Source organism: Gopherus evgoodei, chromosome 1 (genome assembly GCF_007399415.2).
Source record: "Gopherus evgoodei ecotype Sinaloan lineage chromosome 1, rGopEvg1_v1.p, whole genome shotgun sequence".
Classification (NCBI taxonomy): Eukaryota; Metazoa; Chordata; order Testudines; family Testudinidae; genus Gopherus; species Gopherus evgoodei.
This window is the reverse complement of record NC_044322.1, coordinates 368580422-368706276: the sequence shown is the minus strand read 5'-3', so window position 1 is coordinate 368706276 and position 125855 is coordinate 368580422. Positions and strand designations below refer to the sequence as shown.

General features: G+C 56.0%; 2 protein-coding genes across 6 annotated transcripts; one reads left to right on the top strand and one right to left on the bottom strand.

Annotated features, from left to right (window-relative positions):
- The first annotated feature begins 4535 nt into the window (after positions 1–4535).
- On the top strand, positions 4536–53640 carry CPT1B (carnitine palmitoyltransferase 1B). 4 transcript variants are annotated; one of them, XM_030540436.1, is made up of 19 exons: positions 4536–4609; positions 7148–7307; positions 8092–8231; positions 8677–8848; positions 9051–9152; positions 22726–22863; positions 23871–23948; positions 24197–24271; positions 24376–24460; positions 28134–28329; positions 28643–28828; positions 29939–30044; positions 34032–34148; positions 43547–43711; positions 44257–44391; positions 44914–45066; positions 50070–50183; positions 51825–51917; positions 53278–53640. In XM_030540436.1, the coding sequence occupies exons 2-19, from the start codon at positions 7167–7169 to the stop codon at positions 53365–53367; spliced, it is 2286 nt and encodes a 761-aa protein (XP_030396296.1). In that variant the 5' UTR covers positions 4536–4609; positions 7148–7166; the 3' UTR covers positions 53368–53640. The 4 variants fall into 4 exon arrangements, with proteins under 4 accessions (XP_030396296.1, XP_030396204.1, XP_030396460.1 ...); XM_030540344.1 differs by having other exon boundaries at positions 24164–24271; positions 53278–53639; XM_030540600.1 differs by lacking the exon at positions 4536–4609 and having other exon boundaries at positions 24164–24271.
- Positions 53641–101208: 47568 nt separating this feature from the next.
- Positions 101209–124140, bottom strand: LOC115638091 (C-type lectin Cal-like). 2 transcript variants are annotated; one of them, XM_030539763.1, is made up of 6 exons: positions 124008–124140; positions 116416–116495; positions 115561–115673; positions 109137–109277; positions 104609–104720; positions 101209–101525 (listed from the first exon to the last, which is right to left on the bottom strand). In XM_030539763.1, exons 2-6 carry the CDS (start codon positions 116480–116482, stop codon positions 101410–101412), a joined length of 549 nt encoding a protein of 182 aa, XP_030395623.1. In that variant the 5' UTR covers positions 116483–116495; positions 124008–124140; the 3' UTR covers positions 101209–101409. The 2 variants fall into 2 exon arrangements, with proteins under 2 accessions (XP_030395623.1, XP_030395564.1); XM_030539704.1 differs by lacking the exon at positions 124008–124140 and adding an exon at positions 121163–121348.
- Positions 124141–125855: the final 1715 nt, after the last annotated feature.

Genomic DNA, 125855 nt, shown 5'->3' with positions numbered 1-125855 from the left:
CCAGGTGTGCCAGCCCAAGGGGTGTCTGCATCCGTGTGTCTGTCTGTAGCCAGGTGTGCCAGCCCAGGGGATGTCTGCGTCTGTGTGTCTGTCTGCAGCCAGGTGTGCCAGCCCAGGGGTGTCTGTCTGTAGCCGGGTGTGCCAGCCCAGGGGATGTCTGCGTCTGTGTGTCTGTCTGCAGCCAGGTGTGCCAGCCCAGGGGTGTCTGTCTGTAGCCGGGTGTGCCAGCACGGGTGATGTCTGTCTGTAGCCAGGTGTGCCAGACCAAGTGGTGTCTGTGTCCATGTGTCTGTCTGTAGCCGGGTGTGCCAGCCCAGGGGGTGTCTGTCTGTAGCCAGGTGTGCTAGCCCAAGGGGTGTCTGTCTGCAGCCAGGTATGCCAGCCCAAGGGGTGTCTGCTTCCGTGTGTCTGTCTGTAGCCAGGTGTGACAGCCCAGGGGCTGTCTGAATCCATGTGTCTCTCTGTAGACAGGTGGGCCAGCCCACGGGGTGTCTGTCTGCAGCCAGGTGTGCCAGCCCAAGTGGTGTCTGCGTCTGTGTGTCTGTCTGTAGCCGGGTGTGCCAGCGCAGGTGGTGTCTGCGTCCGTGTGTCTGTCTGCAGCCAGGTGTGCCAGCCCAGGGGTGTCTGTCTGTAGCCGGGTGTGCCAGCACGGGGGATGTCTGTCTGTAGCCAGGTGTGCCAGACCAAGCGGTGTCTGTGTCCATGTGTCTGTCTGTAGCCAGGTATGCCAGCCCAAGGGGTGTCTGCGTCTGTGTGTCTGTCTGTAGCCGGGTGTGCCAGCGCAGGTGGTGTCTGCGTCCGTGTGTCTGTCTACAGCCAGGTGTGCCAACCTAGGGGGTGTCTGTCTGCAGCAGGGTCTGCCAGCCCAGGGGGTGTCTGCGTCCGTGTGTCTGTCTGCAGCCGGGTGTGCCAGCCCAGGGGATGTCTGCGTCCGTGTGTCTGTCTGTAGCCGGGTGTGCCAGCCCAGGGGATGTCTGCATCCGTGTGTCTGTCTGTAGCCAGGTGTGCCAGCCCAGGGGGTGTCTGCGTCTGTGTCTGTCTGCAGCCCGGTGTGCCATCCCAGGGGGTGTCCACGTCCATGTGTCTGTCTGTAACCAAGTGTGCCAGCCCAGGGAGTGTCTTCGTCCATGTGTGTATCTATAGTTGGGTGTGCCAGCCCAAGAGGTGTCTGTTTGCAGCCTGGTGTGCCAACCTAGGGGGTGTCTGCCTCCGTGTGTATGTCTGCAGCCGGGTGTGCCAGCCCAGGGGGTGTCTGCTTGTCTGTCTGCAGTCGGGTGTCCACCAGTCTGTCTGCAGCTGGGTGTGCCAGCCCAAGGAGCGTCCGTGTGTTTGTCTCCAGCCGGGTGTGCCAGCCGAGGAGGTGTCTGTGTGTCTGTCTCCAGCCGGGTGTCCACTTGTCTGTCTGCAGCTGGGTGTGCCAGCCCACTGGGTGTCTGCGTCCGCGTGTCTATCTGCAGCTGGGTGTGCCAGCCTGGGGAGAGTTGGTGCCTGCGGCTGGCTGTGTCTGTCCATGCCTCTTCCTGCTGCTCCGAGGAGCAGGGTGGCTCTGACCTTTTGCTCACTTGGCCCATTCCCAGCCTCATGTGATGGAAAAGCTGCCTGCCGGCGTGACGTCACCGCTGGCCCCAGGCCCAGGGAGTGTCACAGGTGCAGCAGCGATGGAGTGTGATTGGCTGGCAGGGCCTAGTGGGTGTGTGGGGGGCACACGGGTGCTGTGGGAGCCGCTGTGAGGGCAGCAGGACCTAGAGTGCTGTGTGCCAGCGGTCTGCATGCCCTGCCCCAGCTTTTAAACAGTGTCCAGGAGGGACCGCCCCCAGTGCACCAGTCCCCCCAGGGGTCCCACGGGGGTAGGTCCCACGGCATCACCCCCTCCAGGGCTGCTGAGCCAGCCTCGGTGTCAGCCTGTGACTTGGCCCTTGTCTGCGGCATGTCCAGGCAGCCGGCTTGGGACTCATCTGGACACCGCGGCCAGAAATCCTGAGGTCAGCAGCTGTGCAGGAAATGAAGGGGAAGGTCAGGCCCCCTTGAGCCATACTGCTGCAGGAAGCAGCAGGGTTTGCTTTCCCTACCCTTCTCTTTGCCGTTGCCCCAGGTGTCCCGCATTCACAGGGTCGGGGCTCCAGCTCTGGCCAGTCTCGCGGAGGAGCCTATCAGAGGGCCAGACCCCCGAGGGGTCTCACACAGGGTCGGCTTTCGGAAGTGCAGGGCCCAGTTTGAACAGTTTTGACGGGGCCCCGGCAGGGATGACTATTATTTTTATATATATAAAACCACATAGGGCTTGTACTCACTGGGCGGTGCTCCGAGTCTTTGATGGCACTTCGGCACTGGGTCCTTCACTCACTTCAGGTCTGAAGGACCCAGCGCCGAAGTGCCACAGACCCAGAGCAAGGAGACTCAAAGAGCTTGGCTTGTTTAGCCTGGCCAAAAGAAGGCTGCGGGGGGATATGCTTGCTCTATATAAATATATCAGGAGGGTTAACGTTAGGGAGGGAGAGGAATTATTTAAGTTTAGTACTAATGTAGGCACGAGGACGAATGGGTACAAACTGGATATTAGGAAGTTTAGACTTGAAATTAGACGAGGGTTTCTAACCATTAGGGGAGTGAAGTTTTGGAACAGCCTTCCGAGGGAAGTAGTGGGGGCAAAAGACTTATCTGGCTTCAAGACTAAACTTGATAAGTATATGGAGGGGATGTTATGATGGGATAGTTTAATTTGGGCAATTGATCTTGGATTATCACCAGATAAGTCTGCTCAGTGGTTTGCGGGGAGATGTTGGATGGGATGGGAACTGAGTTACTGCAGAGAATTCCTTCTTGGGTGCTGGCGGGTGAGTCTTGCTCACATGCTCAGGGTTTAGCTGATCGCCATATTTGGGGTCAGGAAGGAATTTTCCTCCGGGGCAGATTGGCAGAGGCCCTGGAGGTTTTTCGCCTTCCTCTGCAGCGTGGGGCATGGGTTGCTGCTGGTGGATTCTCTGCAGTTTGAGGTCTTCAAACCAGTTTTGAGGATTTCAATAACTCATTCCTGGGTTAGGGGTTGTTATAAAAGTGGATGGGTGGGGTTCTGTGGCCTGCCTTGTGCAGGAGGTCAGACTAGAAGATCATATTGGTCCCTTCTGATCTATGAGTCTATGAAGGACCCACCGCCAAAGTGCTGCTGAAGACCTGGAGCGCCGCCAGGTGAGTAAAAATTAAAAAGGCGCCTCTGGCCAGGGAAGAGATTCTCACTGGGCGCGTGGCCCGATTCAGGGGAATTGGTGGAATTGGCCTAAAGCCGGCCCTGGTCTCACACCTCCTCCAAGGTCACCCAGGTGGCTTCACCGCCTCCTGAGACGGGCGGTCTGGGTCTGCAGCCCCCCACTGCACGCCGTGAACTCCAGCCAGCGAGTCCGGCTGAGCCAGACCCCGAGGAGGCTTGGCCTGTCTGCAGGGCCGGAGGCACCTTGCCCAGCGTCGGCAGTGACACTCATCCAGCGCGGTCAGAATGGCCGGGTCAGTCAGCTGGACAGAGAAAGCCGGGTACAGCCTCTTCTGTTCTGCCCAGCTGACCTCCTTGGACAGACTCCAGATCAGCACCCGACTCCTCCCAGCACCCGGCTCTGTCACCCCACCTCCTAGCCCTTTGGGCTCCAGCCGGGGGATGCTTGCCGGGGGGAAGTCCACATCCCTCTGGGCCCTTGGGCACTGGGGGTCTCTGTCACAGCGACTGGCTCTGCCATTCTCCTCACATGCTCCTCTGAGCTGTGTCCTAAGGCTCAGACAGTCGGGTGATGGCCACACCTGTGTCTCTTCACCCGCCCTGAAAGCCAACAGTCCTCCCCTCCACTGGGTAACAGTGCAGCCCATGGGGGAAATGGAGCCAACAAGAGACATTACAATATTACAGAATGGTCTCCGTATGCCACCGTGAGCTCAGGTCCCAGCCCCGCCACCCGCCCCCAGGGCTCTTCTGCTGCCAAGCCAGGCTGGGTGCAGCCCACAGGCAGCTGCCCGGTGACCAGGGTCAGTTCAGTCCTTGGGCTTCCCACTGTCTCTGCAGGGTCTTCTCTGGCAGTGGTTTTCAAGCTGTGGGAATGGAAGGCACTGGGTTGCAGCGGCTCTGGTCAGCATCCCCGACCGGGCCATTAAAAGTCCTGTTGGCAGTGCTGCCCGGCTAATGCAGGCTAGTCCCCACCTGTTCTGACACCGCGCTGCTCCCTGGAAGTGGACAGCAGCAGGTACGGCTCCTAGACGGGGGGGCCACAGAGCTCTTCACTCTGCCCCCCCCGAGCACCGGCTTTGCACTACCAGCCAAAGTGAGCTGGAGGGGCATGGGGGGTGGGCAGTGCCTGCGGGTGAGAGCCGCGTGGAGCCGCTTGCTCACCTCTGCCTAGGAGCTGGACCTGCTGCTGGCTGCTCCCACGTGGTCCGCGCAGGGTGACCAGATGTCCCGATTTTATAGGGACAGTCCTGCTATTTGGGGCTATTTTTATATGGGCTGCTATTCCCCCCACCCCTGTCCCGATTGTTCACACTTGCTGTCTGGTCTTGGTTTGCGGCGCCAGGACAAGCAGGCAGCCTGCCTTAGCACCCCCACTGCACTGCTGACTGGGAGCTGACGGAGGTAAGCTCGTGCCCCAATCTCCAGCCCCAACCCTGAGCCCCCCAAACCCTGAACCCCTCATCCCCAGCCCCACCCTGCAGCCTTCACCTCTGCACCCCAACTCTCTGCCCAGCCCTGAGCCCCTCCCACACCCCGAAGCCCTCATCCCCAGCTCCGCTGGGTTGCGGGCTTCAACAATTTTCTTCAACTGGGAGAAAAGTTTGAAACCATTGACCTATGGCTATGGGCTGGCCCCAGCCAGCCCCGAACGGCCCATCCGTAGTGCCCCAGAGAAAACCCAGCATGGCTCCTGCTTTGCCACTCGAACCTTCGAATCTCCGCCCGCTGGGTATCAGTACCAAGGCCACGGGGCAGCGTCACCCGGCTGGGTCATCTGAATGGTACAAACAGTCCCCACGGCTGTCCCAGTCGGCTTAGGAGCAGGGGGCTGAGAGCTGGGGGGTGGCCCCTGCGGGGGGACAGGGCTGAGACCTGGGGCTGGGGGTGGCCCCCTGGAGGGGGGACAGCGGGGCCTAGAGCTGGGGCTGAGGGCCAATCCCCGGGGGTTAAGGGGGGGCTGAGAAATGGGGCTGGACAGTTGACCCATGGGGCGGGAGGGCCTGGAGCTGAGGGCCAGTCCCCTGTGGGGGCAACAAGGCCTGGGGTGGGGGGACAGTGGGGCTGAGAGTTGGGGCTGGGGGGTGGTGCTGAATCCCTGTAGGGGGTCGGGCCTGAGAGCTGGGGTTAGGGAGTGGCTTCATGAGGGGGGGCAGGGCCTAGAGCTGGAGGTCAGATCCTGTGGGGGCAACAGGCCCTGGGGTTGGGAGGAGCAGTGGGCTGAGAGCTGGGGCTGAGGGCTACCCTGTGGGAGGGGTGCCTGGGAGTGATTCCCTGTGGGAGGGCGGCAGGGCCTATGACTTGGGCCGGGGGGAGTCTCCTGTGGGGTTAGGGTTCCCCTCTTTAGGAAGCCCTCTGTGGGGGCAGCCCCTGGAGGGGTTCGGTTCATGCTGGGGCCGAGGGGTCCTCTCTGGGGGTGGGGGGGTGGATTGACCTGGGAATGTCTCTAGTTTTACTGGGGCTGTCGCGTGGGGGAGGGGAGAGCACGGGGTGACTTTAGGTGAGGGACGGTACCTAAGCCAGGAGGGGGGGTGGGGAGTCAACACCTTGGCCAGGTAAACTTGATAAAAGGAGAGGAGGAGCCGGGGGGAGGGGAGAGAGCCTGCTGGGCAGGGTTTGGCTTCAGTTTTGGGCTGGCTGGGAAGGTGCAGGGAACCCCAAGTCTGGGGTCTAAGCTCCTTGCCCCCCAGAGGGACCTGGCTGGGGGGGTCCTGCTTGGGACTGTGTTCCTGTTGTCTAATAAACCTTCTGTTTTACTGGCTGGCTGAGAGTCAGGTGCATCGCAGGGTCCTGACTCTCCGACACTCCATGACATGGGGCAGGGGGCACCCTCTCTGGGTTGGGAGGTGGGGCAGGGGCAGGGGCAGGTGATGCCTGCTCTGGGGTGGGAGATGGGGCTGGGGTGGGGCAGGGGCAGGGGGTGCCCGCTCTGGAGCAGGAGGTGGGTCTGGGGTGGGGCAGGGGCAGGGGTGCCCTCTCTGGGGCGGGAGGTGGGGCAGGGTCAGGGGCAGGTGATGCCTGCTCTGGGGTGGGAGGTGGGGCTGGGGTGGGGCAGGGGCAGGGGGTGCCCGCCTTGGAGCGGGAGGTGGGGCTGGGGTGGGGCAGGGGGTGCCCTCTCTGGGGCGGGAGGTGGGACTTGGGCAGGGTCAGGGGGTGCCCTCTCTGGGGCGGGAGGTGGGACTTGGGCAGGGCCAGGGGGTGCCCGCTCTGGGGTGGGAGGTGGGGCTGGGGTGGGGCAGGGGGTGCCCGCTTTGGGGCGGGGCCTTTCTGGGCTCTCCCAGGAGCCGGCTGGGGCTGGGGGTTCTCTGGCAGTTGGGGCAGGGAGGGTGGAATCGATCCCCCAGGACGTCCGGTGCCAGGGTCAGGAGGCTGGTGCCCTGGGGCAGCCCCTAGCAGCCCGACCCCCCGTGTTGGGCGCTGGTCAGACGCACCAGGAGACAGCCCTGCCCCACGGAGCTCTCCACCCATTCCTGTCGCTCTAGGGGGTCAGGGCTGGAGCCGTCGCTGCCGCGGGGCAGGGATTTCTCAGCTGTGGGTCACCAGGCCATGGAGATTGGGGCTCCGAGAGCAAGTTGGTCCCTGGGCGGGTCGCTGAGCCTGGCGAGCCCCCGGCGCCGGGAGCCGAAGGGAGCTGGCCCGGGCCCCTTGGGCTCTACGTGTGCAGAGTCCGGAGGAGCGTGGCCATGGGGTCCCCTTCCCTCCGCGCCCTCCGGGGCTGCCTCTGTCGGCCTGGGCCTCGGGCTGGGGTCGGGCGTTCCCCGTGGGGCGGGGAGGTCCCGTTTCCTGGGCAGGGGGTGCCGCTCAGGCGGGTTACGGGGGGCAGCGCTGCTTTGTGGGCCGCGTGTAGGGGTGTCAGGAGGGGCAGATGCCGGGGAGAAGGGGGAGCGAGTGCCCATGCTCAGTGGGGACCCCAATGCCTGATCTCTGCCCCTCCCCCGGCAGGCAGCGCGGGGCCCCCAAGATGGCGGAAGCTCATCAGGCCGTGGCCTTCCAGTTCACGGTGACCCCCGAGGGTGTCGATGTCCAGCTGAGCCGTGAGGCCCTCAAGCAGATCTACCTGTCCGGGGTCGCCTCGTGGAAGAAACGCTTTGCCCGCATCAAGGTGGGCTGGGCCCCAGAGGGTGATGCTGCCAGGGGACACGGGGGTGCAGTGTCTGTGTGGGTGCACTGCTGGGATGGCAGTGCCCAGGGGGTCTGGGGGGATGCAGTGCCAGGGGATGCAGTGCCAGGGGGTAGTGCTGGGGTGGCAGTGCTAGGGGGTGCACTGGGGGATGATGGATTGTCAGTGCAGGGTGGGTATTGGGGGGTTTGGTGCCAGGGTGGTGGGGCTGGAGGGTGCAGAGCTGGGGGGACTATGGGGGGCACTGGGAGGGGAGTTTGGTGCTGAGGGGTGTTGGGAGGGCCCTGGAGGTGTGTGGTGCCAAAAGGTGGGGCTGGGGGTACTACGGGGTGTGGTGCCACAGGGTGGTGGGGCTGGAGGTGCAGTGATGGGAGGCCCTGAAGGATTGTGGTGCTGGTATGAGGTGCTAGGGGGCACTGGGTGTGGGGGGATGTGCTTCTGGGAGGTGCTGGGAAGGCAGTGGGGGTGTGTGGTGTCATGACAAAGGGTGGGGCCGGGGGCACTGAGGGGTGCGGTTCTGGGGGAGTTATGGGGGGCACTGGGAGAGGAGTGCAGTGCCAGGGGGTGGGCTGGTGGGCACTGCTGGGTGCGATGCCAGGATCACGCTGGGGCTGGGGTGTCCTGCAGCACTGGCCACAGGGAGGGAGCGGGGAGGCAGGCTGGGGGACTATCGTGGGGCGCGTGGGGAGGATCACGGGCTGTGCCACGGAGGCAGCTCCCAGGTGCCCCCTGCCCCACATCGCCCTGACTCATGCTCTCCCCCCAGAACAGCATCCTGACTGGCGTGTACCCCGCCACCCCCTCCAGCTGGCTGGTGGTTGTCATGGCGACGGTGAGCTCCATGTACTGCCGCATTGACCTGTCCATGGGCCTGATCTGCCACATCAGGCGGTACCTGCCCAGCTGGTGAGTGTCAGCCGCCCCAGCGGCAGGGCCAGCTGCCCCAGGCCTCCCCGCCCGCCTGGGGCCTCCCTTACCCGGCACCCATCACCGCAGCCTCTGGGCCTCCCAGTCTTTCCTGTCTGTCTCCCCATGGGAAGCTGGGGCCCAGAGGTGAGGTGACTGGCCCAGGTCACACAGGGACACTGTCAGAGCAGGGACTTGAACCCATGGCTTCCACGTGCCAGGCCAACACTCGAGCCATTGGCCCCACTTCCCTTGGCGTCCGCTGGGATTTCCCACTGATTTCCCACTGGTACTGCTGCTCCCTCCCCAGGAGCCCCCAGTGATTCCCGGAGCCCTGGTGCCCCCCGCATGCAGGGTCCATGCTGCTCCACGGTGCCTGGTAGAGGAGCCTGCCGGGCGGAGAAGGCTGCCCCAGCACTGAACTTCCTCTCCTCATTCATTGCAGCCGCTACCTCAGCTTCCAGCACCGGACCCTGCTGAGCGCCGCGCTCTTCTCCACAGGGGTCTGGCTCTCGGGGATCCTGCTCTGCCGGCAGTCTCTCAAGCTGCTGCTCTCCTACCATGGCTGGATGTTCGAGCCCCACGGCAAGATGAGCTGGAGCACCAGGGTCTGGGTGGTGAGTATGCCGAGGCAACCTGTCGCTGGGTATGCATGCGGCAGGGAGGTGGGCGGTATATCTGTGAGATGGGAGGGTGGTTCATTGCTGTGGAGGGGGTACAAGACTCTGGCGGGGGGGAGGTGGTATGTTAATAATACACCAGGCAGAGTGTGGGGGCTCAGTCCCCCCCTTCACTCCAGCCCCCTCCTTTGCTTTTCAGGCTCTAGTGAAGGTGATGTCTGGCCGCAATCCCATGCTCTACAGCTTCCAGACCTCTCTGCCCAAGCTGCCAGTTCCCAGCGTGGAGGCCACAATCCGTAGGGTAAGAGGGGCATTATCTTACATAGTGACTCGTCTCACCACTGTCCTGTGGCAGTGAGTTCCACAGGGTAACCTTTTGCCTTTCCTTGTATCTGTTATATCTCAGTGTCCCCAAGTGCCCCTTGTAGTTCTCTTATGGGACTGGCTGTACCACTCCTGCCTTTCTAAGGGCAGCACTTGCTGGACTGGATGGCAGATGATGTCCACTTCCCCAGCGAAATGGAAGCTAATCTGTAGTCTACTGTATCGCCACTTAGTGGCATCGAGTGCAAAACACCCTGTTGAAATGACCTCTGCCATACCTGGCAGCTTTTTAAAGGATCTTTTGTGGAACACATCTGGTGCGTATAAGCCAGTCCGTAGCTGGTACAGAAGTACATAACATGGTGTCAGGAGTCAACTAAGAACAGAAACAGAAGGAACCAAGCAACAAAGGTTGCAGGATCGCATCAACATACCACCCTTCACTGCCCCAGAGAACTTCAGCTTTGGCAAATCTTTCCAACGGACAGAATGCAAGTGGTAGTTTGCAAGACTTCAGACTGCAAACATACCCACAAAGAAGGTTTTCTGAACTTGGGCCAGTTTACCACAGAAATAACTTACAGCCTGAATCCATAGCTTTTGATCAAAGGACCACCGACCAGCAGCCTTCTCAGCTGCAGTGTGGCACCAGGATGGACCTAGTGAGAAAAGTAGAAGAACTCATGGAATATCTGGTGATATTGGACTTCTCAAAGGAGATCTCATACAAATCACCTTAAGAGATGATGCTGAACCATACAATGTACATTCTTCTTCGAGTGATTGCTCATATCCATTCCAGTTAGGTGTATGCGCCGCGCGTGCACATTCGTCGGAAAACTTTTACCCTAGCAACTCCGGTGGGCCGGCAGGTCGCCCCCTAGAGTGGCGCCATCATGGTGCTTGATATATACCCCTGCCGGCCCACCCGCTCCTCAGTTCCTTCTTACCGCCCGTGTCGGTCGTTGGAACAGTGGAACGCGGCTTAGCTGACCTCCACTTCCCTAGCTACTCGTAGTTCTCGTATACAGTTATGCAGTTATAATCCTTTTATATATATATTTGTATAGTTATATGTTTTTTCTTTGCTAACATAGTTAGTTTAGTAATAGTTAGCGGGGTTCAGGAAGTAGCCCCTTCCATGAACCCGGTGCCGGAGCCCATGCACGGCTCACCGGGTTTTAAAATGGGCTCGGCCTGCCAGAAGCCGATGCCGAAGGGAGATCCACACGACTCCTGTTTGAAGTGCCTCAGGGAATCACACTTGACAGCTAAGTGCCCCATTTGCAAGGCTTTTAAGCCGAGAACAAAAAGGAGTGGGACTTTCACTTACCCCTTCACCTTTGGTGCCGAGCGATGATCAAGCGGCTGGCAGAAGCGCCTCCTCGGCACCGGACCCCGCCGGTACTGCCAAGGCCTTTCGGCACCGGCCATCGCCGGCACCGAAGTCGACTCGGCACCGCTCCCTTCCTCCGAGGTCGAGAAAGCCTACGATTCCTGCTGGTGCCTGACGGCTCCCCGGCACGCGCCGTGGTTGAGTCCCCTGCTCCTGCTGCTTCCGTGCCACCTGCATCACAGCCAGAGAACTCGTCTAAGTCGGATTGCCCGGCACCGACACCTGCAGAGGCACCGATGACATCGGCACCGTCAATTCCAGTCCCCCAGGGCCATTGAATCCGGTGCCTGACAGCTCCCCGGCACGCTCCGTGGTAGAGCTTACTGCTCCTGCTGCTTCCGTGCCAACAGCACCGCAGCCAGAGAGCTCGTCTAAGTCGGATTGCCCGGCACCGACACCTGCTGAGGCACCGACGACGTCGGCACCGTCGATCCTGGTCCCACAAGGGCCGTAGAATCCGGTGCCTGATGGCTCCCCGGCACGTGCCGTGGTTGAGCTACTGCTCCTGCTGCTTCCGTGCCAACGGCACCGCAGCCAGAGAGCTCGTCTAAGTCGGATCGCCCGGCACCGACACCTGCTGAGGCACCGATGACGTCGGCACCGTCGGTCCCGGTCCCACAAGGGCCGTAGAATCCGGTGCCTGACGGCTCCCCGGCACGCGCCATGGTTGAGCTACTGCTCCTGCTGCTTCCGTGCCAACGGCACCGCAGCCAGGGAGCTCATCTAAGTCAGATTGCCCGGCACCGACACCTCTGAGGCACCGACAACGTCGGCACGTTCCAGTCCCACAAGGGCCGTCGAATCTGGTGCCTGACGGCTCCCCGGCACGCGCCGTGGTTGAGCTTATTGTTCCTGCTGCTTCCGTGCCGACGGCACCGCAGCCAGACAGCTCATCTAACTCGGATCGCCCGGCACCGACACCTACCAAAGCTCTGCCGACCTCGGTACCGTCGATCCTGGTCCCACGAGGGCCGTCGAATCCGGTGCCTGACAGCTCCCCAGTATGCACTGTGGTTGAGCCTGCTGTTCCCTCCACGCCGGAGACATTACCAACGGTGAGGGATCTCATTGCCATGACAGAGTCGATGCTGCCTGACCCCGGCACCGCCGGTGCGGGTAATACAGTCTCTTCATGTGACTGTCCTCTGTCAGCACAGCAGAGCGGCACCGTTCATGATCACAGTCCCGCAGACACTCCAGGTCCTGTCGGCACGCCCGACACCACTTGCAGTCCCGGTGCTGTTTTCCTCATCGGTACTGGTCGCACTCGCTGCACGGGTCGGTATCCCGCTCGCCGACCCGCTATCGGCACCGTTCCGACTCCCGGCACTGCGACAGGTACCGTGACTCCTGTAGCCTCTCCCCGAGCCTCGAGATCTTGGTCGACCTCCCGGCACCGTTCTGGTTGCGGGTCTGGATCTCGTTCCAGGTACCGGTACGCCTCCCGGTGCCGGTCCCCGGTGCCGAGTTGGGCAAGGTCCGATAGAGTCAGAGACTCTGCCTGTGCCTTCTTTTAGTACCTCCATGGCCATCCAGACACGCATCTGTGTCATCCCACATGCGCAGTTCTTATGCTCAGGACCATGATTCTGGTATGATGGCCAGCGGGCGCCAGCCCCGAAACCGAAAGAGGCTTGGCGAATGAACCTGCTTGGCCACCAGGTGTACTCTGCAGGGGCCCTGCAGCTCTGGGTAGCAAAGCAACAAGCCTTGCTTAGCTGCTATAATTATAGCACCTGGGTGAAGGTAGTTTAGTTTATGGAGTTTCTCCCTCAAAACTCCCGCCAAGAGTTCGCTGCCGTCTTGGAGGACGGGGGAAAAAGGTACCCAGAGCGTCCCTCCAGGCCTCGTTGGACGCAGCAGACTCTGCAGCCAGGACTCTGGCTTTTGGTGTCGCCATGAGGTGCATCTCATGGTTTCAGGTTTCAAACCTCTGGCCGGAGCTGCAGTATGCCATTCAGGACTTACCCTTTGTTGGTAAAGGCCTCTTCGCGGCAAAGACAGCCCCAGGCTGCGAAGCCTGATGGACAATAGGGTCCTAATGCGCTCTCTCAGCATGCATATGCCAGCGACCAAACGCAGGCCTTTCTGGCCCCAGCCGCCATACTCTGTGCCTAGCCAGAGACAGGACTTTGGCAAACGGCGAGGCCAAGGTGATCGCAGACGAACGTCAGGACCCCTAAAGAGCCAAGGTCAAGGTCCCTCGCAATTACCACTGGGACCATAGACGAACCTTCCAAGGTGCGCCTGAGGGCGGTGTACCAGTCACAGGCCAGGATCCCAATCCCGCTTTCTCCTGGCGTGGCCCCAGTTAATTTTCAGATCGCTGGGTCCTGCGCACGGTGGAGCATAGGTACCACCTCTAATTTGTTCCAGCCCTGTCCCCCTTCAGGGACCCCTCTCACGAGCAATTCCTCGTACAAGAGGTGCAGACGCCGACTGACGAAAGGGGCAAGGGGTTTTACTCCCGTTATGCCCTAGTCCCCCACTCAAACACAGGTCTCAGACCTTCCTGGTCCTGCACGGACTCAACCGGTTTAGGATAAGGTTGAAGTTCCGCACGGTATCCCTGGGAACCATTATTCCATCCTTGCCTCCTGGGGGCTACTATGCCGCCCTTGATATGAAGGACGCGTACTTTCGCAACGCCATCTTCCCTCCGCACAGGAGATACCTCCGCTTTCTAGCCAACTGTCGGTACTTCTGGTTTACGACCATAGTCGCCGCCTACCGTCGCTGATGTCGGATATGCGTTTTTCCGTATCTGGACGATTCGCTTATCCGAGGAGACTCTGAGACACAAACCACTCAGCGTGTGGGCATCGTCACGGTCTTATTCACAGGTCAAGGCCTGATGATTACTATAGAGCAATCCACTCTGGTTCCCACGCAGAGGTTGGACTTCCTAGGGGCTATCCTGGTCTCCTGCCTAGCTGGAGCCTGCTTGTCACAACTGCGGTTTTAGGCGATGGCAACAATCATCTGAGGTCTGCAGGCTTTCCCAACGACCTCGGCTCGTTCTTGTCTCAGTCTCCTGGGTCCATGGCTGCCCGCAAGTTTGTAACCAAACACACCAAGCTCCGCCTCCGTCCTCTCCAAGTCCGGCTCACCTCGGCGTACCACCCGGACAGGGAGCCAATGGTCATGGTGGTCACCATTCCCTAGAGCACCTTAGGCTCCCTAGAGTGGTGGCTAACTCCCTCCCTGGTGTGGGCAGGGATGTGGTTTCATCCGCCCCAGCCCTCACTGCCCCTGACGACGGACGCATCATCTCTCTGCCCGAGTGCTCATGGTCACCTCCGAGCTTAAGGCCTTTGGTCTTCTCAGGAGCTGGCATTCCACATCAATGCCCCAAAAATGAGAGTAGTCTGACTGGCGTGCCAGGGGTTCCAGCGGCAGCTGCGAGGCCGTGGTATCTCGGTGTTTACAGCCAACACAACGGCCATGTGCTTCATAAATAACCAGGGAGGGACATGGTCCTCCCCCCTTTTGTCAGGAGGCCATCCATTTCCAGGACTTTTGCATGGCCCACTCAATGGAGCTGGTGACGTCCTTTCTCCCAGGCGTTCGGAACGTCTGGCACTTTGACTCAGCAGGTTTTTCCTGTCTTACGAGTGATCACTCTGCCCCATGTGAGGCGTTCTGCTTTCCAGAAGTGGAGATGTTTCCTCACATAGACTGTTCGCTCACCGCAAGAGCAGAAAATACCAGATGTTCTGCTCCTTCCAAGGTCTCTCCTCGGGATCGATCTTGGATGCATTCCTGATGCCGTGGAAAGGCCAACTCCGTTATGCCTTCCCACTGTTCCCACTGGTTCATTAGGTCCTGCTCAAACTCCGCAGGGGCAGAGCGCGCATCATCATGATCACTCCAGAGTGGTCCAGGCAGCACTGATATACCACGTTGCTCGGCCTGTCAATAACCGACCCAATTACCCTGCCACCCCACCCAGACCTCATCACTCAGGGCAATGACAGGCTTCATCACCCTGACCTGCAGCCTCTTCGCCTCACGGTGTGGCTGCTGTGTAACTGAGCCGGGGTGACAGGAAGCCTTCCACCTGGTCAACGTACTGGGCCGGATGGAAGCGTTTCTTCTACAGCTGCAATACGCTCGATCTTGCTCCTCCTGAGGTCTCGATCCCCTCTATTTGGCCTGCCTCTGGCCTTCAGCGGCAGGACCTGGCGGTATCATCGCTGAGGATACACTCAGCAGCCATCTCTACCTTCCAGCCAGGCTAAGGTGGACGTTCCGTGTTCTCACACTCTATGGGTTCGAGGTCCCTCAAGGGCTTGGAGCGCTTGCACCCTCGGGTGCGCCGCCCAGCCCCAACCTGGGACCTCAACCTAGTTTTAACCAGACTTATGTCTCCCCCATTCGAGCCGTTCACGACCAGCCCTCTGCTATACCTGTCTTGGACGACAACTTTCCTCGTAGCTGTTACATCGGCCAGACGGGTCTCCGAGCTCAGAGCTCTTACGGTGGTTCCGCCGTACACTACGTTTCACAAAGACAAGGTGCAGTTATGACCGCACCCGGCTTTCCTCCCTAAGGTGGTTTCGGCCTTTCATGTTACCCACAGCTCAACGCAATGGGCACAACCATTGCACTCCTTGGACATCTGTGGAGTGCTCGCATTTATATTGCGCTGACAGAACCATTTCGTAAGGTGCCCCAGCTCTGTCACGGTAGCAGACCAAAGGGAAGGCTTGCTTGTTTTCCTCTCAGAGGATCTCATCTTGGGTGTTGGCGTACATCCGCACTTGTTATGATTTGGCTCATATTTCCCCAAGCCACATCACTGTGCATTCTACCAGGGCTCAGGCTTCATCTGCCGCCTTGCTGGCTCGTGTTCCTACCCACGAGATCTGTCGCGCAGCTCCATTGGTCCTCGGTCCATACCTTTGCTTCGCAGTATGCCCTGGTTCAACAGTCAAGAGATGCTGTAGCCTCTGGCTCAGCAGTTTTCATTCTGCCACATTTCACTCCGACCCCACCGCCTAGGTAAGGCTTGGGGTTCACCTAACTGGAATGGATATGAGCAATCACTCGAAGAAGAAAAGACGGTTACTCACCTTTGTAACTGTTGTTCTTCGAGATGTGTTGCTCACATCCATTCCACACCCGCCCTCCTTCCCCACTGTCGGAGTAGCCGGCAAGAAGGAACTGAGGAGCGGGTGGACTGGCAGGGGTATATATCAAGCACCATGACGGCGCCACTCTAGGGGGTGACCTGCCGGCCCACTGAGTTGCTAAGGTAAAAGTTTTCCGACGAACATGCACGCGCGGCGCACACACCTAACTGGAATGGATATGAGCAACACATCTCGAAGAACAACAGTTACAAAGGTGAGTAACCGTCTTTTCACCTAGCAGGATTCCTATCTCCGCACTTCATACAGTGGAAACAGTTAAAGAGAATAGAGCGGATGGGCATAATTGAGAAAATCTCTGAGCCAATAGCATGGTGTGCCCCAACGGCACCGGTTATAAAGAAACATGGAAAAATATGAATCTGTGTGTATCTTAAAAGACTTAATGAGAAGAGGAAGGTAAGAGAAAAATAAATCCTCCCACCTCTGGCTGACTTCCTCCCCAAAGTGAAAGGAACTACAGTATTCTGCAAGCTGGATGCCTCGAGCAGATTCTGGCAGATTGCTTTAGCCAAAGAAAGTGGTAAACTGATTGCATTTATCACCCCCCTTGGGAGATTTTGCTTTTGTACATGACCTTTTGAGATCACTAGTGCACCTAAAATTTTCAAAGACCGATCGCAGAACTGTTAATGAACCAAGTGGAGCTGCAGGTTTCACGGATGATATTCTGATAGGTGGATCTTTGAAAACTCTCAAGGAAGCCCTGAGCCTGATCAGTCAATTTTGGACTGAAGCAAAACAAGGAAAAATGTTTTCCGCCCCACTCCCCAAATGGAGTGGATGAGTCCTAGCCCTAAGTAAGAGCAATTCAAGAACTGACTGCACCAAGTCATGTACCAGAACTGAGATGTTACTGGGGATGGTCAGTTACTTTGGTTGATACCTACAAGTCATTTAGACTTGCACTGAATGAGCTGTTAAAGTCCAACACTTCATGGCTATGGGGTCAAATCAAGACATTGCCTTAAAAAAGTGAAGGAAATTGTCTCAGCAGCTCCAGTTTTCAAGTTCTGTGATCTGAGCAAACCCACAATGGGGTCAGTGTGACGCAAGCAGCTATGGTGTGGTGTGGTGTTGGAACAACTGGGCCTGGAGTGGAAGCCAGCTGCATTGGCTCTGGCATGCTCACCGAAGCAGACAGTCGATCTGCACAGATTGGCAAGGAGGGCCAGGCAAGCGTGTGGGCATGTGAGCACTTTTGCAGATAGCTGTGTGGACTGGATTTGTTTACACTGATTGATAACAGACCATAAACTACTTAAACCTGATCAGGGGAAAAGACCTGAGTCGAGCACCCGCTGAGGTGCCAGTGTCTATTGCTAAGATTAATGCGATTTAACCCAATTGCTGGATATGTTCCTGGGAACAATCTCCGAGTAGCAGACACTCTGTCACGGAGCCAGGCATCGTGCCCAACTACCTGTGAGCTCGAAGAGGAGGTAAAGGCGTACGAGGATGCTGTGGACACACGCAGACCAGTGTCGGGAAAGAGACAACTCCAGCTACAGAAACCAACCCCGATAGACACACAACTTCAGGAAGTTCTTGTCACAAAGTGTGGGGGAGTCAGGGCCCTGCACCCCCCACTTCCTGCGATTCACTGGGACTCTCAGCCAGCCAGTAACACAGAAGGTTTATTAGACGACAGGAACACAGTCCCAAGCAGGACTCCCCAGCCAGGTCCCTCTGGGGGGCAAGGAGCTTAGACCCCAGACTTGGGGTTCCCTGCACCTTCCCAGCCAGCCCAAAACTGAAACCAAAACCCCCTCCAGCAGGCTCTCTCCCTTTGGCCTTGGCTACACTCACACTTTACAGCGCTGCAACTGGGGTGTGAAAAAACACCCCCCTGAGCGTTGCAAGATATGTAATCAGGGCAGCAGCGCTGGGAGCGCGGCTCCCAGTGCTGCACGCTACACCGGTAAGGGATGTGGGTTACATGCAGCGCTGGGAGAGCTCTCTCCCAGCGCTGCCGCTCTGACTACACTCACACTTCAAAGCATTCCAAATGTAGCCATACCCTTTGTCCAGCTTCCCAGGCAAAGGTGTTGCCTCGCCCCCCACCCCCTTCCTGGCTCAGGTTACAGGCTCGGGTTCTGTCCCTCACCTAAAGTCACCCCCTGCTCTCCCCTCGCCCATGCAGACCGTCCCTACTGCATCACAGTTCTAAATTACGCTGGGCAGCAATCTAAAGGGCACTAAAGAAGTGGCAAGAGGCTACTTTGCAGTGTGGGGACAATTGAGCGACTCTGATGGACTCAAGATTCAGGTTAAGAATTCATCATGGGTACTTGAGTAAAGGTCACAGGCAGGTCGTGGAGAATAGACAATAAATCAGGGAAGCCCGAGCCCCACCACCCAGGGCAGAGGCTGCAGAGGTCACCTAAGATCCCAGAATCCATGACCTGCATGACCAGCTCATAGCCCTGCTCATGATTAAAGGCAATTGCCTTGTAATTCCCAAGGAAATGAGAGGAGAAATCCTAAACCCCATCCGTGAAAGGCATCATGGATTAACTGAATGCTTTGAGTGAGCCAACCAGTCAGCGTGGTGGCTGGGCATCAGCGAGGACGTAAAGTATCTGCATGTGAATCTTGCAGAACTAACAGACCATCACAACACAAAGAAAATGAATAAAACTCCCCCTACCAGACAGACCTGGAAAGAATGAGCTGCAGATTTATGGGACACTATGACCTTGTCCTTGTGGACTATTTTTCCATGTGTTTATGTAACAGTGACAGACCCCAGTCATCAACGTGCAGGATTGAACTTGGGACCTCTGGAGCTTAGAGCATGAGCCTTTGCTGCATGAGCTAAAAGCCACCCAGCTTTAGGTAAGGCTGTAGAGCAGACTCATTAATCTCTCTCTCTCTCGGTCTCAGTGCCACTAGATGGGACAGACACCACTCCCAGGAGGTGTGTGGGTTAGTCAGAAAGAACATATTTGAAAGCCATGACATCTTATCTTGTTACAGAGAAATGGATGTGCACTTTTGCTCACTTTGGCATTCCAGAACAAACAGTGACAAACAACGAATCACAATTCACTACAACAGAATTTAAGCCCTTCCAAGCGAAATATGATTGTGATCATAATACTGGCAGGCCACATTACTCACAAGCGACTGGAGAGGCTGAGAGAGCCGTAGAGAGAGTCCGAAAATTCTACAGCAGGAAGATCCATTCCTTGCTCCTCTGAGCTACCGATCAAAACCAATTGCAGGTACTGGCTATAGCCCAGCACAGCTCCCGATGGGAAGACAACTCAGGTTCTTTTCCAAAGTTGGAAAGGTAGTTCTGTCTCCAAAGTGGGCAGACGTGAAGAGAGTGGCCAGCTTGGATGAAAAGGTTAAAAGAGCATCTGAACACAGACGTCACTTTGTTACAGAATTTCCAGGTCCAGAGCCTAGTGCCCATGTTCACGTCAAATTGGATGGAGACAAAGGAGGGCCAACTCCAACTGTGGTAACGAAAAAGAATTCAGAGGCCAGATCATAGGTGATCACGACCAGCAGTGGAGAGTTCAACAGAAACCATCAACATCTACAATTCGTTCCTCAGAACAATGAACGGAGCAACCTCTGCAGATGCAGAACAAGAAGAGGACGACTCAAGAACTCCAAGCAGACCAAAGCCCATCCTTGTACCTAATGGACAGCCCCACGACCGAGTTGTTTCACATTCGGGTCATGTAATTAGCAAACCAGGATGCTTCAGACACAGACCGATCCATGCTGAACTTCAAAGCCACATATTGTCCATGGCAGGAATGGGGCATTTCAAGAGGGCGACGTGATGAAAGGCGAAATGGCAGAGCCGGCTGAGCTGCCAGCTGGCGCGGTGTGTACAATACAGTGGAACCTGAGCGTTCTGAACGCCTGGGGATGGAGGCTGCACCCAGCCTGACGCTGACCAGAGCCTTACAATTCTTCTTTCAAACAGTTACATCTGAACATTGACTTGCTGCGGCTCTGAAAGTTCCCTGTGCAGAAGAGAAATGCTGCTTGTAGCCATCTTAACTGAAATGAAACAAGCCCAGATGCAGCTCCCTGCAGGGCCTCCTGGGGGGGAGGCAATTTGCCCTGGGCCCCACAGGGGCCCCCATGAGAGTTTTTCAGGGCCCCTGGAGCGGGGTCCTTCACTCACTCTGGGGACCTTGGAAAACTCTCGTGGGGCCCAGGCCCCGGAGCTTCTCCGCTCCAAGTCTTTGGTGGCGAGGGGTCCTCCCACACCGGGGCAGAAAGACCCCCTGCCGCTGAATTACTGCACAAGCAGGACCTGCCGCCAAAGTGCCGGGTCTTTGGCGGTAATTCAGTGGCAGGGGCCCCCCGCCACGGGTCTTTGGGGCACTTTGGTGGCGGGTCCTGGAGCGGAAGGACCCCCTGCCGCCAAATTAGCACTGAAATGGGGGGCCCCCGCCACCGAAGACCCCAGGCCCCCTGAATCCTCTGGGCGGCCCTGGCTCCCTGACCTAGTCACATCTCCCCCTAACTCTCCCCGTGGTGTGTTAGTAGTTCACGTTTAACACAACGCTGTCCTGTACCTGCTTTTCTCCCCTCTGCTGCTGCCCGGTTGTGCACTTCCGGTTCCAAATGAGGTGTGCACTTGACTGGCCAGTTTGTAACTCTGAGATATGACTGTTATTTACACAAACCTCGGCCACACCTTGCCAAGCCTTGAAGGGCGTTACGGGGTGTGTAAGGCGGCTCTGTGACCGGTCTCTAGCTGGTACAGGAATATGACACCCGCAGGATCTCTGGCTCGTGGGCTCCCCACTGCAGGGCCTGTTAGAGGATCTCTGTACTGGGAAGGAAATGGGCATGGAGGGGAACTCCAGTCACGGGGCCGGTCCTGCCCCGTGGACGCAGTAAAGCAGCAGATGGAGTTGCTCTGACCCTGACGCTGCAGAAGAGCCTGAATGGACTGAAGTGTCTGTACCTAGAGCTGGGAGCAGGGAGATGGGCCAGGAGGGCCAGGCGATAGCCAGCGTAATGCAGTGCTGGGAGGCTGGGAGGCTGCAGCTCGTAGCCGGGCTGGCGGGCTACAGGGGAGGGACAGCAAAGGAGTGACCACTCCAGGGAGCTGCAGTTGGACAGCGCAGGATCCTCGGTGTTAGGGACCAGGGAAAGCAGCTCGGCACAGACATGCCCGCTGCAGCCTCCAGGCCAGGAGCAGAGTGAGTCAGACCCCCTGGCCTGGCCGTGGAGACCCCTGGATGTCACTCTGTGCTGGGTGGCTGTCTATAGTGGAACAAATGCAGCCCAGTGGGCACCCCCAGGAGCTCTGTCCTGCAGCGTGGGCACACCAGGTGCAGCGTGGGGACCCCACCAGGGCCCTACTGCTGGGCAGGCAGCAGGGCTGGTCCTGCTGCAGGCCCCGAGCGTTGCTGGGAATGTTCGGCAAAGGAAGACTCCGGAGGGGCTGGCTGGGGGCGTGGGAATGGGAGAAGCCAACCCGGGCTCGAGTGGCTACAGAACTAGTGGGGTAGGGACCCAGGGAGCGAGCGGCTCTGTCGGGGGGATTCCAGGGGGTGGAAAGGGGAGAAATGGGGGAATCAATGCAGGAAATGAGAAGCCTGGTTTCAAGCAGTGGGTCTTGGCAGGGAGCTGGGGGACTGTTTCCCAGGAGAAGGGTTTGAGAACCGGGGCAGGGGGCTTTGCTTCCCAACGGGTGGAGCTGGCTGGGAACTGTCTCCAAGGGAAGGGCTGGGACACTTAGAACTGCTGCTGCTTGGAGCGGGGCTGGCGAGGTGGCAGCTCAGACCCTGTGACGATGCGGTTCTGGCGGGACCCAACTGAGAGTGCTAATTCAGGACCAATTGCTCAAACAGGGCAGTCACAGCCCTAGGCTGGGGTTTTTCCACCTCTAAGACAACCCAAACCAGCCAGACAAAAAGGACTTCGGTTTCACCCCACTGGCTAACCACAAGTCACACAAGCAATTTCCTTAGACACTCCAGTCTCCCAGTATCACCACCAGTGCCACCCGTCCTGGGGATGAATGGTTATGAAAACCAACACCCCAATAAAAGAAAATGGTTCTCTCGATCCCAAAGAATCAAGCCCCAGACCCAGGTCAATATACACATCAGATCTTACCCACAAATCACGCTGTTGCCAATCCTTTAGAATCTAAAATCTAAAGGTTTATTCATAAAAGGAAAAAGATAGAGATGAGAGCCAGAATTGGTTAAATGGAATCAATTCCATCCAGTGATGGCAAAGTTCTTAGTTCAGGCTTGTAGCAGTGATGGAGTAAACTGAAGGTTCAAATCAAGTCTCTGGAACAACCCCAGCTGGGATGGGTCATCAGTCCCTTCTGCAGAGCTTCAGCTTGTAGCAAAGTCCTTCCAGAGGTAAGAAGCAGGATTGAAGACAAGATGGAGATGAGGCATCAGCCTTATATAGGCTCTTTCAGGTGTAAGAACACTTCTCTGTTCTTACTGTGGAAAATTACAGCAAAATGGAGTCTGGAGTCACATGGGCAAGTCCCTGCACACCCTGCTGAGTTACAAGGCGTATCTGCCTCCTCTCAATGGGTCAATTGTGTAGCTGATGGTCTTTAATGGGCCATCAAGCAGGCTAGGCAGAGCTAACACCCACTTGTCTGGGATTTTTCCCAGCACCAATTTGAAATACAGACAGTATACAGCCAATACTCATAACTTCAACTACAAAATGATACAGACATACAGACAGCATAATCATAACCAGCAACCCAGAACCTGGTCTTAGACCCCTTATATGACCCCCTTTACATAAGATTTGGTGCCACTATAGGACCTTAGTTGCAAACCATGTTCTATATGGTCCCAGTTTATATCAATAACGTCACAGACCCACACAGCAGGAATCCTCTCTTTGCTCTGAAAGGAAGAATGCACCCGCTCTGAGCCCTGCCCAGGACAGCGGGGCCCCAGACCGCAGTGGGACCCCGGTGGGGGGCTCAGGCTGCCCCCTGCAGGGAGCCCAGGCTCAGGCTGGCCGTGTCTCTGCAGTACCTGGAGTCCGTGCACCCGCTGCTGAAGGATGAGAAGTACCACGAGATGGAAGTCCTGGCCCAAGCCTTCCAGCAGCACACAGCTCCCAGGCTGCAGAAGTACCTGGTCCTCAAATCTTGGTGGGCAACCAACTATGTGAGTTCCCCTCCCCCTGTGCCACCGAGTGCCCAGAGCCAGCAGCCCTCCCGCTCCACTCTGCTCCAGTTCCTGCCTCTCCCGCCTTCTCCTGGGTCCCTCCCCAACTACCCCAAAGCCAGGGTCTGGAGGCCAGTGGGCTGTAGGCTCTGGGGGTCTGCAGTGCCCGGACTGGCAGGACGTGGGAGCTGGGCCGTGGGAACTTGTGGCGAGCCTACCTGCTGGCAGGGGCTGGCTCCGCATGGGGGAGAGCTGCCCTGGGCTTGCCCTGGCAGTACCCCCCACGTCCCGCTAGCCCCAGGGCAGGAGTGGGGCTCTCAGGCCTGTGACAGGAGCTACAGACCATCTGCCTGACACGTCCACGTGGCTCCATCTGCCTCGGCTCTGCCTGTGGGCACCAGGGCTGGCTGAGAGGATTCACTGTCCCCTTGGCCCCCCATCATCATCAGCTGCTCCAGCATCAGTGCAGCGGGAAGCGAGGACTGTTAGGCACCCTCCACCCACCCCGCTTGACTGGGAGGGGGCCGGTGGGGAGCCGTGGAGCAGACAAGGAGGTCGGAGGCTTGGGAAGGGCTAGCACGGGCTCAGAAGTGACCTGGTCCTGCCAGAATCCCTGGGAGCCCGAAGGCCCCTCCCACGTCTAACTGGCACAGCAGCATGCCCAGTCTGTCACGGGGTGGGGGTTGGCGGCAGCAAGACTCAAGTCCTTGTGAATCAGGGACCCCCGGCCGGCTCCCCTCTCAGGAGCTTGGGGGCTGCGGGAGGCAATGCAAGGACACAACCCCGCGTGTTGTTCCCAGCCCCTCCTGCAGGAGGCACTCACAGCCGAGCTGTCCCAGGATGGGAGGTGGGCACCTGGGACCACCTTCTGGGACATGCCCTGGGGTCCCACGGCCTCAAAGGAGGCAGAGGCAGCGCCACGGAGGAGTCAGACAGGCCCCTGCCAGCCCTGGCCTCTCCTGCCGCCCTTGTCTGTGCTGCCCGCTCATGACGCTCTCCCGTTGCAGGTGAGCGACTGGTGGGAGGAGTATGTCTACCTGCGCGGACGAGGCCCCATCATGGTCAACAGCAACTACTACGCCATGGTGAGGGCGCAGGGCCAGCTAGGGGGGGCTTCAACCCGTCGTCTCCAAAGGGCACCCGGTGGAGCGGCCAGAGAGACTGACCCCCTTCCCCAGAGGGGCCCAGGGTGTGGGGGGTCACCCTGCTGCTGGGCTGGGGGCTGCACCCCCAGAGCCTGAGCAGTGGGGGCTGGGGCTCGGCTTGTGGCAGGCTGTGACCCCCTCCCCCCATTGCCCAGGATTTCCTGTACGTGACACCCAGCCCCCTGCAGGCAGCCCGGGCCGGCAACTTCGTGCACTCCATCCTGCTCTATCGGCGGAAGCTGGACCGCGAGGAGATCCCCCCGGTGAGTGTCTACATGCCACGTGGGGCAGGGCTGGGGGGGGTGCTGAGGCTGTGGGAGGGGCAGGCAGGGACCGTCTGAGAGTCCTCTCTGTGCTGTGCTGCTAGGTGATGGCGCTCGGCATCGTGCCAATGTGCTCCTTCCAGATGGAGAGAATGTTCAACACCACCCGCATCCCCGGGCTGGAGTCAGGTACGTGACACGGGGCGAGGGGGAGCAGGAACCCGGAGCCGCTGCTCCCTCTCCCCAGAACCAGGACCCAGAGCCCGTTTGCCCTGGGCACAGCAGCTGTGTTCCCCGAGGGGCAGCGCCCGGAGCCCGTTCCCCCCACGGCACTGTGGATCCGTTCCCCCAGGGCAGTGCCCGGAGCCTGTTCCCCCACGGCACTGTAGCTCCGTACCTCCAGGGCAGTGCCCGGAGCCTGTTCCCCCACGGCACTGTAGCTCCGTACCTCCAGGGCAGTGCCCGGAGCCCGTTCCCCCACGGCACTGTGGCTCCGTTCCCCCAGGGGCAGTGCCCGGAGCCCGTTCCCCCATGGCATTGTGACTCCGTTCCCCCAGGGCAGTGCCCGGAGCCTGTTCCCCCACAGCACTGTGGCTCCATTCCCCCAGGGGCAGTGCCCGGAGCCTGTCTCCCCACAGCACTGTGGATCCGTTCCCCCAGGGGCAGCACCCGGAGCCCATCCCCCCACGGCACTGTGGATCCGTTCCCCCAGGGCAGTGCCCGGAGCCCGTCCCCCCACGGCACTGTGACTCCATTCCCCCAGGGCAGCGCTTGGAACCTGTCCCCCAACAGCACTGTGGATCCGTTCCCCCAGGGGCAGCGCCCAGAGCCCGTCCCCCCACGGCACTGTGGATCCGTTCCCCCAGGGGCAGCACCCGGAGCCCATCCCCCCACGGCACTGTGGATCCGTTCCCCCAGGGCAGTGCCCGGAGCCCGTTCCCCCACGGCACTGTGGCTCCATTCCCCCAGGGCAGCGCCCGGAGCCCGTCCCCCCACAGCACTGTGGCTCCATTCCCCCAGGGCAGCGCTCGGAACCTGTCCCCCAACAGCACTGTGGATCCGTTCCCCCAGGGGCAGCACCCGGAGCCCATCCCCCCACGGCACTGTGGATCCGTTCCCCCAGGGCAGTGCCCGGAGCCCGTTCCCCCACGGCACTGTGGCTCCGTTCCCCCAGGGCAGCGCCCGGAGCCTGTCCCCCCACAGCACTGTGGATCCGTTCCCCCAGGGCAGTGCCCGCAGCCCGTTCCCCCACGGCACTGTGGCTCCGTTCCCACACGGGCAGCGCCTGGAGCCCATGCCCCTGGGCATCGCAGCTCTGTTTGCCCCAGGGCAGCGCCCAGAGCCCGTCCCCCCACGGCACTGTGGCTCTGTTCCCTCAGGGCAGTGCCCGGAGCCTGTTCCCCCCACGGCACTGTGGCTCTGTTCCCTCAGGGCAGTGCGCGGAGCCCGTTCCCCCCATGGCACTGTGGATCCGTTCCCCCAGGGCAGTGCCCGGAGCCCGTTCCCCCACGGCACTGGGGTTCTGTTCCCCCAGGGGCAGCACCCAGAGCCTGTCCCCCCACAGCACTGTGGATCCGTTCCCCCAGGGGCAGCACCCGGAGCCCATCCCCCCACGGCACTGTGGCTCCATTCCCCCAGGGCAGCGCTCGGAACCTGTCCCCCAACAGCACTGTGGATCCGTTCCCCCAGGGGCAGCACCCGGAGCCTGTTCCCCCCACGGCACTGTGGATCCGTTCCCCCAGGGCAGTGCCCGGAGCCCGTTCCCCCATGGCACTGTGGCTCCGTTCCCCCAGGGCAGTGCCCGGAGCCTGTTCCCCCCACGGCACTGTGGCTCCATTCCCCCAGGGCAGCGCTCGGAACCTGTCCCCCAACAGCACTGTGGATCCGTTCCCCCAGGGGCAGCACCCGGAGCCCATCCCCCCACGGCACTGTGGATCCGTTCCCCCAGGGCAGTGTCCGGAGCCCGTTCCCCCACGGCACTGTGGCTCCATTCCCCCAGGGCAGCGCTCGGAACCTGTCCCCCAACAGCACTGTGGCTCCGTTCCCTCAGGGGCAGCGCCTGGAGCCCGTTCCCCCCACAGCACTGTGGCTCCATTCCCCCAGGGGCAGCGCCCGGAGCCTGTTCCCCCCACGGCACTGTGGATCCGTTCCCCCAGGGCAGTGCCCGCAGCCCGTTCCCCCCACGGCACTGTGGCTCCGTTCCCACAGGGGCAGCGCTCGGAACCTGTCCCCCAACAGCACTGTGGATCCGTTCCCCCAGGGCAGCGCCCAGAGCCCGTCCCCCCACGGCACTGTGGCTCTGTTCCCTCAGGGCAGTGCCCGGAGCCCGTTTCCCCCACGGCACTGTGGATCCGTTCCCCCAGGGCAGTGCCCGGAGCCCGTTCCCCCACGGCACTGGGGTTCTGTTCCCCCAGGGGCAGCACCCAGAGCCTGTCCCCCCACAGCACTGTGGATCCGTTCCCCCAGGGGCAGCACCCGGAGCCCATCCCCCCACGGCACTGTGGATCCGTTCCCCCAGGGCAGTGTCCGGAGCCCGTTTCCCCACGGCACTGTGGCTCCATTCCCCCAGGGCAGCGCTCGGAACCTGTCCCCCAACAGCACTGTGGCTCCGTTCCCTCAGGGGCAGCGCCTGGAGCCCGTTCCCCCCACAGCACTGTGGCTCCATTCCCCCAGGGGCAGCGCCCGGAGCCTGTTCCCCCCACGGCACTGTGGATCCGTTCCCCCAGGGCAGCGCCCAGAGCCCGTCCCCCCACGGCACTGTGGCTCTGTTCCCTCAGGGCAGTGCCCGGAGCCCGTTTCCTCCACGGCACTGTGGATCCGTTCCCCCAGGGCAGTGCCCGGAGCCCGTTCCCCCACGGCACTGTGGCTCCGTTCCCCCAGGGCAGCGCTTGGAACCTGTCCCCCAACAGCACTGTGGCTCCGTTCCCTCAGGGGCAGCGCCTGGAGCCCGTTCCCCCCACAGCACTGTGGCTCCATTCCCCCAGGGGCAGCGCCCGGAGCCTGTTCCCCCCACGGCACTGTGGATCCGTTCCCCCAGGGCAGTGCCCGCAGCCCGTTCCCCCACGGCACTGTGGCTCCGTTCCCACACGGGCAGCGCCTGGAGCCCATGCCCCTGGGCATCGCAGCTCTGTTTGCCCCAGGGTAGTGCCCGGAGCCTATCCCCTCGCTGCCTTTTGGCTCCGTTCCCCCTGGGGTGGTGCCCGGAGCCCGTCCCCCCGTAGCCTGGCGGCTCCATTCCCCCTGGGGTGGTGCCCGGAGCCCGTCCCCCCGCAGCCTGGTGGCTCCCTTCCCCCAGGGCTGGCGCCCGGAGCCCGTCCCCCCGCTCCCTGGCAGCTTAGTTCCCCCAGGGCAGTGCCCGGAGCCCGTCCCCCGGCTGCTCAGTGGCTCCATTCCCCCAGGGCAGCACCTGGAGCCCGTCCCCCCACGGCCTGGCAGCTCTGTTCCTTCAGGACAGTGCCAGGAGCCTGTGCCCCGGCTGCTCAGTGGCTTCATTCCCTCAGGACAGTGCCTGGAGCCCGTCCCCCCACGGCCTGGCGGCTCAGTTCCCACGGGCAGTGCCCGGAGCCCGTCCCCCGGCTGCTCAGTGGCTCCATTCCCTCAGGACAGTGCCTGGAGCCCGTCCCCCCATGGCCTGGCAGCTCTGTTCCCCCAGGACAGTGCCCGGAGCCCGTCCCCCCGTGGCTCTGCACCGCAGCTTGGCTCTTTCCCAACACTCCTAGGTGCAGGGCCCCATGGGCCCTTGGTTACCCCGAGGGCTGCCGTGCAGGCCCAGGCTGGATCCTGGCAGCCTGGTGCCCGGACAGCTCAGGCTGCAGCGAGCTGTGGAGAAGGTGACTGTGGCTGGTGCATATCCTGCCTGCAGACACCCTGCAGCACCTGTTGGACAGCAAGCACCTGGCCGTCTACCACAAGGGCCGCTTCTACAAGCTGTGGCTGTACCAGGGCGGGAAGCTGCTGAAGCCGCGGGACCTGGAGCTGCAATTCCAGAGGATCCTGGACGACCAGTCGCCCCCGCAGCCTGGGGAGGAGAAGCTGGCGGCACTCACTGCTGGAGAAAGGTGGGTACCCAAGGAGGCCATGCCAGGGGCTGGCTAATGGGGCACTGCCAGCCTTGGGGACCCAACCCTGGGGAACTGGGAGCCCCTGGCCCAGCGAGCTGGTGATGGGCATCACCAGCTGGGAGACCGCCCAAGTGCAGGCAGGGGAGGGGGACTGGGCCTGGCCCGTGGTGGGAGGAGGGGAAGGGGGACTGGGCCTGGCTGGTGGTGGGATGGGGGATTGCCAGGGGGATGCATCAGGATCTTGGCATAGGTCTGCCCCAGCCCCTTGCTCAGCCTCAGTAATGTGTGTCCCCCTTCCCCATCTGGCCAGGGTCCCGTGGGCCGAAGCCCGGGCCAGGTTCTTCAGCCAAGGGAAGAACAAGGTGTCTCTGGACGCCATCGAGCGGGCTGCCTTCTTCCTGGCACTGGACGAGGAGGCGCACGGGTACGAGCGGGGCAGGGAGGATAGCATGGATGGCTACGCCAAGTCCCTGCTGCATGGCCGCTGCTACGACAGGTACGGGACAGAGCTGCTGCCCCCTACCTCCACCCTGGCACTGGCCTGGGCACTGGCCTCTCCAGCCTTGACTCTGGCCTCTTCCTATCACGGCATCCCTCCCCGTTCCCTCGCATGCCTATGCAAGCCATGGGTCTCGTGCCTTGTCCCCCACCCCCTTGTGCTCCCCCTGTGCCATCGCGTGTCTCGTGCCATGTCCCCCACCCCCTTGTGCTCCCCCTGTGCCATCGTGGGTCTCGTGCCATGTCCCCTGCCCCCTTGTGCTCCCCTGTGCCAGCTGCAGGTCCCATGCCGTCCCCCACCTCCTTGTGCTCCCCTGGTGCCAGTCATGTCCCCCACCCCCTTGTGCTCCCCCCGTGCCAACTGCAGATGTCATGCCATGTCCCCCACCCCCTTGTGCTCCCCCCGTGCCAGCCACAGGTCTCACGCCATCCCCCGCCTCCTTGTGCTCCCCCCATGCCAGCCATGTGTGTCTCCCACCATGTCTCCCAGCCCCTTGTGCTCCCCTGGTGCCAGCCATGTCCCCCAGCCCCTTGTGCTCCCCCCATGCCAGCCACCTGTGTCTCTCATCATGTTACTCACCCCCTTGTGCTGTCCCTGTGCCAACCATGAGTCTCACACTGTGTCCCCCACCCCCTTGTACTACCCCCGTGCCAACAGTGTGTGTCTCCTGCCATGTCCCCTACCCTCTTGTGCTCCCCCCTTGCCAACCGCAGGTCTCACACCGTGTTGCCCACCCCTTTGTACTCCCCTCTGTGCCAACCGTGTGTCTCCTGCCGTGTCTCCCATCCCCTTGTGCTCCCCCCTCTGAACTCCTCCCGTGCCAGCCACAGACATCTCATGCTGTGTCCCCCACCCCCTTGTAATTCCCCCATGCCAGGCATGTGCACCTCACATCCAGCCCTAAACCCCCTCACTGCCCCCTTCCTGTTGTGTGCAACTCATGCCATGTCCTCAGTGCCCTCGCGGCCACCAGGACCAGCCGTGTGTGTACGACAGTGTGCCCCTCCCCCCATGCCAGTTATGTGCGTCTCACGCTGTGCCCCTGCCTCTGGCACCCTCCCCGTCTCAGTGCCTGCCAAGTACGTCTCATGCTGTGCTCTTCCGCAGGTGGTTCGACAAATCCTTCACCTTGGTCGTGTATAAGAACGGCAAAGTGGGCACCAACGCGGAGCATGCGTGGGCCGACGCACCCATCATGGGGCATCTCTGGGAGGTAATGGGGGGGAGGGGACCGTCCATGGCATGCCTGGGGCAGGGGCCAAGATCCCACCCTCAGTGCAGGGAGGATAGTGTCAGGAGATGCTGTTTCAGGGTGTGCCTCTGCAGGTGGGTCTGAGCCCTGGTGGTGTGAGGGCGATGCTGGGGGTGGGTGGGGTGGGCACAGGGACAGGAGGGGCTGTGGGTCCCAGCCCAGGGGGTATTGCAAGGATATGGGCACAGGGACAGGAGAGGTTGTGGGTTCCTGACCCGGGGGGTGTCGGGGGGATGTGGGCACAGGGACAGGAGGGGCTGTGGGTTCCCAGCCCGGGGGGGGTTGTTGGGGGACGTGGGCACAGGGACAGGAGGGGCAATGGGCTCCTGGCCTGGGGGGGTATTGAGGGGACATGGGCACAGGGACAGGAGGAGGCTATAGATTCCCGATCCAGAGGGGTATCGGGGGGACATGGGCACAGGGACAGGAGGGGTTGCAGGTTTGTGAGGATGCTGCCCCTGGGAGCCAGCTGAGGTCAGTTAATTAGGGTGAACTGCAAACAAAACGGGGTAAACAAACCCCAAACACTGGTCATTATTTTAATACTTAGATTTATCAACCAGCACTAAACAGCTTCTACAGCACCTCACTGGTTACTCAGAAGTCCAAACAACACAGTTCCCTTAAAGTGCCCAGCCTCAGGCCTCCATCCAGACCCACCTATCAGATATGATGATGATTCCTGAAAATCTGATCTCATCATATAAAAGAAAAGGTTCTTCCAATCCCAAAGGATCAGCCACATACCACACCCAGATCCAATTATAACTTAGATCTTACCCAGAATACACACTGTAGTCAATTCTTATTAACGAAAATAAAATGTATCATAAAAGAAAAGAGAGAGAGTTGGTTAAAAGATCAATATACAGACAGACTTGAATTCAGTTCTTGAGGTTCAGAGACATAGTAGAGATGAGCTTGTAGTTGCCAAAAGTCTGTTTAGAAATAGTCCCGAGGTTACAGTTCAACATCCATATTCAGAGTGGCTCCAGTCAGTGACTGGGGATCTCAATCCTTGTGGCTTAAGGTTTCCCCCTCTTGAAACCCAAAGCAGATCTGAGATGAAGCAGGATCGTGTCCCAGGGTTCTTATACGTTTCCAGCAGCTTTTTGGCCTGAGAAAACAATAGGCTTAACTCTCCTTCCAAACATCCTGGCAATTAGCGCAGGGGAATTTATCCATTAAACAGTTCAGATACAGGTTACCCCAACCTTCACGGAGACATAGAGACAATAACACTATTTCACTCAAGTATCATCATAAATGTTACTATTCCTTTTTTGATCTTTGAATCGGAGCTATAGCGATAGACAAGACTTGTTTGATTATATCACAAGACCTGAGCAAACATCTGCCCTTGAGATCTCTAACAATGCAGATTTTCATTTCAAAGCTCTGTTCATTTACATATCTTCCTAACCAGTCCTTAAGGTTCACCCATGGGTCAGGTCAGTCTGAGTTAATTAACTCTTTCTGGCCCTGTCACCTTCCAATGAAATATTATATTACACTCATAACGTCACAGTATTCCTGGCCCAGGGTGGTGTCGGGGGATGTGGGCACAGGGACAGGAGGGGCTGTGGCTTCCCGGCCCGGGGGGGAGTATCAGGTGGATGTGGGCACAGGGACAGGAAGGGCTGTGGGTTCCCGGCCTGGGAGAGTATCACATGGATGTGGGCACAGGGACAGGAGGGGCTGTGGGTTCCCAGCCCAGGGTGGTGTCGGGGATATGGGCACAGGGACAGGAGGGGCTGTGGGTTCCCGGCCCGGGGGGGTGTCGGGGGATGTGGGCACAGGGACAGGAGGGGCTGTGAGTTCCTGGCCCAGGGTGGTGTCGGGGGATGTGGGCACAGGGACAGGAGGGGCTGTGGGTTCCCAGCCCAGGGTGGTGTCGGGGGATGTGGGCACAGGGACAGGAGGGGCTGTGGGTTCCCAGCCCAGGGTGGTGTCTGGGGATGTAGGCACAGGGACAGGAGGGGCTGTGGGTTCCCGGCCCAGGAGAGTATCGCATGGATATGGGCACAGGGACAGGAGGGGCTGTGGGTTCCCGGCCCGGGGGGGTATCGCATGGATATGGGCACAGAGACAGGAGGGGCTGTGGGTTCCCGGCCCATGGTGGTGTCGGGGGATGTGGGCACAGGGACAGGAGGGGCTGTGGGTTCCCGGCCCAGGGTGGTGTCGGGGGATGTGGGCACAGGGACAGGAGGGGCTGTGGGTTCCTGGCCCAGGAGAGTATCGCATGGATATGGGCACAGGGACAGGAGGGGCTGTGGGTTCCCGGCCCAGGGTGGTGTCGGGGGATGTGGGCACAGGGACAGGAGGGGCTGTGGGTTCCCAGCCCAGGGTGGTGTCGGGGGATGTGGGCACAGGGACAGGAGGGGCTGCGGGTTCCCGGCCCGGGGGGGTATCGTGGAGATGTGGGCACAGGGATAGGAGGGGCTGTGGGTTCCCGGCCCAGGGTGGTGTCGGGGGATGTGGGCACAGGGACAGGAGGGGCTGTGGGTTCCTGGCCCAGGGTGGTGTTGGGGGATGTGGGCACAGGGACAGGAGGGGCTGTGGGTTCCTGGCCCAGGAGAGTATCGCATGGATATGGGCACAGGGACAGGAGGGGCTGTGGGTTCCTGGCCCAGGGTGGTGTTGGGGGATGTGGGCACAGGGACAGGAGGGGCTGTGGGTTCCCAGCCCAGGGTGGTGTCGGGGGATGTGGGCACAGGGACAGGAGGGGCTGTGGGTTCCTGGCCCAGGGTGGTGCCGGGGGATGTGGGCACAGGGACAGGAGGGGCTGTGGGTTCCTGGCCCAGGGTGGTGTCGGGGGATGTGGGCACAGGGACAGGAGGGGCTGTGGGTTCCCGGCCCAGGGTGGTGTCGGGGGATGTGGGCACAGGGACAGGAGGGGCTGTGGGTTCCCGGCCCAGGGTGGTGTCGGGGAATGTGGGCACAGGGACAGGAGGGGCTGTGGGTTCCTGGCCCAGGGTGGTGTCGGGGGACGTGGGCACAGGGACAGGAGGGGCTGTGGGTTCCTGGCCCAGGGTGGTGTCGGGGGATGTGGGCACAGGGACAGGATGGGCTGTGGGTTCCCAGCCCAGGGTGGTGTCGGGGGATGTGGGCACAGGGACAGGAGGGGCTGTGGGTTCCCGGCCCAGGGTGGTGTCGGGGGATGTGGGCACAGGGACAGGAGGGGCTGTGGGTTCCTGGCCCAGGGTGGTGTCGGGGGACGTGGGCACAGGGACAGGAGGGGCTGCGGGTTCCTGGCCCAGGGTGGTGTCGGGGGATGTGGGCACAGGGACAGGAGGGGCTGTGGGTTCCCAGCCCAGGGTGGTGTCGGGGGATGTGGGCACAGGGACAGGAGGGGCTGTGGGTTCCCGGCCCAGGGTGGTGTCGGGGGACGTGGGCACAGGGACAGGAGGGGCTGTGGGTTCCCGGCCCAGGGTGGTGTCGGGGGATGTGGGCACAGGGACAGGAGGGGCTGTGGGTTCCCAGCCCAGGGTGGTGTCGGGGGATGTGGGCACAGGGACAGGAGGGGCTGTGGGTTCCCGGCCCAGGGTGGTGTCGGGGATATGGGCACAGGGACAGGAGGGGCTGTGGGTTCCCGGCCCGGGGGGGTGTCGGGGGATGTGGGCACAGGGACAGGAGGGGCTGTGGGTTCCTGGCCCAGGGTGGTGTCGGGGGATGTGGGCACAGGGACAGGAGGGGCTGTGGGTTCCCGGCCCAGGGTGGTGTCGGGGGATGTGGGCACAGGGACAGGAGGGGCTGTGGGTTCCCGACCCAGGGTGGTGTCGGGGGATGTGGGCACAGGGACAGGAGGGGCTGCGGGTTCCCGGCCCGGGGGGGTATCGCGGAGATGTGGGCACACGGACAGGAGGGGCTGTGGGTGCCTGTGGGGGCTGCGGGAGTTTTTCCTGCACTCACACAGGCCTCTCCCTCTCCTTGTCTTTTTCTCTGCAGTTCGCGCTGGGGACAGACAAATTCCACCTTGGCTACAGCGAGGGGGGGCATTGCTGTGGGGAGCCCAGCGCAGCCATGGCCCCTCCCCAGAGGCTGCAGTGGGACATTCCAGAGGAGGTAGGTTTAGCCCAGCTGCAAGCAAGGGAGATTCCTTCCCCTAACCCCGACTGCCCTGCTCCCGCTGGGATCAGCAGACCCCCTTTGTCACCAGCTGTGAGCCGGGCGCTGGCTCCCCCGGCCCTGCCAGAGCCTGGAGTCGCTCTCCTCTCCCAGGCTTGGGGGTAGCTTTGTTAGTGCAGGTAGCAGCCCCTGCACATAACACTGCCAGATGCTTTCCATTGTAAAAGCCTGTTTTCAGCTGCTTATAAGTTTGCCAAACTTCAAGCCTTGGGGGGGAATTTCCCGAGCCGGGGGTCTGCCTCGGGCTGAATTCTCCGGGAAAAAGGTAAGAAAAAACAGGTTGTCTGTGCCCAAGAATGAACTTGGGGAAAGTTCATATGATTTGTCCATATGAAACGTTCCTCGAACTGCTTCGTGGTTTTGGAGACGAGCCTGGGATGAGCCTGCGTCAGGCGCCTCTTGTCATCCCAGTGCAGATCCCCAGCTCTGAACCTCGGAAAATCTCCGTTTGCAAACGCCCAGTGGAGATTGGCAGCTACATTCTCCAAGATTCTGTCTGCACGGAGCAAGCTCCCTCTCCTCACCGCTCCAAGGTGCGACTGGGCGCTGCTCTGGAACTGCTCCCTACGAAGCCAGGCAGGACACTGGGGAGCCTCCTCTCTGTGAGCAGACTGTCTGCAGGGCAAGAAGCTCCCACGGCTTCACCTCCTGGGTCTCTCCTTGGAGCATTCAGCATCCTCTGCCCCTCCGTGCGCTTCCCACAGCGAGTCCACCCCAGCGGGGTCCTGGGGAAGCCACCGGGTCCTGCACCCCCACTGCGCAGTCAGACGTGACTCTCAGCCAGCCAGTAAAACAGAGGTTTATTAGACGACAGGAACAGGGTCTAAAACAGAGCTTGTAGGTATCGCGAACTGGACCCCTCAGCCGGGTCCATTCTGGGGGGCAGTGAGCCAGACACCCTCGTCTTCCCTCACTCCTCGTCCCCAGCCAGCTCCCAACTGACTCCCTCTCTGGCCCCTCCTCCTCTGGGCTTTGTTCCTTTCCCGGGCCAGAAGGTCACCTGATTCCTTTGTTCTCCCACACCTTTAGCTATCCCCTTGCATGGGGGAAGGGCCCCAGCCGTTAGTTGCCAGGAGATAGAGTGTCAGCCATTTATGTACACTGGCCTTTATCCAGTGCATAGGGGAAACTGAGGCATCCCTACACTATTCAGAGGAAACATTAAGAACAGTCCCACTTCATCACATCTCTCCCCTCTTCAAGACGGAACTGAGTGGGGCCACTTTAGCTGGTGACTTGGGGACGTTAGAACCCACCAACGTTCTCATGGATGCCCCATCATCTTGGCAGGCTCTGGCCTTACGCGGCCTCTCCCCACCTTGTGGCCCAGATGTGACATCTTGGCTATCCCTACCTTACCCTTTTCTACCTTTACAATCAGTCCTGCATCCTAGAGGTGACCCACCCCCTCTTCACCTGGGACACGTGTTCCTCCCAGGTCTGGCTAAAGACACAGATATCGTCAATGTACGCCTGGGCAAAGTTCTCCACCCCTCTCAGAAACTGACCCACCCGGTGCCGGGAGGTGGCAGTTTCCCTCTTGAGGCCGAAAGGCAGGACCAGGAACTCAAAGAGCCCGATTTGGGGGCTACAAGCAGATCTTAGCCTGGCATCCGGGTCCAAAGGCGCCTGCCAGTAGCTTTTAGTGAGATCCATGGTAGTGAGGTACAAGTCCCCCCCAAACTTGTCCAGGCTCTCGTCAGGCCCAGGCACGGGGCAGGCACCAGACATGGTGAAGGCATTGAGCTTCCGCTAGTCCACTCAGAGTCTGACGGATTCATCCCCCTTGGGGACCAGCACCAGGGTGAGGCCTAGGGGCTGGCGGAGGGCAGGATCACCCCATAAGCCAGCATGTCCCTGTCACGGAGTGTGGGGAGTCCGGCCCTGCACCCCTCTTCCTGGGACCCACAGTGACTCTCAGCCAGCCAGTAAAACAGAAGGTTTATTGGACAACAGGAACACAGGTTCCAGCAGAGCTTGCAGGCACAGTCAGGACCCCTCCACCGAGTCCGTCTGGGCTTTCAGGGTGCTTGGATCCTAGCTAGGATACCCTGAATTCTGCCCACACAGCCCCAAGCCCAAACTCAAACTGCTTCCCTCCTGCCACTCCCTTCCTTTGTCCCCTTCCTGGGCAAAGGTGTTGACCTTTCCCCTCCCTTACCTAGCTCAGGTTACAGGCCCTGGCATCGTCCATCCCCTAAAGTCCTCCCCTGTTCTCCCACTCCCCACACAGACAGTCCCTACTGCATCACATCTCTCCCCCCTTCGAGACTGAACTGAGCGGGGTCACTCTGCCCAGTGACCTGGGGAAGTTCAGGGCCCCCTCTCTGGGACAACGCATCCGCTGTCAGGTTGGCACTTCCCTTCACATGGACCACGTCCATGTCATAGTCCTGCAGGAGCAGGTTCCTCAGGAGCTTGGCGTTGGCTCCTTTCATCTGGTGCAGCCAGGTCAGGGGAGAGAGGTCGGTGTACACGGTGAAGTGTCGCCCAAAGAGATATGGCTCTAGCTTCTTAAGGGCCCACACCATGGCCAGGCATTCCTTCTCGATGGCCGCGTAGCTTTGTTCCTGGGGTAGCAGCTTCTTACTCAGGTACACGATGGGGTGTCTCTCCCCCTTTTCATCCTCCTGCATTAACACCGCCCCCAGTCCCGTGTCTGAGGCATCGGTGAACACCAGAAAGGGTTTGTCAAAATCTGGGTTTGCCAGAACTGGGCTACTAACCAGAGCCTCCTTCAGCGCCCGGAAAGCCTCCTGGCACTGCTCGGTCCAGATCACCTTGTCTGGCTTCCCCTTTTTGCACAGTTCAGTGATGGGGCCGGCTATGGCACTAAAGTGGGGCACGAACCTTCGATAGTACCCCGCCATCCCAATAAAGGCCTGGACCTGCTTTTTGGTTTGGGGAGCAGGCCGGTCTCTGATCACCTCCACCTTGGCTGGTTCCGGCTTCAGGCAGCCGCTCCCCACCCGATGGCCCAGGTAAGATACTTCAGCCATCCCCACCTTGCACTTCTCAGCCTTTACTGTTAACCCAGCCTTTCGGAGTCGGTCCAGGACTTGTTTAACCTGGGACATGTGGTCCTCCCAGGTCTGGCTGAAGATGCAGATGTCGTCAATATACGCCACGGCAAAACTCTCCATCCCCCTCAGTAGCTGATCCACCAGGCGCTGGAAGGTGGCTGGCGCTCCCTTAAGGCCGAAGGGCAGGGTCAGAAACTCATAGAGCCCCATAGGGGTGATAAAGGCCGATTTCAGCCTGGCATCTGCGTCCAGTGGCACTTGCCAGTAGCCCTTTGTAAGATCCATAGTGGTGAGGTACCGAGCACCTCCCAGCTTGTCTAGAAGCTCGTCAGGCCTGGGCATAGGGTAGGCATCAGATACGGTGATGGCATTGAGCTTTCGATAGTCCACACAGAACCGGATTGACCCGTCCTTCCTGGGGACTAGCACCACTGGCGAGGCCCAAGGGCTGGAAGACGGCTGGATCACCCCCAAAGCCAGCATGTCCCTGACCTCTCTTTCAAGATTCTGGGCAGTTTTCCCAGTTCCCCGAAAAGGGGAGTATCTTATAGGGGGATGTGACCCGGTCTCCACCCGGTGGACAGTGGACGGCGCTTCTTGCAGTAAGTGACTGGGGAGCAGTAAAACGAAGGGGTGATTAACCCCTGGGAGTGTGTGCCCAGTGAGAAGGACTTTGCAGTAACAGGGTCCCCCGGGGGATTGCAGCGAGCGGTCCCAGGGGCGGAGGAGTCTACAGCTCGACCCTGGCAGAGAGGTGGTGACCTCACGAAGGGCTGGTGCACTAGGGGTCCCCCTGGAAACCGTGGGGAGCGGCGAGCACCCCGGCCTGTGAGTGGCCAGCAGGAAGATGTATGCCAAGCGGCGCAAGTGCGACCTGCTGGAGCTATGCAAGCAGAGGGGGTTGCGCCCGGGGAGACGCACCAAGGACCAGCTGATTGCCCAGCTGGAGCAGGGAGACCGCACGAATGAACGGAGCCCTGTCTCTGAGGGAAGCAGCCGGGAAGATGCAGCGCAGGCACCAGAGTCTGTCCCCACTGGGAGTGGTCAGCCGGCGGACGAGGGCTTCCCGAGACCCCCCCTTCCTAGGCGTAGGGGAAGGGCGGGGAGGAGCCCAGTGTATACCGAGGGCACCGTGACACCCCCGGCCAGCAGGAGAGCCTCACGGCGAAGCCCACCCCCCAGCAGGGGATCCTCCCGGCAACACTCGGCATCCATGGAGCGGATGCGGCTGGAATATGAAAGGGAGCTGAGACGGGAGGAGCTCGAGTTAAAGAGGCGAGAGCTGGAGGAGAAGGAGAAACAGCGTAAACATGAGGAGAACCAGCGTAAACATGAGGAGAACCAGCGTAAACATGAGCGGGAGGAGAAGGAGAAACAGCGTAAACATGAGCTGGAGCTGGCCCGGCTGAGGAGCAGTGAGGCTCCGGCTGCGGTGAGTGAGGGGGGACCCAAGACTACAAAGAGCTTTGATAAGCACTTGCTGCCCCGGCATAAGGAGGGGGAGGACATAGATACCTTCCTGACGGCCTTTGAGAATGCCTGCGAGCTGCACAGGGTTGACCCTGCAGACAGGATCGCAGTTCTCAGCCCCTTACTGGACTCCACAGCCGTGGAGGTGTACAGCCGACTGAAAGGGGCGGAGGCAGGGGACTACGAACTGTTCAAACAGGCCCTGCTCCGCGAGTTTGGGCTGACTCCTGAGATGTACCGGAAAAAGTTCCGGAGCCAGCGTAAAACCCGTGAGGTCACATACCTACAACTGGTCAACCGGGCGCAGGGGTATGCCCGCAAGTGGACAACTGGGGCCCAAACTAAAGAGGACCTGCTTGACCTATTCATACTGGAGCACCTGTACGAGCAGTGCCCGTCTGACCTGAGGCTGTGGTTGATGGACCAGAAGCCGGAGAACCTGCAGCATGCAGGGCAGCTGGCCGACCAATTTGTGGACAGTCGGGCAGGCGATGGCAGGGAGGAGTCTCGAAGGAGCAGGCCTGCCTCAATGCAGAGAGAGAGTCATCATGGGACCTCCCAAAGGGGGCCTATGGAGAACCCCCCCAAAAGGGGAACATCCAGTGGCAGGTCCCTCCGACCCACTCAAGGGGACCCACGAGATATGGGCTGCTATCGCTGTGGCCAACGAGGCCACATACGGGTCCAGTGCCCCAAGCTCAGGGACAGACCAAGCAGACCCAACCCGCAGAGGGTGGACTGGGTAAAAACCCAATCGGAGGAGGGGCTACATTCCCAGGAAAGGGGGGCTGGCAACATACCACCTGTGGATGCTCCAGGTTCCGGGTTTTTGGTTTACCGGGTGGGCGCGGGGCTGCCCCTCCGGAAAGAGTGCATTGTTTCCCTGGAAGTGGATGGGAGGAAGGTCACTGGGTACTGGGACACGGGCGCAGAGGTGACGCTGGCCCGCCCGAGGTGGTGGCCTCAGATCGGATGGTGGCCGACACCTACCTGACCCTGATGGGCGTGGGTGGGACCCCATTCAAGGTACCCGTGGCAAGGGTACACCTGAAATGGGGGGCCAAGGAGGGCCCCAAGGATGTGGGGGTACATCAATATTTGCCCACTGACGTGTTAATGGGAGGGGACCTCGAGGACTGGCCTAGTAACACCCAGAGTGCCCTGGTCGTGACTCGTAGTCAGAGTCGGCAAAGGGCACTGCTCCCCGACAACGGGGAAGGTACTCGACCCGAGGTGCAGGACCCTAACCCAGGGAGCGGGGAACGCCCAGGGGCACGGTGCAGAGAGGCTGCGGCCTCAGACCCAGCCAGCAAGAGAGAGCCGGTCCCCATCCCTGTCCCTGCTGCTGAGTTCCAGGCCGAGTTGCAGAAAGATCCCTCCTTGCGGAAGCACCGGGACCGGGCTGACCTTAGTGCGGTACAGACCATGAGGAGAGGTTGCAAGGAGAGGTTCCTGTGGGAGAAGGGGTTCCTGTACCGAGAATGGGCTCCCCCAGGGGAAGTAGAGTCATGGGGGATCAGGAGGCAGCTGGTGGTTCCCCAGAAGTTTTGCCACAAGCTGCTGTACCTGGCCCATGACATCCCTCTCGCAGGGCACCAGGGAATCCGGCGCACCAGGCAGAGGCTGCTACAGAACTTTTACTGGCCTGGGGTCTTTACCCATGTCCGACAGTACCTACTGCATCACAGTCCCTGACCTCTGTCTCCGGGGCCTGGGCTGTGCTCTCAGCGACTGTGACGGAGACACTTTGACTGATGGGAGGGTGGCTCCTGTCTCCACCCGGTGAACAGCCAGGTTACTGAGCCCAGACCGGCTGGAGAACAGCGGCTGGTAGGAATGCAGCATCTCTCTGATCTCTGCCTGCTGCACAGGGGTTAGCTGGTCAGAGAGGGGAACTGAGTCCAGCGAGGGGCTAGCTTCTGCCTTAGGGAAAAGATTCAGCAGGGGATCATCCCCCCTTCTCCTCCCACTGCCCACACATGGCCTGAATCAGCCTTTCCCCATCCCAGTATGGCTTCGTCATGTTGACACGGTACCCTTGGTGGCTGTGAGCTCGGCTGGACAGTTCCACCACATAGTTCACCTCGTGCAGCTGTGCGATGACATTAAACGGCCCGTCCCAGGCGGCCGGGAGCTTATTCCTCTGCACTGAGATGAGAAGCATCACCTGGTCTCCTCCTTGGACCCCAATTTATATAGTGAAACTTGAGTCCTGCTTAGCTAGACCTTAACCGATCATTTTACTGAAATCTATCTAACCAATCCTAACATATTGTAACACAATTCTCTGACCAACTATATCCCACCACCCTAATTATCTTACACCAGCAAAATTAATTACACAGGAGACAGAAACAACTAATGAACCAGACAGATAAACACCAGGGAAGTGGGGACCATAATGAAAGAAATGAGGATTTCACAACCACAACCATTGAGAAGGGATTTCTTGCCAGACAGATGCTGTCAAACTAAGTGTTCTTTAACCATCTTAAGCTCTGTTCCTTTATCTGGTGACAGGGGGGGCCATTAGGACAGGTTCCACAGGTTGACTGTGCGTTATGTGGAAGTTATTTACTTAAATATATTTTCCCCCAAACTACGTTGAAGTGCAGAGGAACGGCATCTACCTAGTTTAGATGTCAGGTGGTGCTTGGCATGTTATTTAGAAAGGACTAAGTCGTTTTGTTCACCACCTTATCTCCCATACTGAGCGGATGAAGGGACAACCACTCTTGGCTCAGTGCATTTCCAGGTGGTAACTGCCTGCATTACCATGGCTTCTGAGGTGTCTAGGATGACCCTTCCACAGCCATTGCGGGGTCATTCAGTGAGCGCACAGGTGTGTCACGGGGTCCCCATGCGCTGTTCTGGAACTGCTCCCTGTGAAGTGAGGCAGGACTCTGGTGAAGTCTCCTCTCTGTGAGCAGATTGTCTTCAAGGCAAGGAGCTCACACAGCTTCACCTTCCTGGGTCTGACCTTGGAGCATTCAGCATCCTCTGCCCCTCCGTGCGCTTCCCACAGCGAGTCCGCCCAGGCGAGGTCCTGGGGAAGCCACAGGGTCCTGCACCCGCATTTGCAGTCAGATGTGACTCTCAACCAGCCAGTAAAACAGAGGTTTATTAAACGACAGGAACATGATCTAAAACAGAGCTTGTAGGTACAGAGAACAGGACCTCTCAGCTGGATCTATTTTGCGGGGCAGTGAGCCAGACACCCACGTCTACACTCACTCCATGTCCCCAGCCAACCCCAAACTGACTCCCCCTCCAGCCCCTCCTCTCTGGGCTTTGTCCCTTTCCCAGGCCAGGGGGTCACCTGATCTCTTTGTTCTCCAACACCTTTAGCTATCACCTTGCATGGGGGAAAGGCCCCGGCCATTAGTTGCCAGGAGACAGAGTGTCAGCCATTTATGCACACTGGCCTTTATCCCACCTCCTAGAGACTTAAGAAATGCATAGGGGAAACTGAGGCACCCCTACACTAATCAGAGGAAACATTAAGAACTGTCCCACTTTGTCACAAGGTGATATTGGCCGCATCTCTTAGCACTGTATCAGTGCTGGATAGCTGCAGGGCTGCGATGTGGTCTTCTGTGCATACTTTCTCTAGAGATGATGCGATCACCATGGCATCGAGCTCGTTGCAAACTTTGGGAAGGCAGTTCTACACTCACTGTTAAATAGACTCCGAGTCCCCCTCGGGCTGGAACTGCCTGCATGCGGAATACGTGCCTGCAGCCACTCGAAGAAGAAAAGACAACTACTTACCTGTATTGTAACTGGCGCTCTTCAAGATGCAGACATGTATTCCACAGTCCACTCTCTGCGTCGGAGTCTCCAGCCAGGGAGTTCAGTGCGAAGGACTGGCGGGGGTTGGGCAGTGCCACCCTTATATAGCCATGGGAGGAGCTATCAGGAGAGGAGCATGAGCGCCACCCCTAGGGTACAGCTGGGCAAAATTCTCCCACTTCGGTGCGCTGAGCGCACGCCCGAGTGGAATACATGTCTGCACCCACATCTCGAAGGACAATGATTACGATACAGGTAAGTCACCATCTTTTCTTACCTCCCCAGCCCAGAGGAGAAGTTAACTCCTTCACACCCGTGGGGTAACAATACAAAGTGAGGGGAAACCGAGTCACATACATGTCCATTACAAGGAAGCCCAGGTTCTCCGCAGTGCTGATGTAATTATCTACTGGATCTTAAGACATATGCACAACGGGAGGGTGAAGGCACCAGGCAACCTTCATTCTGGCATTTTCTAACTATTGTGGGCTTGGCATTGCCACGCTAGCATTATTCTAATGTCATTTTGTGTGTAATTCTGTCTGCTCCTGATGGCTCTTCCCTCCTCTGCCAGCGGGGGTCAGGAGCCCTGGTGCTGTATGGCATGGGCACCCTGAGCACTAGATGGTCCCTCAAGGGCTGGGGGACTGAAGCCTGGGCAGTGGAAGGGGTAACCCAGGAGGCTGTGGGGGAATCCCCCCCACCCAGCCTTTATGCTCTGGGAAGTGTGACCTGGGTTGGAGCATGAGGGGGTCTGTGTCCTGCCTGGGGAGCAGCCCCTGCCCACACTGGATCACCCACCTTGGGCCAGCCGAGGTCCCCAGCTGCTCCTCTCCCTGACTCTCTGCCTGGCCCAGCCTGACATTGCTAGTGGAATTGAAGCTCTGGGTTAAATCCCAGGGAGAAGGTTCGTGAGCTGCCGCCCTGGGAGCCCAGAAAGGCCCTGCGAGATCTCCCGCTCCCAACATTCCCTGTCCCCATTAGCATGGGAGCCCAGCTCGGGCCCCCGCGTGCTAGCCAGGAGGGCATCAGCCAGTGCTCTCTGCACAGTGCAGGAAGGTTATCGACAGCTCCTACCGCGTGGCCAAGGCACTGGCAGACGACGTGGATTTCCACTGTTTCCAATTCTCCAATTTCGGGAAGGGCCTGATCAAGCGATTCAAGATCAGCCCCGACGCCTTCATCCAGATCTCGCTGCAGCTGGCTCACTTCTGGGTAAGAGCTGCCCCGTGGCCCCAACTGTCCCTCCCTTTCCCTACATCCGCGGCTCTCTGTTTCTGGTGCCCACTGAGGTGGGTGCAGCTGGCTCACCATTTTACTGTAATTCTACCAAGGTTTGGGGGTTTTCTTAAGGCCCCAGCTCCACAATCCGGGGGGCGGCAGTCTTGGCTGTTTCTAGCCCTCAGGGCTGCAGGGGAAAGGTTGAACATGGAAAGCCCGAGCGTCCCCGTTGGCTCAGACCTGGACAGCAAAGACCAGCTCCCAGTGCGCGAGTCACAGACTAGGGACTGTTTGGGGCCAGCGAAGGTGCCGAGGGCTTGTCTGGCTCTGGTGCTGGGCTGCTCCCTCCCCGCAGCCCTCCTGGTCCCCACTGGCAGGGCGCGAACGAAGGGGCGAGGGGAGCCTCTCGGCCAGGCACCATGCACTGCTCCGCTGGGCTCCCCCCATCGGCACGAGGGGCAAGTAGCGCTCCTCATTCCCCACCTCCATGCCCCCTCCTGCCCCCCACCCCAGCTCTGACCTGCCCTGTCTCCTTCCAGGACAAGGGCAGCTTCTGCCTCACCTACGAGGCGTCCATGACGCGTCTCTTCCGGGAGGGCAGAACTGAGACAGTGAGATCCTGCACCAGGGAGTCCATAGCATTCGTACGGAGCATGATGGACCCGGCCCGGGGCGTGAGTGTAACCCACCAGGCCCAGACCCCTCCTCCCCTCACGCCAGGCCCAGGGCCCCCCTGCATCTTCCCATCCAGGCCCAGGGCCTGCCTGCCTCCTCACATCCAGGCCCATGGCTCTCCTGTGTCCCCCCAGCCAGGGCCAGGGCTACTCTCTGCATCCCCCCAAGCCAGGCCAGGGCCTACCCCGCCAGCCACACCTATCCCCCCAGGCCAACCCCGCGCCGCTGGGCTAAGCTAGGGTCCTTCCCCCCATGCTATGTGTTACTCACTGGGCACTATGCTTCTTCCACAGTGTCCAGTGGGTCCCATGGGCTGCTAAGGGGGTGCTCTCCCCAAGGCTGGGCACAGTAGAAGACACCCCCTAGAGCCAGTGCACTCAGTCAGAGCCCTTGGTGGAGAGGGAGAGTGGCACAAGGAGCTGCAATAGGCCATGGTCGAGTCCCCAGCCCACACCACACGGATGGGGAGCCCCTGGCCCGCGTCCCGGCTCTGCCCTGAGTGCTCCCTTTTCTCACTGCAGCAGCTGGAGCGTCTGCAGCTCTTCCAGGTGGCAGCAGAGAAGCACCAGCAAATGTATCGTCTGGCCATGACAGGCGCTGGCATTGACCGACACCTCTTCTGCCTCTATGTGGTCTCCAGGTACCTGGGGGTGGAGTCGCCCTTCCTGGCGCAGGTGAGGATTCCCTAGGGTCTCCTTGCACAGGCCACAGCCTGCTGGGATGGGTGTGCACTGAGCCAGGGCAGCAGGGGCTGCACAGATAGCCAGGGGACGGCTGCTCCAGCCCTGCACCTCCCATATGGGGCCAAATAACCATGGTCCCTGCCAGTGCCATCTGCTGTGTGTGCGCGGGGCCTTGTGAGGATCTGCCTTCCACCTGTTCCCGCCTTTGAACTCGGGATCCAGGGAGACGTAATCTCCATGCCTGGTTCCAACCCTGAGCAGGAGAGAGGGTATGAAAGGAACAGCAGAGGGGAGGGGAAGGGACATTAAGAGGAAAGAAAGTGGCCGTGCCAGTGACCCTAGCAGCCAGGTAGGCAATACTGGCACCAGAATGACTGTGCCCAGCTGGGCGACGAATCTGGGTGAAGCTGAACAGAAACAACTAAGATGTCTGATCCCAAGGCAAGGAGCCTGGGTAACAAGATGGAGGAGAGGTGAAAGCAGGTATTCTAGGGGTAACAGAAAGAAGTAGGAATAGTAGTCATGAGTAAGGCTAAGATTTTGTCAGGGATATTTTTAGTAAAAGTCACAGACGGGTCACAGGCAAAAAGAAAAATTCACAGAAGCTGTGTCTTGTCTGTGACTTTTACTAAAAATATACCTGACAAAATGGGGATCTGTGGGTCCCCACACCGACTGAAGTGGGGCAGCTGCGGAGGGGCTAAGAAGGACCCCTGCCGTCTGCAGCTCCAGGGGTCCCCTGCTGCCTGTGGGGGCCAGGAACTGTGGGGTCCTCCCACTGGTGGCGGCCGGGGGCTCGGGGATTCTTCCCAGACAAGGGCAGCTCCCAGACTGCTGCACTGGGCAGTTCCCAACCTCGCAAGCTGAAGTCACGGAGGTCACTGGAAGTCGTGGATTCTGTGACTTCTGCGACCTGAATGACTAAATCGTAGCCTTAGTCATGAGCAGAGCACAGGTACTGAAGGGTACGTGCTGTTCAGCAAAGACAGAAACAAAGGCAAAGGTTGGAGTGGCACTGCATAGTAATGATGAGTAGACTGTAAAGAAATGATGGAGTGAATAAAAGAATCTGTTTGTGTCAAAATCACTTTGGGGAAGAAAGATACTAGAGGTTCCCCTGGGATAGTGCTCGGAGTCTGCTACAGACCCCCAAGATCCGATCTGAGTATGGATAGAGACCTTAATTTGTTTAATAAATGAAAAATTACTGGGAATTGTGTGATTATGGGAGACTTTAACTTTTCGGATATAGATCGGAGGACAAGTGCAACTAATAATGATAGAGCCCAGGTATTCCTGACTGTGATGGCTGACAGATATCTTCACCAGATACTCACTGAACCGGACGCTGCTCTGGAACTGCTCCCCACAAAGCCAGGCAGGACTCTGGTGAAATCTCCTCTCTGTGAGCAGATTGTCTTCAAGGCAGGGAGCTCATACGGCTTCACCTTCCTGGGTCTGACCTTGGAGCATTCAACATCCTCTGCCCCTCCGTGCACTTCCCACAGCCAGCCCGCCCCGGTGGGGTCCTGGGGAAGCCACAGGGTCCTGCACCCCCCTTCGCAGTCAGACGTGACTCTTAGCCAGCCAGTAACACAGAGGTTTATTCGATGACAGGAACAGGGTCTAAAACAGAGCTTATAGGTACAGAGACTGGGACCCCTCAGCCAGGTCCATCCTAGGGGACAGCAAGCCAGACAACATTATCTGCCCTCACTTCCCGTCCCCAGCCAGCTCCCAAAGGAAACCCCTTCCAGCCCTTCCTTCCTGGCCTTTGTCTCTTTCCCAGGCCAGGAGGTCACCTGATCTCTTTTTTCATCTTTAGCTATTCCCTTGCAGGGAGGGAAGAGCCCAGGCTATTTGTTGCCAGGATACAGGGTGCTGGCCATTTATGCACACTGGAGACTTAAGAAATGCATAGGGGAAACTGAGGCACCCACACAGTATTCAAAGGAAACATTAAGAACAGTCCCACTTCGTCACACATACTCTAAAAACATGAAGGGAATGAGTCAGGGAAGTGGACTGGACTGGAGAACTCAAAGATCTGAACGTGGAGGAGGCCTGGAATTACTTTAAATGAAAGTTGCAGAAGCTCTCTGATGCCCGCAGCCCAAGCAAGGGGAAAACACTGGCAGGGAAGGGTTGCAGGCCAAGCATCTCAAGCAGGTGATTAGAGAAAGCAGAAAGCCTACAAGGAGTAGAAGAAGGGAGGGATCATCAAGGGAAGCTGCTGCTTGGAGGTCAGGAAGTGTAGTGATAAAGTGAGAACTGCCAGCAGCCAAGCAGAGTTGGAACCCGCAAAAGGAATTAAAACTGATAGTAAAAGGTTCTTGAGCCATATACATAAAAAGAAAACAAGGGAAGAAGAAATGGGACCGTTAAGTACTGAGGATGGGGTGGAGATTAAAGATAATCTAGGTGTGGCCCAACACCTACAAATACTTTGCCTCAGTTTTTAATGAGGGTAATGAAGAGCTTAGGGGTAGTGGCAGGGTGGCCAATGGGAAGGAGGATATTGAAGTAGAAATGACCGCATCCGAGGTGGAAGTCAAACACAAACTATTTAATGGGACTAAATTGCGGGGGCAGATAATTTCCATCCAAGAATATCAAAGGAACGGGCACATGAAATTGCAAGCCCAGTAGCAAGGATTTTTAATGATAAACTTGGGGGTCGTACCCTATGACTGGAGAATTGCTAATATAGTTCCTATTTTTAAGTAAGGGGAAAAACAGGTGATTTGGGAAACTACAGGCCTGGAAGTCAACTGTATGTGAGGTCTTGGAAAAAATTCTGAAAGAGAAAGTAGTTAAGGACATAAAGGCAAATGGTAACTGGAATAAAATACAACATGGTTCTACAAAAGGGAGATCGTGCCAGACCAGCCGGCTCTCCTTCTCTGAGAAGATACCCGATTTTTTAGACCAAAGAAATGCAGTAGATCTAATCGACATGGATTTCAATATGGCATTTGAATTGAAAGGTGGCTAAGGAACTGGTTAAAGGGGTGTCTACAAGGGGTACCACTGCAAGGTGAACTGTCAGGCTGAAGGGAGGTTACTCGTGTTGTTCCTCAGGGATCGGTCTTGGGTCTAATCTTATTTAACACATGCATGCCCACAGGCACCATGAGCACACCCCTCCACACACATGCACACTCTGCACACCCACATGCACCATGTGCACACCCCTCCACACACATGCACGCTCACATGCACACAGGCACCATGAGCACACCCCTCCACACACATGCACACCCTGCACACACACACATGCACACAGGTACCGTGAATGCACCCCTCCACACACATGCACACCCTGCACACACACATGCCCACAGGCACCATGCGCACACCCCTCCACACACATGCATGCCCTGCATGCCCACAGGCACCATGTGCACACCCCTCCACACATGTTCACGCCCTGCATTCCTGTAGATTGCCACGTACTTTTAGGGGTGAAAGAAAAATGCAGAGCTGTTATTTACCAGGCTGCACGTGGCAATAGACTGTATAGGTAAGGGATGCAAGGAGGGTATGGGTCACGATGCAAACTGCAGGCACGCACACAACTAAAATTAATTAATTAAAAGTTTTATTGGGGATAGTTACAAGGGGTAGGGGAGCAGCGTATGATTAGCTAATAGGGTTAATGGAACTTAAAACATACAATAGCTAAAGGATTTACTATTAAACAATATTTATAAACAAAGATGCAGTAAACAATATTTATAAACACGGATGCAGCATTTAGTAATAACCAATACTTACGAATACAAACCAACTCATAACGACCGGCAAATGTAGAAACTCTGCTTAAAACACGTGAGCTGAGAGAGGCTTCGAGGTGATCAGGCTCAGTTACGGGTGTGCACAAGGTACACAGGATTCGTTTTTCTTTCTCCTCTTCTGCCTGCACATGGCAGACCAGCCTAAAATACCCACTATGACATCATAGAAGTGTCATAGGGGACGGGGCCCAAAAACTGTGTGTGTTCGTTTCTGATTGGTACAAGCAAAGTTTACACCAAGTAGGGGAGCAGGTGCCTGAAAGTCTGGCTTCGCCCCCAAAAGGTGAGGAAATGCATATAGTTTAGAATGCCTTTTACACTGACTGACAAAGGAAGAGGCCAGGGCAATACCGGTATGGGCAAGTCTTTTAGGATGCAGACAGGAACTTATCTTAACAATTCCCACAGGCACCATGCGCACACCCCTCCACATACATGCACGCCCTGCACACACACATGCACACAGGCACCATGTGCACAGCCCTCCACACACATGCACACAGGCACCATGTGCACACCCCTCCACACGCATGCGCACCCTGCACACACACATGCCCACAGGCACCATGTGCACACCCCTCCACACACATGCACACCATGCACACACCCCTCCACACACATGCACACCCTGCACACAGACATGCACACTCTGCACACACACATGCACACAGGCACCATGTGCACACCCCTCTACACGCATGCGCACCCTACCCCACCTGACACATGTGCACACACCGTTTCACCCACACTCATCTGGTAACGCCCCCACAGACCAAGTGAGCTCCTCTGGGAGGCTGGGAAGAGAGAGCCAGAGTCTTGTTGGTCACTCCATGTTCACCTCTGGACCAGGACAGACAGAAGGTGGCCCGGCCTGCGAGCTCCCCTCTGGCGTCTACCTGCCCCTGTTCAGCCTCCCTCCGTGTGAAACTGCTCGTGTCCTCGTGGCACTGGGGGCGCTTACAGAAAGCCAGAAAAGGGCCAAGACTCAGCTGGGGATCCAGGCGTGTCAGTCTGGGCCCTGGGCTGTGACTCTGGGCTGGCAGCTCTGCTCTGGGCAGTGCTGGGTTCTGGAAGGGAGGGCCCTGTGCTCTGTGCCCAGCTCGGGATGGTCTCTGCAGAGGTTGGAGCCCCGCCCTGGAGGGGAGGGGGAAGGGGCTGGCAGACGCATGGTGCTCACCGGAGTGTGGTTCTGTGCAGGTGCTGGCTGAGCCCTGGCGTCTGTCCACCAGTCAGACTCCCCAGCAACAGATCAAAATGTTTGATATGGAGAAGAACCAGGATCTCGTCTCTTCCGGAGGTGGCTTTGGCCCAGTGAGTTTTACTCCCACCTGGGGCTTCTGTGCTGTGCTGGGGCAGGGTGGGAGCATATGGGACTGGGGCTGTGTGGGTGGGGAGGGTAATTTGGGCAAATGCAGGCTGGGAAGGGCACTTCAGGGTGTAGAGAGGCTGGGCAGGAGGGTGCCCTGGGTACATGCACAGGGGACAGGGCACCTCTGGTCTCTGCAGCGGCTGGGCGGGCGAGTGCCCTTGGTACACCAGGGGGGATGGGGCATCTCTGGTCTCTGCAGTGTTGGGCCACGGGGTTGCCCTGGGTACATGCATGGGGGATGGGGCACCTCTGGTCTCTGCAGTGGCGGGTGCCCTGGGTACATGCACGGGGAACGGGGCACCTCTGGTCTCTGCAGCGGCTGGGCAGGTGGGTGCCCTGGGTACACCAGTGGGGATGGGGCATCTCTGGTTTCTGTAGTGTTGGGGCATGAGGGTGCCCTGGATACATGCACAGGGGACAGGGCACCTCTGGTATCTGCAGCGGCTGGGCGGGCGGGTGCCTTGAGTACACCAGTGGGGATGGGGCACCTCTGGTCTCCGCAGTGGTGGGACAGGGGGGTGCCCTGGGTACATGCACGGGGGACAGGGCACTCTGGTCTCTGCAGGGGCTGCACGGGCAGGAGTCCCAGCTGGGACAGTTGGTGGAGCAAGGCTGCTCCGTGGAAGTGAGGGCAGTGAGTGTGACCCTATAATTTCTCAGGGAGTCTGGCTGAGCACCCTGCCCAGCCCAGCTCCCAGCCCCCCACTGCCTGTGCTGGGACCGGGCAGGGTCTAAGTGACACATATATAAATGTGAGTCAACAGTGTGACACTGTCACAAAAAAAGTGAACATCCTTCTGGGCTGTATTAGCAGGATTGTTGTAAGCAAGACAGAGAAGTAATTCTTCTGCTCTGCTCCGCGCTGATCAGACCTCAGCTGGAGTGTTGTGTGTAGTTCTGGGCACATTTCAGGAAGGATGTGGAGAAAGTTGGAGAAAGTCCAAAGAAGAGCAACAAAAATGATCAAAGTTCAGAAAACATGAGCTGTGAGGGAAGATTGAAAAAACTGGGGTTGTTTAGTCCGGAGAAGAGAAGAGTGAGAGGGGACATGAGAACAGTTTTCAAATATGTAAAAGTTTGTTACAAGGAGGAGGAAGAAAAGTTGTTTTTCTTAACCTCTGAGGACAGGACAAGAAGCAATGGGCTTAAATTGCAGCAAGGGCAGTTTAGGTTGGACATTAGGAAAAACTTCCTCACTGCCAGGGTGGTTAAGCACGGGAATAAATCGCCCAGGGAGGTGGTGGAATCTCCATCTCTGGGGATGTTTAAAAGCAGGTTGGACAAACACCTCTCAGGGATGGGCTAGATAATACTTAGTCCTCCCACGAGTGCAGGGGACAGGCCTAGATGGTCTCTCGAGGGCCCCTCCAGTGCTACAACTCTGTGATGACTCCGGGTTGCTGAGCACAGAGCCGGGCACAGGGAAAGGCTCACACCCACCCTGAGGCTGTTACTGAATCTGGTTGGCCTGGCAGCCCAACCGAGGTTGCACCACCCACAGTCAGCGGCTCCAGCCCCTTCCTCCCAGCTGCATTCCCTCTTGGTGCCACTGCCCATCCGTCTCTCTCTGACTGTCCCTGTAGGTGGCTGACGACGGATACGGCGTCTCGTACATCATTGCTGGCGAGAACCTGATCACCTTCCACATCTCCAGCAAGTTCTCCAGCCCCGAAACGGTCAGAGTCCCCCTCAACTTGGCTGGGCACAGACTGCCTGGCCGATAGGGGCCAGGCTAGGAACCTCTCCTGGTCCTTGTGGCCCATCAGCATTTGTGGCTCCCCCTAGGAGAGGAGCCCTGGGGTACACCCAGCCAGCCGGAGGGCAGCCCTGAGAGGGGACACAGGGTCTGAGAGCCCTCCCCTGGGGCCCACTGTCCTTTAGCTATAGGAATGGGCCGTGTGGGTCAGCCCCAGGGCCCATCTCTCCCCCTCTCTGATGGGCCAGGACCAGGACCTTCGGAGGGAGGGGCAGGGATTCTGGAATAATGTTCCCTGGGAGAAGTGTCTCCCAGCCAGTTCAGTTGGGGGTTGGCTCGTAGCTCTCGGCAGGCCTTCCCTTCTGTGTTTGTCTAAGCAGAGATGTTCCTGTTATGCAGGCCTTGTTTGAAACTCACTAAGTCGTACCTTCTCTGGCAGCTTGTGGCAGTGAGTTCCACGGGTTAATTATACCATGGTGTAAGAAAAGCATTTCCATTGCTCTGTGTAAATGTGCTGCCTGTCGGCGCCCTCGTGTGTCCCCTGGCTCCTTTGTTTTGGGACAGCACATGAGAGTGCCCTGCCCTCCATTTCTGTCCTGTCAGCATTTCCTACCTCTGGCACATTGCCTCTTCTTCAGCTCCTGTCTAAACAGCCAGGTTCTCCAGCTGCTATGGGATCTTGCCACCCGTCCCTGGCCTCTTGATCCCTGCGGTTCCCTACCAGATGGGCGACCGTGGCCTGGCTCGCTGTAGCTCCTTTCCCTGGCCCTGCAGTCTGTGGGCATTGTCCCTGTGGCTCGCCTGGGGCCAGATCTCCCTGCTGTCCCAGCAGACATCTGCCTCCGGATGCCCCATCTGCTGTGGGTGCTGCGCATGGGGTGGGAGCGGCTGTGGGGGCTGGGTTAGGGTCACGCCTGCCGTCTGGGGCATGGGAGTGCCAGTCAGGATCTCCACAGAGTGCACGCTGGCTGAGGGTCGGGAGGGGTTTGCAGATCACTCACCGAATGGGGCTTGGAAGCAGCTGTTGCAGGACTGGCCTCGCCCTGCAGCTGAGGTGTGTGCAGGGGTGGGGGTGAAGGGGAGCTGTGTCGGGGCCTGGCCTCACTCGACTCCCTCCTGTTCCACTGACCCTCGTCCCTGTCCTGGCCTGTCCTGATGTAGTACCCCACTTCCAGAGCAGGATGGGCCCCTCCGCATCCCCCCGCCCCCCAATACCATTGGCCAGAGAACTCTGCCTGCCTGGGGCTTCTCAAGCTGCCACCTGCCACTCCTGCCCCTGCTAACCCACGGCTCTCACTGGGACCCAGGTTAACCAGGTCCTGTCTCCTCTCTCACCACAGGACTCCAGACGGTTCGGGAGGAACATCCGCCAGGCCATGCTGGACATCGCAGACCTCTTCAACGTTCCTGCCAACAAGGTGGCCAACTGACCCTGCACCACAAGAGGGGCGAAGGCCCCTGTGCCGGAAGAGTGTGAGGCTGGCCCCAGGGTGGAGAGCGTGGCCCCAGAACACCGGGCGAGCTGGCGGGGCTGCCCCTCCGGTGCCAGCGCTCGCCCTGCAGTAGGTCCCTGCCGTTCGGAGCCCACCCGGCCAGCCACGGGGACCTGGGGACCCACAAAGCTGTGGGAACGGGTGCGGGAGATGTCCTCCCTCAATATTACTGATAAAGAAGGCTGTTTGTGTAATGCCAACCTGGCTGCTGGGTGATGGACTCCGCCCAGAACTTGGGGGGGACAGACAGAAGGAAACCGCTGGGGAAAGGTGGGCAAGCGTCCCCCTGCCACGGGCCGGAGGAATGAGAGTTGGGGAAGAGGGCCAGCCCGGGCCTCGCTACCACGTCCTCATGGCCAAGGGAAGACCGGGTCTGTCTGAGAGGGGAGGGAACGGGGCGGCAGATTCTGGCCGGGCTGGTGGCTGGGCCTTTGGGAAGGAACCGAAGGAAGTTTGGTCTAAGTGGGACCTGGCTGGGTTTTGAGTGGTTTATGGGGTGGGGGCACCAGTGGGGTTTGGTATGGGGTGATGTGGCCTTGGCTGGGTATGGGGGGTGGGTCAGTGGGGTGGGGGATGGGGGGATGGGGCGCTGGCTGGGTGAGGGGGGTGAAGGGGTGAGTGGGCTGGAGGATGAGGTGACGAGGCTCCGGCTGGGTATGGGGGGATGAGTGGTCTGGGGGATGGGGTGACGAGGCTCCGGCTGGGTGTGGGGGGATGAGTGGGCTGGGGGATGGGGTGACGGGGCTCTGGTCGGGTAGGGGGATGAGTGGTCTGGGGGATGGGGTGACGGGGCTCTGGCTGGGTGAGCGGGGGTGAGTGGTCTGGGGGATGCGATGAGGGAGCTCCGGCCGGGTAGGGGAGGTCAGTGGGCTGGGGGATGGGGTGACGGGGATCCGGCTGGGTGAGAGGGGGTGAGTGGGCTGGGGGATGGGGTGACGGGGCTCTGGCCAGGAAGGGGGGCTGAGTGGGCTGGGGGATAGGGTGACGGGGCTCTGGCCAGGTAGGGGGGGGTGAGTGGGGTAGGGGATGGTGTGAGGGGGCTCCGGCCGGGTGCGGGGGCGAGTGGGCTGGGGGATGGGGTGAGGGGGCTCTGGCCGGGTAGGGGGGGGTGAGTGGGCTAGGGGATGGTGTGAGGGGGCTCCGGCCGGGTGCGGGGGCGAGTGGGCTGGGGGATGGGGTGACAAGGCTCTGGCTGGGTAGAGGGGGCAAGTGGGCTGGGAGATGGGGTTACGGGGCTCTGGCCGGGTAGGGGGGCTGAGTGAGCTGGGAGATGGGGTGAGGGGGCTGGGGGCTGGGGTGACAAGGCTCTGGCTGGGTAGAGGGGGTGAGTGGGCTGGGGGATGGGGTGACGGGGCTCTGGCCAGGAAGGGGGGCTGAGTGGGCTGGGGGATGGTGTGAGTGGGCTCTGGCCGGGTAGGGGGGGGTGAATGGGCTGGGGGATGGTGTGAGGGGGCTCCGGCCAGGTGCGGGGGCGAGTGGGCTGGGGGATGGGGTGACAAGGCTCTGGCTGGGTAGAGGGGGCAAGTGGGCTGGGAGATGGGGTGACGGGGCTCTGGCCGGGTAGGGGGGCTGAGTGAGCTGGGAGATGGGGTGAGGGGGCTGGGGGCTGGGGTGACAAGGCTCTGGCTGGGTAGAGGGGGTGAGTGGGCTGGGGGATGGGGTGACGGGGCTCTGGCCAGGAAGGGGGGCTGAGTGGGCTGGGGGATGGGGTGAGGGGGCTCTGGCCGGGTAGCGGGGGGTGAGTGGGCTAGGGGATGGTGTGAGGGGGCTCCGGCCGGGTGCGGGGGCGAGTGGGCTGGGGGATGGGGTGACAAGGCTCTGGCTGGGTAGAGGGGGCAAGTGGGCTGGGGGATGGGGTGACGGGGCTCTGGCTGGGTAGAGGGGGTGAGTGGGCTGGGGGATGGGGTGACGGGGCTCTGGCTGGGTAGAGGGGGTGAGTGGGCTGGGGGATGGGGTGACGGGGCTCTGGCCAGGAAGGGGGGCTGAGTGGGCTGGGGGATGGTGTGAGTGGGCTCTGGCCGGGTAGGGGGGGGTGAATGGGCTGGGGGATGGTGTGAGGGGGCTCTGGCTGGGTAGGGGAGCTCAGTGGGGTGGGGGATGGGGTGACGGGGCTCTGGCCAGGTAGGGGGGGGTGAGTGGGCTGGGGGATCGTGTGAGGGGGCTCTGGCCGGGTAGGGGGGGTGAGTGGGCTGGGAGATGGGGTGAGGGGGCTCTGGCCGGGTGGGGGGGTGAGTGGGCTGGGGGATGGTGTGAGGGGGCTCTGGCCGGGTAGGGGGGGTGAGTGGGATGGGGGATGTGGTGAGTGGGCTCCGGCCTGGTGCGAGGGTAGGGGAGGAGGTGACAGGGGCTCTGGCCGAGTGGGGGGGATGAGTGGGCTGGGGGATGGGGTGACCGAGCTCCGGCTGGTGTGGGGGGGTCAGTGGGCTGGGGGATGGTGTGAGTGGGCTCCGGCCAGGTGTGGGGGGAGTAGGGGATGAGGTGACGGGGGCTCTGGCTGGATAGGGGAGGTGAATGGGCTGGGAGATGGGGTGACGGGGCTCTGGCCGGGTAGGGGCGGTCAGTGGGCTGGGGGATGGGGTGACGGGGCTCTGGCCAGGTAGGGGGGGGTGAGTGGGCTAGGGGATGGGGTGAGGGGGCTCTGGCCGGGCAGGGGCGGTCAGTGGGGTGGGGGATGGGGTGACGGGGCTCTGGCCAGGTAGGGGGGGTGAGTGGGCTGGGGGATGGTGTGAGGGGGCTCCGGCCGGGTGGGGGGGGTGAGTGGGCTGGGGGATGTGGTGACGGGGCTCTGGCTGAGTGTGGAGGGGTTAGTGGGCTGTGGGATGGGGTGATGGGGTTCTGGCTGGGTGGGGGCGGCGAGTGGGCTGGGGGTGGGGTGACGGGGCTCTGGCCGGGTAAGGGGAGGTGAGTGGGCTGGGGGAATGGGGTGACGGGGCTTCGGCCAGGTGAGGGGGCTGAGTGGGCTGGGGTGACAGGACTCGAAGAATGTGCCGTGGAAATTAAACACGTCAAGGGCAAAGAGAGTGTCGTGGCCAACACCCTAGCCAAGCAAGAGGGCCGAGGCCTGCAGAGGGGTCAGTCACTGACCCTATTGCATCAGGATCAGGGGGCAGAAGGGCACAGACATGCCTGTGTCCGAACATCCTGCAGGGGGTCTTGTGGGGACGGGCTCTAGAGAACGCTAAGAACTAGCCCTTTGGCATGGGTACAGCAGGTTTGTAGGGGAAATCCCTTTAGAGCCATGTCCCTGGACTGTTGGGTTCCCGAACCATTGGAAGCCCACAGCTGACGCTGAGAACAGGTGCCAGACCTCGGCCTGGCCCAGCCCGGGGTTTCCAGGTGGAGCCGGATGCAGGCTGCAGCTCTAACAAAGCTAGAAGAACCCAGAGGCAGGACTCTTCACAGAGGCCCTTGGACTGAGCCGTTCACGGAGAGCCCTGATTGTGAGAGGGCACAAGCTGTTATCCAGTACGGGGGCGCTCTGTCAGGGGACCCCGCGCTCTGGCCTGGACCAGCACTGGACACACTGAGCATGGGTGATGGGACTGGTCAATCAGTACAGGCTCCAGGCTACATTGGATGGTTTGCTTTCACCTGTAACCTCACGTCCCCACCCTTTTCCTGGCTCAGATGCATCCATGGTTACTAGGAATGGCTTGTCAAAGTCCGGGGCCCTGAGCACAAGGTCAGACATGAGTGTCACCTTAAGCTGGGTAAAGGCCTTCTGACACTCATTAGTCCACTTGACTGCATGTGGCTGGGTCTTTTTGGCTAGGTCGGTCAGTGGGGCAGCAATTTGGCTGTAGTGTGGTACAAATCGCCTGTAGTATCCGGCCAAGCCTAAGAAGGATTGGACCTGTTTTTTTGATTTTGGGACAGGCCACTTTTGGATAGCATCCACCTTGGCCTGTAGGGGGTTTATGGTTCCTCGACCCACCTGGTGTCCCAGGTAAGTCACTCTGTTTTGGCCTATTTGACACTTTTTGGCCTTAACAGTTAGTCCGGCCTACCTGATGCGCTCAAAGACCTTTTCCAGGTGTAGTAGGTGTTCGGGCCAGGAGTCTGAAAAAATGGCCACATCATCGAGGTAGGCAACTGCATATTCGCCCAGTCCTGATAGTAGACCATCTACCAGCCTCTGGAAGGTGGCGGGTGCATTTCGCAGCCCGAAAGGAAGTACATTGAATTCATACGCCCCCGCATGGGTGATGAATGCTGACCTCTCCTTGGCAGGTTCATCTAGCGGTACTTGCCAGTATCCCTTGGTTAAGTCTATTGTAGAGATGAACTGGGCACGTCCCAACTTCTCCAATAGCTCATCGGTGCGTGGCATTGGATAGTTGTCTGGACGAGTTACCGCATTTAGCTTACGGTAGTCCACGCAAAAGCGTATTTCCCCATCTGGTTTGGGTACCAGAACCACTGGAGATGCCCATGCACTGGTAGATGAGCGGATTATACCCATCTGTAGCATGTTCTGGATCTCCCGTGCTATAGCAGCTTAGGCATGAGGAGACACCCGGTAGGGTGTGGTTCTAATGGGGTGAGCATTACCTGTGTCAATGGAGTGGTATGCCCGTTCAATCTGTCCTGGGGTGGCTGAGAACAATGGGGCGAAGCTAGTGCACAGCTCCTTGATTTGTTGCCGCTGCAGACGTTCTAGTGTGGTTGAGAGGTTCACCTCTTCCACACCACCGTCTTTTTTCCCTCCGTAGTAGACACTGTCAGGCCACTCAGCGTCATCTCCTCCCTGGACTGTAAACTGACAAACCTGTAAGTCTCTGGAATAAAAGGGCTTGAGAGAATTAACATGGTTCACTCTGGGCTTTAGGGAGGAATTGGGAAATGCTATGAGGTAGTTAACAGCTCCCAGGCTCTCTTGGACCGTGAATGGCCCTTCCCATGATGCTTCCATTTTATGGGCCTGTTGTGCCTTCAAGACCATAACCTGGTCTCCTACCTTGAAGGAACGCTCTCTGGTATGTCTGTCATACCAGGCCTTTTGCTCATTTTGATCATCCTTTAGGTTTTCTTTAGCAAGGGCTAAAGAGTGTCGGAGGGTGTTTTGTAGGTTGCTTACAAAGTCCAGACTGTTAGTCTCTGGAGAAGGCGTAAACCCCTCCCATTGCTGCTTCACCAACTGTAATGGCCCTTTAACCTCGTGACCATACACAAGTTCAAACGGTGAAAACCCTAAACTGGGATGTGGTACAGCCCTGTAGGCAAAAAGTAACTGCTGCAACACTAGGTCCCAGTCATTGGAGTGTTCATTGACGAATTTATGTATCATGGCCCCCAAAGTTCCATTAAACCTTTCCACCAGGCCATTGGTTTGATGGTGGTAAGGGGTGGCAATCAAGTGGTTCACCCCATGAGTTTCCCACAGTTCTTTCATGGTCCCTGCCAGGAATTTAGATCCTGAATCTGTAAGGATGTCGGAGGGCCAACCTACCCTGGCAAAAATGTCTGTTAGGGCCAGGCATACAGCTTTAGCCCTGGTGTTGCCAAGAGCTACTGCTTCCTGCCATCGGGTAGCAAAGTCCACGAAAGTCAGTACGTACTGCTTTCCTCTGGGTGTCTTTTTTGGGAAAGGATCCAGAATATCCACAGCTACTCGCTGAAATGGGACCTCAATTATGGGGAGTGGCTGGAGAGGGGCCTTGACCTGGTCTTGGGGTTTTCCCACTCTTTGGCATACCTCACAAGACCGGACAGACTTGGCAACGTCCTTGCCCATCCCCTCCCAGTGGAAGGACTTCCCCCACCGGTCCTTGGTTCTGTTCACCCCAGCATGGCCACTGGGATGATCATGGGCTAAGCTTAAGAGCTTTTTCCTGTACTTAGTTGGAACCATCAACTGTTTTTGCGGATGCCAGTCTTCCTGGTGTCCACCAGAAAGAGTCTCCTTGTATAAAAGTCCTTGTTCTACAACAAACCGGGATCGATTAGAAGAGCTGAGAGGCGGTGGGGTGCTCTGTGCCGCCGCCCAAGCTTTCTGAAGGCTGTCATCTGCTTCCTGCTCAGTCTGGAACTGTTCCCTTGAGGCTGGAGACACCAGTTCCTCCTCAGACTGTGGACTTGGGCTTGGTCCCTCTGGAAGCGATGTAGGTGATGGGGTTGTTTCCGTTGCTGGTGAACTGCTCTCCGCTGGTGCACCTGAGGGTATTTCAGGCTCTGGCTGAGCCTTTTGGGTGTGGTTGTTCGCTGCTTCTGCCAGTTCAGGCTCGCTGGCGCCCTCTGGCGTTGGGGTTGAAGATGGATTTGCAAGCACTGTCGTCAGTGCCGGCAACGGTTCTGGTGCTGGCTGCTTTTCCAGTTCCTGGTCTGGGACTGGAAGCACTGTGGTTGTTTTCGTTGTTGGCAGGGGATCCGGGTCCACTACCTCTGTCTGGGTCTCTTGTAACACAGATGGGGCCTCTGTGGATGGCTCAGGAACAGGAATGGGTCTGGAAGCTTGCCTGGTTTGGCTACGTGTAACCATTCCCACTCTCTTGGCCCGCTTCACCTGGTTGGCCAAATCTTCCCTCAGTAGCATGGGGATGGAATAATTGTCATAGACTGCAAAAGTCCACATTCCTGACCAGCCTTTGTACTGGACAGGCAGTTCAGCTGTAGGCAAGTCTACAGCTTGTGACATGAAGGGGTAAATTGTCACTTGGGCCTTTGGGTTGATGAATTTGGGGTCGACGAAGGATTGGTGGATAGCTGACACTTGTGCCCCCGTGTCTCTCCACGCAGTAACCTTCTTTCCGCCCACTCTCAAAATTTCCCTTTGCTCCAAGGGTATTTGAGAAGCATCTGGGCCTGGGGATCTTTGGTGTGATGGTGGTGTAATGAATTGCACTCGGTTGGGGTTCTTTGGGCAGTTGGCCTTTATATGTCCCAGTTCATTACACTTAAAGCATCTTCCAGCTGACTGGTCACTGGGTCGAGGTGGGTTACTGGAGACTGGTGAGGTGGAAGAATAGGGCATCTGTGGCTTTCCTTGGGTTGTAGGTGGGTCTTCGGCTGCCCTCGGTTGTAGGGTTTATTGTCGGTGTGCCCTCTGGGGTATTCGCTCCCCTTGACAATAGCTTTTTTCTTTTCTGCCACTTCCATCCATTTGGTTCCAATCTCTTCCGCCTCGATTACCGTTTTGGGCTTCCCATCTAGGATGTACCTCTCTATTTCCTCAGGAATACCCTCTAAGAACTGCTCCATTTGTATCAAGAGATGCAGCTCGTCCAGATTGTTAACCTTTGTTCCTGATATCCAAGCTTCCTGGTATCCAGGTAGGCATGCCGGGGGAATGACACATCTGGTTTCCATTTTTGGTTTCTGAACTGCCGATGGGCATGTTCAGGTGTGATCCCCATTCTGTATCTGGCCTTGGTTTGAAAAAGTTTATAATCATTCATTTTCTCCTTAGGCATTTCAGCCGCCACCTCTGCTAAGGGTCCACTGAGCAGTGGCCTCAATGCTACCATGTACTGGTCTTCAGAGACGCTGTACCCAAGGCAGGCCCTTTCAAAATTTTCTAAGAAGGCCTCAGTGTCATCACCTGCCTTGTAGGTGGGAAATTTCTTGTGATGTGGAACAATCATTGGCGCAGGGTTGTTAGGATTGGCTGGAGCATCCTGCCAGGCCCATGCCAAGTCCATTTCATGCTTTCTCTCTTTTCCCCTCTTTTCACTCTGTTTTTGTTGTTTTTCCAGTTCTCGTTGGTGGGCTGCATCTTTGGCTTCTTGTTCTCTTTTATGGGCTGCCAGTTTGATGTTTTTTCCCCTTTCTTTCAGCTCCACCTCTTTTTCTCTTTTTTCCATTTGTCGCCTGTGGTCTGCTTCTTTGATTTGTGCCTCTGCCACCATTTTTGCCTTGGAAGTCATGGTTCCTGTTTTCTTGTGTTGGGGTGCCCTCTGCTGCTTTACTGTCTGAATTACTGTTCCTCTGCTGCCTGCTCTGTTGCTAAGCAACAGAGTGTTTCTAACAAGCCTTCCTGAATAAAACTAGAACAAAAGGAAACCCTTCATTTGCATGTGTGTTCTGCTGGTGTAGTTGACTCACAGTTGGAGTTCTATTGTCTAACAAAAGACCCCTGTTAAACTTAATGGCCCTTGCCTGAGGCCATTTCTATGCACAGCCAGACGGAAGCAAGGTAAAAAAAATTCTCTGGCTGTAGGTTTAAAAAAAACAAACCCTTCTCTCTGCTTACAAGCAGCTAACAGAGAAAAGAAAATTAATAATTTTACTGGCTTTTGGATTCTACTATCCCAACCGCTGCCAACATGTAGTATAATTCCCAATTCTGGACCTTAGCGTCCAAAATATGGGTACTAGCATGAGTTTCCCTAAGCTTAATTACCAGCTTAGGTCTGATATGCTGCCACCAATCAGGAATTTTCCAGGGCCTGATACCCTCTGGTCCCCCCAAAACCTTCCCTGGGGACCCCAAGACCTAGATTCCCTGAGTCTCACAACAAAGGGGAATAAACCATTCCCTTCCCTTTCTCTTCTTCCTCCCAGCTCCTTCCCGCCCTGGGAACACTAGGAGATCACCTGATTCAACTTCTTGAATCACCACCCCGAGAGGACTGTTACCTTCCCCCTCACCCAGAGGCAATATAAGCTGCGTGAATATAACACAAAGAGAAAATTTATCCTTTCCTTCTCCCCACCAATTCCCTTGAACCTTAACTAGGAGAAAAAAATTAACAGGTCTTACAAGCAAAACCTTTAATTAAAAAAGAAAGAAAAAAAAGTAAAAGGTTTATCTCTGCACTTTAGATGGTAAACAGGGTCTTTCATCTTGTAAACAATAGAAAGAAACTTTCTCCAGCAGAAACACAATATAAGCTACTTCCAGCAAGTACACATATGTAAATGAAAAAAAAACAAATTAAAAAGACTATGACCTCCTTTACTTCTTACTCACAATTTTGAATAGATAAGAGACTGTAGCAGAGAGATTGGCAGAAACCTGGTTGCACCTCTAGTCCCGTCCAGGACCCAGAGAGAACAAAGGCAAACTCAAACCCCACAAACAAAGGCTTCCCTCCACGAGATTTGAAAGTATCTTGTCTCCTGATTGGTCCTCTGGTCAGGTGTTTGCAGGTCACTGTTTGTTAACCCTTTATAGGTGAAAGAGACATTAACCCTTAGCTATCTGTTTATGACAAGGGCGCACAGCCAGGTTGGAGGGACCTGTGCCCCAGGGTCAGAGCAGCTAACTCTCCACTGATTTAGTCACAGGCTAAGTCTGCTGTGCCCCAGGCCTCTCGTAGGGCCCTGAGGAGGGGTCTGGGAATCCCCGGCTTGCAGAAGGAAGGAGCAGGCCTTGCCGAGCCCAGAGGGGGTGTTTGTGCTGCCACTGGCCAGTACAGACAGCTCCCTGGGGCCAGAGGAATGGGGCTGTTACCCATGGCCTTTGTCCTGGGCCCAGGTCACTGAGCAGCATCCTGAAGATAAGGAGCGAGCCCTTGAACTTGGCCCAGGGTTCTCTGGGAGGCCAGCGTAGCGAGTGGAGGACGGGTGTGGCGTGCTTGTGGTAGCCGGTGCTGTTGAGGAGACCGCGGGAGTTATTTAAGAGCTACCGGGTTCATGCCCCGGTCTATCGCACTGCAGCCGTGCCTCTGGGGGGTGACGAAGGCGTGAATAACTGAGGCCAGGGCATCGTATGCAGAACGGACTGGGATCTCCTGGAGAAACCGAGGTGGTAGAACATTCCTTGCAGATGCTGCCATGTGTCACAAGCTGGCTGGCCCTTCGAAGGGAAGACAGGTCCCAGCTGATTTGCCTCTCTGGGTGAAGAGTGTGACGGGTTACCCTTGGGTGCCACCTGGAACTGGGGTACCACTGAGCCTGCCTGACCCACCAGCCTGGGCTCCCTTTATACTGTACTGCTGAGGCAAGCCTGCCAAGCCCTCCCCCAGGCGTCAGACCACACCTTACCAGCACACACATGAGGAGGGGACACCCAGCTGCAGCTACACACAGCTGCTGAGACCAGCTCTGCATGGGAAGGCTCAGCTCAGAAACTGCCCAGTTACTCATGTGCACCCCCCCTCCGGAGTGTGAACCCTAAAGTGTATCGCCTGGCGGTGCACAGAGACCTGCACAGTGTCGGTTTATGAACTCCGCCCTGCCCTCAGGGTGGAGGGCGATATGCAACAGCTGTTTGCCCCCCAGTCGTGTTCCCACACACTGGTCTTAGATAAAACAAAACAAGTTTATTAACTACAAAAGGATAGTGTGGTGGGGCAGCCCCACCCCCTGAGAAAAAGGGTGGAACCAGGCCTGAGAGGCTGTGCAGACCAGCAGCCAATCAGAGAAGGCTTGGGGAGAGCCAATCAAGACAGGGAAACAGGCAGCCAATCAGGGCTGGGCTAGGTCCTATATAAAGGCTGCCTAGCTGAGCAGAAGTGAGTCCCTGACTCCCAAGGGAGAATGATGGGCTCCTGAGCTAAGGGCCGGGGCCGGGGCCGGGGCCGGGGCCGGGGCCAGAGCCAGAGCCAGAGCCAGAGCCAGATACCTGCCAGGCTGTGGCCCTTGCTAGAAGGGGTGGAGAAGGTGCATAGGACCCAAGGTGAAGTGGCCCTGGGAAGCTAGGCAGGCAAGAGGTGAGTAAAGGAGGGCAGAGGGAGGCTGTGGCTAGAGGGTCCCTGGGTCACCACCCAGAGTAGTGGGTGGGCCTGGGTCCCCCCGCTTCCCTCTTTGCAGTGTCCCTGACCATTGAGGACAGAAGCGGAGACAGACCGTGACCTGCCCCTGAAAAGGGGCTGGACTCGAGGGTTGTGGTGGGCCACTGGGGTGGGACAAACAGAAGGCCTCTTGTTAACAATGCCCCCGCCCTGGAAGGGGTGAGACCAGAGTAGTGGGCAGTGCCCTGAAATGGATGAAGACTGTCCTGAAGAGGATGTTGCTGAGCAGGGAGCAATGCGGGTCCCAGGACAGCAAAGCGGAGACAATTGGCAAGCTACCATGCGTCGAGGACGCCCCACAGCTGTTGAGCTAATTCCCAGAGTGACTTGCAGGGGGTGCCAGCAGTGATGAGTGGAAGCCCATCAGATAGCTTTAAGTGATTGTAAAGGGATAACAAACAGATCAAAGCAGATTACCCAGCAAACAAAACAAACATGCAAACTAAGCTCAAGATACTAAAGAAACTGGTCACAAGTACTGTGGTAATTTCTCACCTAAGTGTTGTTTTAGGCAGATTGCAGAGATTCTTGAAGGCCGGCTGCACTTGCTTTCCTCTTAAAACTCCGGTTGTTCCTTTCACAGGCCAGGCCCCCTCCAGCCTGGGCTCAGCCCTTCTCCTCTAGTTCTGTCTTTTTCCATAGGTGTTTCTAGCAGCCGCCTTCCTTGGGCAGGGAGTCAGTGAAGAGTGAACCATGAGGATGTCATTCCCCTGCCTGGAATAGCTTTTGGATATGGTGGGAACCCTTTGTCTCCCAGTTTGATTCCCCCCCTGGTCAGTGGAAAAACACTAGTATCCTCGTGGAGTCCAGTACCAGGTGACTTGGTCCCATGTCCCTGGAGGGCCAGCATACCCAAGACTCAGAGGCTGTTTGCGAGCATCCCCAGGAAGGCTCCTGCCCAGCCCTTGGGTGATTAGCATCTTCTAAGACCTATTGTTCTCCCTAATGGCCCTTCCCAGCCATCCATGGAGACTGAGTGCATTCTGTCCAGTGGGCATTCCCCAGGGGTAAACGCATTTGTCATAGATGCATAGTCAATATTCTAACTTCAGATACAAAAATGATACATGCTTACAGGTAGGATAATCATATTCAGTAAATCGTACCCTTGCCAATGATATCTCACATGCCGTATCCTGCACAAAATACAGCATAATTATGCCATACTTGTACCATAGGATATTCCTATGAAGAATAGGGGGTGTAATGCCACAAAGAGAATGATGTAAGTCACATGACAAGTGATCATGTGACTAGCCCAGGGCTCTGGAGGAGACGGGACGGGGGTTGCGAGCCAGCGGGGGGCTGCAGCGGGAGGCTCCTGCAGTGCTTCCTGGGGAAGGCAGTCGTGGCTGGGGAGGAAGCCCAGCTGGAAGTTTATTTTCCTTTGAGCACAGGGCAAAGTCATATGCTGGCCAACTTTATAACTGCAATAAACTGAACACCCTTGCCCTGCCCCCACTCACTCCATCGCCGCTCCCTCTGTCACCTGCTCTCTCACATCCTTGCTCATTTTCACTGGGCTGGGGCAAGGGGTTGGGGTGTGGGAGGGGAAGAGAGCTCTTGCTGGTGGTGTGGGCTCTGGGGCAGATAGGGATGTGGGGGTTGGGGTGCAGGTGGGGGCTCTGGGTTGGGGCAGGGGGTTGGGGTACAGGAGGGGGTGAGGGCTCTGGCTGGGGGCGTCCCATACAGTCAGCCTGTCACCGCCTCCTGCTTGTGTGGGTCCATCTCCCAGCAATGGGAGAACAATTCCAAAGGGAAATGTGTGATTGTCATATCACATAGCTTGGCAGGTGGGGGGGTGTGTGTTTGGAGGGGGGCGGTTCTCAGAAAGGGGGTTAAACATTAAGGTGGCAACCTCCTAACTTGGACCTATGGGAAACCACTTCATGTCCTCTTGGGGGACAGATCTGCTCCAGCTCCTGCCCCAAGGCAGCCCAATTGCTGCTCAGTCACTGCCTGGCAATAACACCTGCCCCCTTGGTTCCTTGGGGGCCCTTCTACACTGGGGTGGGGTTGTTAGTTCCCTTAACTATCTACTCTACGTTTGGATTATCACGGCCTGGGATGATTTTCCCATTCAGTCTCTTCCACGGCCCTGGTGGCGGTCAAAAAAGTGAACATAATGTTGGGCATCATTAAGAAAGGGATAAATAATAAGACAGAAAATATCATGTTGCCTCTATATAAATCCATAGTACATCCACATCCTGTATACTGTGTGCACATGTGGTCACCCCATCTCAAAGAAGATATATTGGAATTGGAAAAGGTACAGAGAAGGGCAATAAAAATGATTAGGGGTGTGGAACGGCTTCTGTATGAGGAGAAATTAATAAGACTTGGACTTTTCAGCTTGGAAAAGAGACGACTAAGGGGGGTTATGACTGAGGTCTATGAAATCATGACGGGTTTGGAGAAAGTAAATAAGGAAGTGTTATTTACTCCTTCTCATAACACGGGTCACTTGCTGGAGGATTCTCTGCAGCTTGATGTCTTCAAACCACAATTTGAGGACTTCAGAAACTCAGACATAGGTTAGGGGTTTGTTATAGAAGTGGATGGGTGAGATTATGTGGCCTGCATTGTGCAGGAGGTCAGACTAGATGATCATAATGGCCCCTTCTGACCTTAAAAGTCTGTAAGGACCAGGGGTCCTTTTAATAGGCAGCAGCTTTAAAACAAACAAAAGGAAGTATTTTTTCACACAACACACAGTCAACCTGTGTTGCCTCCTTGCCAGAGGATGTTGTGAAGGCCAAGACTATAACAGGGTTCAAAAAGAACTAGATAAGTCCATGGAGGACAGGTCCATCAATGGCTATTAGCCAGGATGGGCAGGGATGGTGTCCCTGGCCTCTGTTTGCCAGAAGCTGGGAACGGGTGACGGGATGGATCAGTTGATCATTCCCTGTTCCGTTCACTCCCTCTGGGGCACCTGGCATTGCCCACTGTCGGCAGACAGGACACTGGGCTGGATGGAGCCTTGGTCTGACCCAGTCTGGCCGTTCTTAGGTGGGGCAGTGTGTTCTGCCTCAAGTTCTTGAGTTCTACAACCAAAAGTTTTGTCCACTGTGCCCCCTCTGCACACCCCACTCACAGTGCTTGGCCTTGGTCAGAGAGGACCCAGGTTTCTGCTATGCATGTGTGTGAGTTCCCCTCTCAGCCCAGGGGCTGCTGGGAGGGCTGGTGAGAAGGCACCTTGCTCGCTCTGCCATCTGAACACCTGCTCTGGCTGGCTGCCCTGCCAGCTGCTCTGCCAGCTGTCCACATATCACCTGCTGCTGCTACCCACCTCTCTGTGACCTCTGCAGGGCAGTGTTTGGAGCCCCCATCCCCACGGCTAGTGACTGTCAGCCCTTAGTGGGGGAATGACCCTGCAGAATCAGGCTGGGCAGAAACACTGCCCCACAGCAAGTGATCTCAGCTGGAGTGATCACTTAATAAAAATTCCTCTCACATTCACCCCGTCTTGTCAACTGTTGGGAACAGGCCACATCCACCCTGATTGATTTGGCCTCGTTAGCATTGACCCCCGACTTGGTCAGGCAACTCTCATCTTTGCACGTGCTGTGTATTTATACCTGCTTACTGTATTTTCCACTGCATGCATCTGATGAAGTGGGTTCTAGCCCATGAAAGCTTATGCCCAAATAAATTTATTAGTCTTTAAGGTGCCACAAGGATGCCTTGTTGTTCTTAATAAAACAACAGACCATCAAAGAGCCTTAATTAGTGCTATCATTGAAGGGTGAGAAGGAGCCCATTAAGCCCTACCTAAGGCTCGTTGGTAGAGTCCAGCGTTCCTGGCAGGAACACCTGTCCCCACCCCCTCTTACTGTCCCAGGCCTCTGGCATTCGAGCCCCAGACTTAGTGAGTTCTGTTAGTTGAGGATGACCCCCTCAATCAGGCCAGGCTAAGCACAGATCTGGTGCCCTTTACTCGTACAATAAAGATAACAACATTGATACCAACATTTCATTGTCCTGCATTCAGCATTACAGTGATTTGTAACCCAACACCAGCCAAAGCTGAACCAGCTCTGCCTGCTGGATACAGAGCCCGAATGCGTGTGGTCGTGTAAATACAGTCTGCTCCCAAAGCCTTTCCGCTCCCCCGAGAGCTGTCAGGGGAGAGCTCATTCAGATCCTGCTTACAGTTAAATCTCTTCTACGGCGCAGTCTCTCTCTTAATACATGTTCTTTAATGCCACAAATGATTCTTTCTCTGACCAGACTCTGTCACTCCCCAAACTCACAGGATTTACTGAGCTTCCTTAGTTCTGTGACATGTTGCTCCCTGGTGTCATCTGTTTCTTTGCATGCATGTAAAAAATTGGTGTTTCTCAAAGATTTCATTCCTTTTTGGCATGCAACGTTCCTCGGATTTAGTCAGTATTTTACTTAACTTTATGCTTTCATCTTCTTCAAACGTAAAGTTGTTATAACTATCCAACGCTTCCTCCCCGACAACATGCAAAAAGACTGAGGATTTCACTTTAGCATGTTTCTCCTCTGCTCCTCTGGCTGCTAAATACCATTCAGATCGCTCTGAATGTTTACAAGTTCTCTGCAGCGTTGCATGACAATTGCATACTGGATGGACATTGCAACACCTCCATTTTTCGCTTTCCCCTCCCCCCTTGTCTTAAGCTAGTCAGGCTACTCTTGGCTTCATAAAACACATACACAAGCCTCTGTTCTCTGTTTGCTGCTCCACGCGCCCCCTTGTCTCTGCTTTCAGTTTCAAAGACAGGAATTAACTTCCAACGATGCCGTCTCCTCCCCATTGGGCACCTGAGCCTGTGTCATGATCTCAGGGTTCCTTAAACAACAAACCCGTGAATGAGAGAGAAATACAACTCTGAGTTGCTGTGTCCAGCCTCACTGTGTCCTCACCCCTGCTTCCTTCCAGGGCACATCGCTAAATTCCCAGAGTCGTCATACTGTACCTTCGAGGGAGCGTCCCTGAATTATAAACTTCCACAAACGTACCTCTTCAGTTGGATGGCCCCGAGGGGCATGTGGAGCGTGATTCCTGCAGTAAGGGCGATGGGTGGAAACAGCAAACATTTAACTCCTCACAGGAGCAACACCTTGGTTTGCACAGATCCACAGCTGCTCCAGCCAGAAGGAACCATTAAGACCTTCTAGGCTGAGCTCCTGCCTCACCCAGGCCAGAGAACCAACCAGGGGGCAGGGCACTCACTCAAGGTCTGAGAGCTGAATCAGTGACTGTATGGGGCCGCTGGGCTCTGACTGGCTGAGACAATTCCACCCAGCAGGCTGGATCATGACATGCTGTCCCTCCGGCTAACGAACGGGATATGGGAAAGTTCCTCTTCCAGGTGTTTTAACAGCCCGTTGCCCAAGGTTCTAGCTGAAAACCTTCTCCTCCCCAAACTTGCTCAGGGCTCTGGCTCTGAATGCAGCTGCTCTGTGTTCTTTGACTAAGGCCTGGTCTACACTGGGGGGAGGGGATGGTGTGGATCTAAATTACACAACTTCAGCTACGTGAATAACATACTTAGGTCTACTCACGGCGGTGCCTTCACTGCGGTGAGTCGACTGCTGCCACTCCCCCGTCGACTCCGCCTGCACCACTCGTACAGGAGTCGACAGAAGAGAACTCGGGGGTCGATTTATCGCGTCTAGACTAGAGGCGATAAATCGACCCCCGCTGGATTGATCACTGCTGTGACATTATCGATATAAACCGGGACCATATAGAACAGGAACTGGGACCATATAGAACATGGGTTGCAACCAAGGTCCTGTAGTGGCACCAGATCTTAGGTAAAGGGGGTCATAAAAGGTGTCTAAGACCAGGTTACGGATTACTGGTTATGATTATGCTGTCTGTATGTCTGTATCATTTTGGTAGTTGAAGTTATGAATATTGGCTGTATGCTGTCTGTATTTCAAACTTGTGTTGTGTTACTGGGAAAGATCCCAGACAAGTTAGTGTCAGCTCTGTTTAGCCTGCTTGATGGCCCATTAAGGACCATCACCTACACAATTGTCCCATGGAGAGAAGGCAGTTACGCCCTGTGACTCAGCAGGGTGTGCAGAAATTGGCCCATGTGACTGCAAACTCCATTTTGCTGTAACTTTCCACAGCAGGAACAAAGGAGTGTTCTTAAACCTGGAAAAGCCTATATAAGGCAGAGGCCTCATCTCCATTTTGTCTTCAATCCTGCTTCTTACCTCTGGAGGGACTTTGCTACAAACCGAAGCTCTGCACAAAGGACTGAATGACCCATCCCAGCTGGGGATATTCTCCAGAGACTTAATCTGAACCTGCAGTTTACTCCATCACTGCTACAAGCCTGAACTAAGAACTTTGCCATCACTGTATGGAATTGATTCCATTTAACCAATTCTAGCTCTCATCTCTATTTTTTTCCCTTTATGAATAAACCTTTAGATTTAGATTCTAAAGGACTGGCAACAGCGTGATTTGTGGGTAAGATCTGATGTGTATATTGACCTGGGTCTGGGGCTTGGTCCTTTGGGATCGAGAGAACCTTTTTCTTTTACTGGGGTGTTGGTTTTTATAACCATTCATCCCAGGACGGTTGCACTGGTGGTGACACTGGGAGACTGGAGTGTCTAAGGAAATTGCTTGTCTGACTTGTGGTTGGCCAGTGGGGTGAAACCGAAGTCATTTTTGTCTGGCTGGTTTGGTTTGCCTTAGAGGTGGAAAAACCCCAGCCTAGGGCTGTAACTGCCCTGTTTGAGCAATTGGTCCTGAATTGGCACTCTCAGTTGGGTCCCGCCAGCACCACATCGTCACAACTGCCCACCGGTCCGGCGGGTAGTATAAACATACCCTAAGACTTTTAACAGGGCTTCAATTTTGGGGTCCTCAACTGAGGACCCCAAAAAGGGGCAGGATGCTGAGCACTCACTCTCTGAGAATCAGCCTCCTCAGAAGTGTCTGAAGCTGAGCACTCAAAATGCTGACACTTTAAAATCCTTGCCCCTCTTACATTTTAATATGGCTAAATGCAGATGTAGGCACCTAGAGACAAAGAATGTTGGGCATACCTGCAGAATAGGGCAGCGGTTCTCAAACTTAAACAGCCACCCCTTCTCAGCCCTTTCCCCGAGGCTACGTCCCCACTCACTACATCCCACCTCCCTCTGTCACCTGCTTTCCCCCACCTTCACTCACTTTCACCAGAGTGGGGCAGGGGGTTTGGGCTCAGGAGGGGGTGTGGGCTCTGGGCAGGACAGCTGTTCCCTGGCATGAAGGAGGCGCTGGAAGGGAGGGGGAGCAGTTGATCAGCTGGGCCTGCAGCCCCCAATTTGAGAAATGCTGGGAATAGGGCACTCTATCCTGGGAAGCAGTGACTCTGAAAAAGAGTTAGGGCTCATGGTGGATAATCAGGTGACCAGGACATCCCAATGCGAGGCAGTGGCTGAAAGGGCTAATGCAATCCTCAGATGTATAAACGGGAATTTCGAGTAGGAGCAGAGAGATTATTTTATCTCTCTATATGGCACTGGTGTGACCACTGCTGGAATCCTGTGTCCAGCTCTGGTGCCCACAGTTCAAGAAAGATGTTGATGATAAATTGAGAGGGTTCAAAGAAGAGCCGTGAGAATGATTAAAAGGGTTGGGAAATCTACTTTATCATTAAGGCTACGATTATGTCACAAAGGTCATGGAATTCATGACTTCCATTGACCTCTGTGACATTTTCTGCCCCGAGGGCTGGAGCTCCCAGAGAGACCTGAGCCCCACAGCTCCCAGCCCCTGGCCTGGTGGTGGTGGTGGTGGCGGGGAACACACCACAGCTGCCCAGCTGTGGCAGGTGAGCAACAGACTCCCTGCAGCTGCCCAGCCATCATGGACAGCAGGGGGACACTGCAGCTACCAGCTGTCCAGGGGCGAGGGGACCCCTCAACAGCCCAGCCCCTCAGCAGGGTGACCCTGGGGATCCCAGGCATTGCAGCAGTGGGGGAGCCGGGGGACCCAGGAGCCCCAGCAGCAGTGGGTGCTGAACTCGCCTATCCCTATTGTCAGAGATATTTGTCGTGAAAGTCAGGGACAGGTCCTGGGCTTCCATGAATTTTTGTTTATTGCCTATTGTGATGATGCGGTTCTGGCGGGACCCAACTGAGAGTGCTAATTCAGGACCAATTGCTTAAACATGGCAGTTACAGCCCTAGGCTGGGGTTTTTCCACCTCTAAGGCAAACCAAACCAGCCAGACAAAAATGACTTCGGTCTCACCCCACTGGCTAACCACAAGTCACACAAGCAATTTCCTTAGACACTCCAGTCTCCCAGTATCACCAGCAGTGCCACCTGTCCTGGGGATGAATGGTTATGAAAACCAACACCCCAGTAAAAGGAAAAGGTTCTCTCAATCCCAAAGGACCAAGCCCCAGACCCAGGTCAATATACACATCAGATCTTACCCACAAATCACGCTGTTGCCAATCCTTTAGAATCTAAAATCTAAAGGTTTATTCATAAAGGGAAAAAGATAGAGATGAGAGCTAGAATTGGTTAAATGGAATCAATTCCATACAGTGATGGCAAAGTTCTTAGTTCAGGCTTGTAGCAGTGATAGAATAAACTGCAGGGTCAAATCAAGTCTCTGGAGAACATCCCCCGCTGGGATGGGTCATCAGTCCTTTGTGCAGAGCTTCAGTTTGTAGCAAAGTCCCTCCAGAGGTAAGAAGCAGGATTGAAGACAAGATGGAGATGAGGTATCAGCCTTATATAGGCACTTCCAGGTGTAAGAACACTTCTTTGTTCTTACTGTGGAAAATTACAGCAAAATGGAGTCTGGAGTCACATGGGCAAGTCCCTGCATACTTTGCTGAGTTACAAGGAGTATCTGCCTTCTCTCAATGGGTCAGTTGTGTAGCTGATGGTCCTTAATGGGCCATCAAGCAGGCTAAGCAGAGACAACACCAACTTGTCTGGGATGTCACCCAGAAGCACAGCACACTTTTGAAGTATAGACAGTATAGAGACAATATTCATAACTTCAACTACAAAATGATACATGCACACAGACAGCATAATCATAACCAACAACCCATAACCTGGTCTTAGACTCCTTATATGACCCCCTTTACATAAGATTTGGTGCCTCTACAGGACCTTGGTTGCAATCCATGTTCTATATGGTCCCAGTTTATATCAATAACGTCACACCTATGACCTGTCCATGACTTTGACTAAAAATATCCATGATAAAAACTTAGCCTTAATGCTAATGATAGACTCAAGGTGCTCCACCTGTCTAGCTTAACAAAGAGAAGGTTAAGAGGCGACTTGATCACAGCCTGTGGGTACTGACATGGTGAACAGAGAGTGGATAATGAGCTCTTCGCTCTGGCAGAGAACAGGCTAACAGAGTGGGGGGGCGGATTTAACATTGTCACAGTTTACAAGGGTCGTGGAGGATTCTCCGTCATGGGCAATTTGTAAATGATAAAGGGATATTTTTCTAAAAGCTCTGCCCTACAAGTTATTGTGGGGCAGGTCTCTGGCCCGTGGGACACTTAAGGCCAGACAAGATGATCATAGTGGTCCCTTCTGGCTTTTAAAAAAGCGGTAAATGGTGAGGTGGCAAAATCTGCAGATGATACAAAACTACTCAAGGGAGTTCAGTCCCAGGAAGAGTGAGAAGAGCTACAAAGAGATCTCACAAAACTGGGTGACTGGGCAACAAAATGGCAGATGAAATTCAATGTTGATAAATGTAAAGTAATGCGTATTGGAAAACATAATCCCAACTAGACATATATAATGATGGGGTGTAAATTAGCTGTTATCACTCAAAGAGAACTTGGAGTCATTGTGGATAGTTCTCTGAAATCATCCACTCAATGTGCAGCGGCAGTCAAAAAAGCGACCAGAATGTTGGGAATCATTAAGAAAGGGACAGATAATAAAACAGAAAACATCATGTTGCCTCTACATAAATCCGTGGTACACCCACATCTTGAGTACTGTGTGCAGATCTGGTCACCCCATCTCAATTATATATATATTGGACTTGGAAAGGATGCAGAGAAGGGCAACACAAATGATTAGAGGCATGGAACGGCTTCCGTATGAGGAGAGATTAATAAGACTGAGACTTTTCAGCTTGGAAAAGAGATGACCAAGGAGGGATATGTTAAAGATCTATAAAATCTTCATTGTCATGGAGAAAGTAAATAAGAAAGTGTTATGTAATTCTTTACATATCACACGAACTAGGGGTCACCCAATTAAATTACTAGGCAGCAGGTTTAAAACAAACAAAAGGAATTACTTTTGCACAACACGCAGTCAACCTGTGGAACTCCTTGCCTGGGGATGTTGTGAAGGCCAAAACTATAACGGGGTCCAAAAAAGAACTAGATAATCTCATGGCAGAGAGGTCCATCAATGGTAGGGTGACCATATGTCCCGTATTTTGGCTGGGATAGTCCCGTTTTTAAGCCCTGTCCCAGCCATCCCGACTTTTGTGGCAAAAATGGGCATTTGTCCCATTTGCTTCTGGCAATTGATCAAGTGGGCAAGAACAAATGGGACAAATGCCAACTTTAATTTAAAAAGTGCAGTGTGATGCAGAGGAATGTGCAGTGGGGGCAGGCGGGGGTGAGTGGAGATGCCAGCCCTGTGCAGTGGGGAGGCAGGGATGGAGAGGGGCAGGCAGGGATCCAGTGACCAGTGACAGCCTCAAGTGGGGGGCTGGCAGGGTTTGAGTGACCACTGACAGTTGGGGGGAGCTCCTTCTTCTTATGTTCATAACAACCCGCCCCCCCCCCCACAAATAACCCCTGCTCTTTAGCCCCTTGCAAGTATTCCACACTCAGTGACAGTCCCGCTGAGTTGGTCACCGCTCCTTGGACATCCAGGTCACATGGTGTGTCCTCATCACTGGATGAGCCTTACTTACAGTCTGGTTGCCAGGGGAAGTCACAGTTACATGCTCCGCATTTGCTTTCCCTGAATATTCTCCAGCATTCACGTGAGTGAGCATTGGACAGAACAAGGAGCAGTGGTCTCAAGTTGCCATCGGGGAGGTTTAGTTTGGGTGGGATTAGCAAGGAAAGCTACCTTAGTGAGGTCAGAACATGTAGGGATAAAGTGAGAAAGGCTAAAAGCCATATAGAGCTGGACCTTGCGAAGGGAATTAAAACCAATAGTAAAAGGTTCTATAGCCATATAAATAAGAAGAAAATGAAGAAAGAAGAAGTGGGACCGCTAAACACTGAGGATGGAAAGGAGGTTAAGGATAACCTAGGCATGGCCCAATATCTAAATAAATACTTTGCCTCAGTCTTTAATAAGGCTAATGAGGAGCTTAAGGATAATGGAAGGATGACAAACAGGAATGAGGATATGGAGGTGGATATTACCACATCTGAGGTAGAAGCCAAACTTGAACAGCTTAATGGGACAAAATTGGGGGGGCCCAGATAATCTTCATCTAAGAATATTAAAGGAACTGGCACATGAAATTGCAAGCCCATTATCAAGAATTTTTAATGAATCAGTAAACTCAGGGGTTGTACTGTACGACTGGAGAATTGCTAACGTAGTTCCTATCTTTAAGAAAGGGAAAAAAAGTGATCCAAGTAACTATAGGCCTGTTAGTTTGACATCTGTAGTATGTAAGGTCTTGGGACAAATTACAACACGGTTTTACTAAAGGTAGATCGTGCCAAACCAACCTGATCTCCTTCTTTGAGAAGGTGACAGATTATTTAGACAAAGGAAATGTGGTAGACCTAATTTACCTCGATTTCAGTAAGGCATTTGACACGGTTCCCCATGGGGAATTATTAGCTAAATTGGAAAAGATGGGGATCAATATGAAAATTGAAAGGTGGATAAGGAACTGGTTAAAGGGGAGACTACAACGGGTCGTACTGAAGGGTGAACTGTCAGGCTGGAAGGAGGTTACTAGTGGAGTTCCTCAAGGATCGGTTCTGGGACCAATCTTATTTAACCTTTTTATTACCGACCTTGGCACAAAAAGCGGGAATGTGCTAATAAAGTTTGCGGATGACACAAAGCTGGGAGGTATTGCTAACACGGAGAAGGACTGGGATATCATACAGGAAGATCTGGATGACCTTGTAAACTGGAATAATAGTAATAGGATGAAATTTAATAGTGAAAAGTGCAAGGTCATGCACTTAGGGATTAATAATAAGAATTTTAGATATACATTGGGGACGCATCAATTGGAAGCAACAGAGGAGGAGAGGGACCTTGGAGCATTGGTTGATCACAGGATGACTATGAGCCGCCAATGTGATATGGCCGTTAAAAAAGCTAGTGCAGTTTTAGGATGCATCAGGCAAGGGACTTCCAGCAAAGATAAGGAGGTGTTAGTACCATTATACAAGGCACTGGTGAGATCTCACCTGGAATACTATGTGCAGTTCTGGTCTCCCATGTTTAAGAAGGATGAATTCAAACTGGAACAGGTTCAGAGACGGGCTACTAGGATGATCCGAGGAATGGAAAACCTGTCTTATGAAAGGAGACTCAAAGAGCTTGGCTTGTTTAGTCTAGCCAAAAGAAGGCTGAGGGGGGATATGCTTGCTCTTTATAAATATATCAGAGGGATTAATATTAGGGAGGGAGAGGAATTATTTAAACTTAGCACCAATGTAGACACAAGAACAAATGGGTATAAACTGGACACTAGGAAGTTTAGACTTGAAATTAGACGAAGGGTTCTAACCATTAGAGGAGTGAAGTTCTGGAACAGCCTTCCGAGGGAAGTAATGGGGGCAAAAGACTTATCTGGCTTTAAGACTAAGCTTGATAAGTATATGGAAGGGATGTTATGATAGGATAGTTTAATTTGGGCAATTGATCTTGGATTATCACCAGATAAGTCTGCTCAATGGTCTGCGGGGAGATGTTGGATGGGAAGGGAACTGAGTTACTGCGGAGAATTCCTTCTTGGGTGCTGGCTGGTGAGTCTTGCCCACATGCTCAAGGTTTAGCTGATCGCCATATTTGGGGTTGGGAAGGAATTTTCCTCCAGGGCAGATTGGCAAAGGCCCTGGAGGTTTTTCGCCTTCCCCTGCAGCGTGGGGCACGGGTTGCTTGCTGGTGGATTCTCTGCAGCTTGGGGTCTTCAAACCACAATTTGAAGACTTCAGTAACTCGGACATAGGTTAGGGGTTTGTTATAGAAGTGGAGGCATAGGGTTCTGTGGCCTGCATTGTGCAGGAGATCAGACTAGATGATCAGATTGGTCCCTTCTGACCTTAAAGTCTATGAGTCATATTCCTGGGTGCTCTTTCAGCTGACTTTGGTGAGAATGGTCAGGGGCACCTAGACATAAATGGTCATTCTATTTTTAAGTTTTGTCTCATGGAGATTCAGTCCTGCCTGCAATCGTACTGCACCGTCTTCTGGTGAGCAGCAAGGAGACGATGATGGCTAGCAGTCGTACTGCACCATCTGCTGCCAGCCTAAGATGTATAAGAAAGATGGAGTGGATCAGAACAAGAAAGAGACCACATTTGATTTGTATTCATTTGCTCCCCTTTCCCTCCTTCCCTTTGTGAGTAGCATGGGGAGGGATAGCTCAGTGGTTTGAGCATTGGCCTCTTAACCCCAGGGTTGTGAGTTCCCTCCTTGAGGGGGCCATTTTCTGGGATAGTTGTGTGTGTTTCTCCTTGCTGCAAGCCCACTCCCTTTGTTGATTTTAATTCCCTGTAAGCCATGCCATCAGTCGCCCCTTGCTCCATCAGAACAACAGCAGACAATCATTTTGCACCTTTTTTCAGCGAAGATGCCATAGCACAGCAAACATGGAGCCCGCTTAGATCATTGTGGCAATTATGAGAACTGTAAACAGCTCGCGCATTATCCTGCAGTATATGCAGAACCAGAACCTGCAAAAGGAAAACCAGGCGAGGATGCGATGCCAGCACAGTGACGAGAGTGATGAAGACATGGACACAGACTTCTCTCAAAGTATGGGCCCCTGCAATGTGGACATCATGGTGTTAAAGGGGCAGGTTCATGCCATGGAACACCAATTCTGGGTCCAGGAAACAAGCACAGACTGGTGGGACCTCATAGTGTTGCATGTCTGGGATGAATCCCAGTGGCTGCGAAACTGTCACCTGCGTAAGGGCACTTTCATGGAACTTTGTGACTTGCTTTCCCCTGCCCTGAAGCACAAGAATACCAAAATGAGAGCAGCCCTCACAGTTCACAAGCGAGTGGCAATAGCCCTGCGGAAGCTTGCAACGCCAGACAGCTACCGGTCAGTTGGGAATCAATTTGGAGTGGGTAAATCTGCTGTGGGGGCTGCTGTGATCCAAGTAGCCAACACAATCACTGATCTGCTGATATCAAGAGTAGTGACTCTGGGAAATGTGCAGCTCATAGTGGATGGCTTTGCTGCAATGGGATTCCCTAGCTGTGGTGGGGCGATAGAACGCATATCCCTATCTTGGGACCGGATCACCAAGGCAGCCAGTACATAAACCAAAACGAGTACTTTTCAATGGTGCTGCAAGTACTTATGGATCACAAGGGACGTTTCATCAACGTGGGATGGCTGGGAAAGGTACATGATGCTTGCATCTTCAGGAACTGTGGTCTGTTTCAAAAGCTGCAGCAAGAGACTTTCTTCCCACACCAGAAAATAACCATTGAGGATGTTGAAATGCCTATAGTTATCCTTGGGGACCCAGGCTACCCCTTAATTCCATGGATCATGAAGCTGTACACAGGCAGCCTGGAAAGTCGTCAGGAGCTGTTCAACTATAGGCTGAGTAAGTGCAGAATGGTGGTAGAATATGCATTTGGATGTTTAAAAGTGCGCTGGCGCAGTTTACTAACTCGGTTAGACCTCAGCAAAACCAATATTCCCATCGTTATTACTGCTTGCTGTGTGCTCCACAATCTCTGTGAGAGTAAGGGGGAGACATTTATGGTGGGGTGGGAGGTTGAGGCAAATCGCCTGGTAGCTGATTACGTGCAGCCAGACACCAGGGCGGTTAGTAGAGGACAGAAGGGCTCAGTGCACATCAGAGAAGCTTTGAAAACCAGTTTCATGACTGGCCATGACGGGGTGACAGTTCTGTTTGTTTCTCACTGATGACACACTCCCCCACACCGGTTCACTCTACTTCCCTGTAAGCCAACTGCTCTCCCCTCCCGCTTTTGATCACCGCTTGCAGAGGCAATAAAGTCATTGTTGCTTCACATTCATACATTCTTTATTAATTCATCACACAAATAGGGGGATAACTGCCAAGGTAGCCTGGGAGGGGTGGAGGAGGAGGGAAGGACAAGGCCACACTGCACTTTAAATCAGCTTCTGACCCAGATAATTGGAGGATATCTAATGCGATGCCAATTTTTTAAAAAAGCTCCACAGACAATCGTTGCAGTTACATGCCAGTAAGCCTAACTTCAGTACTGGGCAAACTGGTTGAAACTATAGTAAAGAAAAAAATTGTCAGAAACATAGATGGACATAATTTCTTGGGGAAGAGTTGACATGGTTTTTTTAAAGGGAAATCATGCCTCATCAATCTACTAGAATTCTTTGAGGGGGGTCTGTTACGGAGTCACCGGGCGATGCTCTGGAACTGCTCCCCACCAAGCCAGGCAGGACTTTGGGGAGCATCCTCTCCCTTGGAGCAGACTTGTTTAGGGCAAGAAGCTCACACGGCTTCACCTCCTGGGTCTCTCCTTGGAGTATTCAGCATCCTCTGCCCCTCCGTGCGCTTCCCACAGCGAGTCCACCCAGGCGGGGTCCTGGGGAAGCCACAAGGTCCTGCACCCCCACTTCGCAGTCAGACGTGACTCTCAGCCAGCCAGTAAAACAGAGGTTTATTCGATGACAGGAACAGGGTCTAAAACAGAGCTTGTAGATACAGCGAACTGGACCCCTCTGCCGGGTCCATTCTGGGGGTCAGTGAGCCAGACCCCCAGGTCTGCCCTCAGCCAGCTCCAGCCTAACAACCCCTTCCAGCCTCTCCTCTCTGCTCAGCTCCTTTCCCGGGCCAAGAGGTCACCTGATCCCTTTGTCTCCAACACCTTCAGCTGGCACCTTTGCAGAGGAGGGGCCCAGGCCATCAGTTGCCAGGAGACAGAGTGTCAGGCATTTAGGTGCACTGGCCCTTTGCTCTGCCAGATACTTAAGAACTGCCATGGGGACGCCTAGGCACCAAGACAGTATTCAGAGAAAACATTAAGAACATTCCCAGTTCGTCACAGGATCAACAAGCATGTGGACAAGGGTGATCCAGTGGGTCTAGTGTACTTAGATAGTCAGAAAGCCTTTGACGAAGTCCCTCACCAAAGGCTCTTAAGCAAAGTAAGTTGCCATGGGATAAGAGGGAAGGTCCTTTCCTGGATCAGTAACTGGTCAAAAGATAGGAAACAAAGGGTAGGAATAAATGGTCAGTTTTCAGAATGGAGAGAGGTAAGAAGTCATGTCCCCGACGGGGTCAGTACTGGGCCCAGTCCTATTCAACATATTCATTAATGATCTGGAAAAAGGGGTAAACAGTGAGCTGGGAAAATTTGCAGATGACACAAAACTGCACAAGATAGTTAAATCCAAAGCAGGCTGTGAAGTCTTACCATTTTTGCTCGTTACTTTGGGATATGCTCATTTATTCGGGTTACTCTTCTGGGGGTGGGAGATTCTGTAATTCTATCAATGTACTGCTTGTATTCTCATACAGAGCTCTACTTCTCCCTTCTGCAAGTCCCCTCCCAATGGAGCTATCCTGCAGGACCTCGGTTCCCCAGCGCTGGATTCCTCCAGCCCCAGAATCAGATGCGTGCGCACACATCACACCCTCACACCCCACTGCACCCGTCCGCCACACACACAAGTCTGAGTGGACCGGGTCAATCAGCAGTGTCAGACTGGCCTCTTATAAGTCCCTGGACTCAGGGGGCTGGGAAATGACTTTATCAAAGAAAAGAACTCGTGGAAGAACAGAGAGTTCTTCTTTGAGTGATTGCTCACATCCATTCCAGTTAGGTGTGCGCGCCGCGCGTGCACGGTCATCGGAAACTTTTTACCCTAGCAACTCCAGTGGGCCGGCAGGTTGCCCCCTGGAGTGGCGCCGCCATGGCGCTCGATATATACCCTTGCCGGCCCACCCGCTCCTCAGTTCCTTCTTACCGCCGTGTCGGTCGTTGGAACTGTGGAGCGCGGCAAAGGTGTCCTCCACGTCCCTAGCTCTCCTTGTTAACTACCGTTATTATTACAGTTGTTAGTTAGATCGTTAAGTATAGTTAGTTAATTAATTGTAGTGTAAATAGTATTGTATATAGTTGTTCGCCGGTCTGGGCTGTAGCCCTCCCCGGCACCCAGCACCGGGCTCATGCCTGGTTCGCCGGGCTTTAAGCAGTGTGCGGCCTGTAAAAAGCCTATGCCAACCAGCGACCCCCACGACGCGTGTCTGAAGTGCCTGGGAGAATCGCACAGGTCGGACAAGTGCCGCATTTGCAAGGCTTTTAAGCCCAGGACAAAGAAGGAGAGAGACCAGAGACTCAGGACTCTCCTAATAGAGGCGGCACTTGACCTAGCAGCTTTACAGGCCATGATCTCGACGCTGGCACCGGATCGCACCGGCACCGGAAAGACTCCCCGGCACCGACCTTCCCCGGCACCGGGTGCAGAAGCGAGACCGTCTACGTCTGCTACTCCTGCTAGGCAGACCCGAATGGAGCGCCCAGCATCGACATCGGCCGCGGCGCTACCGGCACCGTCGACTCCGGGCCCGGTGGGTCCATCGAGTCCGGTACCGCCAAGCTCCCCCTTAAGATCTGGGGTTGAGCTATTGGTCCCATCCACTCCGGAGACCTTCGCCTCGGCACGGGACCTTATCGCCCTGACTGAGTCTACTCAGCCGCCACCCCCGGTACCTCCGGTGCGGGTAGCATCTAGGGGCAAGCCAATGATGACGGCAACGTCTCGGGACTCGCGCTCGCGATCGAGGTCCCGACGCCACGGTCGCTCGAGATCCCGCCGCCGCTCGCAGTCCCGGCACCGCTCCCCTCGGCGGTACCGGTCGCACTCGCGGCACCGATCGACCTCCAGACGGTCGCGGTCTGACTCCAGCCGTCGATACCGGCACCTTGACTCTAGGAGCCAGTCTCGCCGTCACTCACCGCGCCGGTCGACCTCCCGGCACCGAGCTGGTGGCAGGTTCCGGTCCCGGTCGACCTCCCGGCACCACGTCGGTGGTAGGTCCCGGTCCCGATCCCGGCACCAAAGCAGCGGCCGGTACCGATCCAGATCCCGGCACCGAGACAGAACCCGGTCCCGATCCCGGCGCCGCTATGACTCCCGGTACCGATCCCCGGCACCGAGAAGATCTTCGGTGCCGAACCGCGCAGACCCTTATCAGCCGCGGTCGGCCCCGCCGTGGCCTTCTAGACAGCCGTCGGTGTCGTCTCAAGCGGACAGCGTGTATGCGCTGGGCACTGACAGGCAGGCGGCATTATTTCAGGACCCTCCGCAACAGGACCAGGGTCCGCAGCAGTGGGGGTTTTGGACACCCTGGGCATACCATCAAGCCCAGGGCCCCCAACAGCTTCCTGCTAGGCCTGCAACGGCGGAGCACAGGGTGCCAGAGGCTTTGTTGTCTCGCCCCCCTCCCTCCCCTGATGGAGAGGAAGGTTCGAAGCAGCAAGACCCTGGTCTTGCTCCTGAGACAGAGGCGAGGGCTGAGGGGGACCCCCCACTGGACACTTTCTTGCCAGGGGTCTCCTCATCCTCCTCCCCCGACGAAGCGGTGGCTGGCACTTCCTCCAGTAGCCCTCCTCCGCTGGATCTCAGGGCGCACCAAGACCTCCTTAGGTGAGTAGCACAGAATCTGAGCTTGCAAGCCGAGGAGGTCTCTGAGATCGAGGACCCCATCGTCACCATCCTCTCATCTGATGCTCCCACCAGGGTCGCCCTACCCTTCATTAGAACGATCCAGGCCAACGCCAATACAATCTGGCAGTCACCGGCCTCCATCCCCCCTACGGCGAGGGGCGTCGAGAGGAAGTACATGGCCCCCTCCAAGGGCTACGAGTACCTCCACGTCCACCCGACACCATGTTCCCTGGTGGTGCAGTCGGTGAACGAGAGGGAGCGCCATGGACAGGAAGCTCCAGCCCCCAAAACCAAGGAGGCCAGGCGTATGGACCTCCTCGGCCGCAAGGTCTATTCGGCTGGAGCCCTTCAGCTCAAGGTTTCAAATCAGCAAGCCCTGCTCAGCAGATATGCTTTTAACTCTTGGCTGGCAGCGGACAAATTCAAAGAGCTGCTGCCACAGGAGGCCCGCCAAGAATTTGCGGCCATTCTGGACGAGGGCAAGAAGGTTGCACGAACCTCGTTGCAGGCTTCTTTGGACGCTGCGGACTCGGTTGCCCGCACCCTCGCCTCGGGGGTAACGATGCGCCGTATCTCCTGGCTTCAGGTCTCTGGCCTTCCACCGGAGCTCCAATACACCATCCAGGACCTCCCGTTCGAAGGCCAGGGCCTGTTTTCAGAAAAGACAGACCCCAGACTCAAGAGTCTCAAAGACAATCGGGTCATTATGCGCTCCCTCGGGATGCACACGCCGGGAACGCAGCGCAGACCCTTCCGGCCACAGCAGCAACAGCAGCGCAGGCCATACCCCCAGTTCCGCCAACGGCAGGACCTCAATAGGCGCCGTGGCAGGAATGGAAGGCGTAGGCATTCGGGGAACCAAGGGGGGCAGAATCAAAGCTCCTCTAAGCCCCCGCCTGGGCCCAAGCCTTCGTTTTGAAGGTGCGCCCGAGGGCGCAGTAACAGTTTTCCCCTCGGATCCTTCCCCCCCGTTTTCCAACCGCCTTTCGTTTTTCCTCCCGGCGTGGACCCAAATAACATCGGACCGCTGGGTCTTACGCACAGTGCAGACGGGATACCGCCTGCAGTTTATATCATTTCCTCCTTCCCGCCCCCCTTCCTCGTCCCTCTTCAGGGACCCCTCTCACGAGCAATTCCTTCGACAGGAGGTACAGGCGCTCCTCAACAAAGGAGCTATAGAGGCGGTTCCGGAAAACGAGAAAGGCAAGGGGTTTTATTCCCGCTACTTTCTGATCCCCAAGGCCAAGGGAGGCCTCAGGCCTATCCTCGACCTGCGAGAGCTCAACAAATACCTAGTGAAGTTGAAGTTCCGCATGGTATCCCTGGGGACCATTATCCCATCCCTGGATCCGGGAGACTGGTACGCCGCCCTCGACATGCAGGACGCTTATTTTCACATTGCCATTTGGCCACACCACAGACGTTTCCTTCGATTCGTGGTGGGCCGCCTTCACTACCAATTTGCAGTCCTCCCATTTGGCCTTTCTATGGCCCCGAGGGTATTCACAAAATGCATGGCCGTCGTTGTGGCACATCTTCGGCGCAGTCGTATCCACGTGTTCCCTTACCTAGACGATTGGTTAATTCGGGGCACGTCGGAACTACAGGTTTGCAGCCACGTCCGCAGGATCACCGGCCTGTTTGCTACCTTGGGCCTCATGATCAATATAGACAAGTCCACCCTGCTCCCCACGCAGAGGGTGGAGTTCATCGGGGCCGTCCTGGACTCCACCGTGGCCAGGGCTCTTCTGCCGTTACCGAGGTTCCAGGCGTTGTCGGCGATCGTTCAGCGATTGCGGGCAGCCCCCTTAACATCAATACGGACATGTCTAACCCTGTTAGGCCACATGGCAGCATGCACCTTTGTGACCGGTTACGCTCGGCTCCGCATGAGGCCCCTCCAGTTGTGGCTCATCATACATTACCGGCCGGCAAGGCAACCACTAGACTTGCTGATCACAATCCCCCAGGGGGTGTTAGATTCTCTCACCTGGTGGCTAGACCAGTCCGTAGTGTGCGCGGGGCTCCCTTTCCACCCACTTCAGCCTTCAGTGTCCCTAACAACGGATGCCTCAGATCTCGGCTGGGGGGCCCACCTGGGATCCCTGAGAACACAGGGCCTGTGGTCCCCGCAGGAGGTGAAGCTACACATCAACATGCGGGAGTTGAGAGCGGTCCGCCTTGCTTGTCAAACGTTCTGTCACCAGCTTCGAGGTCGTTGTGTCGCGGTGTTTACCGACAACACGACGACCATGTACTATATCAACAAGCAGGGCGGCACCAGATCCTCTCCCCTATGTCACGAGGCGATGCGACTCTGGGACTTTTGTGTAGCCCACTCCATTCACCTCACGGCTTCCTTCCTCCCCGGAGTACGGAACACGCTGGCGGACCGCCTGAGCAGATCCTTCCTCTCACACGAGTGGTCCCTTCGCCCGGATGTCGCCCTCTCGATCTTCCAGAGGTGGGGTTATCCCCGTGTGGACCTCTTCGCGTCCGGGGAGAACAGGAAATGCCAGGCGTTCTGCTCCTTTCAGGGCAGGGAGCCCGGCTCTATAGCGGATGCCTTCCTTATTCCGTGGACGACCCACTTGTACTACGCGTTTCCCCCGTTCCCGCTGGTCCACAGGGTCCTTCTGAAGGTGCGCAGGGACAGGGCTCGCGTGATCATGGTAGCCCCGGCGTGGCCCAGGCAACATTGGTACCCCATGTTGCTGGACCTGGCCATAGCCGACCCAGTTTCCCTGCCCCTTCACCCGGACCTGATCACCCAGGAACACGGGACTCTCTGTCACCCGGACCTGCAGTCGCTGCACCTAGCGGCGTGGTTCCTGCGTGGCTGACCAGTTCTGAACTGCGCTGCTCCACCCCGGTACGGGAGATACTCTTGGGCAGCAGGAAGCCTTCCACTAGAGCCACATACTCGGCCAAGTGGAAGCGTTTCTCCTGTTGGTGCGTGGAGAAAGGTCTCCGCCCGATGGAAGTTTCGGTGGCCAATATTTTAGACTATATTTGGTCCCTCAAACAACAGGGCCTGGCGATATCGTCTTTGCGGGTCCACCTGGCAGCTATCTCCATCTTTCACCCGGGTGGGGATGGCCGCTCCGTTTTTTCTCACCCGACGGTGACTAGATTCCTGAAGGGGCTGGAATGTTTGTACCCTAACGTCCGACTCCCTGCTCCAACCTGGGATCTTAACCTGGTGTTGTCTCGGCTCATGGGGCCCCCCTTTGAGCCGTTAGCTACTTGCTCCCTGCTCTATCTTTCTTGGAAGACTGCCTTTCTAGTAGCTATCACCTCAGCTAGACGGGTGTCGGAACTCCGGGCTCTCACGGTAGACCCCCCTGTATACAGTCTTCCACAAAGACAAGGTGCAGCTGAGGCCACACCCTGCCTTTCTCCCCAAGGTGGACTCAGCCTTCCACAACAATCAAGAGATATTCCTCCCGGTTTTTTTCCCGAAACCTCACTCTTCAGGCAGGGAGCAACAGCTCCACTTGCTTGATGTCCGTAGGTCTCTCACATTCTATGTGGAGAGGACCAAACCGTTCCGCAAATCCCCCCAGCTTTTCGTGGCAGTAGCGGACCGCATGAAGGGGCTTCCCATCTCCTCGCAGAGGTTATCGTCATGGGTAACGTCCTGTATCAGGACCTGCTATGAGCTGGCCCACGTTCCTACGGGCCGGGTGACTGCGCATTCTACCAGGGCGCAGGCGTCGTCGCTGGCTTTCCTCGCCCGTGTGCCCATCCAGGAGATCTGTCGGGCAGCGACCTGGTCATCGGTCCACACCTTTGCTTCCCACTACGCCCTGGTCCAGCAGTCGAGAGAGGACGCGGCCTTCGGATCTGCAGTGCTCCATGCCGCGACTTCTCACTCCGACCCCACCGCCTAGGTATGGCTTGGGATTCACCTAACTGGAATGGATGTGAGCAATCACTCGAAGAAGAAAAGACGGTTACTCACCTTTGTAACTGTTGTTCTTCGAGATGTGTTGCTCACATCCATTCCACACCCGCCCTCCTTCCCCACTGTCGGAGTAGCCGGCAAGAAGGAACTGAGGAGCGGGTGGGCCGGCAAGGGTATATATCGAGCGCCATGGCGGCGCCACTCTAGGGGGTGACCTGCCGGCCCATTGGAGTTGCTAGGGTAAAAAGTTTCCGACGAACGTGCACGCGCGGCGCGCACACCTAACTGGAATGGATGTGAGCAACACATCTCGAAGAACAACAGTTACAAAGGTGAGTAACCGTCTTTTTTCCAAGAGAAATGGGAGAATTTATATTTTTTCACAGAGCTAAAAGATAAAATTCAATGCCTTATTTGTCAGCAAATGACGGCTGTTTCCAAGGAGTATAATGTGCGCTGGCACCACAACACGATGCACAGAGAACAATATGATGCATTCACCAGAAAAATCTGAAAGGAAAATGTTCAGCAGCTTAAAGCAGCATTTGCCAAGCAAAGAAATTTCTTTTGGGGAATTAACAAGTCTACAAACATTCATCAAGAGCAAGTTCTGTGATACACGAAATGACAGCGAAGTCATCGCGCCCTCACGAGCGCCACTGAAACTCTATGTCCTGATAGTGTGATGGAGCAGGGGCTGTCTGTGTGGGGGATGGGAGAGCAGGGGAGGACTTTAGGGGATGGACGATACCAGAGCTTGTAACCTGAGCTAGGTAAGGGAGGGGAAAGGTCAACACCTTTGCCCGGGAAGGGGGACAAAGGAAGGGAGTGGCAGGAGGGAAGCAGTTTGAGTTTGGGCTTGGGGCTGGATGGGTGGAATTCAGGGTATCCTAGCTAGGATCCAAGCACCCTGAAAGCCCAGAAGGACTCGGTGGAGGGGTCCTGACTGTGCCTGCAAGCCCTGCTGTAATGACCACCACCGAGTTGAGTTGATCAGACAGCCTGAGGCTCCTTTATTGATTAATCAGAGAATACATGCATATGCATGGAGAGACGACAGGTCCTCTAGCAAGAGGTAAGTCGCTCTGCTCTACAGCAGTGATACCTGTGCTTATAAAGCTGAAAACCGCAAATTATCTTATGAACTCATACATCCGATGATACCTTATTTGGTTAATACAATAACATCTTTTAACCATCTGCTAAAAACAATTGCTATTAATATACCGGTTATGAGCTAATTTGCAAGCTTGCTCTTTGTTACTTCCCCTTTTTACGGGTTTTTGTAATTGTCAGGACTTTGACACCTGGTTTCCACCTACTTGCGGTTTCAGCAGCTGTGTTCTGAAGCAAATTTTGAGGAACTTGGGTCCAAAAATACCTATTGGTGTACCTTTGGTCAAATGATCATGAGTTATATTTTACGCCCACACAAGCAACTTAATAAACCATAATAAACTAAAAGCTGTTATAATTTAACAGATTTTCTGGTTCCCCTTTATCCAATTCTAGTTCCTCTTTTTGGGGCCCTGACCACATCTTTTTGCCTCAGCGTGCCCTTTGTACAGAAAAACAAGTTTAGCAGGAGTTAAAACTCTTGCTTCTAGCTAAGGGCCTACTCTTACTTTATTCTCAGAAAAAAGCCTGGGGCCTTGGGTAAGGTGGGGTCAGGGGGGTTTCCCTATCACTGTGTTCCTGTTGTCCAATAAACCTTCTGTTTTACTGGCTGGCTGAGAGTCACTGTGGGTCCCAGGAAGAGGGGTGCAGGGCTGGACTCCCACACACTCCGTGACAACTGGTGGTAGCGGCGGGATATACTGCACCCCGTGGACGGCGCTTCCTGCAGTAAGTGACTGGGGAGCAGTGAAACGAAGGGGTGATTAACCCCTGGGAGTGTGTGCCCAGTGAGAAGGACTTTGCAGTAACAGGGTCCCCCGGGGGATTGCAGTGAGTGGTCCCAGGGGCGGAGGAGTCTGCAGCTCGACCCTGGCAGAGAGGTGGTGACCTCAAGAAGGGTTGGTGCACTAGGGGTTCCCCTGGAAACCATGGGGAGCGGCGAGCACCCCGGCCTGTGAGTGGTCAGCAGGAAGATGTATGACAAGCGGCGCAAGTGTGACCTGCTGGAGCTGTGCAAGCAGAGGGGGCTGCGCCCGGGGAGACTCAGCAAGGACCAGCTGATTGCCCAGCTGGAGCAGGGAGACCGCATGAATGAATGGAGCCCTGTCTCTGAGGGAAGCAGCTGGGCAGATGCAGCGCAGGCACCAGTGTCTGTCCCTGCTGGGAGTGGTCAGCCGGCGGACGAGGGCTTCCCGAGACCCCCCCCCTTCCTAGGCCTAGGGGAAGGGCGGGGAGGAGCCCAGTGAATACCGAGGGCACCGTGACACCCCCGGCCAGCAGGGGATCCTCCCGGTGAAGCTCACCCCCCAGCAGGGGATCCTCCCGGCGACGCTCGGCATCCGTGGAGCGGACGCGGCTGGAATATGAAAGGGAGCTGAAACGGGAGGAGCTCGAGTTAAAGAGGCGAGAGCTGGAGGAGAAGGAGAAACAGCGTAAACATGAGGAGAACCAGCGTAAACATGAGGAGAACCAGCGTAAACATGAGCGGGAGGAGAAGGAGAAACAGCGTGAACATGAGCTGGACCTGGCCCGGCTGAGGAGAAGTGAGGCCCCGGCTGCGGTGAGTGAGGGGGGACCCAAGCCTACAAAGAGCTTTGATAAGCACTTGCTGCCCCGGCGTAAGGAGGGGGAGGACATAGATACCTTCCTGACGGCCTTTGAGAATGCCTGCGAGCTGCACAGGGTTGACCCTGCAGACAGGATCGCAGTTCTCAGCCCCTTACTGGACTCCACAGCCGTGGAGGTGTACAGCCGACTGAAAGGGGCGGAGGCAGGGGACTACGAACTGTTCAAACAGGCCCTGCTCCGCGAGTTTGGGCTGACTCCGGAGATGTACCGGAAAAAGTTCCAGAGCCAGCGTAAAACCCGTGAGGTCACATACCTACAACTGGTCAACCGGGCGCAGGGGTGTGCCCGCAAGTGGACAGCTGGGGCCCAAACTAAAGAGGACCTGCTTGACCTATTCATACTGGAGCACCTGTACGAGCAGTGCCCGTCCGACTTGAGGCTGTGGTTGATGGACCAGAAGCCGGAGAACCGCAGCATGCAGGCCAGCTGGCCGACCAATTTGTGGACAGTCGGGCAGGGGATGGCAGGGAGGAGTCTCGAACTAGCAGGCCTGCCTCAACGCAGAGAGAGAGTCATCACGGGACCTCCCAAAGGGAGCCTATGGAGAACCCTCCCAAAAGGGGAACATCCAGCGTCAGGTCCCTCCGACCCACTCAAGGGGACCCACGAGACATGGGCTGCTATCGCTGTGGCCAACGAGGCCACATACGGGTCCAGTGCCCCAAGCTCAGGGACAGACCAAGCAGACCCAACCCGCAGAGGGTGGACTGGGTAAAAACCCAATCGGAGGAGGGGCTACATTCCCAGGAAAGTGGGGCTGGCAACATACCACCTGTGAAGAAGGGAGGAGGTCCCTAGGTCAGCTCCTCTGGGGGGCTGGTTGCTCCAGGCTCCAAGATTTGGTTTACCGGGTGGGAGCAGGGCTTCCCCTCCGGAAAGAGTGCATTGTTTCCCTGGAGGTAGATGGGAGGGAGGTCACTGGGTACTGGGACACGGGCACAGAGGTGACGCTGGTCCGGCCCGAGGTGGTGGCCTCAGATGGGATGGTGCCCGACACCTACCTGACCCTGATGGGCGTGGGTGGGACCCCATTCAAGGTGCCCGTGGCAAGGGTACACCTGAAATGGGGGGCCAAGGAGGGCCCCAAGGATGTGGGGGTACACCGATATTTGCCCACTGACGTGTTAATGGGAAGGGACCTTGAGGACTGGCCTAGTAACACCCAGAGTGCCCTGGTCGTGACTCGTAGTCAGAGTCGGCAAAGGGCACTGCACCCTGACAGCGGGGAAGGTACTCGACCCGAGGTGCAGGACCCTAACCCAGGGAGCGGGGAACGCCCAGGGGCACAGCTCAGAGAGGCTGCGGCCTCAGACCCAGCCAGCAAGAGAGAGCCGGTCCCCATCCCTGTCCCAGCTGCTGAGTTCCAGGCCGAGTTGCAGAAAGATCCCTCCTTGCGGAAGTCCACGGACCGGGCTGACCTTAGTGCGGTACAGACCATGAGGAGAGGTTGCAAGGAGAGGTTCCTGTGGGAGAAGGGGTTCCTGTACTGAGAATGGGCTCCCCCAGGGGAAGTAGAGTCATGGGGGATCAGGAGGCAGCTGGTGGTTCCCCAGAAGTTCCGTCACAAGCTGTTGTACCTGGCCCATGACATCCCTCTCGCAGGGCACCAGGGAATCCGGCGCACCAGGCAGAGGCTGCTACAGAACTTTTACTGGCCTGGGGTCTTTACCCAGGTCCGACAGTACTGCCAATCCTGTGACCCCTGCCAGAGGGTGGGGAAGGCCCGGGAAAAGGGGAAAGTGGCTTTGAGGCCTTTACCCATCATAGAAGAACCTTTCCAGAAGGTGGCCATGGACATAGTGGGACCCCTCAGCAAGACGACCCGGTCAGGGAAGAAATACATCCTGGTGGTGGTGGATTTTGCCACTCGCTACCCCGAGGCGGTGGCCTTGTCCTCTATTGAAGCAGACACAGTGGCAGATGCGCTGCTGACAATTTTCAGCCGGGTGGGGTTCCCCAAGGAGGTCTTAACGGACCAGGGGTCCAACTTCATGTCGGCCCTGCTCCGGTCCTTATGGCAGAAATGTGGGGTCCAGCACAACTGGGCCTCAGCGTATCACCCCCAGTCCAACGGGCTGGTAGAAAGGTTCAACGGGACGCCGAAGATGATGCTAAAAACATTTATGAACCAGCACCCGCAAGATTGGGACAAGTACTTACATCACTTGCTGTTCGCGTACAGGGAGGTGCCCCAGGAATCTACCGGGTTTTCACCTTTCGAACTGTTGTATGGAAGGCGGGTAAGGGGGCCCCTAGACCTGATGAGGGACGAATGGGAGGGGAAGGCTGCTCCTGAGGGAGAGTCAGTGGTGGAGTATGTCCTGACCTTCCGGGAAAGACTGGCCGAGCTCATGGGCCTGGCCAGGGAGAATCTGGCCCGAGCCCAGAGGAGGCAGAAGGTCTGGTATGACCGCACGGCACGGGCCCGTGCCTTCGCCCCTGGGGATCAGGTGATGATTCTCATCCCCTTGAGGAGAAACAAACTCCAGGCTGCCTGGGAAGGGCCCTTCAAGGTTATCAAGCAACTGAATGAGGTAAACTATGTGGTGGAGCTGTCAAACCGGGCACATCACCGTCGGGTGTACCATGTGAACATGATGAAACCATACTATGACAGGGGGAATGTGGTGTTGGCCGTGTGTGGACAATGGGAGGGGCAGGGAGATGACCCCTTAGTAGATCTATTCCCTGGGACAAAAGCTGGTTCTCCTCTGGAGGTGATTCTCCTCTCTGATCAGCTGACCCCGGCCCAGCACGCTGAGATCAGAGGGGTGCTGCATCTATACCGACAGCTGTTTTCCAACCAGCCTGGACGCACTAATTTGACTGTCCACAGGGTGGAGACCGGGTCACATCCCCCTATAAGATGCTCCCCTTTTCGGGTCACTGGTAAAACTGCCCAGGATCTTGAAAGAGAGGTCAGGGACATGCTGGCTTTGGGGGTGATCCAGCCGTCTTCCAGCCCTTGGGCCTCGCCAGTGGTGCTGGTCCCCAAGAAGGATGGGTCAATCCGGTTCTGTGTGGACTATCGAAAGCTCAATGCCATCACCGTATCTGATGCCTACCCTATGCCCAGGCCTGACGAGCTCCTAGATAAGCTGGGAGGTGCTCAGTACCTCACCACTATGGATCTTACCAAAGGCTACTGGCAGGTGCTGCTGGACGCAGATGCCAGGCTGAAATCGGCCTTTATCACCCCTCTGGGGCTCTACGAGTTTCTGACCCTGCCCTTCGGCCTCAAGGGAGCGCCGGCCACCTTCCAGCGCCTGGTGGATCAGCTACTGAGGGGGATGGAGAGTTTTGCCGTGGCGTATATTGACGACATCTGCGTCTTCAGCCAGACCTGGGAGGACCACATGTCCCAGGTTAAACAAGTCCTAGACCGACTCCGAAAGGCTGGGTTAACAGTAAAGGCTGAGAAGTGCAAGGTGAGGATGGCTGAAGTATCTTACCTGGGCCATCGGGTGGGGAGCGGCTGCCTGAAGCCAGAACCAGCCAAGGTGGAGGTGATCAGAGACTGGCCTGCTCCCCAAACCAAAAAGCAGGTCCAGGCCTTTATTGGGATGGCGGAGTACTATCGAAGGTTCGTGCCCCACTTTAGTGCCATAGCCGGCCCCATCACCGAACTGTGCAAGAAGGGGAAGCCAGACCAGGTGATCTGGACTGAGCAGTGCCAGGAGGCTTTCCGGGAGCTGGAGGAGGCTCTGGTTAGTGGCCCAGTTCTGGCAAACCCAGATTTTGACAAACCCTTTATGGTGTTCACCGATGCCTCAGACACGGGACTGGGGGTGGTGTTAATGCAGGAGGATGAAAAGGGGGAGAGACACCCCATCGTGTACCTGAGTAAGAAGCTGCTACCCCGGGAACAAAGCTACGCGGCCATCGAGAAGGAATGCCTGGCCATGGTGGTGGCCCTTAAGAAGCGGGAGCCATATCTCTTTGGGTGACACTTCACTGTGTACACCGACCACTCTCCCCTGACCTGGCTGCACCAGATGAAAGGAGCCAACGCCAAGCTCCTGAGGTGGAGCCTGCTCCTGCAGGACTATGACATGGACGTGGTCCATGTGAAGGGAAGTGCCATCCTGATAGTGGATGCGTTGTCCCGGAGAGGGGACCCTGAACTTCCCCAGGTCACTGGGCAGAGTGACCCCGCTCAGTTCAGTCTCGAAGGGGGGAGAGATGTGATGGAGTAGGGGCTGTCTGTGTGGGGGATGGGAGAGCAGGGGAGGACTTTAGGGGATGGACGATACCGGAGCCTGTAACCTGAGCTAGGTAAGGGAGGGGAAAGGTCAACACCTTTGCCCGGGAAGGGGAACAAAGGAAGGGGGTGGCAGGAGGGAAGCAGTTTGAGTTTGGGCTTGGGGCTGTGTGGGCAGAATTCAGGGTATCCTAGCTAGGATCCAAGCACCCTGAAGGCCCAGAAGGACTCGATGGAGGGGTCCTGACTGTGCCTGCAAGCTCTGCTGTAACCGGTGTTCCTGTTGTCCAATAAACCTTCTGTTTTACTGGCTGGCTAAGAGTCACTGTGGGTCCCAGGAAGAGGGGTGCAGGACTGGACTCCCCACACTCCGTGACAGATAGAAAGAAAGTTTTTGAAGGCATAAACTTGTCTGCCAGTACAGTTACCTGCAGGATAATGGATTTAGCTGATAATGTGTAAAAACAATTGATTCAAATGGCAAAACACTTTGAAGCATTTTCAGTTGCTCTTGATGAGAGTACAGATGTATCAGATATCACACAGTGTGCAGTGTTCATTAGAGGTGTGGATTGCAATTTGAATATAACTGAAGAATTGCTAGACTTAATGCCACTGAAGGGTACCACAACGGGATGGGACATATTTCAAGGACTGGAAGAGTGCATTGAAAGAGCTATGCTGCTGTGGAACAAACTCGTATCTTTGGCTATGGACGGTGCACTATCAATGTGATCTGAAAACATTGGTGTGGTTGGATTATTGAAGGCCAAACTGAACAGCCTCAATATACCAGGAATTAGCTTCACCAGTATACATTGCATTTTGCACCAAGAAGCCCTGTGCAGTAAAAGACTACAAATGAAGGAAGTTATGGATGTAGTTGTTAAAACTGTTAATTTTATACGTGCATGAGGGCTGAATCACAGACAGTTCACTTCTTTTCTAGCAAGTATGGACAGTGAATATGGGGAACTTCTGTATCACACCCAAGTTGGATGGCTGAGTCCTGGAGATGTTTTGAAGCATTTTTTGCACTTAGAGAGGAGATGGATTCCTTCATGAAAATGAAAAACAAGGAGGTTCCACAGCTTGCTGATTCCACTTTTATCTGCAGCCTTGCTTTTCTAAGAGATGTAACTGATCACCTGAATGCACTGAACTTGAAACTTCAGGGTAGAAAACAGGTGATAACACAGATGTATGACAGTGTTAAGTCAAGCTTACTTTGGGGGGAAAACAGCTGACTGCTGGCAATTTGGTCCATTTCTCGACTCTGAATTCCTTTGCAAAAGCTGAACCCAAACCCTTGACAGAACACGCAGAGATCATTTCTAACTGACACAAACAGTCTGACGTGCTGTTTAAAGATTTCAAGGCACTTGAACCATATTTTCAACTTTTTCCCGCACCGTTTGCTGTTGAAATTGACTCTGTTGCAGAGGAAATGCAGATGGAGTTAGCGGAGCTTCAGTGTGGCACCATTTTGAAGCTGAAGTCGACAGATGTTGGAATTCCAGAATTCTACAGGTTTCTTTCACAAGAAAGATTTCCCATGTTAGTCTTTGCTTCCGCAAGGGTCATGGCAATGTTTGGAAGCACATATCTATACGTGAACAGTTTTTCTCTTCCATGAAGATTAACAAATCTGTGTTAAGGTCAAGGCTCACTGATGAGCATTTGAAAACAGCACTGAGATTGGTTTTGTCTCAGGATATCAAACCTAATACTGATGCTCTGATTGATGCAAAATGCTGCCAGCTAAGTAGCCAACAATGAAATGACTGTCAAAATTAGCACCGATTTGTCACATTACAGTTAAAGAAGTTAATAAAAAAGTTAATAAATTGATTTTTAATAGCATACTATATTTTAATACTATACTACTGTATTACTCTTCATTTTTTTCCTGCCTACCTTCAGGTGCTTCCCTCCACCAAGCTGCCAAACAGCTGTTGGTGGTGCATAGCACTTTCCAGGAGGGACTGGGGAGGAGCAGGGAGCCATGCATTCAGGGGATGAGGTGGAGAAGAGAACGGGCAGGGGCGGGGCCTCATGGAAGGGGTGGAGTGGGGACGGGGCCAGGGGCAGTGAGAGGGGTGTCAGCGATTCGGCCCTCAGCCCAGTGCACTAGTCCTCATTTGGCCGTCATGGTCATTTGAGTTTGAGACCCCTCTGCTAAACAATAGGAACTGCTCATTCCTGGCTATGGGTGGTGTTCCTTCATGGGAGCTCACAATGCAATTAGGCAGCTTCAGTACTTTGGATCCCAATCAAGGATTTATTACTAGAATTAGTCTGATAACTGCTGAGCTGGGTGTGTGCAGGTAGGTTCATTAATATCAGGAGCAGAGATCCCCCATCATGCACTGCTTCTCTGGTCCCAGAGTTCCCTGCGGTTCTTGCCTGGGAATCTCTGTTCTCTATTTTGTATGCTAATGGAGATGCCTCCCTGTCCCATCTTTGATACAGATAAGGCTAGAGACGTTTTCTTAATCCTGTCACCCTTGTCAGGAGGGGTCTAGGTGTTTCTCCCACTGCCTTTTCATTGCTTTTTGTGAGTCTTTCTTCTGATCAGTTTTGGTTCAAGGAGAGGCTGCGGGAGGCAGGGCGGGGGGTCCTTCAGGAGTCAGACAGGCCGGATACTGCACCCTGGTTCCCCAAGAACACAGAACTGTCTGCAGGGCTGGCTCCAGGGTTTTTGCTGCCCCAAGTGGGCGGGGGGAAAGAGCCACGATCATGATTGGCAGCAACTCCACTGTACCGCTTTCTTCTTTGGCGGCAATTCGGCGGCAGGACCTTCCCTCCAAGAGGGACCGAGGGACCCACTGTCAAATTAATGGGCAGCAGGTTTAAAACAAATCAAAGGAAGTTCTTCATGCAGCGCACAGTTAATCTGTGGAACTCCTTGCCTGAGGAGGTTGTGAAGGCCAGGACTATTACAGTGTTTAAAAGAGAACTGGATAAATTCATGGTGGTTAAGTCCATAAATGGCTATTAGCCAGGATGGGTAAGGAATAGTGTCCCTAGACTCTGTTTGATTGTCAGAGGGTGGAGATGGATGGCAGGAGAGAGATCACTTGATCATTGCCTGTTAGCTTCACTCCCTCTGGGGCACCTAGCATTGGCCACTGTTGGCAGATAGGATACTGGGCTGGATGTACCTTTGGTCTGACCCGGTACGGCCATTCTTATGAATTGTTGCCGAAGAGCCCGACGTGCCACCCCTTCCCCTTGGTCTTGCTTCCTGAGCTGGTGCCTGGAGCCGGCCCTGGCTGACTGGTATCAAAAGAGATCTCACAAAACTGGGCGACTGAACAACAAAATGGCAGGTAAAATTCAATGTGGATAAATGCAAAGTAATGCACATTGGAAAACATCTATATCCCAATCCCAACTATACATATAAAATGATGGGGTGTAAATTAGCTGTTACCACTCAAGAAAGATCTTGGAGTCATTGTGGATGGTTCTCTGAAAACATCCACTTAATGTGCAGCAGCAGTCAAAAAGGTGAACAGGATGTTGGGCATCATTAAGAAAGGAATAGATAATAAGACAGAAAATATCATGCTGCCTCTGTATAAATCCATGGTACGCTCACATCTTGAATACTGCATGCAGGTGTGGTCAACTCATCTCAGAAAAGATATATTGGAATTGGAAAAGGTTCAGAAAAAGGCAACAAAAATTACTAGGGATATGGAACAGCTTCTGTATGAGAAGAGATTAATAAGACTGGGACTTTTCAGCTTGGAAAAGAGACAACTGAGTGGAGATATGAGAAAGGTCTATAAAATCATGACTGGTATGGAGAAAGTAAATAAGGAAGTGTTATTTACTCCTCATTACTCAAGCACTAGGGGTCACCAAATGAAATGAAATTAATGGGCAGCAGGTTTAAAACAAACAAAAGGAAGTTCTTCTTCACAGAACGCAGTCAGTCTGTGGAACTTTTTGCCACAGGAGGTTATGAAGGCCAAGACTATAACAGAGTTAAAAAAAGAACTAGATAAGTTCATGGAGGACAGGTCCATCAATGGCTATTAGGCAGGGATGGTGTCCCTAGTCTCTGTTTGCCAGAAGCTGTGAATGGACAACAGGGGATGGATCACTCTATAATTGACCTGTTCTGTTTGTTCCCTCTGACGCACCCAGCATTGGCCACTGCTGGAAGGCAGGATACTGGGCTAGATGGCCCATTGGTCTCACTCAGTATGGCTGATCTTATGTACACAGGGCACCATCACCACCCTCATGTCCTGTGCAGCGACTCCCTGGCCACATGCCAGCCAGCAATAGGGATTGAACTGGAGACCTTCAGCACAGCTCTGCCATCGGAGCTAAGGGAGCTGCTCTGGTAACACCGAGTAAGGAGCAGGCCCTTCCAGAGCCGGCTGCTAGAGAGAGACATGACCCCACCTGGGCCCAGGCCGTCCCTGATGTCCCTGGCAGACACAGTTCATGACAAGCGCGTTGGGTCCGGAGGAGATTGTGTCCCACCGGGGGCTATGTTTACGTTGTATTCTGCTCCCCAGCCAGGCCAGGGAAGATTGTTCCCTCACAGCCTGTTCCCAGGGCTCTGTCTGGGGCAGTGGGAAATGTGCCATCCCCGGGCTCCCACCTATGGTTGCAGGTGTCTGTTTTCCCCCAGAACGCCCGGTCGGAAAGGGACCCTGGTGGCTCTGGTCGGCACCGCTGACTAGGCCGTTAAAAGTCCGGTCAGCGGCACAGCGGGGGCCCAGGGCTAAGGCAGGCTCCCTACTTGCCCTGACTCTGCACGGCTCCTGGAAGTGGCCACCAGGTCCCTGCGGGCCCCAGGCATGTGGGCAGCCAGGAAGGCTCCACACGCTGCCCCCGCCACGAGTGCCAATTCTTCAGCTCCCATTGGCTGGGAACCACAACCAGTGGGAGCTGTGGGGCAGCACCTATGGGGACGAAGGCAGCGCGTGGAGCCTCCCTGGCCAGTCATACGTGTAGGGGCCACAGAGTCCTCACAGCTACTTCCTGGGAGCTGCAGTAACCGCTGCCGGGACTCCATACCCCGATCCTCCTCCCACATCCCAATCCCCTGCCCCAGCTCCGAGTCTCCTTCTGCATCCAATCTCCCTCCTGGAGCCCACACCACAACTCCATTCCCAGCCCTGAGCCCCCTCCTGCACCCCAAACTTCTCATCCCTGGTCCCACCCCAGAGCCCACACTCCCAGCCAGAGCCCTGATCCCAGCCCATCCCCCTACCCAGCCCGGAGGTCTCTCCTGCACCCCAAACCCCTCATCTCCAGCCCCACCCCAGAGCCCACACCGCTGTTGGGGATGCACTTGGCATAACCCAGGTAATTCGGGAGAATGGAAGGCCATGAGAGCCGATGAAGCTCTCTTGTTCTGAGCCATAGTGCACCAGCTCCTCCATTTTGAGTTTTACTCCTCCATGTTTGACCTCAGGTTGCCCTTGTTGGGAGGGGCTACTCCTACTCCCTCAGTTGCTGGGCAGATTTAACCTTTGGGCGGGAAACTGAACTGTTCCTAGGCAGACTCGGCCTTGGGTGGGACTGTGTGAGTGACAGATCATGTTATAATGGGTATCAGTTTTGGTTCCAGTATAAATAGTTAGGTTAGCTGTTTGTTTGGCGCACTTGATCTGAGTCCTGTGTGGCGCCAGGCGTCTTATCTGAGCTCAAATAAAGTTTGGTTACTTCTCCACCCTGGTGTGTTTAATTGGTTGCGAAGCACACCGGGCAACGGACCCAACCGTTGCCACCCTCGGGCACTCTGTGCCGGCAACACCCCCAGCCCAGAGCGCAAACGCTCTGCACCCAACCCACCTGCCCCATCCCAGAGGCTCTCCCACACCCCAAGTCTCTCATCCCTTGGCCCACCCCAGAGCCTGCACTCCCAGCTGGTGCGCTCACCCCCACCCCCACCCTCCCCAACATAGAATCATAGAATATCAGGGCTGGAAGGGATCTCAGGAGGTATCGAGTCCAACCCCCTGCTCAAAGCAGGACCAATTCCCAACTAAATCATCCCAGCCAGGGCTTTGTCAAGCCTGACCTTAAAAACCTCTAAGGAAGGAGATTCCACCACCTCCCTAGGGAACCCATTCCAGTGCTTCACCACTCTCTGAGTGAACAAGTTTTCCCTAATATCCAACCTAAACCTCCCCCACTGCAACTTGAGACCATTACTTCTTGTTCTGTCATCTGCCACCACTGAGAACAGTCTAGATCCATCCTCTTTGGAACCCCCTTTCAGATAGCTGAAAACAGCTATCAAATCCCCCCTCATTCTTCTCTTCTGCAGACTAAACAATCCCAGTTTCCTCAGCCTCTCCTCATAAGGCATGTGCTCCAGCCCCCTAATCATTTTTGTTGCCCTCCGCTGGACTCTTTCCAATTTTTCCACATCTTTCTTGTAGTGTGAGGCCCAAAACTGGACACAGTACTCCAGGTGAGGCCTCATCAATGCTGAATAGAGGGGAATGATCACATCCTTCAATCTGCTGGCAATGCTCCTACTTATACAGCCCAAAAATGCCCTTTAGTCTTCTTGGCAACAAGGGCACAGTGCTGACTTATATCCAGCTTCTTGTCCACTGTAACCCTGTGACGATGTGGTTCTGGCGGGACCCAACGTCACAAACCCCTAGGTCCTTTTCTGCAGAACTGCTGCCTAGCCACTCGGTCCCTAGTCTGTAAGAGTGAATGGGATTCTTCCCTCTGCACTTGTCCTTGTTGAACATCATCAGGTTTCTTTTGGCCCTATCCTCTAATTTGTCTAGGTCACTCTGTATCCTATCCCTACCCTCCTGCGTATCTACCACTCCTCCCAGTGTAGTGTCATCTGCAAACTTGCTGAGAGTGCAGGCCACGCCATCCTCCAGATCATTCATGAAGATATTGAACAAAAAGGGTCCCAGGACCCCCCCTTGGGGCACTCCGCTTGATACTAGCTGCCAACTAGACATGGAGCCATTGATCACGATCTGTTGAGCCTGATGATCTAGCCAGCTTTCTATCCACCTTATAGTCCATTCATCCAGCCCATACTTCTTTAACTTGCTGGCAATAATACTGTGGGAGACCGTATCAAAAGCTTTGTATTTGTCCTCTGCAAGATGAGCATGGTGCATTGCAGGGCAGGTCCTGCTTTGGAGAGCGCTGAGACAAGGACAGGAGGGATGAGCGCCCCCAGGGTGGTGGGGAGGGGAGTGGGATGAATGGGCCTTGTCTCAGGGGAAGCAATGCCCCATGTTTTTACCAGAAGACCAGAGCCTTCATTCCCTGTTCAGTCCCTTTCCTCCCGTGAAGGACTGGATCTGGGGTGGTGAGGCTGGAATCAGGCTACACATGGAACTGTCCATGCCAGAGTCACGAAAAAAAGAAAGGAGATGCAATGAGCTGAATGCTGGAGGGAAAGTTTATTATCACTTCACTGTGCTGAGATTGCTGAGAAGAGCAGAGCGTGGGTGCCACAGGGAGAGAAGGGGGCAGAGCAGAACGGGAGTGACACAGCGTAACACAGTGATGCTTTGCAGAAGGGACTTTGCAGCCGGGGACACAGGATCTGGTCTCCCTAGGGAGCCGGAGGGACCCGATTCACTCAGAGCCCAGGTGTTGGGAGCCCTCTGGTCCAGGCGACCCGCCTCCCATAAGGTTTACCCTTACAAATGAAAGCGTGTCTGTCTGTACAGGGATAATCGTGCCATTTCTGAAAACCTAGAAAGAAAAACAGAAATGACCCCTGGGGTGGGGCAGCCTGGGACGTTCCTGCTCTTACAGTGAATCCTCCTGCACCCCGTTCTGTGTCCCTTGGAGAAGATCCCAGCTCCTGTGCACAGCTCTGAGGAAGAGGAGGGTGGGATGGAGCCCTGAGCACCCCAGATTGGGGCAGCCCCATCTTGCAAAGAGAGGCCGAGGCTCAGTGTGAAAGGGGAGATGCCTGGTCCATGTGCTACTGCTCCTACCTCCCCCACCCCAGCCAGAGGGCAGAGGAGAGAGAGAGAACTCTGCCCCAGGACTAGGGCACCCATTCAGGGACTGGGCTGCTGCCTCTTCCCTGCTGAGTGAGCTGCCCCACAGCCAGGCCCGCTCCATGCCCTGCCCACCTGGGTCTGGCTACATCCGTGGGAACATCTGTCCCAGGCAGGGCTCAGCCACCGTGCAGAGGGGATGTGTCCCTGCCCCAGGAGTCAGTGTCACCGGCCTGCTGTGCACGGAGCAGCACATTCCTCCCTCAGACCCCGTTACCCCTCTGCTCTGGGGGTGTCTGTGCTCGTGCCTGGGGGCTGCCCGGCAGTAGTATTCCTGTGTAGTCAGGCCAGAGAGAGCCCAGGGAAGGACAGTCCTGGGGCTGGGCTGGGTGGGCTCAGCCCCTCAGCAGCACCCCAGGCCCAGCAGGGAGCTCCGCGGGGAGTATAGGCCGTTCTCAGTGCCCTGTTCCCTTGGGTGCGAGTGTCTGCTGCTCTTTGACTCTATCCCCATCCAGTGACTGCAGCCCTGCTGTACCCATCTGCTGACATCAGGCCTGATGGACAGTGAGCCTGTAACTCACAGAGGGGAGGGATAGCTCAGTGGTTTGAGGCTTGGCCTGCTAAGCCCAGGGTTGTAAACTCAATCCTTGAGGGAGGTTCTTAGAGTTGTGGGGCAAAAATCAGTACTTGGTCCTCCTAGTGAAGGCAGGGGGCTGGACTAGATGACCTTTCAAGGTCCCTTCTAGTTCAAAGGGATAGGTATATCTCCCACTATTATAATAACTCAAGACTGTATCATGGTGCACACGTACCAGAGGCTCCATTAAGGTTACATGGGCAGCCTTAGTCTGGGACTTTCATGTTCCTTTAACATAATGTTTTGGGTGCAATTTAGGAATAGTTTATAAAAGTAACAAAGAATTCGTGTTTCAGTAAAATGTGAACCAATTATCAGACAGCCCAGTGCTCAGTTGGCTGCTTGTTACCACAGCGTCTGATTGTCTAACACACCCGGTTCATGGTGGGCCCAGGCCTATCCCAGTGATAAATGGAATTGGTCTGAGATCCCCAGCCCTGCCCCTTACTCCCCACACCCCCTGGCACTGCAGGCCCCACCCAGACACAGCACTCAGTGATCAGGACCGGGCAGAGGATTCGTTGTGAATTTCACCCCCTCCTGTTCACAGCCTATCTGCAAAGCGACCCCTCGAAACCACCAACAGTCTAGTCCAGGGGTTCTCAAACTTGGGATTCTGACCCTCATGGGGTCACGGGGTGGTTACACGGGGGTCACAAGCTGTCAGCTCTGTGAGGTGACAGCCCGAGTCCCCATTACCATTAAATGACCCCTCTGTGACAAACTGGGAATGTTCTTAATGTTTTCTCTGAATACTGTGTGGGTGCCTCAGTGTCCCCTATGCAGTTCTTAAGTATCTAGGTGGTGGGATAAGGGTGTGTGATTGCTACAGAGCAAAGGGCCAGTGCCCCTAAATGCCTGACACTCTGTCTCCTAGCAACTGATGGCCTGGGCCCCTTCTCTGCAAAGGTGCCAACTGAAGGTGTTGGAGACAAAGGGATCAGGTGACCTCCTGACCCGGGAAATGGGCTGAGCAGAGAGGAGGGGTGGGAGGGGGTTGTTAGTCTGGAGCTGGCTGGGGACGAGGAGTGAAGTGCCGACGTGGGGGTCTGGCTCACTGCCCCCCAGAATGGACCCGGCTGAGGGGTCCCGTTCTCTGTACCTACAAGCTCTGTTTTAGACCGTGTTCCTGTCATCGAATAAACCTCTGTTTTACTGGCTGGCTGAGAGTCACGTCTGACTGCAAAGTGGGGGTGCAGGACCCTGTGGCTTCCCCAGGACCCCGCTGAGGCGGGCTCACTGTGGGAAGCGCACGGAGGGGCAGAGGATGCTGAATGCTCCAAGGAGAGACCCAGGAGGTGAAGCCGTGTGAGCTTCTTGCCCTGGAGACAGTCTGTTCCAAGGGAGAGGGGGCTCCCCAAAGTCCTGCCTGTCTTGGTGGGGAGCAGTTCCAGAGCATCTCCCGGGGACTCTGTGGCTCCCTGCCCTGAGTCCCCATTACATTCAATGACCCCTCTCGTTGTGAATGTATAACGGGGGTCACGCTCAGAGGCTGGCTGTGCGACAGGGGGCACCAATACAAAAAGATTGAAAACCTGGGCTGGTCGCCATCGCCGTCTGGTCTATTTGGAACTTCTTCCCCTCCCCGCTGGCGCTGTGAGCACCCGGTCACGTACCCCACCGCCAGGGTCTGCTTCCTGGCTGCAGCTTTTGCTAATGATCCCCTCGTGGAGCCAGTTTCCATGGGAACAGTCATTAGTGCTCAATCTGTGAACACTCTGAGACTGGGCAGCACTTTCACAAGCAGCCGGCTTGTGTGTGAATGCTTGTTAGTAACACTACCCTGCAAGGGGGCCAAATGCAGCTCTGGCGCCCACATCATTGTGTGGATCAGTGTTTGCACAGCAGGGGTGCAACAGTGATTCAGAGCTGTCACCTTTTTACAGCTCAGCACAGTCCCTGACGGGGGTCGGGGTGTGTGTGTGTGTGTCTGTGTCTCCTGCCTGTCACTGGAGCAGAGATGTGAACTGACCCAGGGGAATTGGTAAGCAGCATTTTTATGAGGTCACACAAGGGGTTCTCTCCTGACTGCCCCCCCCAGCATGGGGCAGGGAAGAGAGAGGAGAAAGGATTTGCACTCCAGAGCGCGCTGGATTTGCACGCCAGCCCGGATCAGTATCTCAGGACCTGAGTGGTCAGGGCGCTGCCGGGGTTCCCCTCTAGGTGCATATGGGTCTGATTCACCGACTTACCTGGACTTTCTAACACTACGCAGTGCTCATTTGCTCCCGGACTATCAGGTTGGTTTGTATCCCAATTTTTGTAATTAAAGAGGGAATGATCTGTCCATTTCCAGCTTAGAGTCTGCAGAGACAAAGGAGAGCAGAGCCCCTGTCAAACCCAAGGTTACACAGCTAGAGACGTGCCCCAGAGCCGAGGGGCCATGGGCAGGGCATGGGCAGAGGCTGCCCAGTGACACTGGAGACACTGATCATCGCTATGAAATGTCAGCGCTGACAACCAGGGCTACATTTACTGGCAGCTGAAGTTACACCAGGACCTGCCCAACCCTCAGAAGCATGAAAATAGCAAGTGAAGAGAGAGTCTCCAGCACCCCCTGCCCCTGCCATCCCCACATCGCCGAGGGGAGTGCACCCCAACCTGCCCTCAGGTTCCAGCACAGCCCGACCGGCAACACCTGCAGCACCATCCCACGTGCTGTCCCGCAGCCCCACGCTGCTGCCCCTGGTCTCGCTCGTGTGCACAGACCCACGCGACGATGCTCCCAAAGCCCAGCCACAGGAGAGTTACTCTGCTCCCTGCTGCAGAGATCACGGCGGTCGGTCTGGGGCACGGGGGCGCTGGATGAAGCTGGGGTTCGCACTGTCAGGGATCAGGGGCTGCAGCAGAATTAGTCACCTGGGGACGCACCCAGAACAGCCAGCCGGCTGCAGGCCGCCCACCTGACTGCACCCCCTGCCTAGGCAGGAAGGGCAGCTGGCTGGCTCTTAGCCCAGCAGCTGTCGGGCTGCTCCGTGTGTTCATGCCACGGCCACCATCCTCCCTGTGCCTGCTGCTCCTCCCCATGCTCCTGTCCTGCTCCAGCCCTGCTCCTCCTCCTGCTCCTGCTTGTGTCCCAGCCCTGCTCCTGCCCAGTCCTGGCTGCCTCAGCTTGCTCCTGGTCCCGGCTTCCTTACCCTGACCCTGGGCTCCAGCTCTGACCCTTGATGTGCCTCCTGGGTCCCCTCCTGCCTCTGATCCTCGGCTTGGCTATTAATGCCTGACTCCGGCTCTGACCCTTGTATTGGAGCCGCTTCCTGCTCCTGCTCCGACCATTAATCCTGACAGCCCATGGCCCTGCCTCTATCGTGTGTCCCTTGGGCTGTTTGCTGGGGAGGGAAGCAGAAGCCGTATGCGCCTGGAGTGGGCTGCCAGCACCTCAGCCGATGGACGGAGCCGGGAATGTTGGCGACAATCCCCTTGTTCTGTCCATGTGTTCAGGGATTCGAGTGGGTCCTGATCCCCCCTTCCTTGTCCCTGAACAGAGTTCTGGGTTATTAATTCCCCAGGGTTTTGTACGGGGCCATGTCCCTCGGTGGGCAGCTCCTCCGTGGGCGGGTGCAGGGGGAGCTGCCGAGGGGCAGAGGTTGATGCTGCCCCAGGCTCAGTTCACCCCCCGAGGGGTGAAAGGCTGCAACGTGGCCCAGGAGGTCTCTGTCTCTGGCTTTTTATCATGGTGAGAAGTGAGGAGGCCAAGAGCAGTCAGGCGTGTTTAGCAAGTGACGACAGCCTGTTGGCTGGAGGGAGCCTCGTGCAGGAGTCTGCGCCATCACCCCCCACACCCCGAAACACCAGCCTCTCCCGCGCTCTGGGGCCAGACAGGAGCGGCTGCAGTAGGGTGCGTCTGTGCTGCCCAGCAGTGCTGTCCACGGAGCTCCCCCATCTCCCACCAGTGCCACCGGCGGCATTGCTCTGCGGCTGCCGGCCCGCCAGCAGGGCCAGCAGCACCCACCACATGCACCCAGCCCAGAGCTCTCAGAAACGTCCTGTTCAGCCTCGGCAGATGGTTGTGTGGATTGACAAGCAGGGGTTGGCCATGGCCTGGCTCGGGGACAAGCAGCACAGCGAGCCTGGAGCAGCAGAGACGCTGGATGCAGAGGAACCCACCGAGGAACAACGTGCAGGACCAGCAGCTGGGGGGCAGCGTGTGGAGCAGATTGTGACTGTCAGACACTGCAGCGGGGGCAGCTCTGTGCAGAGTTTATGGGGGAGCAGCAGCGGCTGGGCAGGGCCCCAGGAAGAGACACTGACTGAGCCTGGCCTGGAAACCAGCCTGCACAGGCACAGAGTCCGTGGGTGCTCCGGGGCGGGGAGGCAGAATGGGGTGGGAAGGGGTGGGTGGAGGCAGGGCTGGGTGTAGAAGGGGCGGACCAGCCCCTCTCATGCTGCTCTGCTGCACAGCAGGCTGGTGGCTGCCTGAGAGCCTGGCTGGGAGGCAGCTTCTGCTCCCCATCTGGGCTTGGGTGCCGGGGACCAGGGGAGAGCAAGCAGGAGCTTTGCCCCCAGGGGCGGCTCTAGACATTTTGCCGCCCCAAGCACGGCGTCATGCCGCGGGGGCCGCTGTGCCGCTCACCGGTCCCGCAGCTCCATCATGCCACCGAAGGGCCCCTGCCTGCTGCCCTCCCGGTGACCAGCAGAGCGCCCTCCGCGGCTTGCCGCCCCAAGCACACGCTTGGCATGCTGGAGCCTGGAGCCGCCCCTGTTTGTCCCCCATCATGTTTCCGTCTCACTCAGCATCAGTCCCTGGCAGCCGAACCGGGCAGGGATCAGAAACCGCCTCCCCAGCCAGGCTCTGTCAGGCAGCTGCCAGGCTGCAGAGCAGCGACCAGGAGGGGCTGGTGTTAGAAGTGGCTTCTTCTCACCAGGGAGGGGGGCAGAACGTGCCAGGGTGGGAGGCAGGTGCAGTGGGAAGACAGAGCCCCCCCAGGTAACGAGGGATGGGGAGAGTGCGGTGGCCCCGGGCTGGGCACAGGGGAGGGTTGGCTGAGGGGAACATGTGACCTCCCCTTTTGATCGTGCCCTCCCCCCCCGCCCCCGGTATGGGGAAGCACCAGTCATCTAGGGGCTCCCTCAGGGGAGGGGGAAGAGGCGGAGCAGAAAGAGGCGGGATGGACTTTTGGGGGAGGGGTGGAGTAAGAGCAGGGCATTGGATGTAGCAGGGGTCGGGCCCCCCCGGGAAATCAGGAAGTTGGTGCCTATGCCAGGCTGTTTGCTGGACTAGAGACTGGACTGGAGAGCTCCCCCTACCCAGGGCTGGTGCAAGGATATTTTGCACCCTAGGCAAAACTTCCACCTTGCGCTCCCCCTCCCCTGCCCCCGGAACATCGCTTCTTATAAACCCTCAAAAATGAATCCTGCGTAATGTGGCGTTGTTCATTAGAATTAATACAAGGAGGTCAGAGGAGAGGATCACAACGGTCCCTTCTGGCCTGGGGGACCCTATGAGCAAGTAGGAGGCTGAGAATGCCCCAGCTCGCAGAGTCTCTAAACGTTCCCAGGCTCTGAGTACTTCGCCCTCCGGGTGAGACCCAGGGGCAAGGAGGGCAGAGCCAGGCTCTCCCAGGGAGCAGGTGAGGATCTCCCTGGGGATCAGGGATTGGCATTGGCACAGTGCCACCGGCGGGGGAGTGGGATGTTGGTGTTTGGAAGCGGCACCTGCGTCAGTCCTTTCCCCTCCGTCGCTCTGCGGGGTTTAGTTTCACTTTCCCTTGCCCCGGGAAGCGGCTGCGCCCAGCCCCAGGTGTGGTGCGTTGGAGGGCGAAGCTCACCTGAACTCAGGAGCACATCCTGCCTCCCCCAATGGCTCCGTCCCTCGGCCGCGCTGGTCGCCGCGCCCAGCCGGCTGTCTCCTCCTGGCTCTGCCACAGGCTCCCACTGAGCATCCTGCGCAGCGCCCCTCGAGGCAGGGGCTCCCCGCCTTGCCCGCTGAGCTGACTCTCATAATGCCGGACATCGCTTTTTGGTGCCCCCAAATCTTGGAGCCCTAGGCAGCTGCCTAGTTAGCCTAGTGGTTGCACTGGCCCTGGCCCCACCCGCTCCCCGGCACTGGCCTGCAGAGCCCTGAGTGGCAACTGGACTGGCCCAGGGGCCAAACAAGAGCTGCGGTGGCTCCCTTTCAGCTGTAAGTGATGAAGCCTCTGTAGCCAGGGGGGATCTGCAACCTCCCCGTTTCCGCCAGCCCCAGTCATTGCCCTTTCCTGAGCCTGTGTCGCGTGGGTATCGGGACCCGCCGGGGCTCCCCCTACAGGCCTGGAGCTGACGCGCCGCTGGCCAGGTGACCCCCCATCACTGGGCCCACCCTGAGGACGAATACACACAGTGACAGCATTCCCAGGGCTCTGCTGCCCTCGCATTGGTCGCTCTGCCCGTGGGGCTGCCCCTTTCCCCGAGCCCTCGTCTAGACGTCTCGTCCATGTGGGGCGGGCTGACTCTCGTGCCGGGCGTGTATGGTCGGAGTACAACAGGCTGGTGTGGTGGGTCCCTGGGCACTAGTGTCACGAACGTGAATATTAATACCAGCAGCTTATACTCTGCACCAGGCGCTGGGGATCGATCCTGTGACTGAAAACCCAGGCGGTTACAGCCCCTTTTCACCCTGTTCCAATGGAAACCCTGTTCTGGTGCCACCCCCGCCCCAAACAACAACCTCACTGAGCAGAGACCCAGAGCCCAGGGGCTGGGGAGGGGCTGCCAGAGGCAGAGTGGGCACCGGGCACTCACCCTGTGAGGGTCTGAGAGTCCGATCCAGACTGGTTTCTTCTCTGTGTGGTGCCGCTTGATATAATCGGACAGAATTTCAGTTTCTCCAATATTGTGAATGGAGGCGAGATGGGACCCTTGCAAGTGGTTCTGGCAGTCAACCTGGAATAAGAGAAACCAAAGCTAGTTACCCCCCATCCCCCCTGGCAGGGAGCAGCAGGAGTCAGTCCAGCTCTGTTCTGGGGCCCTGCCTCCCCCAGGCAGCAAGGGCTGTGAGGGGACAGGACCCCGTGTTAGCACCTCTCCCCTCCCCCAGGACCAATGGGGGGGAACAGGTAGAGCCGCCTGTCTCCCTCCATCCCCCTTCACCTTACAGCCCCCACCCCACTCCGCACAGCCACAGCCACCCTGTGCTCTGCTGGCATCTCCCAGTCCCTCCCGCTCCAGCTCCTGGGCTCTGCTCTGAGCACTGGTCTGCCCTGGGCCATGGCTCTGCCAGACACACCCGCTGTCATGCTGGGAGGAGAGCACAGGTGGGGCGGATGAAGGGCACTGTGCTGACCCAGGCACTCAGACTCTGCAAGGCGCTCGGCTTGTGCCCGTGAGCAATTAGCACCACATGACCTCAGTGCAGCCCTGGCCAAGGGGATTTCCTGGCAGATCTCACAGTTTCCTGGAGCCCGGGCTGCAGCCCAAGCCTGGAAGCCTAACAGCAATGAAACAGGCATGACAAGTGGGCAGCAGGGCGACTGACAGAGAGGCTGGTGGCGAGGGCCAGAGCAGAGCCCCACAGAGACACGCAGCAATTGACCATTGGGGCAACGAGCGAGTGGAGCAGTGCAGCATGTAAAGTGCCTCCTTACCCACCCCTGTCCACACAGGGTGGGAGGTGAACTCTGTGGATGAACCTCTGAACTCTGGGGCTGTGTTGGCTAAGGACAGCAACTGTGAGTGGGGTACAGGAAGGGATGGGCACATTAAAGGGACTTTGGGTTGCTGGACTTAGGAACCTGAGGGGAAAAGGACTCTGCTCAGCTTACTTGGGGTTGGGTCATTGTGTTTATGAACCCTAGGTGGGGTGTTTTCCCAAATTAATGCTGAGTTATTTCCCTCCTTTTATTAAAAGTTTTTAGTACACTCTGACTCAGTGCTTGTGAGAGGGGAAGTATTGCCTCTTAGAGGTGCCTGAGGGATGGAGTGTAATTGTCCCAGGTCACTGGGTGATGGCTTGAGCCGGTTCTGTGTTGTATTGTTGAAAAGGAAATGCTAGATATTGAACCCGACCTGTCTTGCTACTGGCTCCACGTGGCAGAAGAGTTACAAACATAATACAATTTAATATCCCTGTGGCAGGGAAAACACCACAGCATCCCACCAAAGTAGCATTTCATTTCAGAAAGGGGAACTATACAAAAATGAGGAAGTCAGTTAAACAGAAATTAAAAGGTATAGCGCAAAAAGTGAAATCCCTACAAGTGGCATGGAAAATTTTTAGAGACACCATAATAGAGGTTCAACTTAAATGTATACCTCAAATTAAAAAACATAGTGAGAGAACCAAAAAAGTGCCTTCGTGGCTAAACAACAAAGTAAAAGAAGCAGTGAGAGGCAAAAAGGCCTCATTTAAAAAGTGGAAGTTAAATCTTAGTGAGGAAAATAGAAAGGAGCATAAACACTGACAAATGAAGTTTAAACATAGAATTAGGAAGGCCAACAAAGAATTTGAAGAACAGCTAGCCAAAGACTCTAAAAGTAACAGCAAAATTTTTTTTAGTACATCAGAAGCAGGAAACCTGCTAAACAACCAGTGGGGCCACTGGACGATCAAGAGGCTGAAGGAGCACATATGCATGATAAGGCCTTTGCAGAGAAGCTAAACGAATTCTTTGCATCGATCTTCATGGCTGAGGATGTGAGGGAGATTCCCAAAACTGAGCCATTCTTTTCAGGTGACTGTCAGGGTTCCCGCCACACTCTGAACTCTGGGGTAAAGATGTGGGGACCAGCAAGAAACACCCCGTAAACTTATTTCTACCAGCTTAGGTTAAAAACTTCCCCAAGGCACAAATCCTTTCCTTGTCCTTGGACGGTATTTCTGCCACCACCAAGTGCTTTAGACAAAAATTCAGGAAAAGAGTCACTTGGAGTCCCTAGTTCCCCAAAGTATTCCCCCAAGCTCCTTCACCTCCTTTCCTGGGGAGGCTTAAGAATAATGAGAGTACCGACCAGACCCTTTGTTTCTAAGATACTGAATATCAATCAAATTCTTAAAGGAATAACTTTATTTAAGGAGAAAGCAAAATAATCACACCTGCAAAAATCAGGATGGAACGTAACTTTACAGGGTAATAAAAAGATTTAAAACACAGACCACTCCCCTCTGGCTCAGCTTCAATGTTACAAAAAACTGGAATAAAACTCCCTCTTAGCATAGGGAAAATTCACAAGCTAAAACAAAAGATAATCTAACGCATTTCCTTGCCTTTACTTACAGTGTTTGTAATCTTATATGGATCATTTCAGGTATGTTTTCAGGGGATGTTTTTCCTGTCTGTTCTCTCTCTCCATCCAGAGAGGGAACAACAAAGAGAGCACAAACAAAACCTCTCCCATCCCCAGATTTGAAAGTATCTTTTTTCCTCGTTGGCCCTTGTGGTCATGTGCCAACTAGGTTATTTGAGCTTCTTAACCACTTACAGGTAACGATTCAATACAGCTGCCCAGGAGGGCTTTTTATGTTGCCCTTATGTGTATGTTTATGACAGTGACAAATCTGAGAAACTGTCCCAGATTGAGGTATCATTAGAGAAGGTTTTGGAACAAATTGATATTTAACAATAAGTCACCAGGACCAGATGATAGTAATGCAAGAGTTCTGAAGAAACTCAAATGTAAAATTGAAGAACTACTAACGGTGGGTTGTAACCTATCATTTAAATCAGCTTCTGTACCAGATGAGTGGAGGATACTTAATGTGATGCCAATTTTCAAAAAAAGCTCCAGAGGCGATCCTTGCAATTACAGGCCAGTAAGCCTAACTTCAGTACTGGGCAAACTGGTTGAAACTATAGTAAAGAAAAAAATGGTCAGACACATATAGATGGACATAATTTCTTGGGGAAGAGTCAACTATGGTTTTTTTAAAGGGAAATCATGCCTCACCAATCTACTAGAATTCTTTGACGGTGTCAAGTATGTAGACAAGGGTGATCCAGTGGTCTAGTGTACTTAGATATTTAGGAAGCCTTTGATAAGGTCCCGCTCCAAAGGCTCTTAAGCAAAGTAAGCTATTATAGAATAAGAGGGAAGGTCCTCTCATAGATCAGTAACTGGTTAAAAGATAGGAAACAAAGGGTAGGACTAAATGGTCAGTTTTCAGAATGGAGAGAGGTAAGAAGCTGTGTCCCCGAGGGATCAGTACTGGGACCAGTCCTATTTAACATATTCATTAATGATCTGGAAAAAGGGGTAAACAGTGAGGTGGCAAAATTTGCAGATGATACAAAACTACGCAATAGTTAAGTCCAAAGCCAGTTGTGAAGAGTTACAAAGGGATCTCACAGAACTGGGCAACCGGACACCAAAATGGCAGATGAAATTCAATGTGGATAAATGCAGGGCCGGCGCTTCCATTTAGGTGACCTAGGCAATCGCCTAGGATGCCAGGATTTAGGGGGGGTGGCAATTCGGGTGGCGGGGGGTCCTTCCATGCTCCAGGTCTTTGGCGGCAATTCTGCGGCGGGTCCTTCACTCACTCCGGGACCCGCCACCGAAGTGCCTCGAAGCCCGGGAGTGCAGAAGGACCCCCCCCACTGCTGAATTGCCGCCAACAACCGGGAGCGCGGAAGGACCCCTGCCTAGGGCTCCAAAAACCCTGGTGCCGCTCCTGGATAAATGCAAAGTAATGCACATTGGAAAACATAATCCCAAATACACACAGAAAATGATTGATGGGGTCTAAATTGGCTGTTACCGCTCAAGAAAGAGATCTTGAAATCACTGTGGATAGTTCTCTGAAAACATCCACTCAATGTGCAGTGGCAGTCAAAAAAGCAAACAGAATGTGGGGCATGATTAAGAAAGGGATTGATAATAAGATAGAAAATATCATATTGCCTCTATATAAAGCCATGGTATGCCCACACCTTGAATACTGTGTGCAGATGTGGTCACCCCATCTCAAAAAAAGATATATTGGAATTGGAAAAGGTACAAAGAGGGGCAACAAAAATGATTTGGGGTATGGAACAGCTTCCACATGAGAGGAGACTGGGATAAGACATGAGATAAGACCGGGACTTTTCAGCTTGGAAGAAAGATGACTATGGGGAGATATGATCAAGGTCTATAAAATCAAGACTGGTGCAGAGAAAGTAAACAAGGAAGTGTTACTTACTCCTTATAACACAAGAACTAGGGGTCACCAAATGAAATTAATAGGCAGCAGGTTTAAAACAAACGAAAGGAAGTATTTCTTCACACAATACACAGTCAACCTGTGGAACTCCTTGCCAGAGGATGTTATGAAGGCCAAGACTATAACAAGGTTAAAAAAAGAACTAGATAAATTCATGGAGGATAGATCCATCAATGGCTATTAGGCAGGAGGGGCAGGGATGGTGTCCCTAGCCTCTGTTTGCCAGAAGCTGGGAAAGTGTGACAGGAGATGGATCACTTGATAATTGACCTGTTCTGTTCATTCCCTCTGAAGCACCCAGCACTGGCCACTGCTGGAAGGCAGGATACTGGGCTAGATGGCCCATTGGTCTCACTCAGTATGGCTGTTCTTATACACACAGGGCACCATCACCACCCTCATGTCCTGTGCAGTGACTGCCTGGCCACATGCCAGACAGCAATGGGGATGGAACCAGAGACCTTCAGCACAGCTCTGCCATCGGAGCTAAGGGAGCTGCTCTGGTAACAGCAAGTAAGGAGCAGGCCCTTCCAGAGCCGGCTGCTAGAGAGAGACATGACCCCACCTGGGCCCAGGCAGTCCCTGATGTCCCTGGTAGACACAGCGCATGACTAGCATGTTAGGTCAGAGGAGATCGCGCCCCACGAGGAGCTATGTTTACGTTGTATTCTGCTCCCCAGCCTGGCCAGGGCAGGTTGTTCCTTCTCAGCCTGTTCCCAGGGCTCTGTCTGGGGCAGTGGGAAATGTGCCAGCCCTGGGCTCCCAGCTAGTGTTACCAGGCATCCAGTGTTTAACCAGAACGCCTGGTCGGAAATGTACCCTGGCGGCTCTGATTGGCATCACTGACAGAGCCGTTAAAAGTCCGGTTGGCAGCTCAGCGGAGACCCAGGGCTAAGGCAGGCTCCCTACCTGCCCTGACTCCGCGTGGCTTCCAGATGCGGCCGCCAGATCCCTGCGGCCCCTAGGCACATGGGCAGCCAAGGAGGCTCCACGTGCTGCTCCTGCCCCAAGTGCCAGTTCCGCAGCTCCCATTGGCTGGGAACTGCAACCAATGGGAGCTGTGGGGCAGCACCTGCGGGTATGAGGGCAGCACACGGAGCCTCCCTGGCCACCCATATGCATTGGGGCTATAGGGACTTGGCAACCACTTACTAGGAGCTGCATTAACTTCTGCCAGGACCCTATACCCCAAACTCTCTCCCACACCCAATCCCCTGTCCCATTCCTGAGTCTCCTCCTGCACCTAATCTCCCTCCTGGAGCAAACACCCTGCCCACATCCCAGCCCCATGCCCACCCCTGAGCCCCTCCTGCACTGCAAACCTCTCATCCTGGGCCCCACCAGAGCCATGACCTACTCCCCAAACCTCAACCCCCTGCCCCAGCTCAGAGCTCTCTCCTGCACCCCAAACCCCTCATCTCCAGTCCCACTCCAGAGCCAACACCCTCAAATGGAGCATGCATCCCTTCCTTCACTCCAAACCCCTCGGTCCCAGGCTGGAGCTCCCTCCTCCACCCCAAACCCTTCATCCCCAGCCCCACCCTAAAGCCCACACTCCCCAGCCTGGAGCCCATACCCTCCCTTCACTCCAACCCCCTGCCCCAGCTTGGAGCCCTCTCCAACACCCCAAATCTCTCATCTCTGGGCTGACCCCAAAGCCCGCACTCCCAGCCAGAGCCCTCACCCCCCTCCCACACCCCAACCCCTGGCCCAGCCTGATGAAAGTGAGTGAGGGTCGGGAAGAGTGACAGAGGAAGTGGGGATGGTGCAAGTGGGGATGGGGCCTCGGAGAAGGGGTAGGGCAGGGGTGTGGGATTAGAGAGCTGACAACCCTCCCCCAACCCCTCCCACTGGATCAGATTTCCCAGACTAGATGATCCTAATGGTCCCTTCTGACCTTAAAGTCTATGAATCTATGAGCCCTACCCAGCCCAGCTCACTGACTCTGATATTCACCCTAAACCTCCCCATCCCCCAGCATCCAGCTCCAGCCCAGCAGCCCTGAGCCCCGCTGCCCCCAGCTCTCACCTCAGCCTGCATCCAGGTTTTGTCTTGGGAGATGTATCCATAGCAGTTGCTTTCGAAGGAGAGCCAGCCCTCGGGACAGGGCCCAGCCAATGCCCCTGCTGAGAGAGAGGGGGCTGGGGGCAATGGTGGGGACAGGACATTGTGGTTACAGGCAGTTTCAGAGACACAGCTGCAGCTTTCAGTTAGGACAAACAACACTGGGATCCCTTTTGGGGCTGTGTCTGGCTGGCAGGACCCCCAAGGCCCTGGCACTGAAGGAACAAGCTGGGTTTGCCCAGATCCCACATCAACAGAACGGGCCCCGTGAAACCCAGCTCTGAGCAGGGATCCCAGCAGGGCAGGGCCTCTGGGTTCGCATGGGATGTTGGCTCCTTTCCCATGGCTCCCTGGGGGGAGGAAGGAGCCAGTGACTGTGGGATGACTGATAGACCCTCTCCTGCCCCTGCCTCATTCAGCTGCAGCCCAATTCCTGCCACCCTGAGCTTCTCCCCGACTCCTCCTGGGCCATGTGGAAGAGCAGGACCAGGGAAGCTGCCAGGGGGCAGGAAGGGGACACCCAGGGGCAAGGGGTGAAGCTGGGGAAGCAATGGGGTTAGCACAGACTGGGACTAGTTATCACCCAGCACCCAAATCTCAGGGGAAGAGCTGACCCATGGAGGCATCTTATCCACATTCTGCCACCTGCTCCCTGGGGACGGGCTGCAGGGCCTGGGCTCCCCCGGGGCAGTGACCCCCAGCAGCAGGAGATGGGCAGTGGCTCTGGGAGCAATGAGGGAAATGAATTCACTTCCCAATTCCCACCATGGCAACCAGCACCCGGGGGCTCCAGCTCCGAGGGGCTGGGCAGGGACTCACCTGCCAGCGAGGGGTTAAAGATCAGGCAGCAGAGGAGGCAGAGACTGAAGTAGGTGACTGGCCCCATCTTCTCGCTTCTCCTGGGGAGAAAACACACAAGGGAGATGGGGCCATGAGATCCTGAGACACCCCCCAGAATGATCCCCCCCTCCAGGGCCGTCCTTAGGATTTATGGTGCCCTAGGCGAGATTATTAAACTGGTGCCCCTGTGCCTGATCTGCTCTTAGCAACACAAACATAAGCTTACAGTATTGGAAAACTTGCCACATTCACGTTATTAAAACCAGTTTAACTTAATAAAGCGCACTGTAATGCTGATGGACTAGCACTAAAGAAGCAGTACTATAGAAAAAATTCTGATATGACAGAATGATGCAAATAATATCATTTTTTTAATTTATCACAATTTTATTGGAAATTTATATGAAGAGGTATTGAAACAAAGATTTGTTTGTAATTAAAAGCAATCTTTCTGGCTTTTTTGGCTGCAAAATCAGTAATAATGTCATCGTATGACAAAGACAAAGTCATGTCTTGTTCGATTGCAAGAATAGCAGGACCAGTTAAGCGTTCCTGACTCATTGTAGAGCGGAGATAGTTTTTAATGAGCTTTAGTTTTGAGAAACTCCATTCTCCTGATGCTACTGTTACAGGAATTGTCAGTAGAATACTAGAGGCGATGTACACATTAGGATATATGTCAACAAGTTTGCGGGTATGAATAAACTGTACAATGTCCGTAAAAGCACAAAGTCCGTAAAAACTGTACAATGTCCATCACTGATTTTGCATGTGGCAGCATTGATGACAGTGTACTCAATTCTTCGTACAGTTCAAGTCCATTTAAATCAAAACTATCACCGTGCTTCAGGAGGCTCTCTAGGTTCTTGCACTTTGTCATTAGTTGCTCTTGTTTTCCTATTTTGTTTGATTTAGTTATGTCATACAAAAATCCAATCCTGCTCAGGCCACTGCCAGCTGAGTAAATGAAACCCCAAATCGGCAGCGGGCTAAGCGGGGCTGGTGGCTGGAACCCTAGACAAGGATCCTAGGCTCTGCTCAGTCCGCTGCTGGTCTGGGGTTTTGACTACCAACTCCTGCCAGCCAGGATCCCGTCCGCCAACCCCCCCTCAGCCTGCTACCAGCCTGGGATTCTGCTCACCCAGGCTGGCAGGAGGCAGAGTGGGGCTGGCGGCTGAGCTCCTGACTGGCAAGGGGCCGGCAGCCAGAATCCCGGAGTAGCAGTAGGCTGAGTGCTGCTGGCACCCCAGACTGGCAGCAGACTGAGCCACTCAACCCCCCACCGGCCCTGCTCAGCCCGCCACCAGCCCACTCAGCCCGCTTCCGGCTGAGTGAATGGAACCCCAGGCTGACAGCAGGTTGAGTGGTTCAACTGGCCTGCTCAGCCCACTGCCAGCCTGGGGTTCCTTGGGGGTCCCCAGGCCAGCAGCAGATGCTGAGTGGGGCTGATGGCTGGTATCCCAGCTGGCAATAGGGCAGCAGCCGGAACCCCAGAGCAGTGATGGGCTGAGCCGCTCAGCCTGCTGCTGCATACCATCAAAAATCAGCTCACCTGCCACCTTTGACACGTGTGCCGTAGGTTGCCAACCCCTGCTTTATACACTGGTAAGGAGATGAGCATATTACAGTTGTTGGAGGGCTCTTATCAGGAGTAACAGGCTATAGGAAAGTCAGTCAACATTTTTTGTTTCTCTAATGAAAACTGGCCCACTCCCTGCCTCAAACCAAACCTGTCACTAATAATTGTCAACAACTTAATTTTCTGTTTTTGGCTAAGATATTGATTTTTTAAAAAAAAAATGTTGAAATTGGATTTAGGATTGTTAGCAAGAATTTTTGGCAAACAAAGTTGTTAAATGACAATCTAAATGGCAACACAGTACTGCTTTCATGCTTGGCTCACCCCCCGGCCTGCTGGTCCAACAGCTGCAGTAGAGGAGGAGATAGATGGACAACTGCAGGACCCCAAAATCCACCTCTGGGGTGCAGAGTGGCAACAGCAGCAGCAAACCCTCAGGTCCAATCACACACCAATGGGCACCACCACCAGCCCAACAGACCATGGTGAAGTTAGCACAGCATCTGATCTCAGGGACAGGTCACCCATGGAGCCACAGCAGCTCATCCTGCCCTGTGCAGCTCCCCCCGGATGAGATGGATCTCTGGCAGCTGCCAGCCCGGGGAGAGGCACTCCCCAGCGAGGGTGATAGATCCAGATGTCCTGATTTTATAGGGCCTGTCCCGATATTTGGGGCTTTGTCTTATATAGGCACCAATTACCCCCACCTAGAGTGACCAGATAGCAAGTGTGAAAAATCAGGACAGGGGTGCGGGGGTGGGGTAAAAGGAACCTATATAAGAAAAAGACCCCAAAATTGGGACTGTCCCTATAAAATAGGGATATCTGCTCACCCTACCCCAATCCCCTATCCTGATTTTTCACACATCTGGCTAACCCCAGCCCAGCCCTGTGTGACATTCCAATCCTGGCTGCCTGCCCAGGAAGTGAGTTCCTTTCATTTTCATTCCTCAGCAGGCAGCCAGCCAGCCAGCCCTCCCCCCACCTACCCCCCAGCACCTCACCCAACCCAGCCCTGACGGAGGGGAGAGAGGGGAGAGAGAGGGGTGCTCCTGGGGAGGAGGGAGAAAGGAGGGGGTGCTCCGTGGGGCAGGGGGGAGAAGAATGGATGTTATGGGGGACAACAAAGGATACTGGTTCCAGAGCCACAGATCCTGCCTCACCCAACCTCAGCTGGGGGGAAAGAGTAACACTCACAGGTGATTTCTTTTGTTAGGCCTGAATAAAGATATAGCAGACAAAACCAGGTATGGCAACCTGACCAAAGTCAGGCTAACAGAGGTTTGTGGGTAATCCCTGAGTGGAAAACACTGAGAAGCAGCAGCATGTCTCACAAGCCCTGGGAAAAAGTGAGATAAGGGAGAGGCTGCATTCCTGGCATAGTACCAGATGTGCTGTGCTAGGAGCAGATCCTTCCAGGAACTGATAAGAGCCCTAGTTTCCCAGCCTCCTTGTTTTCACTCCCTGGTTTTGTTCTTTGTTTGTTTTTAACTCCCCTACATTTCTAACTTTAGGCATGCATGTATACTAAAGGTGTCTAGTTTCTAGTTGTTAGAAGAAGGGGGTGGGTTGCTCCAGTGAATAATTTATGACGCGATGGAACTGTCTATATAGGCTTATACTAAGATGTAAAGAGGGGGCTGGTTCTCTCTGCAGACGAGCTGCTCTCTGTTGATGCGTGCACTTGTCAATAAAGAGCTTTTGATCGGACCTTGCTGGTGTTGCCTGTCTCTCTTGCGGTCAGACAACGAACTTTGCCGTCGGGGTTAGAGTCCCTGACACTTTCCACCTCCCCCTCCCAGAGACCCCAGCAGCCAATCCCATTCCTCAGACTGTGCAGCATTCGGCTCTTTCTAGGACCCAGCAGCCCTGCTCTTACATGCTCCACTGCTTCCCGTCTGTCCAGGCTCCCAGCAGAGCGGTGCCCCCAGGCAGAGTGGTGCCCTACGCGGCTGCCTATTCTGCCTATGGCTAAGGACGGCCCTGCCCCCCTCATCCCTCATGGGGCATTTCAGTGCTTCAGAGCTGGGGCTGTTTGCTAAAGGGTCTGGCTGGGCTGGAAGGACCCCAGAGGGATCCCAGCCCCCAGCTGTCGGGCACCGAGCTCAAAGCCCATCTCCCTGGGTCCGAAGGGCCCTTCCTCTTCCACCCCTCACTGAGCCGGGCCCCAGGGACAGAACTGGACACCCACTATGGAGCCAGGTCCCAGCTCCTCAGTGGCTGGGCTCTGCAAGCAGCATCTCCAGGGACTCCCCAGACCAGGGCTGCAGGTGGGGAGAAGGGGGGGTCAGCAGGGAGGCCATGGTCACTCAGATGGGATCTGGGTCCCAGGACACAGGGTCCCATTTGCAGAGCAAAGTGGTTCTCAGAAGGGGCATTTGCCATTTCCCGCTGCCCCTCTCTCCCCCAGTGCTGGGGCTGGCAGGTCCATTCGATAGCCACCTATATAGAATGTGTAGGGAGGGCACAGGTAGCAGAAGAGAAGAGTTTGGAAGAGGCCCCAGTGCCACCAGGATGGAGGCCAGTCTGTGTGCACGTGGCTGGAATGCCAGCTGCAGGTGCAGCACCTCTGCAATCGTTCTCTGACTAGAGAGCTGGGTTAGTGGTAGAGACTTGGAGCCTCTCGTGTTATCACCCAGCACCTGGTACACGAAACACCCACTAACCCCGCCCCTGGGGCCTTTTCCCCACTAACAGGTGTTTGAATCACACTCAGATCTCCAGCTCCAGGGAGATCGTGTGTCTGGAAAGCCAACACTGTGTGGTTCGGATGGTGGGGAGGGGCAGGGTTATAGATACTGCACCCCATGGTGGGGGCTGGGACCCCCATTGCACCATGACTGGAAGAAGGAGACAAATGGGAGAGCCGCCCTGCACAGCGATGCTCCAGCAGGGACTGGACACAGGACTGGAGGCTGGGACAGCTCCTGGAGGGGCAGAGCGCTGGGCACAGCCCCGCAGGGCATTAGCGTCCCATGTGCAGGGCTGTGCTGGGTGGGAGGAAGGGGTGAGACAGAGACGGCCCCAGGGTCAGGGCTCAGGGAACACACATGGGACAAGCTTGGCCACCCACCCCCGTAAAAGATCAGCTGCCGCCAGCCCCCCAGTGCAGGAGGAGGAAGAAGCTGGAGGAAGCCAGGGTCTCACCTGAGTGACTCGCTGGGCAGCTGCTCTGGTGCAAGGCCAGTCCAAGTGCAGCCTGCATGGGATACTGGCCAGGCCCGGGGCATTTATAGACCAGTGTGGGGAGGGGACTGGGTGTCAGTACTGAACATGCAGATCTGAGCCGATGGCAGCTACAAACATTTAACGCCCAGGCAAACCGAGCTAAGAGAAGCCAGGACCCAGCCACCAGCCGGGCTTTGAGCAAGAGGAAGTGTTTGTCAGGGCTGAGATAACAAATAAAATAAAAGCTGTTTCCTTCCCCCTCCCCACCCACCATCGGTCAGCGCTGAGGTCAGTGTGGCTGTAGGGAGCCATCATGCCCTGGCCCTGACTGGTCCAACTGCTCACGTCCATCTTGTCCCATGGAAAGTTAAGGGCAGAGCCCCAGGGAGTGTAAATCAGCTGGAGTCCCCCTGCAGTCAGTGGGGGGATCCCCAGTGGGTACAGGCTGGTGTGGGGCTATTGGAGTCCTTGGGGTCAGAGCCCCCGAGGGTGGGCCTTGCTCAGAGCTCCGCTGGAATCACCGGGGCTAGAACCCCAGTGGGTGAGAATTGGCCAGAGCTCCACGGGGGTCACTGGACTCACAGCAGCTGGGGCCTGGCCCCCATCAGTGCAGGGTAGAACAGCAACTTTCCCAATTCCCAGCCCTCAAGCCCGGGGAGCACTCGGGCCATCACGTGCCCTGTGCTTGGCTCCTCAGCGCCCTGAACTGAGTGTTGTCATTTCCACCTGTGCAAAGAGACTGTGAAATGCACCATCCTCCCTGGGCGGCGATTTACACGTACCAGGCCCTGGTGTAAATGGTGACGTATGGAGCCGGGGACAGTCAGGTCCACGAGGACTGGATTGTAAGTGCTGCCTGTGGCCGAGGGGTTGGCCCTGTTCTGGGCTGCCCAGGCTCCCTTGGGTCCATCTTTCTGCTGCATTTCAAGGGAGCCCATTACCCTGCTATGTAGGTGCTGACTGTGGCCCAATGAAAGCGGTGTCAGACTTGCCCCGAAGTGACTCTGATCTCATATGTCTGTGGTTTGGCTGCTTGTGTCTGGGGCTAGTGAGGCTGTTTAAAGGCCGGGCACAGCACAGACCCTGTGAATTCGTGACACCTGGTAACTTCCCTCATCTCATTTCCAAGCACCAGCTGACTCCTACTGTGAATTTTATGCATAGATTGCAAGGCCAGGAGGGACCAATGGGATCACCTGGTCTGACCCCCGTAAAACACAGGCCAGAGACCTGCCCCACAATAGTGCCTAGAGTGGAGCTGTTAGAAAAACATCCAGTGTCGGTTTTAAAATTGCCCGCGATGGAGAATCCACCACGACCCTGGGGAAGTTGTTCCAGTTACTCTCGCTGGCAAAAATTTCTGCCTCATTTCCAGCCTGAATTTGTCTAGCTTCAGCTCCCAGGACTGGACTGTGTTACACCTTCGTCTGCTAGACTGGGGAGCCCATTGCTCAATATCTGTCCCCATGTAGGTATTTAGAGACTGGAATCAAATCACCCCTTAACCTTTTCTTTGCTCAGCTGAACAGATTGAGCTCCCTGAGTCTAGCACTGTAAGGCAGGTTTTCTAATCCTTTAATCCTTCTCGTGGCTCTTCCCTGACCCCTCTCCAATTATCAACATCCTTCTTGAACCGGGAACACCAGAACTGGCACAGGATTCAGCCAGCAGTCACACCACTGCCAAACACAGAGGTAAAATAACCTCGCTGCTCCGACTTGAGACTCCCCCGGTTTTAAATCTCAGGTTTGCATTAGCCCTTTTGGCCGCAGCTTGTGCTGGGAGCTCATGTTCAGCTGCTTACCCACCGCTACCCCCAAATATTTTACATCGTCCCTGCCTCCCAGGACAGAGGCCCCTATCCTGTAAGTCTGGCCTGTGCTCTGTGTTCCTAGGTGTCTGCATTTACATGTAGCCATACTGAGCCGTATTGTTTGCTGCACCCAGTTTACCAGGAGATCCAGATCGCTCTCCACCACTGACCTGCCCTCGTCATTATTTACCATCCCCACAACTCTGTGCCCCCTGCAAACTTAGCAGTGCCGGATTTATGTTTCCTTCCAGGTCTCTGATAACAATGTTAACTAGTGTAGGGCCGAGAACTGATCCCTGCAGGACCCCACTGGAAACAACCCCCCCATGGTTGGACTGTTCCGCTGGGGACACCCAGAGCTGTGGGCCCCCGTGTTACCCCACGGCCGCAGCAAGGGTGAGCTTGGCTGGAGATTAGACTCTTTGTCAGCTCCCTGCCACACCAGCCTGCTCTGCTGAGGGGGTTCCCCCCACCTCTTCTGCTTCCCAGCTCTATCGTGGGGGTTCCCTCCACTCCTCTTGCCCTCCCTGATCTTCTGTGGAGGCTCCCCACCCCTCTCTGCCTCCATGCTCTGCTGTGGATGCTTCACCACCCTTCCTGCCCTCCCTGATTTACTATGAGGGGTTCCCCCACCCCTCCTCCTGCCTCCCTGCTCCGTCGGGGTGGGGGTTGAAAGGGCTTATGAAATATCCCTGGGGTGAGGGAAATCCAAAGGGGGATGAGGGCCAGGGGCCACCCTGAAGGGGGTGATGTGCCAGGCCTCACAAAGGGGGAGACACCCGGTTCAGTGCCAGCCAGGGAGGGTGGGGCCCTGGGCACTGCTCCCTGGGACAGGACACTCAGCTCTGGTCCATATGGGGTGGAGGGCGGGGAGCAGGGCTGTGGGGGTGGAGAGCCAGTTAGACACTGTTCCAGGGCCCAGGCAGCTCACACAGGGCAAGTCCAGCCACCAGGCCCCATCCCAGCACCCAGCACGGAGCAGAGAAGGGACTGGAGGGGGCAGGGACTCACCTGTCCGTTTGTCTGTCTGTCTGTCTAGGTGGCTGGTCCAGAGCACTGGGTATTGGAATTCAGCCTGTGCTGGATTCTGGGTCTCCGGCGGGTTTATAGCCCAGCAAGGGGGAGGGACAGCAGGAGGAGAAAGAAGGAGGAGGATGAATTTGGAAATGGGACCAGATGTGACAGTTCAAACCCAGTGATGGCACAGATAAGAGATGACAATCTGCCTCCGCTTCTGCTCAGTTTCCTGCTGCCCCCTGAGATGCCCTGGCGTGGCTGGTAGGGCGAGTGTTATTGCTGCTGAGTCACAGCCTGGCACCGGGAAGGGGGCGCTGGGGCAGGCACTGAGGCAGATGGATGGGCCCAGAGGGCCCATGGGGCGGGATTCCTGCAGAGAGAGCATGATGGGGGGACACAGCAATGGGTTAACTTCCTGCCTGATTGACCCACCCCCACCCAGACCTGTGATGTGAGCACCCACCAACCACCCACACCTATCCCTGAGCATCCGGGGGTGAGCAATGCATGCCCCCTCAGCTGTCTCTCAGCCCCCCCATCCACCCACTTGTGTCCGTGAGCACACCGCAGAAGACACCTGTCATCACCATATACACCTACCTGGAGCCCCCAAGCCCTGAGTGACTCTTGTGACAGGAATCGGACTCACACCAAGTGCTGTAAATCGAGGTCTCTCTCCCCCTTATTCACTTGTATTTGCTGACAACGATGGGAGGTGGGGAATGGGGGAGAGGGGCGACAACCCAAACCATCCAGTGATGGTGCCAGTCAGCCCCTGTGCTGCCAACGGAGCGATGGCCTGGGCTGCCTGTTACAGACTGCACTGGGGAAAAGGCTGTAGACTCAGGGTCTGTTATCCAGGGACTTGGGCACAGGCTCAACATCGCTGAACCAAAGGCCTGTGAGGGGCCTGGGGCACGCTGGGAGCCTTGGTTTTCACAGATGTTAAAGTCTGAAGGGACTATTGAGATCATCTAGTCTGACCTCCTGCATCACATGGGTCAGAGACCCCACCAGTGAGTTCTGTGTCCAGCCCAGAGCATCTGGTTTCACTAGGGTAGATCTGCAGAACTGATCAGTCCCCACTGTTATTTACTGCTCCACCAATTCTGCTCTCACCTGCTAATAGCACCAGCAGAGATTTTATATTTTCTTTCAGGTCATTGCAGAAGATATTGAATGTCATAGGGCTGAGAACTGGTCCCTGTAAGACTCTGCTACATCCACCCCTGGTGAATAGTGATTCCCCATTGACAGTTACCTTCTGGGGTCTATTAGTCGGCCAGTTCTTCCTGTATTTAGTATCAGGGACACTGATGATTTTATACTGTGGTAGGTTTTTAAACAGAATGTCCAGTGGGACTAAGCCAAATACCTTACACAGTCTCAGTCTATCATGTCAACACAGTTACCTTTATCACCCATATCTGTAATCTTAATAAAACCCCAGGCTGATTGCCCATAATCAGGACCGGCGCCAGTGTTTTTGGCGCCCTAGGCGCACGGTCATTTCGCCGCCCCGTGCGCTGCTCCTGCGGCTCTGGTGGACCTGCTGCAGGCATGTCTGCGGCAGGTCCATCAGAGCTGGGGGGACCAGCGGACCGTCCACAGGAACGCCTGAGGCAGGAATGCCTGTGGCAGGTCCACCAGAGCCGGGGAACCAGCATACGGCAGGTCAACCAGAGCCGCCTGCCACCCTCCCGGCAAAATGCCACCCCCCCAATCCAGGCGCCCTAGGCGATTGCCTAGGTCGCCTAAATGGAAGCGCCAGCCCTGCCCGTAATTCTGCTGCCATGCCTTGATTCTTCACCGATTGCACCATAGATCAGCCTTTCCCTGATT

What these genes read in the sequence shown, in the direction of transcription:
- LOC115638091 (XM_030539704.1), bottom strand. Translation starts at nt 121,245, where the DNA reads ATGCCCCGGGCCTGGCCAGTATCCCATGCAGGCTGCACTTGGACTGGC. An exon ending in CTTTAACCCCTCGCTGGCAG is followed by an intron (nt 115,674 to 116,415) that starts GTGAGTCCCTGC and finishes CATTGCCCCCAG; the next exon opens with CCCCCTCTCTCTCAGCAGGG. An exon ending in GACTCTCAGACCCTCACAGG is followed by an intron (nt 104,721 to 109,136) that starts GTGAGTGCCCGG and finishes TTGTCTCTGCAG; the next exon opens with ACTCTAAGCTGGAAATGGAC.
- CPT1B (XM_030540600.1), top strand. Translation starts at nt 7,167, where the DNA reads ATGGCGGAAGCTCATCAGGCCGTGGCCTTCCAGTTCACGGTGACCCCC. An exon ending in GGAGCACCAGGGTCTGGGTG is followed by an intron (nt 8,849 to 9,050) that starts GTGAGTATGCCG and finishes TTTGCTTTTCAG; the next exon opens with GCTCTAGTGAAGGTGATGTC. An exon ending in ACCGCGAGGAGATCCCCCCG is followed by an intron (nt 24,272 to 24,375) that starts GTGAGTGTCTAC and finishes CTGTGCTGCTAG; the next exon opens with GTGATGGCGCTCGGCATCGT.